This window comes from Tamandua tetradactyla, chromosome 23, assembly GCF_023851605.1.
Source record: "Tamandua tetradactyla isolate mTamTet1 chromosome 23, mTamTet1.pri, whole genome shotgun sequence".
Classification (NCBI taxonomy): domain Eukaryota; kingdom Metazoa; phylum Chordata; class Mammalia; order Pilosa; family Myrmecophagidae; genus Tamandua; species Tamandua tetradactyla.
The window spans coordinates 29486220-29630398 of record NC_135349.1 but is presented as its reverse complement, the minus strand read 5'-3'; the positions used below and the strand labels follow the sequence as shown (position 1 = coordinate 29630398).

Here is a 144179-nt window from a genome sequence, read left to right as displayed (position 1 = left end):
GGTATGCCATCACTCTATAAAAACGGACAATGATCCCACTTATACAGGGAAGCAATTTTGTAAATTTTGTACTACTTTTCATATTACCTATATCACAGTAATTCCACATAATCCCTCTGGGCAAGGAATTATTGAATAAGCAAATCAGACACTGAAGTCTATGCTCATAAAACAAAAAGAGAGAGATGATGATCAGGAGGATGATGTTGTGAAAATAAGTACACCAAAAGATCAATTAGCAAAAGCGCTGTTTACCCTAAATTTTTAAAACATTTATGATAATTCATCACAGACTCCTGCAGAAAAACATTTTAGTAATTTGGAAAAGAAAAATGACACAACACAAACAGAACTGCAGCTGCAGCCAATCAATTGGAATGATGTTAAGGATGATCTATGGAAACCAGGCATGACAAAGGTGTGGGGTAGGGGATTTGCTCTTATCATTACAGATGATGGAACCTTGATTTGGATTTCCCCAAAAGAATAAAACCCAGAAATGTCAACTCTGATGAAAATAATTAAATGGGTAATGTACATTATAGGACATATAACTTTAATTGCTGAAGTACAAGGACATAATTAAACTTACTGGGCTTATATTTCTAACCCACCTCTTCTGTGGGCACTAACATGGGCTGATCCAGCTTAACCAACGTATCTGAACACTAGCTTAGGATTCCCAGGTCCAGTAAATTCAAGGCTTCCAAAACTACTTAAGGAAGAAGAAAAATGGTGTCAAACTGAACTCTTCCATTTTTAGAAAAACCCATATGCATAGGTAATGAATTACTGTGTAATTGGACTACATGGTTTAAGAACAAGAATGATTCTCATAATTACCTATATGTTATCCCTCTTTTAACTCTATGAAATCAAGTGATACTTGCCTATTATAGGGGACAAAAAGTTGGAATGGATAGCATTTATGTCATATGGATTGAGCAGTTATCATAATTAATGATTCCTATGGAATTGTAAGAGATGCAGCCCCTGTGGAGCCTCCCATCTCTAACTTGGAGATAACTCAGACTATATGGACAGGCAAGCTAAATTAGGATTTAATACATAGAGGACGATTTGTGCCAAATCCATGGGACAGTAAATATAACATTAGTCAGAGAAATTTATAGAAATTTTTCCTAGGACTGAGTTCAATTTTTATAGCAAATTCTAGTAACTATAACTTCTCTTTAAATAGCAGCCATAAACACTATATGCAAATATGTACTAGAGATTTATATGTGTTTATTAAAGGTCATATGCAGATAAGAAATCAAACTTTTGTGAGAACTGTTCTCTATTCACTTGTCTCCAAGCATATATGTTGCAGGAAAATGAAATGATTAAAGCAGGAAGGAGAAGAAGAAATATTTGGCTGCTGGTGCAGAAGTCAAGATCATGGCAATTCTCTTCAGAAACACAAATCCTAATCCACTTGGCAAAAGAATATCTGAAAAGAACTAAGAGACTAATTGGACTCATAATTGCAGCTATCATTGGGATCATTGGAATTATCACTGTGGCTGTGGTCACTGGAACTGCATTGCATCAAACTATATAGATGCAGCATTATTGGAGAGAATGGCATAAAAATGCCAATAAGCTGTGGCAAAGTCAATCTCACATTGATAAGCAAATTAATAATAGACTAAATGATATACAGACAGCATTGGTTCATATTGGAGAACAAATGTATAATTTAAATTTCTTACGAAGTTTAAAATGTGACTGGAATGAGAGCAATTTTTCTATTAGCGCTTTAAGTTATAATCAATCTGAAATAGAATGTGAAAAAGATAAAGAGGCATCTTTTGGGGCATTCAGATAGTTTAAGTTTCAATATCTTAAAATTACAAAAAAGGATATTAGAAATATCTCAGAATAATTTATATATAGCCAATGAAAATAATGTTATACAATCACTTACTGAAGAGCTAAAAAATCTTAATCTGGTTTATTGGTGGAAACCTTCTCATTTACTGACAACATTGGAAAAAGGAATTTTACATTTTTTTTTAGTTACATGCAAATTTATTTAGTGTGGGATGTAAGTACATTTAAAAAATTATTTATTAATTAAAAAAATTAACAAACAAACTAAAACATTAACATATATAATCAGTAATTCACAATATCATCATTTAGTTGCATACTCATCATTTTTAGAACATTTGCATCAATTCAGAAAAAGAAATAAAAAGACAGCATAAAAAGAAGCAAAACAAAAACAGAAAAAAAGATTGTACACACCATACCCCTTACCCCTCACTTTCATTGATCACTAACATTTCAAACTAAATTTATTTTAACATTTGTTCCCCTATTATTTATTTTTATACCATATGTTCTACTCGTCTGTTGACAAGTAGTTATTTAGTAGTTGTTCTGGAGGACAACATAAAATGTGCACATTGCTAAGCCACCATCTTGGCCCAGAACCTTGGGAGTGCCAGAATTTTACTTTCTATACTATTTATTTTCCTTTTAAGTGTCCTCAAGCACGTTTACTGTCATATCTTCTAATCATAAGCAAACACAAGCTCTCAAAGTAATGTTCATAAAAGCTTTGAACTCCTCCTCTAAATAAACTATAGCACTAGGCTGGTAGTCAATGATGGGTAAGACCTTTACTTCACAGAATAAGGGCAACCTAAGACAGGCATAGTCACCATAGCTTTACAAAAAGGGGAAAATGTAGGAGTTAAAATCTGGATGTTTAACCTAAAGCTTGCAAACACAAGTCATAAACTATAAGGAAATGCAGACTTGAGCTTTAAGGATCTGAAACTTCTTAGCTTTTATATGCAAACAACATGTATCATAGTTCTTACCAGTATATAAATTGTGCACCTGCCTGAAATAAACTTGTCTGAAGACTGCTATCTCCAGATCCCCTGATCCCTTTCTCTCTCATTTTACTTTAACATTCCTTAGGGTCATAGCTGCGGCCAACACAGAGGTCTGCTTTATTCTTTACATATCTTAATTACATAATCCAGGTGTTAGGACCGTGGTTTGAGTGTTTTTTGTTAGCAATCTTTTTTCTTGCTTTGCTATTTAAGATAATCTTTCCTACATGGCCTGATCTTTCCCTGCCTTGGCCAGTTGCAAATCTCAAAGTCATTGGTTTTTTAGGCTTCTTGAACATGTTCCCTGTCCTGGAGAGATGTGGTAGGAAGAACATGCTTCAAAAATCTACTAGTCTCCACTTATCACACAACTAAAATCCTGGGCTTAGAAGTAAGACTGGAGTTTTCTTCTCTTTGACAGAAGTTTGTGTCTAGCTGATCACTCAATAACTTCCAAGGCATGGCAGTGTTTCTGAAGGAATTGTCTGATGGGCTGCTGATTGCTTCACACAGTGGCTCACACAGTCCCACAGTCCTCCCCCACCCCCACAGGACTGACCAGGCCCTGGATAAAGCCAAAGGACTACAGGACCAGGATAACACTGCTGCATCCAGAACCCATGGCTCTAAGCCAGACAGCTCGGCCAAGTCCCCACACTGCAGCTATGCTTCTTCCTATTATCTTTTCCCAGTTTCATGCAGCTGCTCTTTCCTTCCAGTCCCACCAAGGAATGATTAAACACTGGAGCTTTCCATTAATTTAAATGGTTACACCTCCAATACAACACTTATTTTCTGAACTGCAGAATAAGGAAACTGGGCGAGTGACTTTATTTCTGGTCTCATGTTCATCCTCTATAATGGGCTAGGTAACATATAGGGAGGTTGGGAGGAAGAAATGTCTCCCAGGAACTTAAGGTCCTCAGAGGGACAGGACAATCTGTTGAGTTTGAAGTTGGTGGGTCTCTCTTCCACAACACCTGATTCAAATCCAGGCCTCTGAGAGTTGCTTCCTGTGCAAGAATGGATTGAATAACGGGTCAACCAATTAAGTGGAGAAGGTGATGGTAGAATTTTGACTGTTCCACTAATGAGCTCCTATGAGAAAACAATGTGATTTGTGAAGGCTGAAAAAGAGAAAGGAAATGGGCAGTAATCAGGAGAGAAAGAAATGGCAAGGTGCTATTGAGTGAAGGAAAATAGCAAGAAAGGGTAGGCCATATGTAGAAAGATATGGACACAGTGTTTCCTGTCTTACAGGAAAAGGAAGACACAGACATTTCTTCCTGGCCACAGTTACAGTATTTGAGAGATGGAAAAGGGACCCTGAAGAGCCTAGACCCACTCCCTCATGGCAGAGGTGAAGAGATTATTGAGGCCCTTGGAAGAGAGTATAATAATGAGGACAGAATTGTCCTGGGATCAGGTCATGCCCTGATATGAACAACAGGGGCTCAAGTACTTCCTTAACTCTAGCTTTCTTCTTTCCTTTCTCAAGGCCATCACATCATGGTAATTGTCCTCATACATTCTGAAGACTTTTTCACTGATTCAGAAGAGTCAGGGAGAGAATGACAATGTCCAAGTAATTTATTTTTTTGTTCCATGTCTAAATTTTTTTCATGCTGATGTTTAATAGACCTACATTATATTTCATTCCTCCACTCAGAATTTCACTGTACACAACACATATAAAAGTACCAAAGAAATATACCTCTTTTCTCTGGTAATAAATGTATGCAAACTTTGCATTGACCATTTCCCTTTTATTTTTACATCTAAAATAATTGGGCATTTGAAACTCACTGATTTAACAGGGAAAAGAATCTTTTTCATGTTGGAAAACTATGAGTTCTTTTTGCTGAAATGAAATAATGGATATTTCTTCCCTTTTTAGAAACTCCCTATTTAGATTTTAGTGCTAAATCTCTTAACATAGACCTCTTGATTTAACATTTATGACTTTGTTTCATTTCTTTTACCTTGGGAAGGGGGCATGCTACCCTTTTTCCGATCCCAAATCAGAAAACCATGAACTTGTTGCAGCTCCAGAGAAAGTGGTCTCTTTTTAAGTGTTTCATAGGTGTAATCTCTTTAAACTATATCCTTATTCCATCTTTTCCTCTTCATATCATTGTGACCCTGAAGATCACAGTCCCATCAAGGAATATGAGGTCACAGGATTGACAATGTTTACAAAATCTTCAAAGCACCACTCACCTGCTTTGCTAGGATTGCCCTGACTTCCAAATCAACCAGGCACCAAGAATATTCTCGTGTAACCCTGAATGGCTTAGATAGGAAACTGTGCAGAAAGACCCCTTGGGCCACACCCTGCAGATGGGACACCTGTCTAGTGTGTTTTGGTCTGAGCTTCCCATCACAGTGTGCTCCTACATGTGGTGCCTCTGTACATGCAAGTTTGTTCTCTTTCCTACAGCTCTCTAAACCCTTTGATGAGGAGGAGCCTCTTGCCTCAAAATCTTCTGTATATGAAGGAAATCAGGAAACAATGGGAGAGGGAAAGCAGCAAGAGGAAATGTGAGTGTGGAGTGGGTAGAATGATAAGGAGAAGGGAAACAAGTTCGCATGCAGTTAGTCCATTGCTACCTGATTCTCCTTTTGACACTTCAGGAAAATGAGCATTACTAACAAGGTCACTGGGGAGGCAACCATGTAGCATGAACATGGAGACAGAGACAAAAATAGATAGTCAAAATAAGCACAAGCAAGTAAACAATATTGTGAGAACTTCTCTCCGTGGACCATACACCCATTCCATATAAGATTTGCTCAGCTATTCCCTGCAATGGCTTCTTAATTTGGAGGAGAGGGCTCTAGTGTTTTGAGGACTGCCATGTGCCATTCACACTGCACTCTTTGTGAAAACTCTCTTTAAATTGCTTTCACATCTCCATCTGGCAGGGCTGAACCTTTCCCATCCAATCCCCTTAAGGGCAACAGGGAGTTTCATCAGTTAAAGACTGACAACGGTGAAGAGTGTGGGGTGGCCCTGACAGCATCAGATTAAGTTTTCGTGGGCAGATAGACTATCTTAGTTTTCCAGAGCTGCACAAAAAATATCACTGACTCATTGGCTTAAACACAGGAGTTGATTTTCTCCCATTCTATGATGCAAAAAGTTCCAAACCAAGGTGCTCACAGGGAGCACCTTACTCTGGTAGCAACTGGCTGGCAAGCCATAACTAAATCTCTGCCTCTGTCACTTAACCATCTGTCTTCTGTCTTCTACTCTAAACTCTGTCCAAATTTCCTCTGCTGTAGAGCCCTCCCATTTCCTTCATATTCAGTTTCACTTCAGCACAAAGTTACCTTAAGATATCCCTCTCAGACAATATTTACAGCCACTCTATGCCAATAGACAACACTCTCAGTACAGAGAAACAACTGAGCATTGATGCTTTGTGGATATGACTCCTGGGGATATCAGAGGCCCAGGATGCATCTCCAGCATCCGAGCTGACTACTGGGTCCTGCAACCCATCCCAGTAAGCTTCCTTCTCCATCCACATCTGTGCATCCCCAGTGATTCCAGAACCCATGTTTGTGTTGCAATTGCTACCATAGAAAACTCCAAGTATGGAGAGCTGGGGGCCTCATCCTGAGCCTCAATGGATCTGGAGGATTGAAGGGTGGTTGAAGGCCAGTAAAACATAATCCAAAAAAAAAAAGAGAGCCACCTTCTTAAACTTAACATTTTACTTTATTAGTTCAGTTATGTTTTGGTTTAATAAGTTTATTTTATTTATTTATTTTTTTTGTTCTTGTATGAACTTTAATTAAAGAGATGTTAATTCAGGATTATAGCACTCATAGTGAGAATTTTTAGAGGACTTTCATAACTGCTTTGACATGTAAAGGGCACAGAGGGTGCAATTCTTTACCAGAATGTATTCTTAAATTGATGACTATCATCACTCTAATCTTCCTAGTTGCAGCTCTATTACATGTTATTGACCATATGTGCATGTCCTGGACTTCCTTTGCTGACACAGATGAATTAAAAGGTGGTTGTCCCCAAAGCCTCAGGATGAGTTGGGAAAGGGCCAGTTAAATGAGGCGACAGGCCACTCCTTGGTAAAACTTTGTAGCTTCGTTTCCCAATGCATCTTCTTTTCTCTGAGAACTTCCATTTTGATCTGGTGCACCTCCTATGCATTCTCACACTCTTACGTTATAGGCTGGAATTTGGCCACAACCACCTCATTCATTTCCAGCCATCTGCAGCTGTAAGATGGACATCTGCTGGTGGTGTTCCTTTTCATGCCTCCTTTTTAAAGCCTCTCCCTGAGAAATTTTGATCCTGCATTTTTTATTGGCTGTTACCCTGGCAGCTGAACACAATGGCTTAAGTTGAGAGAGACGCTCATATACTGGAAAATATATGAACTTGTTCTCATCATTGTATACTTCTCTATGTGCAGCAGAAAATGACTTTTGGGCTACAGCATCAGGGTGATCATTGGGTTCTTCTTCTGGAAGGTTCTGCAGGGAGTAGAGCTGCTCAGGCACCATGTGGATACCCAGAAGTGGACTGACTCTCCATTTCACTTTCTATCTAGTCTCATGGGCCATTATTTTTTTGGTCTGAGCCTGTTGTTCTCCCAGCACTTCTTCAACTCTTTGCACTTGTACTTATGGACAAGAGCTTCCCAGGTATGTAGCTTAAGTACAATAGTTCATGCATCAGTTTTTGCATTCAAGCACATTTGAACTTTTCTACTAAAGCAAGCAAGGTGCTCTTTTCTAATTCTCAGAAGTATTTTGCAGGTTTAATAATTTCATTCTTTTGCATTTTCCACTATATTTCTACTGGCTGTCACTTCAACTGCAGTAGACCTGTGGTGACCATGGGATCAAGCAGGTGAGGTACAGGAGGCTGGCCCTCAGCTGAGGGCTATGGAGGGACAACACCAGGCCAGCCAGGTACTACCATGATAGGTCAGTGCATGCTGAGGATGGCGGGAGTGTAGCCTTGTAGTCCACACCTCCCTGATCTCCAGACATTGGCTTCCCCATTGGCTGGCACAGGGCACAGGCAAGTTTAGTTTTTTTATAATTGTATAAATTCAGAGGTTTTTTTAGAAGTAAATTTATATTTAATGGTAGACATCTTATAGTGAACAATGCTGTATGATACTACTACTACTTTTTGTTCTTAGCAGTTTCCAGTAAAAAGAAACACATATATGGAAAAGTACCATGAACAAAGTTACTGCTTAATGAATGAATATAAGACTGTACCCTTTTGGCTACCACCAAAGTCACTCCCTCTCTTTTAGAACCATCATTTTCTCTTGGTTGAGCAAATGACTGCAAATTTATACTTAGTATCCATCCTTAAGCCAATGCCTTTCTAGACACTTTTATTTACTGACATCTGTTCACTCATCTGAAAGGGATATTGGGAAAAATTTTCAACAAGTCTAATGGGATATCTTGCATTGCAATTCCTGTCTTTCTTACAAGTCAGTTTTACCAGGTATAAAAGTCATTACTCATAGCTTCTTTACCCAAACATTTCACCCCATTTTCTTCTGACTCAAAATATTCTTCAGAAAAGTACTCATCAGTTTCTAATGTTATTTCCATTAGGCCACCTACTTTTTTCTAGATGCACAAAGAATTTTTCTCATGCTTTAAATCTCAGTAATTTTATAGAACACACCATACAATTAAGTGAATGATCAATGTATATGTTAAATATGCAGCTAAAAACATTTTTATTTCCAGAAAATAAGGAAATATAATGTTTAATACTTTTTCACACCTCCTCTTCTGGTTTCTCTTTTAGGTACTCCAGTGATTCATGTTTTTGATGTTCTAAGGCAATCTTCAACTGTTGGCATGTCTTGCAAATCTTTTGCAATCTACCTTGAATATCTTTGATATTGTCCCCTTGTTCACCTTCTGTTTCCTGAAGGCATTACCTAGTCACTAGGTTTCTTTTAGTTTATGTTTCACTTATGAACCGACTTTTCCTTTCATTTTTTCCCTTATTCTTTCCCGTGCTCTGTCTCTCATTTTTCAAGGGTCCCTTATCTGGTTTATGACACCCTTTAATATATGGCTTTTTCATAATGCTTTCACCTATTTTTGTAAACCTTCACTATGGTATAAATAAGGGAAGATAATGAGCTTTCATTTATTTATAGTAGTATTTGCCTGTATTATTCCTATTTTCATTATAATACTTTTGTATTTTCAGTTATATGTCTTAAGATATATTTTGTTTCTGAATTTTAGCTTATATATGAATATTTCATGCTGACAAAAGTTTTAGTTTTTCACATTTGAATGGTCTATTTTCATTAATATTTATCATTCATAATTAAGGGATTTGAATAATTAATTTTATTTTTATTTATCATTTATGAAAAGAAGTGATGGCAATTTATTTTCAGTTGTTCTCCAATGCTAATTCTACAGATTTGGATGTCCAGTGAGATCAGTTCAGAATGATTTTTACTGGACCTACAATATGAACATAAGCTGGATTTCCTATCACTTTGCACAGACACCAAAATCTCCTGAGGTCACTTGTGTATATCACATGGTACAATGTCACTGGTGTCTATCTCATGGTCATCATTAACTTTTGTCCACATTGCATTTCAAAGTACAATTTTACAAATTACCTCTAGACAGAATGGACTTATTTAATTCTGTTTACTGATTTTTTAAAAATATTTATGTATTTATAGAAAACTGACAGTTCTCTTATACCATGATTTTATTTCTGAGCATCTTGAAAAGATGTATATTAAACTGTTGGTCTCCTACAAATGTGCTAACATTTTGGGATGTCAGAAATGCACTCCAGGCTTCCTGTACCATGGGGACACGCTGCTGCTCACTGACTGGGCTATATTTTGTGGAAGGCACTGAATTCTGTTCACAGCTGCCTCTATAACAGCTTCCTATGGCATCTCCCTTACACAAAAGGTGAAAGCTATGTCACACAAGATCTGTTCATACTTTCACCTCCCCAGGTCTGTACAGATGACTTACCCCAGAACCCTCTAGTAGAGTGCAGTGTTGTATTTAGATATGAAGAGATATGAAGAGTAAGACATGCATTTAGATATGAAGAGATATGAAGAGAAAGTTGGCTATAACAGCTGTATTTAGAAACTAAAATACAAGTACTTTATTAGCAAGAATCTCATAAGGAAGCAATAACAAGAGAATATGAATTGCTATGAGTGTCAGAAATTTACACATGAACAGTAAACACACACACACCTATTTTAACAAATCTCAAATGTAGATCTCTAAACTACAATTATAACTATTATAGTATTTATAATCTAGCCACTATTCTTCACCAAATAGTATTTGGTTACTATTTTTAACCAAATAATATTTACAAATTTCCCTATTTTAATAACATGTCAATATAAAATGAAATATCCATTTTAAAAAATAAAATTTTCAAGGGTCATTTCTTTTATATATAGTGAAAACATCATTCAAAATTCCTCTCTCAGAAAGCTGAAAACGACAACTGTGTTACCTAACAAACCTACACCATAGTAGACTTAAAATTTTTACACTTCAGTATTTTCAACATAATTATAAAATAACATATTTTTCCTGAAGAACATGTTTTAAAATAAAATCTAAAGCATTTTCTACTTTATTCTGGTCATTTTTTCTTTTGTTTAAGAATCTCCCTCTGCAAAATTTATCTTTATCTAAAACACCTTTGACCCAAAAATGTCATTTCTAACAATAAATCAAATTCCTATTCTCTAATAAGACAGCTGAATTATGTTCTATTTGGATAGCTACAAAAAAGCCAACATTTAAATCATGTCATCACACACATGTGAATATTTCAAGTTGGTAGACAGACCCACAGTCAGGATGTGAATAAAAGGAATGGAAGCAAGCAGTTTGCTAGTAATCAGCATTATGACTTTAGACTATTTTTCTTATCTGCAAAATGTGAGAGGAAGATTTATGATTTTTAAACCCCCATACAACTCCACATGACTATGACTGGCTTATTTTAATGAAAAACCTACATCTACATTCGAAAACTAGCTTCTAAAGTTGCAGAATAATATTATATTGTGTTACAGATTAATGAAAACAACAAAATATTACAACTCTAATTTGAAGTATGTGATATGTCACAATGCAATGCTCTCAAGATAAACAATGTGGGATCAATGACTGCATGTGATTGTGCTAATTTAATAATGGGATGAACACTGAAATCAGTAAAACAGGGTATTTTGTTAATGGACACTATACAAACTCTTAATTAATATGTAAAGACAAAACCTTTAGAGAAGTAACAAGATTTACTGAAATGTTTGAGAATTTACCTTTGAAAGGCAATTCTGTTATACTCTGTATAACTTATATGTAGAAACTAAAAGTATTTAAAGTGCATGGCCACCACAACTACAATATAAGTGAATATATGAATGAAACCTTATTTCTTTTCATAATGCATTACCCACTGTATAATACTTGTATGGATTAACATTAATTTCTGTGAAACTGTGAAATTCCTTAAGGGTTCATTTTCAAGCAGTTCATCAATAAGCATTCGACTAATAAATAAAACACAACTTTAAATAAAAGTAAAAAATTTAGTAATCCTGTTATTACTTTGGTACAGGTATAGCTGAAATACAATTTTCTTATAAAAGCATGTATTTCCAAAGAACATACACCCACCCACACATTATTTAAACCAAACAAAAAAATGAAGCAAAGTAAATACCTCTGTGTTAGAAATAATCCCATGATTATTTTTTTACATTTTTAGCAATGTAACAAACCATTCTGATGTTTTCTTCAGCCAATACAAATGAAACCAAAGGGAGGTTTTTTTCATTTATTTCATTCACTGTCAGAGGACTATACCATGCCAGGCTAAAAGTCAATCATTAGTAATGCATGCACTTGCTAAAACTCAAATATAAATCCAAACATTCATGTGAGCCATTTCAACATCTGACACATTGAAACTTATTTCATAAGATCTGTAAATCTAGAAGGATGTTGAAAGTCCAAATACTATTCAATGCCTCTTTTTTAGCAAATTTTCCTCATTGACATCACAGAGAAAACTAAAGGAGTGTGGTCATGCAGGCATCTGTGACAGTATCACACAGGTTCAGATTTACTGTGTGTGGTTAAATAAAGTTCAGCATTGACCAGTTTCCGTGGGCTGAATGGAAGTAGGCTGAACATTGCATTTGCAAACTGGTTTTGAAACTGACAATACAGTACACTGGTAGTTGTATGCACTGGAATTCCATGTGGTGTCACTAGGCTTGCTTAAAACGTTATTGCTGTCTTTCTTTAGCAGCTGTCTTCTTCAGGTGACCAAGAAGAGTTATTAGTGAGATCCCCAGGATCACATCTATGAAGACCAGAAGTTGTACATGTTTAAGGCACCATGCATGAGGCAGCCTACAGAAACAGAAAGCACAGAGGAGTACTTAGAGGAAATTCCATAGAGGAGAATGTGTCACATCTTAAAACACTAAGCTAATTTAACAGTATCAGATTTCAGGGTGGCATCTAAATCAGAAATCCAGCAGATGTAATGGCATAAATGAATGAAAAAACTTCATATTATTCAAGTATGAAGAACCTCAAAGTAAGAGTCCCATGCTATTTACTATATATATGTCAATGTCTTTCCAGTGTATACTCTGAGTCCGAGGCTGTCAACAGAAATTTCTTATGACAACTCAGGATTGGAGACCACTCACTAGTGAGAGCAGCCAAAGGACTACTCCATGCTTTCTCTTCTGGACTGATGGTTATGAAAGGACGACCATCCTTCAAGCATGTACAGCTTGTGTTCTTTGTAAATGTGACACTAAACCTAACCCTTAGCACTTTATGATCACTTAAAATGATAGCTGCGAAAGTTAAGCCATTTCCTATAGGACATATACTTTTGTCCCACAAGTACATCAAATATTTTTCTCATTATGGCCAATACATGACAAAACACAACTGTCCATACACAGGTTGAGTGGCATTCCAAAGTTGCATGCTGCAGTTATCTAACAGAGTAGAATAACATGCCTTCATCATTTGAAAGAAGTAATAGAGGTACTGAAGTGGTATCAACTATTGAGTATAGATTAAATACAGGTTTTTGTTAGAGATTAAACCTGTTGATAGACCTTCAGAAATAGATACAAATAATCTAAATACAGAGCTATTAAGTAAAATGTCTCAGTGATGAAGTTGAAAATAATAACATTTTTAAAAATTTTTTATTAATTAAAAAAAACTACAGGAAAGAAACACAAACATTCCCAATATGTGATCATTCCATCCTACATATATAATCAGTAATTCACAATATCATCATATAGCTGCAGATTCATCATCATGATCATTTCTTAGAACATTTGCATCAATTCAGAAAAAGAAACAAAAAGACAACAGAAAAATAAAACAAAAACATAAAAGAAAACCATACACACCATACCCCTTACTCCTCCCTTTCATTGATCACTAGCATTTCAAACTAAATTTATTTTAACATTTGTTCCCCCTATTTTTTATTTTTATTCCACATGTTCTACTCATCTGTTGACAAGGTAGATAAAAGGAGCATAAGATACAAGGTTTTCACAGTCACACTGTGAAAGCTACACCATTATACAATCATCATCAAGAAACATGGCTACTGGAACACAGCTCTATATTTTCAGGCAGTTCCCTCCAGCCTCTCCATTTCCTCTTAGATAACAATGTGATATCTACTTAATGCATAAGAATAACCTCCAGGATAACCTCTCAACTCTGTTTGGAATCTCTCAGCTATTGAAACTTTGCCTCATTTCACTCTTCCCCCTTTTGGTCGAGAGGATTTTCTCAATCCCTTGACCCTGGGTCTCAGCTCATTCTAGGGTTTTTCTCAATACCTTGATGCTGAGTCTGAGTTCATTCTTGGATTTCTGTCCCACATTTCCAGGAAGGCCACACCCATGGAAGTCATGTCCCACGTAGACAGGGGGAGGGTGGAGAGTTTGCTAGTTGTGTTGGCTGGACAGAGAGGCCACATCTAAGCAACAAAAGAGATTCTCTCGGGTGTGACTCTTAGGCCTAATTTTAAGTAGGCTTGACCTATCCTTTGTGGGGTTAAGTTTCATATGAACAAACCCCAATACTGGGGGCTCAGCCTATAGCTTTGGTTGTCCACACTGCTTGTGAGAATATCAAGAATTCAACTTGGGGAGGTTGAATTTTCCCCCATTCTCACCATTCCCCAAAGGAGACTTAGCAAATACTTTTCCACTAAGTGATCAAATCACTCTGGGATTCATTGGGGCATCACTCTGGACATATCAACAAAATCTCATGTCTTACCCAAGGGTCCATGTGTTTATGTTGTTCATCCAAGCTATCTACATAAGTTATGTTAGGAAATGCACTAGTCAAAATATAAATTTTGTACCAAATAAACATTTTTTGCTTTAGTCTCACACATAAGTTTAAATTTTAAAATATTAATTACCATCTATTTTCAGCACCCTGCATTAATGACATTCCTTTGTTCTTCCTCATGCAGAAACATTTTTTAAATTTGTACATTTAGTCACTGGCATTATACAGTGACTAAATGTATAATGCATTCTCTAGGCAATCCTAGATTATACCATGCTGCATATATTTGTAACTGTTGCCTCTTATCTGCCTTAACATGCCCTAACATATCCAGACATCTCTCGTTCTTGCAAGCCTTGCTATTCTAACCCCCTGCCTAGCAACTCCTGAGCATATATCGCACCACCTTTTCACCTCTTCTTCATTAGACCATGTACACCCCTCACCTCACCACCCATTATAATATTCAACACACCTCCTAACCAATCCACATCCTATACGACACCATACCAGCTGCCCATCAAAGTTTCTTCACCTCTAATTAACTCCCCCTCACCAACCCTATATAGTCTTTGTGTTTCCTCTTGTCAGGGTCTTAGCCTGTAAGCCTTGCCAGCCAGCTAGGTCCTGCGAGCCTTAGGCAATAAATTACTGCTATTATTCTTTAGTCTCGGTTTATTGTGCTCACGCACCCTCCAAACCTTCGAGCCCCGTGGTCTCGGCTGACGCCGCTCTCTGGCCGAACCACATCCGAGGACGAGACCCCAGTGCAGTCAGGCTAGGCAAGCCCCAAGCCGCAATTGGCGCCCGAACAGGGACCTCTCTTCGTCTCCCCCTCTCCAGCCACTGCTCGTCAAGGTAAGGGCCCCCGCTCTCTCCGGCTGAGAGCCCCTCCAACCTTTCACTAGTATAAATAAATTATTGGCTCTTGTTAATATCTCTCTTAGCGTTAGTGTGGGCAGCAATATTAGCACAAATTGCCCCTAAAGATTGGAATTTAGTAGAAAGACTTTTTCTTGCCATAACGTTTCTCTGTGCTGTAGGGTGTATTACCCTGCTAGTTTTTCTCCCTTAATCGGTAGAACTCAGCCCCCATCCTCCTCCGGCTCACTGCTACAACTTACCTCTTATGGGCAATCGCATTTCAATACGCCAGGCACCGCAGGTCCTTGCGCTGGCAGCCCTGCTAGACACTCATAAATGCAAGGTTTCAGTTCGCCAGCTCCAAGTTTATTGGGACCTCCTGCTCCCGTTCAACCCATGGCTTGTCACTTGCCACTTGTGGGACCCGGCTACCTATGACCAACTTATCGATCGGGTCACCCAAAAAATGGAGCACGAAAACAAATGTTTCCCCCCCGGGCTCCTGCCCATGCTTATTACCATCTGTTCTTGCCTACACGGCTCGCGGCCACCATCCGATAGCGCCGCCCAGGAAGCCTATTCGGCAACAAATTCTGCTAATTCAGAGGAGTCTCATAATAACTCCAACCCGGACTCTGAATCCTTATTTGAGCAGCTGAATAACGAGCTCGAGCTCTGTCCTCCTAAACTTAACAATCTAGCGACAGAGCAAGATGGCGAACTTCCTCCTTCTTGTTCAAGCAAAGACAAAGAAAACCAGAAGTGCCTTTATCACGCCCTTCCTAAAGATGGCGGTTTCACGCATCCCGCCCTTCCTAAAGATGGCGGTTTCATGCATCCCGCCCTTCCTAAAGATGGCGGTTTCGCGCCATCTGGCGAGCCACTTCCTCCTTCTCCTTCAACCAGAAAGGAGAAGTGCCTCCCGGCTGCCCCCCCTCCACAGAGGGAGGAGCTTTGTCCGCCATATTGTGCTCTAGCCCCACCCTGTCTGCCATCTTGTGCTCCGGCCTCCTTGCTGGCGGCGCCTTCCTGGCCGCCATCTTTTGCACCGGACAACTCTCCAGGTCCATTATTTTGCGCCTCCGCCCCTCAATCGGCAGCGCCATTATGGCCGCTCAACGCTGGCGCATCTAATGGCCCGGCTGCCCCTCAACCTATTTTGCTGCCGCCGGTCACTTGCTTCCCTATGAACGTTGCCCCTACACCGCAGCGCCCGCTCCCCTGGTACCCCTTGGAACCAGAGGACACCAAGCGGCTGCGCAAAGCGGTAAAGGAGGATGGATTTGCCAGTCCATATGCAACCCACCTCCTTGAGGAAATCTCAACAAACCTGTGTACTCCCCATGATTGGACCTCCTTAGCACGGGCTATTCTTACACCTGGCCAGTACGTTGACTGGAGGGTCCACTTTAATGCTGAGGCGGAAAAGCAAGTCACACTCATGCATCAGTTTGAGCCCCCGGGTCTCGGTGTGCCTCTCGAAGCTTTCTTAGGGATGGGCTTCTATGTTAATCCTGCAGTATACCTGCAAGCCCCAAATGGATTCTGGATACAACTGAGGGAAGTCGCCATGCGGGCCTTCTGCTCCTGTTCCGCAGCTAAGCCCGAAAAATTCACTAAACTTACACAAGGCAAGGATGAAGTCTTCGCCTCCTTCATCTCACGGGTTACTGAGACATGTGAACGCAAAGTTCTGGGTGAACAAGCACAAACCGCCCTTGCCAAAGAGCTTATTTTTGAAGGAGCAAGTCCGGCCTGCAAACAGGCCATACTGCCCATCAAAGAAAAGGCCATGCATGACCGGGTGCTCGCTTGCAGTAATATAGACTCTAGTGCAGCCTCGTTAGCTCAGGCCATTGCCACTGCCATGGCCCTAACGTCTGGCTGCTTCAGGTGTGGAAAAACGGGGCATTTTGCAAAAAACTGTACCACCCATAGCCCGCCACCTACCAAGCCACAGTGGCAGCAGCGCAAGCCCCCTACGCCCTGCCCTCGCTGCAACAAGGGCTATCACTGGGCTCAAGACTGCCGCGCTAATAACAGAGAGCAGCCTTTAAACTTGAAAGGGGGCATGTCTCAGCCCCACCCCCAAGAGACACAGACCCGGGCCAAGACCGGCCCCAAGCCATAATGTGGTCAATCCCTATAACCCCCAACAAGCCCACCCGCAAAATTAAAATAAACAGTCGCTGGTACACAGGCACCGTTGATTCTGGGGCAGAAATCTCATGTCTGCCTACCCGCCTTATAGCCCAATGGAAAACAGAGGAGGGACCCTCCGTTATCGGAGCCACGGGCTCTGCTCCCTCCCTGCGTGCCGCCTCTCCCATTAAATGGGAAGATAATGAAGGTCACTCCGGTACCTTCCGGCCGCTCTTTCTAAACACCATTGACCAGATCTTATGGGGGCGAGACATTCTAGCAGCCTCGGGGGCATATATTACCACACAGCCCCCCCAAGAATGCTTCCTAACCACCATTGGCCAAGCCCTCTGGGGACGAGCCATTCCCACAGCCACGGGGGCCAGTATTACCACACAGCCCCCCCAATAATTTGCGCCACTGCTTGCATAACACCTCCAGCACCAAAAAAGACTCCTCTTCAATGGGATACAGAGGAGCCTATTTGGGTGGAGCAGTGGCCTTTACCTTCCCATAAATTAAATATACTCAAAACCCTCATCCTAGAGCAACTAGAAGCAGGGCATATCGAACCTTCCACCAGCCCCTACAATTTGCCTGTTTTTGTTATTCACAAAAAGGCCGCAAACAAATTCAGACTCCTTCATGACCTCCGGGAGATTAATAAACACATACTCCCCATGGGCTCTCCACAGCCTGGGTTGCCACACCCGGTAGCCATCCCAGCACATCTTCACGTGGCCACAATAGACATCAAGGATTGTTTTTTCTCAATTCCATTACATGACTCTGACAAGCCAAAATTTGCCTTTACGGTTCCAGTCACCAACCACGCGGGGGCAGCGCAGCATTATCAGTGGAAAGTGCTCCCCCAAGGCATGCATAATAGTCCAGCTATCTGCCAGGCCTATGTCGACTCCGCAGTGTCTCCACTGCACGACCAGGCCCTCATCATTCATTATATGGATGACATTCTCGTAGCAACCAAGGACTCCGAGCAGCTCAAGGAACTTGTTTCACAGTTACAAGTCAACTTACAAGGTCTAGGGCTTAAAGTTCAGCCAGACAAAATCCAACTCTGTGCACCATATACCTTCCTGGGGTTCACTATAGACCAAAAGGTAACCCCTACAAAATTTCAGTTCACTATCCCCAACAAACTAACCTTACATGAACTGCAGCAACTGTGCGGGCAAATAAACTGGGTGCGCTCAGCCCTGCCAATAACCACAGCGGAGCTTCAGCCACTCTTCAAACTCCTAAAAACTGGAGAGCAAACATCCAAAGCTATCACACAGCCCATTAAGTTAGACTTTTGGGCAAAACTGGCTCTCCAAATGTTCAATGAATATTTCTCCAAAAGCCAGCTCGATCGGTTTAAACCAGAGCTCCCCCTCCAGGGACTGGTCCTAAATACATATTTTACCCCCACAGGGGTACTCTGGCAGGAAGGCCCCCTACTATGGGTCCACCCTGCCAAAAGTAAACTCAGAAAAATCTGCCCTCAAGCAAAAATGTGGGTGTGCCTTGCCCTCGACTTAGTCAAAACAGCAATATACCTCTTTGGTCGCCCGCCTGACACTATAATCTGGCCTTTTGATGAGAAACAAACTACATGGCTCATCCAAAATAATGTAGACATGCAACTTCTAATGGAGGGCTTTACTGGTAATTTTGACAACCATTACCCATCACACAAAATATTTCAGACAGTGCTTCACTTCCCACTGCCGCCCAAATGTCCTTATTTCCCGTTCCCATCTTCTTCCCCTATCCCAAATAAAACCACCGTCTTTACGGACGCGTCAAAAACCAAGTTCGCCCTTGTGGTGTACCTACCAGAACAAAAGGACCCCCTTTGTTTTACCCAGTTCCATCAATACTCTGTGCAGGTCGGCGAACTTCTTGCAGTAGAAGAAGCCTTCAGAAAGTTTCCTAGCATGCCACTCAACATCTTCACGGACAGTTTATACACCTACCAAGTCTGTAAAGTGATGGCACTAGCTACCTTCTTTCCAGATGCTTCCAAGGCCATAGATAGAGCCTTGGTCTCATTAAAAAATCAGCTTGAAAAGAGACAGGCCCCCTGGTTCATCGCTCACATCCGCAGCCATTCCGGCCTCCCTGGACCACTTGCGGCCGGCAATGAAGCAGCTGATAGAGCAGTCTCTGTCTCAGCTGCCAACACACTCGGTGACTCCATTAATACAACCAAACAACTCCACTCCAGGTTTCACTTTTCAGCCAACTCCCTACATCATCTCTGCGGTCTGCCCAAGGAAACCTGCAAACACATAGTTCGCAGCTGCGCCACTTGCGTGCCCTTTGCGCCACTTGGGCCTCTGCAACCGCAAGGAGTCAATCCCTGTGGCCTTAAGCCAAATGCCAGATGGCAAATGGATGTTACCCACATCTCTTCCTTCGGGCGTCTTAAATATCTACATGTCATTACAGACACTTATTCAAGCATGTGCCATGCAGTCCCCCTACCGGGTGAAACTGCCAAACATTGCATCAAGGCACTTCGCCAAGGAATTCTCTTTATGGGCATTCCCTGGGACCTAAAAACAGACAATGGCCCTGCCTACTGCAGCGCCTCCTTCACAGCCTTCCTGCGCCTATATAACATCACCCACCACTTTGGAATCCCTTATAACCCACAGGGGCAGGCTATGGTAGAATCTTTAAATCGCAGGCTAAAAATCCAAATAGAAAAGGAGAAGAATAATCTTCCCCAGGCCTCACCAAGTGACCTTGTCACAGCTGCCCTCATACACCTTAACTTGCTTACATTCGATAAACAAGGGCTATCTCCCCTACATAAACACTGGGGACCTTCATACAGGCCTTCCCTAGTCCCTTCAGTTCACTGGCGTGATCCAGCCACCAATACATGGCAAGGACCCGCCCCTCTCCTTGCCCAGGGGCGCGGTTTTGCTTGTGTCTTTCCAGAAAATGAATCCCAGCCAATCTGGATCCCCGGAAGAAACATCCGTCCGGCCACGGCGACCGAGCAGACGCCACAGACACAGACTGAGACAACTGAAAAAGAGGCTGGACCGCCTCCACCTTGAGGAACCCCAATCATCACCCCAGCAACCCCCAACAGCTGCCAAAATCAGGTGCGTACGCCGACATGCTCGGTGCCTGGTTTGGCAGCTAACCCATGCAGATCTAAAGTCTACAGAGCCTCTCTGCCACAACCCAAATAAGGAAATGAAACGACAACTTCTTCATCTCTATGATGAAGCTCGAAAACGTTGTGGTAACCCCCCTTCTAGCTTAAAGGAAATCCTTCTAATAATGCTCACGCTTCTTCCCGCAGCATCCACAACAACACCCAGGGAACTCTGGGCAGCCATTCAGCACCCCCCGGAGTCCTGTTCCTCACACCCGACAGCCCCTTTTTTCCTCAACTGCAGCACTTCTCATGTAATCTCCAGCTCCCCTGTAACCCTCTTCACATAAAAAGTGAAAGTCCACTCAACATCTCCGTTAATCCGCCCTGCTCAGCATTCCTTTTTATTAGCAACAAAACATCTAATCCAGGCCAATTTCCCTGCAAATCAAATTCTATTTGCCCTCCAACCTTCCCAAACTGCTTCCCCTTACTTTGCAATAACGGGTTGGAACTCTTCGTACAAGCCTTTTCTAATGAAAACTTCATAGAAAAATTCATTAAAAATGCACTCCCCAACCCGAAACAAATGTCTGCATACTTTCTACACTCTGCATGGTGGCCAATTCCCCCTAAGCCTCAGACAAACGTCACCTCCACCCACACAACTCCTCCGGGTCGGCCTTGCTCTAGCCCACATTCAAACAAAATGCATCCTCTGCGCTCTCTGCCAATCAACAAATTTACCTGGCTTGAGTGCCATTGCCCTGAACCACTTATGGTCACACCCTCCTACGCACTTTACTCCCCAAACCTACCCATGGCTGTCCCTAATATCAGCTTTATCACTGTTAAAACCAATATCAGTGTCCCGTTTCCTCTCCCTACTAACTCCAGAGACGTTTCCTCAGACCCCGTATACGGTGTACCCGTTTTTTCCTCCCATTATGCTTGTGGCAAATATGCATGCCTCGACCTCTGTCCCCTCACTTGCGTCCAAAACTGTCAGCTCTGCAACGGAACCACTATATATGATACAACACACCGGCGCGAGCCTAACTATACAAGCTGCATCAACATTACCACCTATATTTTCGTAAGCCCCCCCTTCTTTTTCTTTCTGTGCCCTGAAGCCCCCCCCCTCATCAAAATGCGTACTGGCTAACTATTGGAACACTTCTTACCCTTATGCCTTTATCGTCTTGCAGCCTAGGTTGCTCTGGATTCTGGTCAATGCCACCACCTGGATGGCTCCCCAACTCCCTTACATTCTAGGCATGGACAGCTTACCCGACTTAAAGCATACAAAACGAGACTTCGGTATCTCCGCCATCATCGCCGCTGTAGCAGCCAGTACTGTTGCCGCCATAGCCCTCACTCAAACCTCTACCACTGCTGAAACCCTCCTCAACGTGTCCCAAACGGCCACCCAAGCTGTTGGGATGCAAAAAAATATCAACCATCTAATGCATAGCGCTGTGTTCAACTTACAACAGCAAATAGACTTAATTGCTCTAGACATAGAAGCCCTTTATGAACTTGCCTCCTCCGCTTGTGATGGGTGATACCCCTTCACTAAGCTCTGTGTTACTCCTGTCCCAGTTAACCATTCCATGCCCCGTCTCTCCTTGTGAGACTGGATCTTCACCGCATACAACGACTCATACTGGAACCAAACACACAAACTACAAACACACATACTAAATCTTCAAAATACCATACTTCCCAAAGTTTCAGCCTCCATATTCACTGAACTAATAAACAAATTCGCCTCATTCTTTCAACCCTCAAATCTCATTTTCTATGGAATCCTATTGCTTGCCCTAATTACCGTTCTTATTATATTCAAATATATATGCAAACAGCTCTCTCGCCATAAACAGCAAACTAAACTTCTTGCCCTGGCAGCTCTTGAACTTCAAAATCCTTTTTCAGATGCGGGTCATCGGCAGCAAGCGCAGGTATTAACCATACCTAGTGTTGCCAACCCTCAGGACTGATCACCCTGTGGGAGCGTGGCGGGTGCAAATACCGGTTAATCCGCATTCCACCCCTCGGGAGCTTAGTGGACCACCTGCCACCCTGCTAAAACCCAAATGCATCTCTTCTACCTCCTTCTAAAAATAAAAACTACTCACCCTTTGGGAGCGTGGCTAGTGCAATACTAGTTAGTCCGCGTGAGCCCCTCAGAAGCCTTGCGAACCAGCCTTCAATGACGCCCCTTCCTCTCCGCTCTTTAATTAAATACAAGGGAGGAATTGCTGCATATATTTGTAACTGTTGCCTCTTATCTGCCTTAACATGCCCTAACATATCCAGACATCTCTCGTTCTTGCAAGCCTTGCTATTCTAACCCCCTGCCTAGCAACTCCTGAGCATATATCGCACCACCTTTTCACCTCTTCTTCATTAGACCATGTACACTCCTCACCTCACCACCCATTATAATATTCAACACACCTTCTAACCAATCCACATCCTATACGACACCATACCAGCTGCCCATCAAAGTTTCTTCACCTCTAATTAACTCCCCCTCACCAACCCTATATAGTCTTTGTGTTTCCTCTTGTCGGGGTCTTAGCCTGTAAGCCTTGCCAGCCAGCTAGGTCCTGCGAGCCTTAGGCAATAAATTACTGCTATTATTCTTTAGTCTCGGTTTATTGTGCTCGCGCGCCCTCCAAACCTTCAAGCCCCGTGGTCTCGGCTGACGCCGCTCTCCGGCCGAACCACATCCGAGGACGAGACCCCAGTGCGGTCAGGCTAGGCAAGCCCCAAGCCGCAATACCATCTCAATCTTTGTCATCTATCTTTCTTTCTGATTTCATTTGTGCCCCCAGCCGTCCTCCTATCATTCTCACATTCAGCTTCATTCAGTGTTTTAACATAATTGTATTACAGTTAGGTAGTATTGTGTTGTCCATTTCTGGGTTTTTACATTCAGTCCTGTTGCACAATCTGTATCCCTTCAGCTCCAACTGCCCAATATCTTACCTTATTTCTATCTCCTGATGGTCTCTGTTACCAAGGAAATTCTCCAAGTTTATTCACCAATGTCAGTTCATATCAGTGAGACCATACAGTATTTTTCCTTTTGTTTCTGGCTAATCTCACTCATTATAATGTCCTTAAGGTCCATCCATGTTGTTACATACTTCATAACTTTATTCTGTCATACAGCTGCATAATACTCCATGTATATACCACAGTTTGTTTAGCCACCCATCTGTTGATGGACATTTTGGCTGTTTCCATCTTTTGGTAATTGTAAACAATGCTGCTATAAACATTGGTGTACAAATGTCTGTTTGTGTCTTTGCCCTCATGCCCTTTGAGTAGAGACAGCATACAGATGGGTCCTGTTCCTTAATCCATTCTGCCAGTCCATGTCCCCCAATTGGGAAGCTTAATCCATCAACATCAGTGTTATTACTACCCAGACTTTTTGCCTTTTGGCTTTTATATGTCCTTCTAATTTTCCTTCTTTTTATCTTTACTCATGGTCTTCCTTTCTGCACTCTTCTCCACATCTCTCTCTTCTGCCTTCATATCTGTCTCTAGTGCTCCCTTTAGTATTTCTTACAGAGCTGGTCTATTGGTCACAAATTTTCTCAGTGATTTTTTGTCTGAAAATGTTTTAATTACTCCCTCATTTTTGAAGGACAATTTTGCTGAATATAGAATACTTGGTTGGCAGTTTTTCTCTTTTAATAATTTAAATATACCATCCCACTGTCTTCTTGCCTCCATGGTTTCTGCTGAGAAATCTATGCATAGTCTTATTTGGCTTCCCTTGTATGTGATGGATTGCTTTTCTCTTGCTGCTCTCAAGATTCTCTCTTTCTCTTTGACCTCTGACATGCAGATTAGTGAATGTCTTGGACTATGTCTACTTGGATCTATTCTCTTTGGGGTACCCTGCACTTCTTGGATCTGAAATTTTAAGTCCTTTTTAAGAGTTGGGAAATTTTCAGTGATAATTTCTTCCATTAGCTTTTTTCCTCCTTTTCCCTTCTCTTCTCCTTCTGGGACACCCACAACATGTATATTTGTGTGTTTCATATTGTCATTCAATTCCCTGAGTCCCTGCTCATATATTTCCATTTTTTCCCTACATTTTATTTTTCTTGTAGGATTTCAGGTGTTCCATCCCCAGTTCAGAAATCCTATGTTCTGTCTCTCGAAATCTACCATTGTAGGTTTCCATTGTTTTTTTTTAATCTCTTCTACCATGACTTTCATTCCTGTAAGATCTGTGATTTGTTTTTCAGAGTTTCAATTTATTCTTTTTGTTCATTCCTTGCCTTCTTTATATACTCCCTCAATTAATTGATTTGGTTTTTGATGAGGTTTTCCATGTCTGTTCATATCTTCTGAATTAAATGTTCCAGCTCCTGTATCTCATTTGAATTGTTGGTTTGTTCCTTTGACTGGGCCACGTCTTCAATTTTCCTAGTGTGATTTGTTATTTTTTTAATGGTGTCTAGGTATTTAATTACCTTAATCAGTTTATTCTCGAGATTGCTTGCACTTCTTTTACCTAGAGTTTTCTTGCTGGATGAATTTGTTATCTCTCTGTTCTTTGACATTCAGTTCCATTTTTTCTGGACCTCTAGCTTAAGTTATGTTTAACATAGGATAATTTTTCAGTTCTTGTTTTCTTGTTTCTTGCCCTGCTCGTATGGTGCTTTTCCCCTCCCCCACCCCGAGGAGGGTCTACATATATATTATAGACCCCAGCTGGATTTTCCCAGACCAAACTTGCCTCCTATGTGGAGGAAAGATTCACCTGCATTCGTTTTCCCTGAGGGTGAGACCAAGAAAGTTGACAGACTTTCCTGTGAAGTCTCTGAGCTCTGTTTTTCTTATCCTCCCCAGTATGTGGTACTTGTCTACCTGCAGGTCCCACCAGCATAAGATGATGTAGTACCTTCAACTTTGTTAAGGGCATGGTAGAAATAGAGGAGAGGTTGTAGGCTGGTTTTAATGGCTTCAAATTACCAAGCCCTGGTGTCTGAATTCCTTGAGGGAGGGTTTCCACCTTAGTTGGGCTTCACCCCTCCCCTGGGGAAGGCACAGTCTCCAGACAAGCCCTCAAAACGAGTTTGTTTCTGCCTATGCCTGGGGCAGTTGCAGCCTGAGGAGCCCTGCCACTGTATCCAAAGGCAGTCAGGCCTTTGTAGAAACACAGGTACAAAGCCTCTGTTTCCCTCTTTTATTCCCTTCTCCTGTCAGCCCTGCCCTCTTGATGCCAAAGCAAAAATGTGTGACCTCCAGTTGGTCCAGGTTCAGCTGAGCTGGGGGCCTATTTTTAGTAATCAAAATTTGTTAGTTAATTCCACAATTGGCATTTAGTTGGGCTCAGCCCCTGCTGCTGGTAAAGTCTCTTTCCTTTCCCCTCTGGGAAGCAGCCTGTGTGGGAGGGGTGCCGGCCTCCATGGCTTGGGGCACTTATGGTTCTGGCGGGGTTTCACAGCCAGTCCAGCTGGTCTAGACTGGGGTATGCTGTGTGTCCGGTCACTGATATGGCCCCAGGAGCTGTTCTGTATTGTTTCTGGTTATTTGCTAGTTGTTCTGGAGGACAAACTAAAACATGCACATTGCTAAGCTGCCATCTTGGCCTGGAAGTAAAAATAATAACATTTTCTTAATTAAAGGAAGGCAAATAAAAAGCCTCTCAGAAATAAGCAAAATAAAGTTGAAATGAATATAGTCAAACTGGAATTCCATGCTTCTAGGTCTTAGAAATAAAGCTCCTTTTCGCTTTATAATAAAGGCCCCTAATAAAATGCCCATGACATGATTGCTATGAGTGATATGTTATATAATATGTTTCCCTCACCTATGGTATTAAACTTTAGTTTTCTGAACTTTGTCAATTTGATGTCAACTAAGAGAACATCACAAATATGAATATGTAACTTTCTCTAATGCACAGAAGTTGGGAAGTTTAAATACAAGTAAATTTACAAATATTGGATTTAATAATGAAGTAGAAAATAAAGTCCATACAAACTAGAAAAGCATATCATTTCATTACCTAGAATAGTTTAAAGCAACATCCTACAACTACAGTAGGACTACTCTATAATTAAAAAGTATCCTAAGTATGTGACAGAAAAAACAATTCTCAACCACTACATTTTAGAATAGGTATGTTTTAAAAAGTCTTTTTTTTCTTGGCATAAAACCAAGCTGTCCCTAAAGAGAAGCAGAAAAGATTTCCTAAAATGTTCTATCTAAAAGGCAATTAATATTTTGATGTAAACACATCATATCACCCCATCCCTCAAAATCAGAACCTTAAAGCATTGATACTTAAATATTAGCCAGGGCTCTGTGGAACATATTGTATAAAAATTGGGCAGTTCTAAACATCACACATATAATAAGCATTGTTAATATGATGAATTTTGCGGGGGGGGGGCATGGGTGGGCTCTGGGATTTAAACCAAGGTCTCTGGCATGGTAGGTGAGAATTCTGCCCCTGAGCCACCATGGCACTACCCACCTCTAAAGTTTTTTTTTTTTTTATTAATGAAAAAAAAAGAAATTAACACAACATTTAGAAATCATACCATTCTACATATGCAATCAGTAATTCTTAACATCCTCACATAGATGCATGATCATCGTTTCTTAGTACATTTTAATCAGTTTAGAGGAACTAGCAACACAACAGAAAAAGATATAGAATGTTAATATAGAGAAAAGAAATAAAAGTAGTAATAATAGTAAAAAAAAAAAAAAAAAAAAAAACCCTATAGCTCAGATGCAGCTTCATTCAGTGTTTTAACATGATTAGTTTACAATTAGGTATTATTGTGCTGTCCATTTTTGAGTGTTTGTATTTAGTCCTGTTGCAGTCTGTATCCCTTCAGCTCCAATTACCCATTATCTTACCCTGTTTCTAACTCCTGCTGGACTCTGTTACCAATGACATATTTCAAGTTTATTCTCGAATGTTCGTTCACATCAGTGGGACCATACAGTATTTGTCCTTTAGTTTTTGGCTGGACTCACTCAGCATAATATTCTCTAGGTCCATCCATGTTATTACATGCTTCATAAGTTTATCTTGTCTTAAAGCTGCATAATATTCCATCGTATGTATATACCACATTTGTTTAGCCATTCTTCTGTTGATGGACATTTTGGCTGTTTCCATCTCTTTGCAATTGTAAATAACGCTGCTATAAACATTGGTGTGCCCTCTTAAGGTTTTTATGAGGATCTTTTATAGAATACTGCATGTAAAATCTTTGGCATAGGCTCAGTCCACTTTACTACTGGCCGACTGGGAAGATCTTTGCTGAATAATGATAAACTGTGCGGAGCACTCAGAAATCTTCTATGGATGTAAAACAGCTGTCCAAGAGAAGGAACCAGTGAGTGTGATACCCTCCCTCCCCAGAAGCTCCTCTCTATTTTGAGGCTTAAAGAAACTGGTTTGAAGTCTAAATTGACAAGGCTAAGAAAAAGAAGGAAAATTGGGTTAAGTCATGTCCCCTTCTGTCAATCAATTTCAAACTTCTAGGTACAGTATTTGAAACTAAATGTCTTAACACATATGAAGGAGAACAAAATCAAGGGCCACAGTGTGTCTTTCAGGAAAACCTGTACTGGAACAATCAGGCTAAACTACAGTACACTGTAAAAAGCATTCATATCTCTTCAGAATAACACCAAAGGAACGAATTTGGGGGCTTTTTGATGTTGTTCTCTGGCCTATTTTTCACACCTCTCCATCATGGAAAGAAATCAATAGTGACACACATACTTTTAGTGTATAACATTTGATATAACCAATTTAAATAACACACCTACATTAAAATATTTTTATATTCAAAGATATGTTGAAGTTTTATTTTAAAGATTGTAAAGTGCATGTTAGGTGCTTAGCCTCAGCTAACAAGTCGATCTCATGATATGTGCCCATCAAAAGAATTGGTGTAGCAAGTCCAGGGTGAAGGAAAAATGCTTTACTTAGGTGCTTTGGGATCAAGATCTAATGTGTATATCAGAAAGAAAATACAAAATGATAATATAGTTGTTAATAGTTTATGATATTTTATAGAAGTAGATATGGAGTCTTTTCTATATTTATATAATTCAATTAGGAAAATTCAAAACTTTACATTTAAAATGCCAAGAAAAATTTTAGGAATTTCTAACATTATACATAAGTTAAATACAATGTAACATCCTGGTAATTTACACTGTGTTCACTCAATTAGAAGCAGAATAGAGCATTCAAATGGAAATATCACAGGGTCCAGTTTAAGGCTTACCAACACCTTTTAAAAAGGACATTGAAGACAATTAATATGATACAGTGATAGTAGGACATAATTTCCTCACTAAATTAATTTGAAATCTAGTGCAAATAAGGGAATGAGACTGATATTGTGCAGTGAAGGTCTTAAGAGCCTTCCAAACATGTTTCTATGTTTCAAATAATTATGTTATTTTAGGAAAGTTCTTGTAGTAAGAAAATTAGAATTGTTCACTATTCAGTCCTGAAAACACATACACCACACATAAACACACCACACACACACTTGCTACAAATTATTTCATGGCTAGGTATGGATAGTTACAACTGGGATGTTTTAAAATCAAACTTTCAAATTTCTTTTCAATCATACTTTAAATTTTATTTGTTCTCATTTCCAAATGGTTCACTTAAGGTTAACCATAATATGACAGGTTTTCCTGCTTATGAAATAAATACAATAACCTCTAAGCAGTGCTCTCCAACAGAATCATAATGCAAGTCACATATTCAATTTTAGGTTTTTCAGTACTCACATTAAAAAAGCAAAAGACAGAGGTAAAGATAATTAATATCACATTTTATATAGTCCAATAGGTCCAGAATATCCTAATTTCAAAATGTAGTCAATATAGAATTGATTAATGGAATATTTTACTTTCATTCTCTCCTGTCTTTGAAATTCGGCATGTTTTATATACTTACAGCACATCTCAATTTAGACTAGCCATACTGTATCGGTGATTTCATACTAGACACCATACTTCTAAAGGCATCTCACAATAATTTCCTTCTCTGAAAATTAGCATGCCACAATAAATGTGACACATTAATAGTCACTAGCCCTATGCCTTTTCAACAATGCTTATCATAATGTATGGACAGCCATTAAGAGACAATAAAATTTCAAAGTTCCAGAGCAAACTTGAGGAAGTATTTAGAGAAAAACAAGAGCCAAAAAATGTCAATAAAGAGAAAAAAAGAAATGAGAGGCTTAATGCATATTTGATAATTTATGCAGCCCAGGAACTTTATATGTCAAAAAATTAGATGTCCTTACATTTACATTAGAACACTAACCATACACAATTGTTGGGGGAAACTATACTTGTTAAATTCTATCATATCCAGAGGTGCAGGCTTTATGTAGGTTTTGTGGTACAATATTAAAATTTCTAAATATAAAGTCCATCATGTTAGAGAATACTGGCTATGAAATAGGTTATTTTAAAAATATATCAGCTATACATGTAAATATGAATACAAATGGATATGAGAAAAATGCTGATATACCTCCCTTACCCCTGCTGCATCTTCACCTGGTGCTCCTGGCCAAGGAGCTTGATCAGATGCTTCACCTTGGATGGGAATAGTGGGGTTGCATTGAAAGCCCCAATACTGTCAAATTGCTTATCACTAGATGGAAAAATGACATAACAAGTTTCTTTTAAGCACAGAGACCCTCCCAATAAACTTACACAATACTCACTCCAAAATATTACAGTGCAGACAATCTTTGTCAATACGACCTTTATCTATCTACCCTACAACTTAAATTTCCATTTCTTTTTTTCTGTGCTTTTTCAGACATCTCTTTAATAGTTTATCTAATCAGTCCTGCTCATCAGTCTGTTTCTCAGATAGCCCAAAGCCCTGTAGGTGAAGGAACTGTGGTGCAGTGAAAAGCCCAGGCTTCACACTAAAGCAGACATGCTTCAGAGCCTGTCCCTACCCTTAACAGAGTGACTTTAGGCAAGATGCTGAGTTGTTGCTTGTAGGAGACAAGGGTTAATAGAAAACCTGTGGAATTTATTGGGAGTGAATGGCTTCAAAGTGGCTTCTGCAGTAAACTGTGGAGACTGTTATCTGCTTACTTAGAGAACAGTCTGAGAGGGAGAGGATTTTGTTTTTTCTTAAGCCACAAGGTCTTGTTAGCAATCTCTTGTATGTAGGGAGTAATATACTGAAAAGTAGGCACTCTATTTTATCACAAAATGTATGCATGCTTTTAGTCACACAAACCCTGCAGTATATAAGCAGTAGCTAGTTAAGAATAAAGTTGTCTGTTGTCTTTACTGCTAAAGCTTCAGACCCTCTGATCCCAGTCTCTTTCTCATTTTGCTTTAACACTCCTTAGTGTCATAACAGTTGCCAACAGTTCCTTAATTGTAAAATGGGAAAGAGATCTGAGTCAGAGTATGCACAAACACTGCATGATAGAGAAGTTAATTTTAGTTGTTTTATTATTATTATCATAGACAACCTAATGATCTTGTTACTGAGATGTCAAAGTTCGCTTAAGAAATTTATTAAATATTTTTAAAATACCTCAATATTCACCCCCTTCTTCTTTCTGTAAGGTTCAAGTTGGTCACTAAATTAGCAATGAAGCTCTCTAATGCTGTTTTCTCCACTGCAATCCAGGATGGTGTTTCAAAGGAACAGTTCCATGGAATACAAGTAACATTTTTTTAGATTTTAAATTCTATCTCTAAAAGTCTTGGAAAATATAGGCATTTTTATTTGGATTTTTACTGGATGTTTGGAAAACTTTTCAGAATATTTGGTATAACTTCTGAATCTCCAGAGAGGAGATATATTATTAATATTTCTCCAATTTATGTGATACAGAATATTATTTCTCAAATGATTTGGCAGGACTTCTGTTACACAGATTATATGTTGGGAAATGCTATTAGCATCTCATTTTTTCCCCACTAAATGAATATGAAAACTGGCTTAGCAGCTAAGGTTGCACATACTTCATAGTTCTTGTACTTTTACTTGCCTTCTAAATCAGAGGAACAAATTATTTCCTTGCTTCAAATGTTCCTGAAAAAATGTGCTATATCAGGTTCCAAAACTTTATTCATTCATGGGCTCTTACATTTTACTTTGGAATTCGATGCAAAGACATATTAATTAGAAATACAAAATGAAGGAAGCCAAGTTTTCACATAAAACATTCTCAGAGCTTCAACTCTAAGTAAAACTTGAATATCCCAATTTTGATTAAGTGATTCAGTTACTGATAAAACAAAATTAAATGCAGAAATTAAAACTCACCTGATAAAACATGTCATATACAACTGAATACCCACTTAAGATGAACCTAATAGAAAAGATCATTTTATATTAAGCAATAATTAGGATTTATCACTAAATCTCTCAAAAATCACAATACTAAAATGATCAAGTAAACTAAGTATATGCTAATGTATGTAATACTCAAGTTACTTGCAGAAGCATATCTGTCAAATCAATTTTAAGATGCCACCCTTTCGGAAGTGATTTAATTGACTTCAGATATTTTCCTGAAAGACAATCAAAAGGAATGTCAATACCATTCTGTGGTAGTGTCCACTCTCTTAGGCCTGTTTTACTTTCCTGTAACTATCAGCAACTTTCCTATCTGAGCCATAACAGATCAATCATCATGTGGATGGACTAACTCCTCTTCAGGCACATCTCAGAAATCATGGCAAGACACATGGATTTTTGAACATCTTTTACCTTTACTCCTATATAGAAAGAACTACAATTCAAATCTTCCTAGGGTGAATCATTTAGATTATTTGAGCTAAAATTAAAACCCAGTAGAAGAAAGGGAAAGGCAGAGAACAAGAGAAGGAAAGAGGGAAAGTGGGGGAAGGGGGAAGGAGGAAGTGGGGAAAAAAGGAAAGGGACAGTGTGAGGGGGAGAGTATGGTATTATGACACAATGAAACATTAAGCTGTTCCTCCACGTTACAAATTGGCCTTAAAGAGGTGACACCAAATGATACTGCAGAAGGCATAAAAAGCATTTAAACGAAGTAACAACATATGTTTTTCTAGCATAATACTCTTCTGAAGAGTAGAATTGTAAAGAACACCTAGGGCAGTATATAAGATTCCACAAGGGTTCCATGCACTAGAGTAACTTTCTAGAAACCTACAAAGTCCACATGGGTCCCTAATACAGATAAGTCATGAAACCTAGCCCAGACTCTCCAGAATATCAGATAGTACCATCTCTCAATCTCATACTAGTGACAGAGCCTTCCAATATGAAAACTAACAATTGCCATAGCCCAAAAACCCCTAAAGAGAGGGAAGGAAAGATCAAAGGTGATGGTGGAGTTTTACAGAGAAGATATGATTGAACACATGAACAGGAATGCTGAATCATTAATTTGATATTTCTTTTAGTCTCCAGTAGTTCAGAGAAGCTAGAAGTAAAAACCTAAAATTGTGGAATTGTAAGCCATGTCAAACTCTGAAATATGTTCTACAACTAATTGTGGTGCTGTGCTTTTAAATTTATAGCTTTTTTGCATATGTTATTTTTCACAAAAAAGGGAAAAAAGTCTATTGTGATGATAAAAAATATTTAAGCCCTCTAGTCTCCTATATTCTAGAGCAGCTAGAAGGAAATATATGAGAACATTGCATGGTGCCCCATGACAAACTCTTGGATCTGTCCTCTAACCACTTGCTGAATAGTGCTTTCAAAACTATTGCTTTTTTATTTCTGTGCATGTATACATGTCATAATATGTAATGAAAAATAAAAAGTAATAGAAATGTAATTTTCCACCATTTTAATTCACTTAGGGTGCTAGCTACTTGCCTTTCCATATTGCCTGGTTCTAGTATCTGATTCCATTCAACATGAATGGAGTACTAACTAAAATGATTATATTAAATATATGAATTTCTGTTTAATACACTTTGGTTGAAAAAAAGAGAGAACAGTTTCTCATGTGTATGAGAAGCTGCACAGGAATGAGAAATGGCATTTCTGTAGATAATACACAATCTACAAAGAAAAGTAAGACCATATAATATCACCTAGAATTCTTTCAGAGAAGTTGCTTTCAAATAGTAGGTTGATTCCAAACCGAACATGTCCTAGGGGAAATCCTCCAGCAAAATTTTCTAAGAGACATTCTGAGGTCTTATTTAAGATGTTTCTAATTGTGAATATTGATGTGCAACTTACCAAAAAGACTGACTGTATTTAAAGATACATGGTTACTTAAAGGAGGCCAAAGTAAGGAAATATGGCTGATCCTCTTGAGGGATTAGAACCAGGAACTAGAAATTAGCCAACAATCTGGTATCTTCGCTCTCCCTCCCATCATACAGCTTCTTATTTTGAATCCTCTTTATAGTTGTTGCTCTTTCTCTTCTCATGCCTCCTCTCCTGTGCCCCCCACTGCACTTCACACACCCACAAAAGCATGCCCCAAAAAGAAGCATCAGTTCCAGAATTGTCCTTTTCTCAATCTAGCCTCAAGACAAAGTAGGAGCCAAGTCCTCTTACTTGACCTGATTGGTAGCATTAGTTAAATGAATTGAAAAATTCAAATACAGTAGAGATTTAAAATGTGTATATAAAATCTTCATCATGTTATTGTAACTTAAAATTATTAAATGTAAATCATGCATTAACCTTTGACATAGGGGACTGAAGCTGGAGTAGAGGCAGGAGGCATAATTGGCACCCCTATCTTCAAAAGGTTGGCTCAACTGTGAGAAATGTTGAGGCAGAGAGAAAGGAGCAAGAACGATGTCTCCTTTCATAACTGGGCAAGGTTGCAGCACAACTTTATATTGTTTCTCTGGCTAGCTGGCTAGTAATCTGAGTGTATACTATGAGGGACCTCCCCCTACCACACAAATCTCTGGCATTGAAACTCTTGCTCCAGTTCTTATTCCTCTCTTGGAACCACGCTAAGGCAGCACAACCAGATTCTTGATACAGGGACCATTTTCTCTGGTAGAAAAATCTCTTGAGTATGATGCTGGCAATAGTGCAAGTAAAACTATCATCAACACTCAAGCCACATGAATCTTGCACATTATTGCCAATTCAGAGAGAATCCTTCCCTTCTGACATCTGCTATGCCTTGTCAGCTCTCCTCAATACTTTTTTGCTTACACTGATGTATATTAACAAAGCTACAGGCTAAGAAGTCATCCACTGGGTAAAGAAATAGTCCTCTCTTCCAAATATCACCAATCATTCCTCATGGTTCTTTTGGGACTCTTCTCCCTTCATTTAAGGTAGACAAAAGACATACTCCCCCTTTTTTCACAGACACTGCTTTCACAAAAGGTTGCCAAACTTCTCCTTTGTATCCTGTTCTCATATTGATGGGGGAGGTAGAGAGAGTTAAGTAGTGAATGTGGCTGGGGGGATGAGCCAGGTGGTCACTTGGTGGTCCTCACTAAGTCCTGGAGGGAAGTGACTAACAGACATAACAACCCCTTATGTCCTCACCTTGCAGCCTTAGCCCCAATTCTAGGACAACAGGAAAATTTCCCTCCAATATCACATTACAAATAACTCTTAATATGGTTGGGAGGTAAATATTATGTGAGAATAAAATAGAAAATGGCCTACCAACAGATATCAGTATGCTGAGTAAATTAGTCCATATGCTTTCCGGAGGATCCAGTGTCAGCTCCTAAAATGAATAAGATAACAATATTCTGGACACTCCATTCTAAATTAATGAAGAAAGCAATCTTTCTGGTTTCTTTTATCAATCATGTTTGCCAACATTCCAATGGGATGCTTGATCCCCCAGATCCACTCATTGAGGGTTTTAGCAGTCTTGAGAAAAAGGTTGGCAAGTTCTTTAGGAAAGAATAAATACAGGTAAAAACCAGTAGGTGAGTATAATATAATTATTAAGAAAATCCAATCTAGATTCAGATTACCTAGGTTCATATCACAGCTATACCTAGCTGTCGGCTACCATAGGTAGAATTTATCACTAAAGTAAGAACATAGCCAGTGAAAACAGTTTCGGTATAGAATATCAATTGTACTAATATACAAGCATATATGGCTGGAACATAATATAAGTTTATTACTCTCTTGAATTATATTCCAATGAGGTTCAATGGACCTGATGCATGGGGGGAGGTGATCTACTTCACACAATTATTTAGAGGCTCAGGCACTTTCTAACTTGGGGCTCTCCACTCCAATGTCTTTGGTGTCCTTTTTTACTCAATCATCAGATGAGGAAAGAGAATGAGGACATTCTAAGGAAGGTGATGGGCCAAGTACTGAACTGGGGTACTAGTTTTTCACTTATATCCATTTGCTAGAATTCAGTAGTGTCACCACATTTAACTTCAAGGGAGGCTTCAAAATTTAGTCTAGCAGTATGACCAGAAGACCTGGAGAACATGGATACTGGGGAGCATTACAAGTCTCTGCCAGTCACTGTTCAGTGCTTTGTTCATAAATACGACCTGGGTGACCCTGTTCAAAACACAGATTCTTAGGACTCTCCATAGAAATGTCACGAGGCCTAGGTGAGCCACAGAATATGCATTTTCATCATCTCTGATTATTTTTAGGCTTAGGCAAATTTGGGATACACTGAAATAAATAAACTAGACAACTTCAATGAAATGGGCAAATTCTTGGAAACACACAAACTAAACTGACTCGAGAAGAAATAGAAGATCTCAACACACCATACACAAGTAAAGAGATTTAATCAGTCATCAGAAATCTTACCAGAAAAAAATTGTTTAAAAAGGGGAAAGAAATTCTAGAAAGAAAAGCCCAGGGTCAAATGTCTTCGCAGGAGAATTTTATCAAACATTCCAAAAAGAACTAACACCAATCCTGCACAAACTTCACAAAAAAATTGAGAAAAAAGAACACTACCTAACTCATTTTTTGAACCTAACCTCACTTGAATACCAGACCTGGCTAAGGTGCTACAAGAAAAGTAAACTACAAACCAATCTCCCTGATGAAAACAGATGCAAAAATTCTCAACCAAATATTACTAAAATGAATCCAAAAGCACATTAAAATAATTAAAATAAATATATAGATACTAATTACAAAGCAAAGAAAAAAATGTTCATACCATTAGTCCTCATTTCTGTAACTGATCACGTGATTGTGGTTCATATTTATCAGTAACATCTTCCACTACCCATTCTATGCTCCCTTTATCCTCAGCAAGCACCTCAACTGGCTATGGTTTTTTGCCTAGTGAGATGACCCAAAACTTCACTTCTGAAGTTTCAGAGCAATTGGTAGTCCTGCTTGGATTGGGTTGTTGCAGTTTTCCATTAATTTTAATCACAGGACATGGTAGTACTAAGAGATGCCCTAGGGAATTGTCTATATTCCAGGAAAACTCTTCTTTACCTCCATTGGGTAGCTGCACTCATATTTCCCTGATAGTCAGGTTCAATCACCCCAGCCAGTAAAGTAATCTTCTTCTTGGTTTGTTGATCCAGGGGCATGAGTAGCCCAAAGTGGCCAGGGAGCAGTATTAGATCCCAGTACAAAGGAATCATTATTGGTTCTTCTGGTGGAAGTACTCCCCCTTCCAGAACTAAAACATAGACCAGAAGAGCTCAAGGTTGCAGGGGAAGGAAGCAAAACTTTTCTAGTGAGTCATGCCACTCTCCTTTTCACCCATTGATTTCTGGACACTTGAATCCTGGCTATGGGAGAAACAGCACCACAGACTGGAAGCTTATTCAGAGCATACACAGTCCCTGCAAAACACTGCCCCAGCCCTGCAAGGTATTGTCACCTAGCCGGCACCATAACTGAGATTTCAAAAGGCTATTCCACCTTTATATCAACCCAACTGCCTCTGGATGATGGGGAACATGGGAAGACCAGAAAATTTTATGAGTGTGCCCTTCCTAGACTTCATTTGCTATTAAGTGGGTTCCTTGATCAGAAGCAATGTTGTGCGGAAAACCATTATGATGCATAAGACATTTCATAAGTCCACAGATGGTAGCTTTTGCAGAAGCATTGTGTGCAGGAAAAGTAAACCCATATCCAGAGTATATGTCCATTCTAGTTAGAACAAATTGCTGCCCCTTTCAAGATGGAAGAGGTCCAATGTAATCAACCAGCCACCATGTAGCTGGCTGACCACCTCAGGGAATGGTGCCATATTGGGGGCTGAGTGTAGATCCCTGCTGTTGGCAGACTGGGCACTCAGCAGTGGCTGTAGCCAAGCCAGCCTTGCTGAGTGGAAGTTCATGTTGCTGTGTCCATGCATAACCTCCACCATTACTACCATGACCACTTTTTTCATGAGCCCATTGGGAAATGATAGGAGTTGCTGCAGGAAGAAGCTGACTGGAATCCACAGAATGGGTCATCTTATCCACTTGATTATTAAAACCTTCCTCTGCTGAAGTCACCCTCTGGTGTGCATTCACAGGCACACAAATATCTTCATGTTTTAAGCCCACTCAGAAAGGCCTATCCACTTACCTCTTCCCCAGGCCACTTTGTCATCAGTTTTCCAATCATGCTCTTTTCAAGTCCCTGAGCATGAAGTCAAACAATTAGCACCAGCCCATGAGTCAGTATAGAAATGCCCCTCGGGTCAGTTCTCCTTCCAAACAAAATAAACAACCAGGTGCACTGTTCCATGGGCATATGTGTCACTTTCTCATGTAGCTTTCTTGTGCCTTCAGGACCTGCTATGGCCCTACCACATATATACCATTTTCGTATTATGATGGACTGCTACTGCACATGCCCAACTTTATTATGGCTTAGTGGATCACACAACACTCAGCTCATGACAGGCAACTCAGGTCTCATGGTAAGTTGGTGGCCCTTAAGTTGGTTAAGCATTCGGTCCCTACTAAGGCCCAGTAGAAAGCCAAAAGCTGTTTCTCAAAAGGAGAGTAATTATCTGTACCAGATGGTAAGGCTTTGCTCCAAAATTCTAAGGGTCTGCATTGGGATTCTCCTATAAGTGCCTGCCAAGGAATCCAGACAGCATTGTCTCTATTTTCCAGAGAGTCTTCCAGAAATATGGGACCTACTGGACTATATGGGCCAAGTGGGACAGCAATTTGTACAGCAGCCTGGGCCTGTCATGGAGCCACCTGTTTTTTAGGATCCTACCCAAAATTAGTTGCTTTTCTGTTCATTTGATAAATGGGTTGGAGCAGCACACCCCACTAAGGAATATATTGTAACTAAAATTCAGAGACCAACCAACTAGGTCTTTGCCTCTTCTTTGGTCACAGAGGAGCCCAGATGCAGCAACTTATCCTTCACCTTAGAAGGGATATCTTAACATGACCCATACCACTGGACATCTAGAAATTTCACTGAGGTGGAAAGCCCCTGTATTTTTGCTGGATTTATTTCCCATCTTCTGACACACAAATGTCTTACCAATAAATCTAGAGCAGTTACTACTTCCTGCTCACTAGGTTCAATCAACATGATATCCTCAATATAATGGACCAGTGTGATGCCTTGTGGGAGAGAGAAATGATCAAGGTTCCTGCAGACAAGATTATGACATAGGGCTGGAGAGTTGTTACACCCCTGAGTTAGGACAGTGAGCATGTATTGCTGACCTTGCCAGCTGAAAGCAAACTGTTTCTAGTGGTCCTTACTAACAGTTATTGAGAAAAAAGCATTTGCCACATCAATAGCTGCATACCAGGCCCCAGGGGGATGTGTTGATTTACTGAAGCAATGATACCACATCCAAAATAGTAGCTGCAATTTGAGTCACCACCTGCTTGACTTTACAACAATCTAATGTCATCTTCCAAGACCTATGTGTTCTCTGTGCAGGCCAAATAAGATGTGGAGGGAATTGCCACCCTTGAATTCTTCAAGTCCTTAAGAGTGGCACTAATCTCTGTAATCCCTCCAGGAATCCGATATTCCTTAAAAAAATTTACTATTTTGCTAGGTAGGGACAGTTTTAGTGGCTTCCACTCAGCCTTTCCTACCATAATATTACTCTATGAGTCAGGGTCAATGTGGGGATTCTATCAGTTGTCCTATGTTAATTCAAATTACACATTCTGGAATTGGGGAAATAACTACAAAATGGTTCCAGGCACCCACTGTGAGATGGACCTGAGCTAAAACTCCATTAACCACCTGACCTCCACAAGCCCCAACTCTGACCAGTGGACCACAGAGATATTTTGATTCCCCTGGAATTAATATCTGATTAGTTATGTGTCTAATAATCTCTGAAATAAATGATCATTTCCTTTTCCCCAATGCATACTTACCCTGATAAGAAGCTATACATCTCCTTAGGGAAGGACTGGAGGAAGATTAACAGTATGAATTTGTGGCATTGTTCTCCCTCAAGTGGACCTGGCCTCCCCTTCATTCAAGGGGCTCTGGGTCTGTAAACAGTCTCAAGTCTGGAAATTGATTAAGGGGCCACAACTTTCTGTTTCTGTAATTCAAGTTAGAATTCTGTTCATTTGACCTAGAATGTTTCTGCTTATGCAGCTTAAACAAGAATTTAGTAGACTGCTCATCTATATTACTTCTAGATACCCCATGATCTACTAGCCAATGTCAGAGGTCTGCAGATCAGATTACTTTTGCTCCTGCTTTGAGTCTGCTGTCCATTATGATAGCCATACCCACCTTATCTTTGGTGATTAAGTGCTGCCACCTGGCATCTGACAACTCAGGATCCAATTACTCCATTGCATTTAAGGATTCCAGGTCCATGACTACAGTTCCCACAGTAATATCTGACTTACAGAGAAGGGGAACTACAGAGCTAGCTATTGGGGATAATACAGCTAGTCTCACAAATTGATTTCTCACAGTTCTGGGAAAAGGTCCATTCTCTGGACATTATTGGGTATATGAACAGGCTTCCCATGATAAACCCACTGTAACATGCCAATCTCTCTAAGCCCTTGGATCTGCTCACCTACATTATACCAGGGCATTTGTGGCATTTCAAAGTTAGATAATGTCAGCCACCTTTTGATCCATGTTTTAGCCAACCATCCAAACAAACTCTAATAATGCCTTTTCTCATCCCTCAAGGTATAACACTAAAGGCAGAATTTCTGCTTGGTGGGCCCATATCAATAAATTCAGCCTGATCCAGCTTTATATTCCTTCCACCATTATCCCACACACTTAAAATCTGTTCCCACACATATTCACTGATTTCTGTCTATGTTAATTGGAAACCTCATGCAGTTCTTTTGGAGTATAGCCTACCTCCTCATGAGTGACACACTGTACCTCTCTTTCAGGGGGCTGTTGGGCCGTCAGTCTAGTTATAAGTCTGTTAGAGAGGTGTGGTGGGGGTGAGTCATTAAAAGAATTAGAAGTATCTTCCAGGCCAATTACTTCAGGGCATTTCCTTGCTGTTTCATCTGGTGAAACAGGATTAATCACTCCAGGCAGAGGAGCAAGGGCTGTTTCCCCATGGGGGTTAATTACCTGCTTAACAGGCACTGAAGGGTTAATCCCTTCAGGTGGAGCTTGGGTGGCCAACTACTCAAGGCAGGCTGGAGGTTGGGTGACCATGTCTTTAGGGCAGATTATTACAGGGTTATCCAGAACAGTCTCAGCACAATCTTGGATTTCAGTGTCACTGCAGCCACCATTATCAATCCATATGTCATCATCCCATTTTTCAGGGTCCCAGTCAATGCCCTCATTTCAATGGCAGATACCATGCAAAGTTGAAATTTCAGTTTATGTTGTGAACTTGCTACTCTAACAATGAGACTCTGAGTCTGATTTTCAGAGATCTCAAGTCTGCGCCTGCAGGAAATAAGATTTTCCTTCAGGGCACTCATAGACAGTTTTACATCATTTTACTGTGCCTAAGCTTCTCATTTAAAGCCTTCAGCTCATTCCTTTCCCTAATCAATATATCCAGCATGCTAACATCAACCAGCCAACATCTCAGTACTTCTTAGTTCCACAAAACTCTGTAAAGGTATCAGAGACATTATTACCAAGAACATGACCTCATATAAACATACAATTAGCAGAATCTATCTCCTTTGCCAGCTCACCCATGCACTGGAATGCCATTCTGATTACAGGACACAGAGTCATTAGTGCCTTTGAGTCTAATCAGAGTAGAAAACCAATTGTAAAGTTCCGTTTCTAAGATTCTGTTTCTTAAGAACCACTCCCAGTCCCAAGCTGTATTAGCTGGGGTTCTCTAGAGAAACAGAATCGGCAAAGTGATATCTGTAAATATAAAATTTATAAAAACATCTCAAGCAACCATGGGGATGCATGAACCCAAGATCAGTAGGGGAGGCCACCATCTGGCAGCTCCTTTTAAGGCAGCCGTCCTGCCAAGCATGCCAACCTCGAGCTACTTCTGCCAGGAGGGCTGGGACTGAGGGAAGAAGAGACTCGAGTTCACCATCTGCTGGCCAGATCTGGTAAGTGCATGTTGGCTGTACCTGACAGGGAGGCAAGAGCTTGAGGGAGAAGCCTCGTGGTCACCACCTGCTGGGGAGAAGGGGTAAGTGCAGGCAAGCTAACTCCCTATCTGCCTACATCTTTATTTTTATTAATTTTTATTTTTTCTTAAGATTCTTTTTTCTTTCCCCCTTTTTAACACATATTTTTTCCACAGTTTTTTAGCTTGTTTTTTGGAGGGTGCATGGTCCAGGAATCAAACCTGGGTTCCTGCATGAAAGGAAAGCATTCTATGACTCTATACATTTATATTAAGTAGCACAATTCCTCTTTTGATTATTTAAAAAAATTTTATAGATACTTTATATTCTATTTTTATTCTTTATTTTCTACTTTTTACTTCCCATATGATTTATTATTCATTTACTTTTATTATTACTACTCTAATTTTTCTTAAATTTTCTCCCCTCTGGTGGGCACAAGCCTAATTTCACTCCCAGTATATCCTGGGATTTTTTTTTGATTATGGAACTTACTAATGTTAATGGGTATTTTGTTATCATTCTTGTCTTTGCATTTCATATTTTTATTATATTGTTTTACTTAATTATTACCTCATTTTGCTTATTTATCTCATTCTTTTAGTTGTATGTATATGTGTGTGTGTGTGTGAGTATGTGTGTGTGTGTGTGTGTGAGCAGAGGCTGGGAGTGGAGCCTGGGTCTCCCACATGGTGGGCAGCCATTCTGCACTGAAGTACCCATGTACTCTGGCCTAGCTTCTAATCAACCATTAAGTTGAATTGTATCTCCTACATGAGATGCAGACCTTGATTTGGTGGAAAATAACTAAGTGTAAAAGGAAATATTCAGCAAAAATCAAGTAAATAACAAAACTTTGAAGACTGAAGGTAACCAACTTGCAAAATAATCATATCAAGATAATCAAATGCCCAAACACAACAGATAATCACAAAGCACATGAAGATCCAAGCAGAAATGGACAACTGAAACAAACAAATAAAACTTCCAGAGGGGACAGAGAATATGGAACAACTACTCAAAGATATTTAAAATGAAATCAAGGATATCAGGAAGACACTAGAGGAGCATAATGAAGAACTCAGAAGGTTAAACAGAAAAATGGCAGATCTCATACAAATGAAAGATATATAGATGAAATTAAAAACATACTGGAGACACACAAAAGCAAATTTGAAGAAGCAGAGGGAAGGATAATTGAGCTAGAAAATAGAATAATAGAACTAGAGAGCACAAAAGAACATGTGGCAAGAAAGATGAAAAATGCAACTGGATGTTACAGAAATGATGGACAACAAGAGGTGTACAAATATAAGAGTCATTGGTGTACAAGAGGGAGAACAGTAAAGGGTTGGAAAAATTAGTTGAAGATATAATTGGGGAAACTTCCCAAGAATTATAAGAGACATGAATATGTTAATCAAAGAGGCCCAACAAACTTCAAATAGGCTGATTCCAAGACACATACTAATTAGATTGTCAAATGCTGAAGTGAAACAGAAAGTTCTGAAAGCAGCATGAGAAAATCAGTCTATTACACACAAGGGAAAACACATAAGACTGAGTTCAGACTACTCAACAGGCAAAAAGGAAACAAAAAGGCCAATTCCTATCTCATAGGAATAAGTCTGGTCCTGGCCTCAGGGGATCAACAATGCCTTCTGGACCAACGGGGAAATGAGACAATAAAAGATACCTAATAAAATAATGCATCAGTGGCTAAGAGAGATCAAGTGGAGTTGAGAGGCTACTCTGGAGGCAACTCCTGTGCAAACTTCAATTAGATAGTGTTGATTAGGATGGCTTGCTAAACCCCAACCAGTGAAACACCTGTTGACTCTTGATAACACCTAAGGATTGAACTGAGACTCTATAAAGGTTTCATGCCCTAAATTTGCTTTCCTGGATCCTATAATTCCAGAGGGTTCCTAGGTTAGATAAATCCTGAAACCTAGAGGGACCAGCCTCTCCAATATTATCAGTTATTTATATCCCCCTATACTTTAGTTTGGACACCACTTCTTCTCAACACGAAAAAGTGAGAATAGGTGTTGCCCAGGAATAATTATAGATTAGGAGTGGGGTAAGGGGAGAAGGAGGAGATATAAAAGAGACAATAAGTTTTAAAAGATGACAATGGCTGCTGAATCACTATATTAATATTTCATATAGCCTCCAGTGATTAGGATCAGTTAGAAGAAAAAATCTGACATGGTGAAATAGTACCCACGACAAACTCTGGAATCTGTTCTGCAACTGCTTGTTGAAGGGTGCTTTGAAAATTACTGCATTTTTTCTTTGCTTTGTATATATATTTTACAATAAAAATTTAAGATATATAAGATTAGGTAAAATAAAAGACCAGCCAATTGGCTGCCTGTAAGAACAGCACATTGAATACAGAGATAGGAATATACTGTATTGAAACAAAAGGGGGTTTAAAGATATTCCATGCTAACACTGATCAAAACAAAACTTAAGAATGTTTTTGTATCAAGTTAGATTTCAGAGCAATAATCATGGCCAGAGTTATTTTACAATGATAAAAAGGTCAACTCATCAAAGGATACAGTAATCCCAAATTTTTCTGTTTCCAATAACAGAGCATTAAACACATGAAGGAAAAGCTGATGAAACATGAGAAGATATATATATATATATTCATAAATGTAAGAGGATACAAATCATATGAACTATGTCATCTGACCAAAACAGAAGTAAAATAGAAGTATATTATAGAAACATAGCTGGACAATCTCCAAACAATTGGAAAAGAAAGACCAAGACTAAAAATAACCCATGAGACAGAGAGAAAACAAAAGGAATTTGGAGAATGTTTTAAATAATTAAAATGAAAATACTACACAGAAATTTGGGGATGCTTCTTAGTACTTTTAGCAATTTACAGCAATAAATTAGGAAAGAATAATTTTCTAAAATCAGTGACTATAATATATAATAAAATTAGAGAAAGAATAGGAAATGTAACCCAAAGAAAGTAGCAGAAAGGAAATCATAAAGGTCATAGCAAAATGAATAGAATAGAAGGTGGAAAAACAGTATGGAAACCAATGACACAAAAGCTAGATCACAAAGTTGATAAAATTAAAGAACTGTAGGCAGAAATCCCAACCAGGACCATTCCAGCCATTCCTAAATGTTGCAGTCTTTCAGTAACCCCTGCGAAATAAAAAACACGGACGCGGACACTTCCTGTGGAATGAGTCACACAGACACACCCAGAAGACGGACAAGATGACTGCAGCCCTGAAGAGCTCCAGTGGCTTTATTTTATATCATTTCTCAGAGCTCTTTTGTTGACCAAGCCTGTTTTTTCAGTATATACTCTCTTGTTCTCTTGTTACTTTCAATCTAGCCTCCTGGATATCTGGGTAGCAAAAAGGGAACATTCCATACTTTGTGTGCGAAAGTAGGTACAAAACAAGTCTGTTTGCAGACCATGTTCTTCCCCTTCATCCCCAGATAAGGCTCACGGCTGGGAGCTCGCTGTTTGCAGCAGACCTCCCCAAGGCCACTTTGAAGCCAGTCACTCCCAATAAATTCCACAGGTTTTCTGTTAACCCTTTGGCTCGTACATTTCCACCTTTTTTATTTTATAAGCCAGGGTGACTGTGCATGTCTTAGGTTGCCATTAGGTTCTGAAGTAAGGGTCTTACCCGTCATTGGCTACCAGTCAAGCTCTCTGATTTTGATTTCAGAGGGGAGCCAAGAGTTCTGCAAGAATCATACTGTTAGCATGGCTTTGCTCATTGACTGTGCTTGTCTTAGGTTGCCCTTAAGCTTTTAAGGAAGGGTCTTACCCGTCATTGGCCACCAGTCAAGAGCTATAGTTTATTTAGGGGAGGAGGTCAAAGCCTGCACAAACAATACATTGGGATCTTGTGTTTGTTTATGATTAGAAGATATGATAGATAGCAAACGGTGCTTCAGGACACTAAAGAGGAAAAAGAAATAGTAAGAAAAGTAAAATTCCTACTCCCAATATTGTTAGAAAATGAGAAGTTTTATACCAATCTATAGGATTAAGATTTTTTAGCTTTTGGGTAAATGATTGTATAATATAATTTCCATTAGCTATATATAAATTATTCTGAGATATTTTTAATACCCACTTTTGTAATTTTAAAATATTGAGACTTAAACTATCTGAATGCCCCAAAAGATGCCTTTTTATTTTTTCCCATTCTATTTTAGAATGATTATATTTTAAAGGGTTAATATAAAATTGTTCCCATTTCAGTTACATTTTAAACTTCATAAGAAATTTAAATTATACATTTGATTTCCAATATGAACTAATGCTGTCTCTATTATTAATTTGCTCATTGATGTGAGATAGACTATGCCACAGTTCACTGACATTTTTATGCCACTCTTTAACATAATACTGTGTTTGTATAGTTTGATGCAACACAGTTCCAGCAAACACAGCTATTGTGATACTTTCAATGATTCCAATGACAGCTGCAATAATGAGTCCAATTAATCTCTTAGTCTTTTTCAGACATTCTTTTGCCAAGTGGATTAGGACTTGTGTTTCTGGAGAGGATTACCAGGATCTTGACATCTGCACTAACAGCATACCTCTTCTTTTCCTTGCTGCTAAAATAGTTTTATTTTCCTGCAACATAAATGCTTGGAGACAAGTGAATAGAAAACAACTGTCACAATTTAAAATTTGATTTCTTATATGCATATGACTTTTAACAAATACTTATGGATCTTTAGTACATATTTGCATATAATGTTTATGGCTGCTATTTAAAAGGAAGTTATAGTTACTAGAATTTGCTATAAAAATTGATCCCAGTCTTAGGAAAATTTTCCACAAATTTTTTTGATTAATGTTATATTTATTATCCCATGGATTTGGCACAAATTGTCCTTTATGTATTAAACTTTGATTTAGCTTGCCTGCCCATATAGTCTCAGTTATCTTCGACCCTGCAAGGGCTGCATCTCTTACAATTTCATAGGAATTATTACTTATGATAACTGCTAGATCTATATGACATAACTGCCATCCATTCCAACTTTCTTTCTCATTTAACAGTCCAGTATTATTTGATTCTATAGAGTTATGCATATGAGTCTTTTTAAAAATGGAAGAGTTAAATTTGATATCATTTTTCTTTTCTTAAGGTAGGTTTGGAAGTTTTGAATTTATTGGACCTGGGAATCCTAAACTAGTATTTAGATATTTTGGTAAAGTTGGATTGGCCCATGTTAGGGCTAGTAGCAAAGTTGGGTTAGGAATATAAACCCAATAAGTATAATTATGTACCTGTCCTTCAGCAATTAAAGTTATATGTTTTATAATATACATTACCCATTTAGTTATTATTTTCATCCGGGTTGACATGTCTGGGTTTATTCTCTTCGAGGGAATCCAAATTGAGGTTCCATCACCTGTAATGATAACAGGAAATCCCGTACCCACACCTTTACCATGCCTGGTTTCCATAGATCATTTTTAATATTTTTCTAATAGATCAGCTACAGTTGCAGTTCTGTTTGAGTTATATTGCTTTTCTTTTCCAAATTATTAAAATGTAGTTTTGCAGGAGTGTGTGATGAATTATCATAAATGTTTAAAGAATTTAAAGTAAACAGTGCTTTTGCTAATTGATATTTCAGTGTACTTATTTTTATAATATTATTTTGCTGATCTTCCCCTTTTTGTTTTATGAGCATAGACTTTAGTGAGGGTTGGGGGCAGGACCACACTGCTCCCCACAGGAAAAATACATCTTTTAAATGACTTTACCTTGTCCTTGCCCAGAAATGCGGGGTGTTTTTAGAGGGCTGAGGTACTTTTCCGGCCAGAAATCCAGCTCCAGGCCGGCTCAGTTATAGTTTATCTGCCTCTCCAGCTTGGGAGGGCTTTGCTTGCAAATTCCAGCTTAGCTAGGCCCCCAATTTCCAAGACCATGGGAGGCACTTCCATGACATTTCTATAGGAAAAAGTTAGTTGCTTAAGATCCTGCCCTGCGTAAAGGAAAACCACATTAATGCTTAGACCTTTTTCAGCGTAGGTCCTAGGCCTGAGCTGGAGCTAACTGGAGGGTAGAGAGGCAGTGCCACGTTCCAACCAGGCTTCTAGACTCCGAGACTCTGACTGCACAGCAGGCAGAGCTCAGGATGGTAATTGCTTTCTGCTTAATAAATCAGAATGATCTTGTAAAATATTAAATAAGGTTTGCAACATAAAATTAGGAATTTTTAAAGTGGCAAGTAGCAAAATTGAAAGCAGAGTGTTAATAGTGATATGCATTCATAGTAAATGATCAGATTTTGTAAAATGAATTTATTGGATTGATTGAAAAGGAATGCAGGGATGAGGATTCTTTATAATTGGTTGTGTGTTTTTGCTAATTGTAAATTGATTGCATGCAATTTGTATGATATATATATATATTTTTTTTTATAACAGTGGTCAAATTCTAATTTGCTTACATGACCGGGCCCAGTTGGGTCTTCTGAGAACTGGCTAGGGACCAAGAGGAGCTTTCTGGGACCTAGATATCTTTATGAAAGTACATCTCTGTCCAGGAGGATAGCCAGTCCTCCCAGTTAGAGTGCACATTTTAATTGTTTCTTTTCAAGGTCATGTGATAGCCACATGAGCTGCATGTAATGGCAACATCAGGTGAATAGAACAGATGCCACAAGTATAATTTTTCTTGCATTTAGCTTCCAAATTTGATCTGTTCCAAACTTAAGTCATGGTTATTTTGGGATAACTTTGGTTTATACCTAAGTAGTTTATATAAACACTGGATAAAGCATTAAAATATTTTGGCTTAAAGGAATTTAGGTATTTATATGATTAGAATATTATTTAATGAGTAATAGATGTATTTACAGTAATATTATTTAAATTAATAGAGTACGTCACCTGGTTTGGGGCAAGAAAAGAAACTGGTTTTTGCCAGTATAAGGATACCCAGAAGAAAATCAATATTTTTTATACAGATAAGAACATGATAAATTAACATAAGCTATTTTGATAAAACACAGACTCTGCCTTTTACACTGATTATTTAAAAAAAATTTTTTATATCTTTTCATTAGAACAGGCTAGAGTCCAAGAAAACATTGTTATTTTAGACTCATTAGCTCTTTCTTGATTTTGACCATAATTATCATTTTTATAAACTCATAGCAATTATTATATTAGTTCAAGCTTTGTTCTACATTTTTGTTTTCATTTTGTAACAGTTATTCATTTTATCTTAAGATAAAACTATTTTTTTCTATCAATAAAATATGTCTTTTATATTTTTCATGCTTAAGTCATTATTTTAAACAAATATTTTACCATGTATAATTACCATCAAAGTTAAATTTGTTAGAATAACGTTAAACACTTAAAATATTTCAGTTAATGCATATTTGAAACATTAATATATAGTTTTTACCAAGAATTTTTAGTTTTAAAGTTCTGATAATATATTTCCTTTTCAACTATGAATAGGAGCTAAACTCATGGCCAGTTTCCAAATTGCTGTTTGTTGAGGATTTAAGTTAACAAAAGGAGATGGGGCTGCCATTCCTATTCTGAGTCATAGGATTTTATCTGTAACATTGGTATAAATTTCAGTAGAATAATTATTTAGATTAAACCAAGGTAACTTAACAGAACACTTTGAGTCAGAACTATAATCCTGAATTGCATATTCCTTAGGGAACCAATCTTTTATAATTCCATAGGAACCATTAATGAGTACTGATTATGAATTTTTATAGAAAGACAGCTTATTAAGAACAAGCTCAGAAATTAAAAATTTTTTTTGCTCTGCTAAAGGTATGGTAAAGAAGCAATCTTTTAAATCTATCATAATAATAGGAAACATTACAGCCTTTATGCTGAAACCAATGACATATTTGCGTGACATGTTTTAAAAGTTTCTCAAGTAGAGCATCAGAAGCCTTCATACCGGTGGAGTGTAACAATCCCTTAAGTAAATATAAATACTCCTGTTGTATTGACAGTGAGTTGCCCATTATAAAACATAAATCCAAAAGCCCTCCCAAATTCCAGGAGGTGTGCACCCTTTCGCTTCCTCAGTAAAGGAATATTCCTATGCTGCAACATATAACATAAATCCAAAAGTCCCTCTCAAATTCCAGAGGCACCAAGTCCCTCCCCAATTCCAGGAGGTGCCTTACCCTTTCGGTTCCACAGTGGTGAAGGCCTCGAGTAACCATCACTGAATGTTCCAGGGAACCAGGCCAGATTCCTGAGCAGGGCTGAATGTTCACAAGGAGCCGGGCCAGCTGGTCCCTGTGAAGTGATGAGTGGTCTCTGTTCGGGTGCCACTTGTTGCAGTCTTTCAGCAACCCCTGCAAAATAAAAAACACGGACACGGATACTTCCTGCTGAATGAGTCACACAGACACATACAAAAGACAGACAAGATTACTGCAGCCCTGAAGAGCTACAGCTGCTTTATTTTATATCATTTCACAGAGCTCTTTTGCTGACCAAGCCTGTTTTTTCAGTATATTACTCCCTTGTTCTCTTGTTACTTTCAATCTAGCCTCCTGGATATCTGGGTAGCAAAAAGGGAACATTCCATACTTTGTGTGTGAAAGTAGGTACAAAACAAGTCTGTTTGCAGACCATGTTCTTCCCCTTCGCCCCCAGATAAGGCTTATGGCTGGGAGCTTGCTGTTTGCAGCAGACCTCCTCAAGGCCACTTTGAAACCAGTCACTCCCAATAAATTCTGCAGGTTTTCTATTAACCCTTTGGCTCCTACACTAAAGAACACCTAGGGCAATTTATAAGACTCCACAAGGATTCCAGGCACCAGAATAACTTGCCAGAATCCTACACCCTCCAGATGGGTCTCTGGTCCAGCTAAATCTTGAAACTTAGCCCAGCCTCTCCAAAACATCAGGTAGTTCCATCTTCCTACCCCATATTAGTGACAGACCCTTTCAATGTCAAAAATTTAGAATTGCCATAGCCCAAACAACCCCAATGAGAGGTATGGATAAAACAAAGGTGATGCTGAAATTATACCTAGAAGACGGGATTTTAACAAATGAATATGAATGCTGAATCATTAAATTGATATCTCTTCTACTCTCCAGTATTTTAGAGCAGCTAGAAGTACAAACCTAAAATTGTGAAATTGTAACCTATGTCAAAGTCTGAAATACATTCTACAACTAATCATGGTGCTGTGTTTGGAAATTTACAGCTTTTTTATATATACATTATGGTTCACAAAAAAGAAGGAAAATGTGATGACAAATAGGTATTTAAGCCTGCTAGCCTCCAATATTCTGGAGCAGCTAGAAGGAAAACTATGAGAAGATCAGGTGTGAGTGGCATTCTCATGCCGGGAACAGATCTGAAAGGTAAGGAAAGGGTGAACATTTTTATTCTTTTCCTTTTTATTAATTTTTAATTTTTTAAAAAAATAACAGCAAATGCAAACATTTCTAACTTGTGAACATTCCGTTCCCCATATATAATCAGTAATTTGCAATATCAACCCATAGTTGCATATTCATCATCGTGATCATTTCTTAGAACATTTGCATCAATTCAGAAAAAGAAATAAAAAGACAACAGAAAAAATTCATCTTACCCCACCATTTCACTAATCACTAACATTTCAATCTAAATTTATTTTAACATTTGTTCCCCTATTATTTATTTTTATTCCATATGCTCTTCTCATCTTTTGAGAAGGTAGATAAAAGGAGCATCAGACACAAGCTTTTCACAATCACACACTCATCACATTGCGAAAGCTATACCATTATACTGTCATCTTCAAGAAACATGGCTATTGCAACACAGCACTACATTTTCAGGCAGTTTCCTCCAACCACTCTGTTATGCCTTAACTTAAAATGTGATATCTATTTAATGTGTAAGAATAACCTCCAGGATAACTTCTTGACTATGTTTGGAATCTCTCAGCCATTGACAATTTATTTTGTCTCATTTTGCTCTTCCCCCTTTTGCTTAAGAAAGTTTTCTCAATCCTTTGATGCTGAGTCTTGGCTCATTCTAGGATTTCTGCCCTACTTTGCCATGAAGGGCCACGCCCCTAGGAGTCATGTCCAGGGTAGAGAGGGGGAGGGCAGTGAGTTTGCTTGTTGTGTTGGCTGGAGAGAAAGGCTACATCTGACCAACAAAAGAGGTTCTCTTGGTGGTGACTCTTAGGCATAATTTTAAGTAGGTTTGACCAATCTTTGTGAGGTTAAGTTTCATACGAACAAGCCCCAAAAATTGCTTTGGTTGTCCTCACTGCTTGTGAGAATATCAAGAATTCAACTTGGGGAAGTTGAATTTTCCCCCTTTCTCACCATTCCCCCAAGGGGACTTTGCAAATACATTTTATTCACTGTTCAAATCATTCTTGGATTTATCAGGGCATCACTATGTATAAACCAACAAAATCTCATGCCCTACTCAAGGGTCATTGTATTTATGGTGTTCAATTAAGCTGTCTACATATGTTGTATTAGGAAATGCAATAGTCAAAATTAAAATTTTGCACCAAATAAACATGTTTTTGTTTTAGTTAAACACATCAGTTAAAATTTTTAAATATTAATTACCATCTATGTTTAACACCCTGCAGTAATGGCATTCCTTTGTTCTTCCTCATGCAAAAACATTTTTTTAATTTGTGCATTTAGTCACTATCATTAGACACTCTAGGCATTCCTAGATTATACCATCTCAGTCCTTATCATCTCTCTAATGAATATAGATGCAAAAATCCTCAACAAAATTGTAGCAAATTGATATAGCAGCACATTAAAAGAATTATACACCATAACCAAGTAAGATTCATTCCAGCTATACAAGGATGGTTCAACATAGGAAAATCAATTGATGTAATACACCATATCAAAAAATCAAAGCAGAAAAAACACATGATCATCTCAATTGATTAAGAAAAGGCATTTGACAAAATCCAACTTTCTTTCCTGACGAAAACACTTCAAAGGATAGGAATAGAAGGGAACTTCCTCAAAATGATAAAGGGAATATATGAACTATATATGAAAAACCCACAACTAAGATCATCTTCAGCAGTGAAAAATCTAAATATTTCCCCCTAATATCAGGAACGAGACAAGGATGTTCACTATCACCACTGTTATTCAACATTGTGTTGGAAGTTCTAGCTAGAGCAATTAGACAAGAAAAAGAAATGCAATGCATCAAAATTGGAAAAGAAGAAATAAAACTCTCACTGTTTGCAGATGATATGATACTACATGTTGAAAACCCCAAAAAATCCATAGCAAAACTACTAGAGCTAATAAATGAGTACAGCAAACTGGCAGGTTACAAGAGCCACACTCAAAATCTGCAGTGTTTCTATACACTAGTAATGAACAATCTGAGGGGGAAATCAAGAAAAAAAATCCATTTACAATTGCAACCAAAAGGATTGAATATTTAGGAATAAATTTAACTAAAGAAACAAAAGACCTATACAAAGAAAACTATGAGAAATTGTTAAAAGAAATCACAGAAGACCTAAATAGATGGAACGGCATACCATGTTCATGGATTGGAAGACTAAATTTAGTTAAGATGTCTGTTCTACCTAAATTGATTTACAGATTCAATGCAATACCAATTAAAGTCCCAAAAACTTACTTTTCAGAAATAGAAAAACCAATAACAAATTAATCTAGAAGGGCAGTGTGCTCCAAATAGCTAAAAGTATCCTGAGAATAAAAAATGAAGTTGGAATGAGTGAGATTAGCCCAAAACAAAAGGACAAATACTGTATGGTCTCACTGATATGAACTGACATTAGTAAATAAACGTGGAGAATTTCACTGGTAGCAGAGACCATCAGGAGATAGAAAAAGGGTAAGATATTGGGTAATTGGAGCTGAAGGGATGTAGATTGTGCAACAGGACTGAGTGTAAAAACTCAGAAATGGATAGCACAATACTACCTAACTTTATCCTTTCTTGATTCCCTGTGAATGTTGATGTTTCCACAGCAATACCCATGCTGTTTGGTAAAACAGTATATTTGGCTGCAGAAGTTAACAGACTTATTCATAAGATCCCAATTAAGTACATCTGTAGGTGACACAATTGTCAGGTTCAGAGGAAGCTCCAGTAGCTCTCTTATAGCCTGCAGCATTGTCCAGTCTTCACTGATGAGTCTCTCAGGGATATCTTCAGCACACTTGTCTGCTCATTTGGGAAAAGTTGGCCAAGATTAGACAAACTGTGTTTACTGCTTCAACAGTCTTATTCTGCCCCTTTCCTTATTTTTCCATTTTTAACATGCCTAGAGTAGCTCAGTCAAACAGTGACTGAGGAGGCATGACTGCCTCCCAGATGTTACTACTTTTTCCAACAGGTAGCTGAGGAGCTTGCCTTGTGTTGCTTACACTTTTTATGCACATACGTGGGAGGCTATCTAGATTTGGGAACAGCTGAGCTCTTCTCTATGAGACACATGACTGAGTCAAAAAGATGTCATTTCCATCCTATGAGTGAATGTGTGGGGCCCACAGAGGCATAAATCCTATGTGCAAATGCACAGACGTACTCCATTTGGTAGGGGACCCCTTCTTCTTCTGCCAGTGCATGAGCCTCCCACAAATGAAAAAACACTGAGTTCCAGGACTCACATTCTTTCACTAAAATCATGACCCCACCCTCACTGTTTTTTTAACTTGCTCAGTGGAAGCATAATGATTCCAGGTAATTCAAAACATAGGCTTCAATTGGTATAAACTGTTCTATGAAGTAGGCTAATTCTTCTAACTGTGAGAACTCTTCACTAAACTGTGACTTATCTAAGTATGATGATACAATATTGGCACTTCATTCAGATAGTGGCTCCACTATGCAGACTTGTGCATTATCCACAATATACTCAGTACTCCTGAGAGCCTCTATGAAACTTCTTATGATTTTGAGTACAATGGATTTTATAGCAGAACTTTCCCAAGGAAGGACAACAAACTCTGCAGCTCTCACTGAGAAGCCAGCACCATCTGTGGGAAAACAAACTTCAGAGAGCTTGGATAGTTTGTTCTGTCAGGAAAAACATGGCATAGTCAACTCCTTGGGCAGTGGCTTCTTGGATCAAGGCATTAGTGCCATTATTCAAAATGTTTATCCAATGGAAATGGCATTAATAATAATAATGTGATAGTGGATATTCTTGTCTTGTTCCTGAACTTAGAGGGAAAGTGAGTCCTGGAACTCCATGTTTTTTCATTTGTGGGAGGCTCACGCACTGGCAGTATTTCCCCATGGAGGAGGATGCTATCTGTGGGTTTTTCATATAGTCCCTTTATCATGATGAGGAAGTTCCCTTCTATTCCTATTCTTTGAAGTGTTTTCAACAAGAAAGGATGTTGAATTTTGACAAATTCCTTTTCTACATCAATCAAGATGATCATGTGTTTTTTTCTGCTCTGATTTGTTGAAATAATGTATTATGATCATTGATGTTCTTAGGGTGAACTATCTTTGCATACCTGGGATGAATTCTACTTGGGCATGGTGTATACTTCCTTTAATATGCTGCTGGATTCAATTTGCAAGAATTTTGTTGGGGATTTTTGCATCTACGTTCATTAGAGAGATTGGTCTGCAGTTTCCTTTTCTTGTAATATCTTTGGCTTTGGTATGAGGGTGATGTTGGCTTCATAGCATGAGTTAGAGAGCTTTGCCTCCTCTTCAATTTTTTTGAAGAGTTTGAACAGGGTTGGTACTAATTCTTTTTTGAGTGTTTGGTATTCTCATGTGATCCTGGACTTTTCTTCTTGGGTATTTTCATAAAGACTGATTTGATTTCTTTACTTGTGATTGGTTTGTAGAGGTCATCTGTTTCTTCTCGAGTCAATGATGGTTGTTCATGCCTTTCTAGAAAGCTTTTCATTTCATCTGTTGTCAGGTTTATTAACATAAAGTTGTTCATAGTATCCTCTCATTACTTCCTTTTTTCTGTGGGGTCAGTAGTTATGTCTCCTCTTTCATTTTTGACCTTATATATTTGCATACACTCCCTTCTTCTTTTTATAAACCTTGCTAAGTGTCCATCAATCTTATTGATTTTCTCATAGAACCAATTTCTGGTTTTGTTGATTTTCTTAATTGTTTTCATGTTCTCAATTTATTTATTTTATTTCTGCTCTAATCTTCATTATTTCTTTCCCTTTGTTTGCTTTGGGGTTAGTTTTCTGTTCTTTCTCTAGTTCTTCTGCGTGGATAGTTAATTCCTCAATTATTGCTCTTCTTTTTTGATATAGGCATTTAGGGAAATAAATTTCCCTCTTAGCATTGCCTTTGCTGCATCCCATTAATTTTGATATGTTGTGTTTTCATTTAATTTGCCTTGAGATATTTACTGATTTTGCTACATAAATAGAATGCAATGATCATATGGTGAGAATATTTGAGTTCATGCATGGCTATGTTTCATAAATTAAAATAATAATAATAATAATAATAATAATAATAACAAAAACGAGAACATAATTACATTTCCCAATTCTGTGGCACCACACTTTTACCTTGGAATCTATCATCAGATTCAGGTCATTCTCATACAATACAATCATGTGACATCCACAAGGCTTATAACTGTACATCAAAGATGGGTGAAAAGAGGGGACAGAAACCTGTCTTTGTTGAAACAGTTCATTAGTTCCTGCCACAGTTCACCAATGGAATCTTCAGCAATTCTTATGAGGGTGAGTTATTAGAAGTTCAAGAATATTTCTAAAATGCCTAATAGAAGAACCATCTGTGATAAAATGAGCACCTATTGTCCTTAAGATTTCAATTTATGAAGTGAGACACCAGAAAACTTATAGTTTTCCTGGATCAAACTATAGGAACCTCATCTCAGGAAACTTGCAAGGATTACAACACTGTCATCTGCTGCAATTTCAGAAAATAGAGCCCAATTCTCCCTCAGGCCATGCTGAATATTGCCATCCTGTGGTTGTACAAGGGGGTTTGTCTGGTCGCCAACAGGGACAGAGACATTGCCATCAATTCTGGGATCACATGTGCCACCCATCAATGGTATCTTTGAGGGATCCCTTATATGGATATAATATCAGAATCAGACCACTCTTGCTCTTTGAAAGTGAAGTCTAATAGTCCAATGGGCCAGGCCACTTCCCATCAATTTTATGAAAATAAACAGGCCTTGTTCTACTTTCTCCCAACAGGGAAAAAAATCTCTAAAAAACTTCTGCTATCAACTCAAACTCAGGAAATACCTGGTCAACACAGATCAGATCTCACTGCTCCTTTAAGAGTCTTCCCCCTCCTACATGGTCTCTTCCATGGGAGAGGCCAGTTTGGAGGTTGTACTGGGGTCTCCTGCAGTCACTGTGTGAAATACAGCATAACATAGATCCCCAGTTGGTGGGGACACAGGTGCAGGGTTCAGGGAACCAGCCAGGGTCTTGCTTCCCAGGGCACATAGTGTTCTGTGCTTGGCCCCTGCCTGAGACCCAGTCTCTTTACCACATGGTCAGATGGTAAGAAGTACAGATATGCAGGGGTGGAACCATATGAAAGAGAGTGTCTGAGAACTACAGAAGTTGGCTTGCAATGAGTTTTTGCAGTGCATTATGTGACAAGGAGAATTTCTTCCTGTGAAACTCTAACTTTATGGGTGGCCCTGGCTGAGCAACTCAGTTCTGTGTCCCTGCTATGAAGCCAAAAGAACAATTTTTCTACATCTTCACTATACAGCTGAACCTAGGCCTGGGAGGTGAGCACCAACCTCTGGTGCTGTACATTCTGGTGGACAATGTATGTGGGGGATGAGTTTGGGAGGAAACTGGGGCCAGGGACCAAAGCTTTGCAGGCTGGGGTGCATGATGCTAATGATCAGTGTGGGACAGGGAGCAAGCTTGCAGAGTTGATGCAGCTGGGGCTGGCCAGAGGCTGCATGCTCACACTACCTACAGCAAAGCTCAGTGGTCTCAGGTTGTGGATGGTCCCTTCTGTCAGCATGTGGGGCTCAGAGGCCTCCTTTCTCTGGCTCAAAGGGGAGTTCCTGCATGCTGGAGTTAAACCTGCACCCCCAGAACAAACTGGGCAATTACCGATCACTCCATAACAAAAAGCACTTGCTGTTGGATGGGCTCAAGCTATTCTGCTTCACAAGCACACTGATATCCACAAATCTTTAGGTCTGATTTGGGCTGCCAAAGCCCAGCCAGGGGCCAGACATGCCTGCTAATACATTATTCAGGGCCTGGCCACATGAAACTTTCATTCTAGACCTTCTAGGACAGCAGTGAAAAACTGGAATATACCCAGATGACCAGTCCTTAAAGTGGCTCTGGTGAACATTGAAGGGAAAGCCTGTTGGACTGGGAAGCAGCATAAAGGCCAGCTTCATCTGCTGGTATCCTGTAACCACGGAACCAAAGTTCTGGAGCATGATATTCACCTTTGGCTCTACCACATTAGCTGCTGTATCTAGTACCTGGGGGATCAAGGGTTCATCAGCTGCTGGATCTGGTACCTGGGGAGCAGAGGTGCAGGGGGGGAAAAGAATGTGGTAGGGGATTAGGGCATATATGAGTGGGACTGCAGAGGCTCCTTGTCTTTGCTGCCTGTGAAGGACCTGGGCTGTTTCATCTGATGCTGTTTATTCTGAGAGCTCCTGTGATGGTACATTAACACCCCCTATTTTATCCAATTAAATCTCATCCCAGGGTGACAGGCTGAGCTTCCTGTGTCTGGTTGGTAGAGGCAGACTACAGCAGCCTCAGCTGCTCAGTAATTTTAGGGACAAGGATAGGAATCCTTATCACCTTTTAATGAATTTTACCACCTGACACTGATATACGTTTCCAGCTGTGTGACCTACAAATACCTCCCTGGCATCTGGTTCTCCAATAATCCCTAAATACATATTTCTTCACTTTATCAACACCTTTGCATGATACAACCTTTTGAAGTTCCATCCCTCCACTTTTCTTCCACATTTACCTTAACTCATCACTTCCTTTGAAAATTCCTACCAATTTACATCTCACTGCAACCCCACACCTCGACCCCCAATATCCCAGGTCACATGCAGAATTAATTGTGCCTTCTACCATGCTCATAATATTCCTTTAAGGCCCACCTCAATTTTAATACTCACATGTCTCTATTATTACAATTTGTTGTTATTTCTATTTACCATCACTGACTGATTTCCTTTATCTTCCATATTTTTTTTCAGTCTATGCATTCCTGGCAAGAATTTGATACAGGGTTGAGGATCCATGAATAAATCCTACTATCAGTGTACATAAAAATTATACACATTTCTTTCCAGAAAAAAAGTCAAGACAACCTGGTGGAGCACAGATTTCAGAGAGAATTCAACACATATTGAACACTTCTATCCCATTGTCTTAGGTAAGATAATCAGGCAGCTCTTTGGGGAGCAAATATACACACACACACACACACACATACTATAGGCAAACATACACATGGAGACACACATATTAAATATACATGCATGCATGACTATATACATAGATAGATAGATAGTTACATATACATTTACAGATAGATACATAGGTATTTCTATGTAAACATTTTGTGCAGATACATACATGTATGCACAGAGATACTCCTTTTGTGAAACTGAAAAAATTCCTTGTATAGATAGACTTTTTAGTGGGCTTCACCAAGAAAGGAAATTTTACATAGAAAAGTAAGAATTTAATACCTTCTCTCCCAACATCAGAGCCCCTAAAACAGAACAACTTCTATCTGAAGGTGGCAAAGCTTTGTCTAATACCTTGGACCTGATACTAAACTCTGGATGAGAAGGATAAGGAGAACAGAATAGGAGACAGCACTGGAGAGAGATAAATATAAGAGAGTCACAACAAACCACATTATGAAGCAATTAGTTGTAGCTTTCTTTCTTTGCAACTAAAATTATTTGCCCTCTTTGATATCAAAAAAACTGTGGGTGTGCAATGATAATTCAATGGGAGAATTCTCAGCTGCCATGCTGGAGACCCCAGTTCTATTCCCAGTGAAAACTCCCCCAACCCGAAAAAATCATTCAACAAATATTGAGGCAATAATGGGATACTCACATGGAAAAACAATGAAATATGACCCATACCATAAAGCTTACCAGAAAAAGCAAGTATATATCAAGGTAAATTGAGAAAAAAACATTTCTGCAGTAATTAAGACTCTTTTGCACTTTTCCATTTGCTCATGTCACATGGGTGAGGTAAGATGAAAAAAGTTGGGAGACAGAAAAGGACAAATCTCCATGTGAAAATCAGTCTCATTACTTTCTGGAATCATAACAATTACTCAACAAACTTGTACTACACGCCTATGGTATTCTGAGCAATATGCTGTGCAATGGAAATACCAAGATGAAACACAGGCCTTGTTCCTCTAAACTTTACAATCAAGCTAGGAGATGAACAAATAAACCAACTAGCCCAGCACACATGCAACTTAGGGAGAACAGATGAGAAGCAAAGACCTTACAAAATAAAGAATCTATTTACAAATATATCCAGAAATATGCACATGTCAAAAATAATATACCCAAGTATGGGTAACTTGATTTAGAATTGTTCTTTAATTTACAATGACACTTTTAAGATAAAGTCCAATGAACTGGCCATGTTGTTCATCTACTAGAAAATTGTAAGACCATTAAAAATATTTTTGATGCACTTGGATGCATTTTACAATAAAGTTTAATACAAATTTAAGGTTTTTTCCCACACTTCATAATAAAGCAAGACACTAAGGAAAACACATCAAACGTTTGTTGTGACCCACTAGTGAAGTGCCTTCACTTCTATCTATTTCCTTATGGGTGAGTTCTGTAAGTAATGTTACCATATTGAAGGTGAACATGATTGAAAGGGGTTGTATAAACCTAAGTGTCCAATTGATAAGCACTACAAATATAAATAAGTTCCTGCATGAAAAAAAATAAAGAAAAGAAGTTGTGTGGTTACTATTAGGAAGTGAAATTGAATGTAATTTTAAGAATGCACCTTTCTGTATTTTCTACAGTGAATGTATCACTTCAATGTATGGGGAGTGTGTTAGTTAGATTCAGTTGTCAACTTGGCCAGTGAGCATACCTAGTCTTTTTTTGTTGCAGACATAAGCCAATGGTGCGTGAACCTCATCTGTTGCCAATTACATTTGCAGTCAGCTAGAAGGCGTGTCTGCTGCAATGAGTGATGTTTGACTTAATTGGCTGGTGCTTAAATGGGAGATTGCAATGTAGCACTGCTAAGCAGCTCGGCATTCCTCATCTCAGCACTAGCGGCTCAGCCCAAGCCTTTGGAGATGCAGAAAGAAGTCACCCCGGGGAAAGTTGTTGGAACCCAGGGGCCTGGAGAGAAGACCAGCAGAGACCATCTTGTGCCTTCCACGTAAGAAAGAACCTCAGTGGAAAGTTAGCTGCCTTTCTTCTGAAGAACCAACAAAATAAATCCCCTTTTATTAAAAGCCAATCCATCTCTGGTGTGTTGCATTCCAGCAGCTAGCAAACTAGAACAGGGAGTTACATAAACAGTGGGTTATTTAAAATAAAACAGGACTTTCAATTTTGGAATTAGATATGGATAAAATTAAAGAACTAAACTCTTTAAATTAAATTCAAATTACTGAATTTCCAATGCCCTCACATAATCAATTAATTTGTTCTCTTAGTCAATATTGGTGCAGGGGACATTCTGTCTGCCCTTCCTGCATGGGCCTCAAATGTCCAGCTGCTCACTCACCTTGCTCTCCCACTTACTCCCAGGCAGCCACAGCCATCTTTGAGATGTCTCTTTTGGCCCATGTGGAGAGCAGCACCCGGGCCCAAACCCTGACTTGCACCACAAGGTGTGGTCCTACCTCTCCTAGCACCCTTGAGGCCTCAATGTCATCCTGAGCCATGTTAGCCAGTGATGTCTGAGGAGACGGCCTTTGGCTGGGAGAGTCTGGAGAGGAGAGAAAGTTACAGAACCCATGGAAGACCCCTCAGCAGAGGGAGGAAGGGGCCTGGTCTGTGCCCCTTCCTCCTGCACTGTCAGGTGGCCCCTTTCTAAGTCCTTCAAAGTGCTAATTTCAACATAAGAAAATATTAGTGATTGCCTGTCATCTCTCTAGCTCAGTAAAACCTGAGTTCTCTGAGGCTGCTGCTTAGGCAATGACAAACTTTGGTGTGATTCTCTGGGAAGAGGGAGTGACGCACTCCGTGGCTCTATCACATGCTGTCCAAATCACCCTCTGGGCCACCCCTGTTACCCTACTCTCATACCTGTGTCTGCCAATCCACAGGCTCCCCCTGTCCAGAAGCAACAGGGATGTCAGGGGCTTATATTTAGAAAATTACAAAATATTGCTAAAAGAAATAAAAAATAACCAAAATACATGGAGACATTATAAGTTGATGGATAGGAAGGTTGAATATCACTAAGATGCAAATTCTACCCAAAATGACTTACAGATTCAATGGAATACCAAATAAAATTCCAACAACCAAATTTGAAGACTTGAAAAAGTGAGTTGTTCCATAAAAATTGAACTACAGATTCAATGCAATACTAATCAAAATTGCAACAACATCTTTGACACTCACAACAGCTAGTTATCAAATTTACTTGGAAGGGAAACCCTATCAAAAACCATTTCAACCAATCCTAAAGAACACCTAGGGCAATATATAAGATTTCACAAGGGTACCACGCACTAGGGTAACTTACCAAAATCCTAAAACCTCTAGATGGGTCCCAGGACTAGATAAGTCCTGAAAGCATGAGTGGCCAGCCTCTACAGAACATTAACTATTCCATCTCCTAAGCCAGTTTTACTGACAGCACCTTACAACATGAAAACTTTAGAATGGCCTTAGCCCAAATAACCCTAAGGAGTGGGAAGGAAAGGTCAGAGGTGATGGTGGAGTTATACATAGAAGGTAGGGTTTACCAAACAAGTATGACTGCTGAATTATTATATTGATTTTTTTTAGTGTCCAATATCTAAGAGCTAGAAGTAAAAACCTAAAGTTGTGGAAGTATAACCCATATCAAGCACTGATCTCTGTTCTACAACTAATTGTTGCTGCTGTGCTTTGAAAGTTACCACTTTTTAAAAAATGTTATTGTTGAAAAGTAAATAAATAAGTTGATTTCCTTCTTGCAGCTGTGATTATTCCATTCTATGTAAACACCACAGTTTCCCACTTCCATCCCTCAGTCCTTGTACCTTCAGGCCACCTCCATCCATTGCAAATCATGAACATTGCCACCACAAACTCCAGCGTGCAAATGTTCATTCCTGTCCCCACTCTCAGTTCCTCCAATTATATACCTAGCAACAGTGTTGCAGGATTATTTGGCAACCCCAGCCCTAGACTCCTGTGGAACCACCACACTGTCCTCCAGGGGGGCTATTCCTCTCACTTCCCTACCAACAATGAATAAGGTACATTTCTTTCTCTACATTTTCTCTAGTACTTATTTCTGTTTATTTAAAAATGAACTATATATATTTAATAAATTGGTATTAAATATATATAGTTTTATTGGTATTACCAAAAATGCACTACAAACACCAAGTCACATGCCTACACGACAGAATTTCGTTTACAAAATGTTCCTGGGGAAGCATCCATCAGCTCATGCCAAAAGAGCACTTACCCCAAGCCTGTGGTCTGGATGGCAGCTCCTCCTGCTGTCTGGCCCACTCCTTGCAGTTCTCCTATGCTCGCCCATGCCCCTGGGAGTTTCTCAGTGACAGGGTGGCTCCTTATCTGCCACCCCAGGCCCCAGTAGGCCAACAGTGCCACCATCTGCTGCACCACAGATACAGCAATGCCCACGGGATGCTGCCACACCTTGGTCTTACCTTGGGTGCTGGAGACCCCCACCATAAAGCTTTTGCACTCTCAGGCCTCTTGGGATCCTGCTTCAGCTGGTAGCCCCTAGCCCCCAGTCCACACAGTGACTCCAGGGTGCAAGAGGTAGGCCTCGGTGCACAGTTCTCCACCTGTTATTTGTGGAATGGGTTTGGGTTCCAAGGTGCTGATGCATATTAAGTCCAGAGGGGTGATTATTATTTCTGGATTTTGAGAGGCTGTTTTATATATAATCTTACCACCAAGGAATCTGCTGATACTGTGTCAAACTTTAGGGATACTCAAATCAATAAGCCATACCCCCAATCATAAGGCTTGTTCTTGTGAAGTTTATGTATGTGGTGGAGAAACTTGGAGTGCTGACAGCCACACCTGAGAGTTATTTCTGGAGGACTTCTGTTGTTGCTCAGATGTGGCCTCAGTCTCTCTCTGAGTTTTCCTAGCGAATCACTCAATCAGGTATATGATACACTGACTCCCTTTCCTGTCAGACAGCTGCATAATATACTGACTCCCTTTCCATGTCATACAATTGGTCCCAAGTGGCAAAGGGTGGCATCTACAACATCTGAAGTTTCATGGGCCCATTAAATGTCTCTCTACAAATTTACTGAGAATGAACTCATCTGGGCATCCACTTACCCAATTACTGGGCATTTTGTAAGTTCAGAGTACTACTTTGTTGGGTATTATGAGTTTACAAAAAAGCATGTATATATAAATCTTCACACACCTAAGCTGCCTCAAATTAGCATGGAAGGACATGATTATCAACTGAAAAATTAAGTACCAGTATAAGAGTAAATAGAAAAAGAAAACCAGCAGGTTTAGTATATGAATAAATGACAACTTGCTATTTCAAATGTGCACTGAGGATTTATTATTTGTAAAGATATTGTAAAAAAAAGTGAAAATCTGTTATGTACATTTAGATTTCTGACTCCCCAAATAACTAAAACTATGGGATATTTTAGTAGAAAGGATATGAACCACTAATCTATTGGACTGCAGGACATTAAAACTTACAGAGGCAGATCTCAAGTTAAAGTACAATCACTCTGTAGCTCATGTAACTGGAAATTCATGCCCTATTCTTTAAATTGGTTAAAACAGCAATATACATAGCATGTTATTTAACTGCAGCAATTGACATCCTTTAAAAATAGACACAGAGATCTTAAATAATGCACTGTAAATTGTACTTGTAAGTCAATATAATTCAGGTTTAACATATATATAACAATGGGTGCAGTGCTGTATTTAGATATAAAGAGAAAGCTACCTATAACTGTATTCAAAAACTGAAATAAAAATACTTTACTAGCAAAGATCTAAGGAAGCAGTAAGCAGAGGATATGAATTGCTATGAGTGTTAGAAACTTACACATTAACATTAAGCACACACACACCTATTTTAAAGACTCTCAAGTTTGCATCTCTAAACCACCATTATAAATATTATTAAAGAACATCTGGTCACTATTCTTAACCAAATAGGATTTCCAATATTCTCTATTTTAATAATTTGTCAATATAAAGTTAGTATTTACTTTACTCATTCTAAAAGGAAAATGTAAAATGGCCATCTCTTTCATATTTATTGAAAACATTATTAAAAATTCCTCTCTCAGAAATGTGAAGTAAAACTAATTACAACTTTGTTACCTAAAAAGCTTACATCATAGCACACTGAAAATGAAAATTTTTCCACTTAGGCATTTTCACATAATTATAAAGTAACATTTTTTTCTAATGACCATCATTTAAAATAAAATGGCTCTTCCTACTTTATTCTGCTCATCTTGACTTTTGTTTAAGAATCTACTTCTGTAAAATATATTTATCTATAAAACCTTTGATCACAAAATGTCTTTCCAACAATAAATCAAATTCCTATTTTCCAAGACAGTTGGGTTATGTTCTATTTGGATAAACACAAAACACCAACATTTAAATCATGGGATCACATACATGTGAACACTTAAAGTTGGTAGATAGAACCTCGGTCAGGAAGTGAAGAAAATGAACAGAAGTGTGCAGTTTGCTATTAATCAACAATGACCTTAGACTATTTACTAGATTATGACATGCATTTCTTTCCCTGCAAAATGCAAGAGGAAAACTTGATTTCTAACCTCCATCCAGCTCTACATTTCTGATTGGATTATTTGATTGAAAACCACATCTGTATTAGAAAGATAGGTTCTAAAGCTACAGTTTAATGAAAACAACAAAAATATTACAACTCTAATTTGTAGTATACTAAATGTCATAGAGCAATACTTTAAATATAAAATAATGCAGGGGCAACAACTGCATATAGCTGTGCTCATTTAATGATGGAATGAACACTGAAATGAATAAAATAGGGTATTTCACTTGACACTGTTTTCAGAAATTCTTAATTCATCTGCAAGGGCAAAAACTCACAGAGAAATGAAAAAATTACTGAAACGTAAGGGGGGAAAGAATTGTAATAAAATAAAGCATCAGTGCCTAAGAGACCAAATAGTGTTGAGGCTATTCTAAATGACACTCTTCTGAAAGCTTCACAATTAATAGTGTTAATTGTCAAGCTTTCCTAAAACCCAATCAATATCACTCCTCTTGGGAGGGCCAAGATGGCAGCTTAGCAATGTGCGCATTTTAGTATGTCCTCCAGAACAACTACTAAATAACCAGAAACAGTACAGAACAGCTCCTGGAGCCACGACAGTGACCAAACACACAGAGTACCCCAGTCTGGACCAGCTGGACTGGCTGCGAGCCCCCCCCCAGAACCATGAGTTCCCCAAGCTGCAGTGGCCAGTGGCCAGTGCCCTGCCCCCACAGGCAGCTTCCCAGAGGGAAAGGAAAGACCCTCTAACAGTAGCAGGGATGGAGTCTAACTAAGAACCGATTGTGGCATTAATTAACAAATTCTGACTACTAAAAATAGGCTCCCAAACAGGCGAACCTGGTCAAGGTGGAGGTTCCTTATTGGGCTAACCAAAAAAGAGGAAAGGGGACAAAATGGAGGTTTTTGTGGCTGTCTCTATGGAGGCTTAGCTGCCTCTGGATTCAGCAGTGTAACTACTCAGGCTGCAACTGCCTCAGGCATAGGCAGAAACGGACTGTTTTCAGGGCTGTCTCCTGCCTATGCCTTCCCCAGGGGAGGGGTGAAGCCCATCTCAGGTGGAATCCCTCTCTCAAGGAATTCAGAACCCAGGGCTCGGCAATTTGAAGCCATTAAAACCAGCCTACAACCTCCCATCTATCTCCACCATGCCCCCAGCAGGGAGAGCCTTCCAAACTTAAAGGTGCCACAACATCTTTTGCTGGTGGGACCTGCAGGCAAACAAGCACCACATACTGGGCAGGATAAGAAAAACAGAGCCCAGAGACTTCAAAGGGAAGTCTTTTAACCTGCTGGGTCTCACCTTCAGGGAAAACTGATGCAGGTGACCCCTTCCCCCTGATAGGAGTCCAGTTTAGTCCAGGAAAACCTGGCTGGCATCTATATTACCTATGTAGAGCCTCCTAAGGGTGGGGAGGGAAAGGGACCTTACAAGCAGAGGAAGAAACAAGAAAACAAGAACTGAAAAATTATCCTCTGTTAAATATCACTCCTCTTCACTCTTTACAATATTGTGGGCTCCAACTGAGACCTCATAAAAGTTTCATGCACTGACTTCACTTTCCCAGAAACTATTATTTCTAGAGGATTCCTAAACCACATAAATCCTGAAACCCAGAGGGACTAGCCTCTCCAAGATTATCAACTAATGACATCCCACTGTCTTTTAGTGTCAACTCCTCTTCTAAATAAGAAATACTGATATTTCTTCTAGCCTCCAGTTTTTTGGAGTAACTCCCATGAAAAATCTAAAATAGTGGAAGGGTAACCCATAATTCTCAAATCTCTTCTATAACTACTAGTTGAAGTATATTTTGAAAATCATTGCTTTTGCTTTTTTCTTTGTATATATGCTATATTTCACAACCAAACAAATGTTTCTTTATAAAAACAAAGCACAGGGCGGGCAACGGTGGCTCAGCAGGTAAGAATGCTTGCCTGCCATGCCCGAGGACCCGGGTGCGATTCCCGGTGCCTGCCCATGTTAAAAAAAAAAAATCTTCATTTAGGACTTCCGGAGAAGATGGCGGCTTAGTAAGACACGCGGATCTTAGTTTCTTCTCCAGGACAGCTACTAGGGGAGTAGAAACGATACAGAACAGCGCCCAAAGCCACAACAAAGATAAAAAAGACAGCGTACCCAATCCTGGAACAGCTGGCTGGCTGAGAGAAGCCGCTTGGGTGAGATCGCCGAGGCGCACGGGTGGCGCTCCCTTCCCCCTTCCCGGGCCGGAGTAACTCCCTTCCCCCTTCACGGGCCGGCTGGGAGGATTGGAGAGGCGGTCCCCTGAAACCATGGCGGCTGGTGGCCACACCACGCGTGGCCCCCCGGACCAACTGAGAGAATTGGATCGGAAATCCCCAGGCCGGGGAGAAAGGTGACGGGTGGGGGAGGCCCCTTCCAAACCCGTGACTCCCCGGGAACATGCACTCTCCCGGGCCGGCCGCTGACGTTGGTGCCCTGCTGCCACGCTTGTCGCCCGGGCCGACAAGGAAACTGGGACGGGTGCTTTCCCGGGCTGCGGCGGCCAGCAACCCTCCCTGCGTTTGGTCCCCGGGCTGGCTAGAACTCTTCCAAGCCGCTTCGGCTAGCAAACCTCCCGGACAGTGAGAGTTTTCCAAAGTTAAAGGTCCCACAGCACCTCTTACTGGTGGGACCCGCAGACAAACATGTGCCACGAGCGCCACCTACTGGGCAGGATAAGAAAAACAGAACCCAGAGATTTCACAGAAAAATCTTCCTAACTTTTGGATCCAATACCCAGGGAAATCTGTCTAAATGCGCAGACGCCAACAGAAGATAACAGATCACGCTCAAATAATTGAAAATATGGCCCAGTCAAAGGAACAAACCAATAGTTCAAATGAGATACAGGAGCTGAGACAACTAATGCTGAATATACGAACAGAAATGGAAAACCTCTTCAAAAACGAAATCGATAAATTGAGGGAGGACATGAAGAAGACATGGGCTGAACATAAAGAAGAAATAGAAAAACTGAAAAAACAAATCACAGAACTTATGGAAGTGAAGGACAAAGAAAAGATAGAAAAAACAATGGATACCTACAATGATAGATTCAAAGAGACAGAAGATAGAATTAGTGATTTGGAGGATGGAACATCTGAATTCCAAAAACAAACAGAAACTATCCGGAAAAGAATGGAAAAATTTGAACAGGGTATCAGGGAACTCAAGGACAATGTGAACTGCACAAATATACGTGTTGTGGGTGTCCCAGAAGGAGAAGAGAAGGGAAAAGGAGGAGAAAAACTAATGGAAGAAATTTTCACTGAAAATTTCCCAACTCTTATGAAAGACCTAAAATTACAGATCCAAGAAGTGCAGCGCACCCCAAAGAGATTAGACCCAAATAGGCGTTCTCCAAGACACTTACTAGTTAGAATGTCAGAGGTCAAAGAGAAAGAGAGGATCTTGAAAGCAGCAAGAGAAAAACAATCCATCACATACAAGGGAAACCCAATAAGACTATGTGTAGATTTCTCAGCAGAAACCATGGAGGCTAGAAGACAGTGGGATGATATATTTAAATTACTAAAAGAGAAAAACTGCCAACCAAGACTCCTATATTCAGCAAAATTGTCCTTCAAAAATGAGGGAGAAATTAAAACATTCTCAGACAAAAAGTCACTGAGAGAATTTGTGACCAAGAGACCAGCTCGGCAAGAAATACTAAAGGGAGCACTAGAGTCAGATACAAAAAGACAGAAGAGAGAGGTATGGAGAAGAGTGTAGAAAGAAGGAAAGTCAGATATGATATATATAATACAAAAGGCAAAATGGTAGAGGAAAATATTATCCAAACAATAATAACACTAAATGTTAATGGACTGAATTCCCCAATCAAAAGACATAGAATGGCAGAATGGATTAAAAAACAGGATCCTTCTATATGCTGTCTACAGGAAACACATCTTAGACCCAAAGATAAACATAGGTTGAAAGTGAAAGGTTGGGAAAAGATATTTCATGCAAATAACAACCAGAAAATAGCAGGAGTGACTATACTAATATCCAACAAGTTAGACTTCAAATGTAAAACAGTTAAAAGAGACAAAGAAGGACACTATATACTAATAAAAGGAACAATTAAACAAGAAGACATAACAATCATAAATATTTATGCACCGAACCAGAATGCCCCAAAATACGTGAGGAATACACTGCAAACACTGAAAAAGGAAATTGACACAAATACCATAATAGTTGGAGACTTCAATTCCCCACTCTCATCAATGGACAGAACATCTAGACAGAGGATCAATAAAGAAATAGAGAATCTGAATATTACTATAAAGGAGCTAGACTTAACAGATATTTATAGGACATTAAATCCCAGAACAGCAGGATACACCTTTTTCTCAAGTGCTCATGGATCATTCTCAAAGATAGACCATATGCTGGGTCACAAAGCAAGTCTTAACAAATTTAAAAAGATTGAAATCATATACAACACTTTCTCGGATCATAAAGGAATGAAGTTGGAAATCAATGATAGGTGGAATGCCAGAAAATTCACAAATACGTGGAGGCTCAACAACACACTCTTAAACAACGAGTGGGTCAAAGAAGAAATTGCAAGAGAAATTAGCAAATACCTCGAGGCAAATGAAAATGAAAACACAACATATCAAAACTTATGGGACGCAGCAAAGGCAGTGCTAAGAGGGAAATTTATTGCCCTAAATGCCTATATCAGAAAAGAAGAAAAGGCAAAAATGCAGGAATTAACTGTTCACTTGGAAGAACTGGAGAAAGAACAGCAAATTAATCCCAAAGCAAGCAAAAGGAAAGAAATAACAAAGATCAGAACAGAAATAAATGAAATTGAAAACATGAAAACAATAGAGAAAATCAATAAGACCAGAAGTTGGTTCTATGAGAAAATCAATAAGATTGATGGGCCCTTATCAAGATTGACAAAAAGAAGAAGAGAGAGGATGCAAATAAATAAGATCAGAAATGGAAGAGGAGACATAACTACTGACCTCACAGAAATAAAGGAGGTAATAACAGGATACTATGAACAACTTTACGCTAATAAATACAACAATTTAGATGAAATGGACGGGTTTCTGGAAAGACATGAACAACCAACTTTGACTCAAGAAGACATAGATGACCTCAACAAACCAATCACAAGTAAAGAAATTGAATTAGTCATTCAAAAGCTTCCTAAAAAGAAAAGTCCAGGACCAGATGGCCTCACATGTGAATTCTACCAAACGTTCCAGAAAGAATTACTACCAATTCTCCTCAAACTCTTCAAAAAAATCGAAGCGGAGGGAAAACTACCTAATTCATTCTATGAAGCCAACATCACCCTCATACCAAAACCAGGCAAAGATATTACAAAAAAAGAAAACTACAGACCAATCTCTCTAATGAATATAGATGCAAAAATCCTCAATAAAATTCTAGCAAATCATATCCAACAACACATTAAAAGAATCATGACCAAGTAGGATTCATCCCAGGTATGCAAGGATGGTTCAACATAAGAAAATCAATTAATGTAATACACCATATCAACAAATCAAAGCAGAAAAATCACATGATCATCTCAATTGATGCAGAGAAGGCATTTGACAAGATTCAACATCCTTTCCTGTTGAAAACACTTCAAAAGATAGGAATACAAGGGAACTTCCTTAAAATGATAGAAGGAATATATGAAAAACCCACAGCTAATATCATCCTCAATGGGGAAAAATTGAAAACTTTCCCCCTAAGATCAGGAACAAGACAAGGATGTCCACTATCACCACTATTATTCAATATTGTGTTGGATGTTCTAGCAAGAGCAATTAGACAAGAAAAAGAAATACAAGGCATCAAAATTGGAAAGGAGGAAGTAAAACTATCACTGTTTGCAGACGATATGATACTATCCACAATGAAACTACTAGAGCTAATAAAGGAGTACAGCAAAGTAGCAGGTTACAAGATCAACATTCAAAAATCTGTAGCATTTCTATACACTAGTAATGAACAAGCTGAGGGGGAAATCAAGAAACGAATCCCATTTACAATTGCAACTAAAAGAATAAAATACCTAGGAATAAATTTAACTAAAGAGACAAAAAACCTATATAAAGAAAACTACAAAAAACTGCTAAAAGAAATCACAGAAGACCTAAATAGATGGAAGGGCATACCGTGTTCATGGATTGGAAGACTAAATATAGTTAAGATGTCAATCCTACGTAAATTGATTTACAGATTCAGTGCAATACCAATCAAAATCCCAACAACTTATTTTTCAGAAATAGAAAAACCAATAAGCAAATTTATCTGGAAGGGCAGGGTGCCCCGAAATGCTAAAAACATCTTGAGGAAAAAAAACGAAGCTGGAGGTCTAGCGATGCCAGACTTTAAGGTATATTATGAAGCCACAGTGCTCAAAACAGCATGGTACTGGAATAAAGATAGATATATCGACCAATGGAATCGAATAGAGTGCTCAGATATAGACCCTCTCATCTATGGACATTTGATCTTTGATAAGGCAGTCAAGCCAACTCACCTGGGACAGAACAGTCTCTTCAATAAATGGTGCCTAGAGAACTGGATATCCATATGCAAAAGAATGAAAGAAGACCCATATCTCACACCCTATACAAAAGTTAACTCAAAATGGATCAAAGATCTAAACATTAGGTCTAAGACCATAAAACAGTTAGAGGAAAATGTTGGGAGATATCTTATGGATCTTACAACTGGAGGAGGTTTTATGGACCTTAAACCTAAAGCAAGAACACTGAAGAAGGAAATAAATAAATGGGAGCTCCTCAAAATTAAACACTTTTGTGCATCAAAGAACTTCATCAAGAAAGTAGAAAGACAGCCTACACAATGGGAGACAATATTTGGAAACGACATATCAGATAAAGGTCTAGTATCCAGAATTTATAAAGAGATTGTTCATCTCAACAACAAAAAGACAGCCAACCCAATTACAAAATGGGAAAAGGACTTGAACAGACACCTCTCAGAAGAGGAAATACAAATGGCCAAAAGGCACATGAAGAGATGCTCAATGTCCCTGGCCATTAGAGAAATGCAAATCCAAACCACAATGAGATATCATCTCACACCCACCAGAATGGCCATTATCAACAAAACAGAAAATGACAAGTGCTGGAGAGGACGCGGTGAAAGAGGCACACTTATCCACTGTTGGTGGGAATGTCAAAGGGTGCAACCACTGTGGAAGGCAGTTTGGCGGTTCCTCAAAAAGCTGAATATAGAATTGCCATACGACCCAGCAATACCATTGCTGGGAATCTACTCAAAGGAATTAAGGGCAAAGACACAAACGGACATTTGCACACCAATGTTTATAGCAGCGTTATTTACAATTGCAAAGAGATGGAAACAGCCGAAATCTCCATCAACAGAAGAGTGGCTAAAAAAACTGTGGTATATACATACGATGGAATACTATGCAGCTTTAAGACAGGATAAACTTATGAAGCATGTAATAACATGGATGGACCTAGAGAACATTATGCTGAGTGAGTCTAGCCAAAAACTAAAGGACAAATACTGTATGGTCCCACTGATGTCAACAGACATTCGAGAATAAATTTGGAATATGTCATTGGTAACAGAGTCCAGCAGGAGGTAGAAACAGGGTAAGATAATGGGCAATTGGAGTTGAAGGGATACAGACTGTGCAACAGGACCTGATACAAAAACTCAAAAATGGACAGCACAATAATACCTAATTGTAAAGTAATCTTGTTAAAACACTGAATGAAGCTGCGTCTGAGCTATTGGTTTTTGTTTTGTTTTGTTTTGTTTTGTTTTGTTTTGTTTTGTTTTGTTTTGACTGTACTATTATTACTTTTATTTTTGTCGCTATATTAACATTCTATATCTTTTTCGGTTATGTTGCTAGTTCTTCTAAACCGATGCAAATGTACTAAGAATTGATGATCATGCATCTATGTAATGACGTTACGAATTACTGATTGCATGTGTAGAATGGTATGATTTCTAAATGTTGGGTTAATTTCTTTTTTTCCGTTAATTAAAAAAAAAAGAGAGAAGGGGTAATTGGTGCTGAAGGGATACAGACTGTACAACAGGACTGGATATAAAAACTCAGAAATGGACAGCACAATACTACCCAATTGTAATGCAATTATGTTAAAACACTGAATGAAGCTGCATGTGAGGTATAGGGTTTTTTTTTTCTTTCTATTAATGTTTTAATTCTTATTCTGTTGTCTTTTTATTTCTTTTTCTAAATCGATGTAAATGTACTAAGAAATGATGAATATGCAACTATGTGATGTTATTAAGAATTACTGATTGTACATGTAGAATGGAATGATTTCTAATTGTTTTGTTAATTCTTTTTTAATTAATAAAAAAACTATTAAAAAAAACAAAAACAAACAAACAAACAAAAAAAGCACAATGAGATACCATTTCACACCTACTAGAATGGCTACTATTTAAAAATGGAAAATAGCAAGTGTTGGAGTGGATGTGCAGAAATAGGAACACTCATTCATTGTTGGTGGGAATGTGAAATCATGCAGCTGCTGAGGGAAACAGGCTGGCAGGTTCCTCAAAGTAAACTATACAATACCATGTGACCAGGCAATCCCACTTCTAGAAATATACTCAAAAGTATTGAAAGTAAGGTTTTGAATAGATATTTATACACTGATATTCATAACAGCACTGTTCACAATTGCCAAAAGATGGAAATAACCTGTGTTCATCAAGCAATAAATGGATAAAGAAAACATGGTTTATAACTTCAATGAAATGCTATTCAATGATAAAAAGGAATGAAGTTGTGATACTTGTGACAACAAGGATGGGCCCTGAAAACATCATATTGAATGGAGTAGGCCAGACACTGAAAGACAAATATGATCTCACTGATATGAAATATTAGAACAAGCAAATTCAGAGTGAGAAGCTAGGATACAGCTTATCAGAGAAAAGGGTGAGGAGTGAATGAAGCATTAACATTTAATTAGCAGAATTTCTGTTTGGCCTGATGGAAAAGTTTTAGTAATGGAAGGTGGTAATAGGAGTACATTATGAACATAATTAACACCACTCAATTATATATTCCAACATGCTTAAAAGGCAAAATTTTAGATTACATCTATGTTCCTTGATAAAAATATTTTAAAACCATAGGAGCAAACAACACTAATAGTGAACTCTAATGTAAATTGCGGAATATATTTAGCAGTATAATTATAATAATACTGTCTCATTAATTTCAACAAAGAAACCACACAAAGGCAAACTGTTAATAATAAGGAAAACTGTATATGCGAGAGGGGGTTATAAAAAAAACTCTGTATTTTCTGATTTTTCTGTAATCCTACAACTTCTGTAACTGAACAAAAAATTTAAAAAATAAAAAAAGAGACTAGGAAAACTAAAGAACAACTTGAAAGAACACATAAAAAATGACATCTAATGAAATGAAAGATATTGTAGATGAAATTAAAAATACACTAGTGGGAAGTAATCATGGAACTTTAAAGCTTGAAGTGATTTTTAAGTTCCGTTAACCTAAAATTTTGATTCAAAAAAAAACTGCCTCAAAAAAGAAAGAAATCCTAAGAAGACTGCCTGCCCAAGCCCTCAGCCTTGACTGGTTGTCTGGTTTCTGCCCACAAGCTTTTCTTCTACATTCTGCTGAGGAAGTTGAGAAAATAAAGGAGTTACTCAGATGGCAGGAACCTCATAACCAAGTTAGAAACCAAGCCTGGCCAGCTCCAAAATACTCTGGGAGAGAGTGAGGGTGGGAATTCTGCTGAAGGTTGGCAGTGAGGAAAAGGGTGATTGCCTGAGCTTTACTGCCAAACACATGCCTCCATCATAAACCAGGTGAACCAATCTTGTTACACCAATGGATGGATTAGAGTCTGGCCAGATATAGTTCAATTGTGAAGAAACAAGATTCTAGCCAGACAATTCCTCTGGTGGTAGAAAGCTATATCCAGTTTATCAGCAAATACAAGTTACAGCATGAAGGAATTTTTTAGTGTCCAGTTCCCAGGTGGAAGTGAATGATATGAAAACCACCTTTGGGAGAGGAGATGACCCCCTGGCTGGGGACAAGTATGACCTCAATATGGACTCCATAGCTGGTGTCCTGAAGCATTACTTTATAGGGACTGGAACATCTCTTCTTCCCCAAGGACATCTTCCTTACTGTTTCTTAATGGACAACATGCAGGAGAGAGCTGTGCACATCTAAAAAGTCTTCTTGGTGCTGATAAAAACAATTCTGATTATCAGGAGATACCTCTTTGCCTTCCTTTATAATTTATCACAATTCATTGAATAGAACCTGATGGACCCCTACAACCTTGCCAACTGCTTTGGACCCTTGTTGATGTCAGTGCCTGAGGGATATAACCAGGAGTCCTGCCAAGCCCACATGAACATGCTGATTAAAACCATCATCCTCCAGCATAATGATATATGCTTCCTTCTCTAGAGAAGAGAAGGAAACACAGAGAAGTACTATTATTGCCTTTATGGACAGATTACTAAGGCTGAAGACCCCACCCAGTATGTGAACACAGAGTAATACACAATTGATGATGAGTGTTAGCCCATCAAGGCCATAGTTTATCTTAACTATGAGGGCTGGATAACCCAAGAGCTTACCTTCAAGGGGCAGCCCTGCTTCTTTATCAGTGGGCTTCCAATGACTCGCAGGAAGGTCAGCACAGTGGCATTGAGGGACTCCTCCCCCAACAGTATATCATGGCCCAAGAGACTGAGGAGGGGTTCAGCCCCACCTCTGAGATAGAGGTCTTTTCTGAACCGACAGATGAAAAGGTGACACCCAGACCATGGGCAAGCTCTTCTGGTGGGGGTATAGTAGCTGATGTTTATCTTGCAAGCATCAACAACATCTCAGCACTCATAGCTCAGCCTAGGCCTTTGGAGATGCAGAAAGGAATCACCCCAGGGAAAGTTCTGGGACACAAAGGCCTGGAGACAAGGCCAGCAGAGATCATCTTGTGGTTTCCCTTGTAAGAAAAAAACTCAGATTAAAATTATCTGCTTTTCCTCTGAAGAACTAATAAAATAAATCCCCTTTTATTAAAAGCCAATCCATCTATGGTGTGTTGCATGGACAGACACCATAGGTAGCTTCACAAGGGCCACCTGATCACCTTGAGTCATCTAGGTTTGCATTTTTCCTGGCACTTGCACCTGGGAGGTGGGGAATCAGGTGATCTGGACCAACTGAAATTTGGCAATGGCAGTGCCTGTAAGCAAGGCTCTGGGCCTATGGGGCATGAACATGGTGAGCTGGGGTCTCTGCTGCTGTGGGAGCTGGCAGTGTGTACCTGCACTTGTGGTATAAGAGGCAGAGGTGCCGGCTGAGCCTGTGTCACTAGGAGCCATGGGGGCAGCTGTAGTTTCTGCTTCTGCATTTTGATAAGGTATTCCAGGATAAGCTTGACTGACAGCTGTAATTTTGCTGGAAGCTGAGCTTGGACGTGGATCTGTGGACTCTGCAACAGAAAGCTTTTGTTGTTGCAGCTGCTGCTGCCTGAAAAGCTGGAAATGGGCAGGTGCAACTGCCTTTTCCAGGAAGTTGGACCACTGTGGATAGAGACACTTGCATCACCAAAGACTGTGATGTGCTTGCACTGATATCAGGTTGCACTGATGTCAGGCTGTCATAGAAGTGGTCACCCCAAAATCAAGATTTGCTACCATGAAAACTATGTTTATGCAAAGTGTGCCTTGTGGCCAATTTTTCTGGCAGGAGAAGAACCCCTGGATATGGTTAAATATTCAAATACCATTGGCAATATGAAACTTGTTAAAAGCTTGGAAGGTGATTCCACAGAAGCCAAATATGACACTGCCACTCACTGTGCCTGCTGTAGTACTTGCTCCCCTAACGAAGGTTTTAATGGTTCTTGCCAGCACTACTCACTTTAGTTATTGCAGGCCTCAAATTTGGCTAAGGCTGATCATTCTGGGCCTGAGCCTGGGATTGCAGCTGTGGCTGGGCCTGGACTTGGGCCAGAGGCACTAAGCCCAGTTGCCTCGCAGGGCTGTGGCAGTGGTAGCAGCTCTTGTGGTGGCTGTTGGTGCTGTTGGGAAGGTGGTGCCACCATGGTCTGCAGGATTTTCTACTGGTCTGCCAAATCCTTTTTCTCCTTCACAATTTGTTCTGTACAAGGAGATGCAATCTGATTAGGAGGCAGGGGTTGACATAATTGATTCCACTTTCTGCCAACATGCTGTCATGCTTAGGATTTTTCTGAAACAATCATGTCAAGCAGAGGTTTTCCTGGTGGGCTTCTCCCAACTAAAAGCAGTGTGTGTACAGCTGGGTGTGTGTGTCATTCTCATCCTGGGAACAGATCTGGCTAATAAAGAGAGGAAGATTTTTCACTATTTCACTCTTCCCTGTGAATGTTGATGTTCCATTGTGCTACCCTTACTGTTTGGAAAAATGGTACATTTGGCTACAGAAGATTACAAAATTACTGGTAAGGTCTCAATTAGGTATCTCAGAAGGTGACACAAATGTCAGGTTCAGAGGAAGCTCCAGTAACTCTCTTACAGCCTGCAGGAGTGTCCAGTCTTCACTGATGAACTACTCATACCTGGAGTGGCTTGGCCAAATGGTGTCTGAGGATGAATGACTGCCTCCCCGAGATGCTTCTTATTTTTCCAACTGGTAGTTGAGGGGTCTGCCTTATGTTCCTTATACTCTTTCCTCACATACTTGGGAAGCAGTTTAGACTTGGGAAAGAGAGTGTTCTTGTACATGAGACACATGACTGAGTCAAAAAGATGTCATTGTCATCCTGAGAGTGAGTGACTGGGGCCCAGAGGCATAATTCCTATGTGTTCGTCTGCATCTTCACAGACTTACTCAATCCAGTAGTTGTCATCTCTCACATATGTGAGGAGCCCCTCCTCCTCCACCAGCACATGGGCCTCCCACTTCTGAAAGGGCACTGACTTCCAGGACTCCCACTCCTTCACTGAAGTCATGACCACAACCTCAGTGTTTCTTTATCTTGCTCAGTGAAATGATTCCAGGAAAATCAAAACATATTTTTGAATTGGTGTAAGCTGTTCTATAAACATGGCTAAGTCTTCTGTGAGGGCTCTTTACAAAGTTATGCCTTGCCTAAATATGATGATACAATAGCCACACTTCATTCAGATATTGGCTCCTATGTACAGACTTGTGCATATTCAAGACTATATTCAACACTCATTAGGTTCTGTATGAGAGTTCTTGTGATTTTGAGTACAATGAATTCTGTAGCAGAAATTTTCCAAAAAAAGGACCACAAACCCTACTTCTTTTACTAAGAAGCCAGCACCATCCATGGGAGGATAAACCTCAAACAGCTTGGATGGTTCGCTGTGTCAGGAAGACCATGGCATAGTCAATTCCTTGGGCAGTGACTTCTCAGACCAAAGCTTCAGTGCCATTCTTCAAAGAAAATATTCTATTCAATGGAGTTGCCACTCACGAGTCCATAGATGTGGACATCCTGGCACCTCCCAATCCTGTTGCACCACTCCTTGGCCTTGGCATCCATCATCAGATTCAGGTCATTCTCACAGAACACAACCATGATGAAAGCACAAAGTTCACATCTACACATCAACAATGGGTGTAAAGGAGGGCACACAAAACCTGTCTGTCCCTGTTGAAAAACTTCATTAGTTCCTGCCAGTTTTCATTGTTGGCATTTTCATCATTTCTTAAGTAGGTGACATGATAGAACTTCAAGAACGTATCTAAAATGTTTAACAGAAGAACTGTCTGTGATAAATTCTGCACCCAGCATCCAGCAGATTTCAAATTCTGAAGTAAGACAGTACAAGATTCTAACTTTCATGAATCAAGCTGTACCAACCACAAACTCAACTCAACACCATCATCTGCTTCAACTGGAATACAGGGAGCCCGTTTTTCCTCAGGCCATGTCAAAACATCTCCATCCTGTGATAGAAGTGTGGTTATCTAGCCACACCAAAACACAGAGGCCTTACCATTATATCTATGATCACACATGCTACCATCAATGATATCCTAGAGGGATTCCTTACACTGAGACAATTGCAGAATGATAACACTCTTTTTTTTTCAGGGTGAAGTCTAACAGTACAATGAGCCAGCCCACTTTCAATCACTACTGTGAAAAGACCCAGACTGAGTTACTTTTTCACCCAGCAGAGGTAAAAACAAAAAAACAACAACTAATAAGCCACTGCTATAATCTGGAACTCGGGAAGTGTGTTGGGTGATATAAGATTAGATGTAACCATGCCAGAAGACCCAGGTTCAATTCCCGGTGCCTGCCCATATTAAAAAAAAAAAGATTAGATGTAACCTCTCCTTCAAGTCTTTCTCCTCTTGCATGGGCTCTTTCATAGGAGATATATGCAGGTGTGACACAATCCAAAGAATACTGCCTGAGAGCTCCAGATGGTGGTCCACAGGGAGCTGTTGCAGTGTATTATGCAACAAGGTAAATTTTTTCCCATGAAACTGCAACTTCACAGGTGTCTCTCAATGAAGAACTCAGTTTTGTGTCCTTGATATAAAGCCAACTGAGCAATTTTTACTACCTCACCATTATGCAGTAAAATCTTCACCTGGGTGGTGAGAACCAGGCTATGGGGTAATGTACTATGCTGGGCAGTGTGTGAGGGGGATAAAGTTGGGGGAAAACTGGGGTCAGAGCCCACAGGTTTGTAGGCTGGGCTACATGGTGCTATAAACCAAGGAAGGGGGTAGGGGACAAGCTTGCCATTCTGATGCAATGGGGGCTGGCCAGAGGTTTTATGCTCACACTGCCCGTGGTGAGGCTCTGGGGTCCCAAGTTCTAAACACTCCATTCTGATGGTATGTAGGGTTGAGAGAGTCTCCTCTGGCTGGAAGGGGAATGCCCACATGCTAGAGTTCAGCTTGCACCACCAGAAAAATCTGGGTAATTTCTGATCGTTCCTGAAACAAAAAGTGCCAGCTGCTGGATTGGCTCAAACTATTCTGCCTCACAAGCACACTAGAATCCACAAACACCTTCTTGGGACTCATACTGCAAAAGCCCAGTCTGGGGCCATAGGTGCCTGCTCATATGTTCTACAAGGCCAGACTGCAAGGAAATTTCCTTCTCACCTGCTTGGACAAGATGACCAGTCCTTAAAGCAGCTCGGCTGAGCACTGAAGGGAAAGCCTATAGATGTCAGACTGGGGAGCAACAAAGAGGCTGGCATAATCTTTTGGTATCCTGTTGTAGCAGGCAGGCCTCCCCCTCTTTCTGGTTTAGCTGTGCTCTCTGTGGAAAATCTCCAAACCCCCTCTCCTTGCAGTCAAGCGAGATAAGACATTCCTGGGATAGAAACCCCCTTCCCCAGCCTTTAGGAACTGGTGAAACTGCATGTAGGCAAGAGAAGACATTCCTGGGGTGGGGGTCCTTCAATGATTCAGCTCTGGGCCATTCTCAACTTAAATCAGCCAGCTGTTTACCTTGTCTTTAACATGTCATAGTCTATAAAAGCTAAGGCTGCCTTTTGTTCAAGGCTCAGGCTTTCAGATGCTACTTGGCTGAACCCAATGGCCCTAGAAAATAAAATCTGCTTCCCGAAACTATAGATCCTTAGTCTCAGCCTGTTCTAACTTCACTGAACATTCCTGGAGGCCTGCAGCCTCATTCCTAGTTTTCACGCTACATTTCTGGGGGCTCGTCTGGGATATGAGACATGTGTACTTTCACCTTCCTCACCCACAGCAGTGGCAGCACCCTGATCAGACACCTGACAGAATCCAGTGCTGGCAGCAAGGCATTTCCCCATCTCTTAGATTCCTGACCTCCCTGGATGGGGGGCCTGTCACTCCAAGAGTGGCAACAGATCTGGGACAGTTTCTGGAACCAGGTTTCTAGGAGCACCACATGTCTCTCTGGTAAGCACCTGGGTGCATCAGTTTCAACCCACTCATAAAAGGCTAGGGGGGCCTGAATGGAAGAGGAGCCTGATCAACTCCCAGAGGCTACCCAAGTATCGGTCTCCAGTTGGAGGACCAGGGGAAATGGAAGTCTTCAGGTTCAGTTTTGGGAAGGGTGGTGCATGGGGGTGTTGGAGTGTGTGTGTGTGTGTGTGTGTGTGTGTGTGTGTGTGTGTATGTGTAATTGTGGGAATGAAAGGAAGTCCTGGGCCATGCACAAGCCTGTGAGTGAGTTTGGATTCTGCAAGTTTGTGGCAACTCTCATATGTCTCAGGGTGAGCAACCCTGAAAGAAGGGGCTGGCTGGGGGTTTTTATGCCCAATGTCCCCATGGGGGAGCAGCTGGACTGAAGGAAGCAGCAGTTTATTCAAAACCCTTTTCTGTTTGTCTGTAAACCCTTCCACTAATCACTGGTGCCACAGATATGAGAGTGGAAGTCAGTAAGACACCATTGAAGTTCATGATTTCTAATTTTAAGAGAACTTTTACTAATGACTGGGGAATCAAGCTGACCCCTGACTGACTTAGGAAACTGCAAGAATTAAAGTGGACTACTTTAAGGAAGAATAAAAAGAAGAAATTTTCTTTATTACTGCTTATTATTACCTTGTCTTATAAATTAAATTGTACACATTTCAGAGTAAAAGGAAAATGTCTTTATAAGGGTTTTAAAATTGATCTCATGAAAAGAACCTGTTCTGTACAATTAATGTTGCCATTGTGTGACTTTGGTAAAACAAACAAACAAACAATACAGTTAAAATGTGCACTCTAGCTGGGAGGACTGCTTATCCTCCCAGAAGGAGGTGTACTTTAATAAAAATATCTAGGTCCCAGGAAGCTCCTTTTGGTCCCTAGCCAGTTCCCAGAGGACCAAATTGGGCCTAGTCACACAAGCTAATTGGAACTTGGCCACTACCATGTGAAGATATCCTAAAAAGAGGAAAGAGAAAAAAATCTTATGAGGGACAGCACCTCATCAAAATATTATGCTGTGCTATGTATCTTAACTAAGGAAACTCTGAATGCTATCCCCAAAATTGCTATGGATTTTTACTAATGAGAGTTATAATGCTGCTTCTGAAATTCTCCAGCACTTCTCTTCAGGTGGTAATGCCATCTTATCTGGTGATGTAACTATGCTCTATTTTTGAAAACTTTTAGTTGCTACCTTTTAATTATTTTCTTTACTTACTTTCCTGATAAAATCTGTTTTGATATCACTGAAGTCAGTGTTGTCCATGAATCTGAACCTATAAATTAAATGGCCTCAAATATCACGTTGTCTTTTATGCACAAAATTGGCACTGGGAGCAGGATTTGCATTTCAGCATGACTTCATAGTAGTAGAGGTCAATGAGACAAGCTTTAAATATTTGTGCAGAAACTGTGGAGTATGTTCTTCTAAATATTGTAATGCTTTATTAGAACCATCCTTGATAAATTAAAAGTTGTTGATTTCTTGTCTCTTTGTATGCAGAATTGCTTTGAATTTAAATATTTTGTCTCCCTGAGTTATACTTTTTGATGCTTTAAGATATTTAGAAACTTTTATGTCAGCAGGCCATCTTCAAAGTTTACTGAAAGTAAATTAACAGTAAGCCATGGGCTTTCAACATAGATTAGGAAATAATATCATTTTCTTAGAAAAAAAGATCCTCTAAGCTCAAAATAAAGAACCAAGAAATCCCAGGATGGGATAATTTACCTTACTCCTCACTTGCAGAGGATTGGGCAAAATGCACAAGACTCTGTGAAAACTGGGAAAATAAAATTAAATGGGAAAAGCCTATTTGGGCTGTTCTGTGTCTAGAAAGCATACCATTAGAAAAAGGGAAAAAAACTGGAATGTATAAAAAAGAGGATAAGCTATGCTAATATAATATAAAATGTATATGAACAGAAAAATTGAGCAATCTCTGAAAAAAAAGAAAAAATGAATTATGAAAAGGAATTGGCAGAATTACAGGAAAAACTGTCCACACTGCAGAATCAAAATTTTGTTTTGAAGAAATTGTTTTAATTATCAATCAATAGCTGAGAGGGCCACAGTCCATACAGCCCAATATAAATATAAAAAAATAAGGTAAAATAAACAAAGGAAAAGTACATATGGTATTAGCCACTGCCACTGTGATTAGAACCCTGATAAGTGGGATGATAATGTATAGAGTAAAGCAGATAATGGAAATATCTTAAATAAAAAAGGTTTTTCAGGAAAATAAAATTAAAAAATTAATTATCTGGATGGTCAAAATTGCTGATGTGGGGGCTGGAGGAGTGGTGATGGACTATGCAGATTGAATGACATTTATAAAAATTGGCACCAACCCCATCATATAGACTGCTTTAAAAAAGTTTAATCAAGCAAAATCGAAAAGGTTCTATCTTTCTGGCATTAGTTGCACAAAAGTGTAATAAGCAATGTCCTGCAGACACTATGTGGCTACAAAACAATCAACTCTGGTACACTTCATAAAATGGCAAAGCTGCAAAACATGGGAGACTGGAACAGAGGGAAAGGAAAAGCCAAAACAAACAAACAAAATTTTTTGTACATTGAAATTTCAGTTGTGCATTAACTGCAGTGTTTGGGGTATTGAACATTATTCTAACAAATTTGATTTTGATAATAACTGTGTATGAAGAAATGTTTGCTTGAGGTGGTCACTTGAGTTTGAAGGATATAAAAGATATATTTTTGCTGAGAGGAAAAATGGAATAGTTTTGTCCTAACATGAAATGAATGGCTGTTACAGAAAGAAAAATGTGGGACAATGCCTGAATGAATATAGTAAGTTATCAAGGGTTTGTAGAGGGGAAATTATGGTCAAAGTTAAGAAAAGTTTTAAATGCACTAAAAGAAAAGGTATTAAACAGTATCCAAATTCTTTAACATCTACCCTCCTGTTCTAATTTGCTAGCTGCTGGAATGCAACACACCAGAGATGGATTGGCTTTTAATAAAAGGGAATTTATTTTGTTGGTTCTTCAGAGGAAAGGCAGCTAACTTTCCACTGAGGTTCTTTCTTACGTGGAAGGCACAAGATGGTCTCTGCTGGTCTTCTCTCCAGGCCCCTGGCTTCCAACAACTTTCCCTGGGGTGACTTCTTTCTGCATCTCCAAAGGCCTGAGCTGAACTGCTAGTGCTGAGATGAGGAATGCCGAGCTGCCTAGCTGTGCTACGTTGCAATCTCTCATTTAAGCACCAGCCAATTAAGTCAAACATCACTCATTGCAGCAGACACACCTCCTAGCCGACTGCAGATGTAATTAGCAACAGATGAGATTCACATACCATTGGCTTATGTCCTCAGCAACAAGACTAAGTATGCTCACCTGGCCAAGTTGACAACTGAATCTAACTAACACACCTCCCTTACCTGAGGTTAAACCAGGAAACATGGTATGGGTAAAAAGCTGAAGAGGAAAAAAAAGCAAAAATAGAGGCTCCCTCAAGTCTTAATAGAAAGGCCCTTACCATGTTGTTTTGGTAATTCCAACATCTGTCAAAGCCGGGAAGATCGTCCTATAAATTCACCACTCTCAGGTCAAAAGGGCCACTGCAGACTACCCCTGGGAATGCACGCCTGATCCTGAACACCTGAGATGCACCATCCTCTCCAACCAATCCCAAAATACATATTCCTTTACTTTATCCATATCTTTGCGTGACACAATCTTTTTAAACTACCATTCCCTCATCTTTTCTCCCTTATTAAACTTAATTCATAATTTCATCTGTTAAATTCCAACCATTTTATATCTCACTCCAGTCCCACCTAAACCCCCAATATCCCAAACCTCAGGCAGAATTAATTGTACCCCTCAACATCCTCATAATACTCCTCTAGGGCCCACCTCAATTTTAATACTTCACATGGCTCTTTTATTACAATTCATTTTTATTTCTATCTACCCCTCACCAGACTGAGTTCCTTTATCTTTTTCTAATCTATGTATTCATAACAAGAATTCTTCAGAAGGTTGAGGATCCATGAATATGTGCCCCTGAATGAAGCTCAACTTTCACCCAGGAATGCCCAATTTGTTCATTATAATGCTTGAGGCCCACCTAAAACAAGTATCTTCATTATACATCCTATCTGTGGCTTATCTGAGCTCTGCAGTCATCCTCCCCTTAACTACACATTGGAACAACCTGGGTAACTGTAGGAGCAAGGGTTAACGAAAGACCTGCAGAATAAGTTGGGAGCAGCTTGTGTCAGGGTGGTGACTGCAGTAAACTGTGGAGATTGTTATGTAGAGCAGTCTGGGAGGAAGAGCATGTTTACCCCAAATGGTTATGTTAAGTATGAAGGATGAGAGCACTGAAAAATAAGCACTTTGATTCCTCATGAAATGCATGCATGCCTTTTGTCACCCTGTAGCATATAGGCTGGATCTGGTTAAGAATAAAGTTGTCTGTTGTCTGTTATTGCTGATCTTCAGACCCCCTGATCCCATCTCTTTCTCATCATTCCTTAATATCCTTTGAGCTCCATTCCATAGGATGCAACAGGTAACTTGACAGAAATATTAGTTTCTACTTCCAACGTACTAGAACCTAATTCAATTGATCTTGAGTACAGATCTTTTTAAGGTTTCAACAGTGATTTCATTCTGTAGGCAAGGGTGAGAACCAGCATTTACATAGACAGCTAGCAGTAGTTCCTCACACCTCCTGACCTGAAACACTAAGGAAGCATGCCCATGGCATCTCCACAGCATCCTCATCCACGACCTGAACTGTTGCCTCCTTCCAACATACAGACTCTCAGTAGGCAGGGCGGTCTCCTCACCTCTATGTCTGAAGTTCTAAGAATGTAAGCACATAAGTGATTTACTTGAAAATGCTCCCTGAGGTAGCTAAATTTTCTGTCATTCTGTTCCATTTTCAAATGTCTTTACTAGCAATGTGTCCAAACTTTCCATTATCAGTTTCAAAATTAAGTAGTGCTCTAGAAGAATGAACTGTGCTGTGAGCTATTTTCAATAAAAAGGTATGCTAACATGCAACTAACTAGTTGCCTACACCTAGATTTTAAAATATCCCTTCTGCACTAGAAAACACCTATTACACATTTTTGGTAAAACTCTACCTTTTCTGGATAACTCCAACATCATTTTTTTCAGTTTTTAAATTGTGAAATACAACATACATACAGAAAAACAATAAAATTCTACAAATTTATTTATAGAGAAAAAGTCACAACAACTTGGTGGAGGCCAGGTTTCAGAGAGAATTCAACATTCTTATATTTGACACTATTATTCCAGTGTCTTAGCCAAGTGAACAATGCAGCTCTTTGGGAAGCAAAGATACATACACAGAGTTAAAGCAGTTGCACACACCTATTATATATATACATGAATGAATAAACATATATAAACACATACATTACAATATATATTTACAAATAGATATTTCTATGTAAGCATTTTTTACATATACACACAAACTGTATGCATATAGATGCTCTTTCTGTGACACTGAAAAGATTCTTTGGAAAATGAGGCTTATTGGTGGGCTTGGTCAGGAAAGGAAAATTTGCATGGAACAATAAGGATTTAACACCTTTTATCCCACCCTGAGAGCCCCTAAAACAGAACTACTTCAATCTGAAGGTGACAAGCCTAGTCTCACAACTTGGATCTGATGTTAAAATCTGGACAAAAAGGAGGAGGACAAGAAACAGGGTAGAAGACAGCAATGAAGAAAGATAAAGATAACAGAGCTACAACAAAAAAAACATTATAAAGAAATTAGCTGTAGCTTTCTTTAGCCTGCAGCTAAAATTATGTGCCCTCCTCTTGATATCAAAAAACAACTTTGGGTGTACAATGACATTCAGTGGTAGAATTCTCACCTGCCATGAAGGAGATCCCAGTTTGATTCCCAGCCAAGAATTTCCCATCCACCCCCCAAAAAATTTCAAAATACAATGCTACAAAAATGGGATTCTCACAGGGAAAAAGAATGGAATGTGACCCCTAAATATAGCATACAAAAAAAGCAAATATGATTCAGGGTAAATTTAGAGAAAAACATTTCTGCCTTAATTAAGACTTCTTTACTCTTTTCCATTTGCTCACATCTTAAGGGTGAGGTAGGACTAAAAAGCTGTGAGACAGAAAACCACAAATTCCCACATAAAAATCAGTCTCATTACTTTCTTGAATCATAATAATTACTCAACAAACTTTTACTGCACGCCTACTGTATTCTGAGCAATATGCTGAACAATGGAAATACCAAGATGAAAGAAGACAAACCTTGTTCCTCTGAAGTTTACAATCAAGTGAAGAGATGATCGAATAAACCAACTAGCTAAGCACACATACAACTTGGGGTGAACAGCCACCACACTACCATCGAGATGGTGCCAAATGTTACTAGTCACCAATAAAGAGTGAAGTGCTCTGATCACATCCAGACTGAACTGAATTATAAATGAGTATGTGTGCCTCACACAAGCTGAACAGAGAGGATACAAGAACTCAGAAAGGGACACTTACAACATACAGGATCCTTGAGTTTCCATGAAGATGGTAGAATAGGGTAGACAGTATTCACTCCTGCTTCATAAGAGAAGATAAGGGACAGGGAAAATTATGGGCACTGAAGTCCCAGGAAGTAAGTAATCAAAGAGAGCCTCCAATATTTTATCAGAAGTAAAGAGGCAGGGGAGAGGGCTATTAGCTGTAATTAAATACTTCATGGTGAGGTACTGAAGATATTGGAACAATGGGAAGGAAATTATCTTAACATAGCAATATTGTGTTTCCTAACTTTACTATTTCCCAAGCAAAAACATCTATCCTTCAGTATGAATAGCTGCTTCCTATGGTGGAATGTCACTGGGGCAGATCCAGTTAAAGTTATCCTCTTATAAAATGTAGTATACCAACAAGCTGAACCCACAGCCCTGAGCAAGAGATTGTTCTCAGATGCTGGGTTCCCAACTTGATTCTCCCTATCCAAGTCCAGCAGGCTGGTTTCTCCAGCCACCCCAAGGTGCAGCTACACACCAGATCGAGCCTGTGCCTTCTCCTTGTTCATTTGCAAACAGATACCTTCCAGGGAAAGCTCTGATGTCAGGGGGAAGTGAACCCAAGCCCTGCTTGATCATTCACAACTACCTGTGCTTGGGTCCCAAGCTTTCTGATGCCACCTCTGTTCCTTCCACCTGGGCAGAAGCTCTGAAACAGACTGTACCTTCAAATGGGCACTCTAATACACTGGGGTTGCTCCTGGTCATGAGGTAGAAGGAGAAATGCACTTGCTTCTTCCTTCCCCAGCAGGCAGATGCACTCGAGCTCCTCTATGACAAAGACAGAGGAAACTACAGTTTAGGGGGCTTCCTTACCTGAAGATGTGTTCACCCCACCTGGGTCCAACTTAGTTTAGCCTCTGTCCTTAGAAGACTTCATTCTACCTATGATCTCACTGGCCCATTTCCAACCAAGAGAGTGCAGTCACCAAGATGCTCTACAAACAAAGGACTGTGTTGTTACTAAACACCTTTATGAAGCAATGATCCCTTATCTAAACCTCTGCCCACAGGGCTGTGGAGATTGTGACCACCAGACACCCAGTACTGTCCTTCCAGTGTCTTTCTTTCCTCTTCAACTTCCAATCTGAGCTGCAGGTCTTTATTGGCTAAGCCAGCAGACAGCTGAAGTGACATGCCTCAGTCTCAAATCAAAAGTGACTGGCCACTGTTCTTCACCTATATTTAGGCCCCTTTGTTCTCTCCTTCTCAGGATGCAGCTCTCTGTCCCTCCAGGAACAAGGCCTCTGAAGAAAGAGGCCACCCTCTCCTCCATTCTGGCCCCACAAACTTCCAACATGGCCATTCAGGACCACTAGGGAAGGGCAGACTCATTTCATTTCAAGCTGGTTACCCAGTCAGCTGATGAATTTGGATAATAAATACAAACGCCTTACTCACAAATCCTCAATGTGGCTACTTTTACAAGGCAGGAGCCCTGGGCTGATCTGAAGGGAGCAAATGATTTTCTCTGCCTTCACAGGACCCCTAAGCTATAATATCCCTAATTTTATGGAAGGGGGATGGGCTCCTGGAGTGTCACCAAGCTATAGCCCGAGGTCACTCTGCACAAACACTGAGGAGTAGGGGGTGTGAACCTACTTGGTTTTTGTACTCAGCCTCTCAGCATAGCATCCCACTCCACAGGTGCTGCAGGGAGAGTTGCTGACTCGGTATACTGCCCAGAGCTCCACAGGAAAGAAACCTTCCTCCTGCAGATTTGGGGGATGGGCCCAATGAGGACAGGGGTGCTGAGATTGCCAGGAACGGGAGAGGGTGTTCCCCAGAGACCAGCTCCTTCCCCTCCTCCAGAGAAGACGCCAACCCTTGGCCTGCCACTCACCACCCTTGGCCCCATTTCTGTTGTCCCTGAAGTGGCACCTCCCCATCACCACCCTTCCTATAGCAGCGAAGCCCTTAGGTTCACTTCTCTCCAGAATATTCATTACTCAGCCACCCTCTGGTCTTTAATTCTTCTGAGGCTTCCACAGAAACCAACACTTCCTTTTCCTCCCTTTCCTCAGCAGCCTGGCAGCCCAATAATTACCTCAGATTTCCCTTCATATATTTTCTCCTTACCAACAACCCCTATTGCACAGCCTCCCACCCAGACCAAGAGCCACAAGCCATGACTGGCGCAAGCCGCTGGGGGCCAGAAGAAGGAACGCATGATGCCTGGGGTGGGTGAGAAGTGGGTGGGACCAGCAGGTGAGTGGGTGGGGCTGGTGGGAGTAGGTGGGGCTTGTGGGGAGTGGGCAGGGCCAATAGCAATTGGCAGAATTATTTTTTTTAATTGTGTGTGTGTGTGTGTGTGCACATATGTGTACCAACTGTGTATTTTAACTTACTGTATGCAACCTAACAAAAATTTGGTAATAAGTTACCAGATAAAACATAATTTATGTAGGAAAAGAAAATTCAGTTTCAAAAAAATAAGTTCATATCTTGAGTAAAAGTAAAAGAACATCAAGAGTGGGTCATGATGGCTCAGCAGACAGAGTTCTTGCATGCCATGCCAGAGACCCAGGTTCAATTCCCAGTGCCTGCCCATGCAAAAAAAAGTACATCAAAATGTAAATTCAAGTCCAGTTTCTATGCAATCAGGGAACTGCTATCTAATAAAGCACATTTATGTGATTTTCAGATATATATCTTTCCTCTTTAAAATATATTTATATACAGACAGTTCTACCAACCACAAACTATGGTTTACTTTAAAGGATAGTGATAAATGAGATGAAAGAAATCTTTATACTGTACTTAGATATTCACACAACGGAACAATTTATCTTTAGAACACTTTTTCATTCTTAGTATTTTTGTCAGACTAATTTCTACTTTGGACCCTTTGGACACTACCAGAATTACATTTTTACTCATTTCTATACAACACTGAATATAAGATGAATTCTTCAATTTTAAACAAAAATCAAACCAAGAGGAGGAGAGTGCCAAGATGGCAGCTTAGTGAGATGTGGGATTAAGTTCATCCTCCAGAGCAGCGATTAAATAGCTAGGAACAGTACAGAGGAACCCCTGGGGCCATGTCAGTGACTGGACACACAGTGTACCACAGTCTGGACCAGATGGACCAGCTGCGAGCCCCCCCAGAACGTGAGTCCCCCAAGCCACAGTGGCCAGCACCCATCCCCCACAAGCTGTTTCCCAGAGGGGAAAGGAAAGAGAGTTGACCAGCAGCAGGAGCTGAGCACAACTAAGTTTCAAGTGTGGAATTAATTTAAAAATTCTAACTACTAAAAAAATAGGCCCCTAGCTCAGTCTGGTCAAAGCAGAGGTTGCTGATTTTTGCCTGGGTGCCGAGGGAGCAGGGCTGATGGAAAAAGAAAAAAGAAAAAAAAGCAGGTATTTGGATAGGATAGCACATGATATTTGAAAGGGTCTGGGCTCTGAAGGAAAGGAGGGGGCACATAGGATGTGAAGGTACACAAAGCAACATGCCCAATTTATGCTGTTGATTGGCAAACCTGGGGAACAGGGGTCCAGCTCTGAGGAGGATTTTTCTCTTTCTTTTTTTTTTGTGGCTGTGTTTCTACAAAGTCTGGACTACCTTTGAATACAGCTGCAAGGCTTCTAAGGTTGCAACTGCCCCAGGCATAAGCAGAAACAAGCTTGTTGGAGAGGTTGTCTAGAGCCTGTGCCTTCCCCAGGAAAGGGGTGGAGCCCAGGTCAGGTGGATTCCTTCCCTCAAAGAATTCAGACCCCAGGGTTTAGAGATTTGGAGCAATTAAAGCCAGCCTACAACCTCTCCTCTGTCTCCACCATGTCCCCAGCAGGCAGAGTTTGCTGAAGTTAAAGGTACTGCATCACCTTATGCTGTTGGGACCCACAGGCAGACAAGTGTCACATACTGGGCAGGACAGGAAATACACAGAGTCCAGAGACTTCACAGCAAAGTCTTTCAACATGCTGGGTCTCATCCTCAGGGAAAACTGATGCAGGTGACTCTTTCCTTCTGACAGGAGGCCAATTTGGCCTGGGAAAATCTGACTGGGATCCATAATATCTAATGAGACACTCCTAAGGGTGGGGGAAAAGGCACCATACAGGCAGGGTAAGAAACAAGAAAACGAGAACTGAAAAATTCTGCTCTGTTAAACAAAACTAAGCTAGTGGTCCAGAATAAGCTGAACTGAATGTCGAAGAACAGATAGACAACAAAGTTATCCAGCAAGAAAATCCAAGGTAAAAGAAGTGAAAACAATCTCCAGAATAAATTAACTAAGATAATTAAATGCCTAGATGCCAGCAATAAATAATGAATCACACTAGGAAAATTGAAGATATGAACCAGTCAAAGGAACACATCAGCAATTCAAATGAGATACAAGAGTTGAATCAATTATTTCAGAATGTTCAAACAGACATGGAAAAACCTCATCAAAAATTAAATCAATGAATTGAGGGAGGATATAAAGAAGGCAAGGAATGCAAAAAAAGAAGGAATCAAAAGTCTGAAAAAAACAGATCACAGAACTTATGGGAATGAAAGGCACAGTAGAAGAGATGAAAAAAACAATGTAAACCTACAATGCCAGATTTCAAGAGGCTGAAGATAGGATTAGTGAACTGGAGGATGGAACATCTGAAATCTGGCAAGAAAAAGAAAATATAGGGAAAAGAATGGAAAAATATGAGCAGGGACCCAGGGAATTGAATGACAACATGAAGCACATTAATATATGTGTTGTGTGTGTCTCAGAAGGAGAAGAGAAGGGAAACAGAGGAGAAAAACTAATGGAGGAAATTATTCCTGAAAGTTTCTCAACTCTTATGAAAGACTTAAAATTACAGATCCAAGAAGTGCAGCATACCCCAAATAAATTAGATCCAAATAGATGTACTCCAAGACACTTACTAATCAGAATGCCAGATGTCAAAGAGAAAGAGAGAATCTTGAAAGCAGCAAGAGAAAAGAAATCTATCATATATAAGGAAAGCCAATTAAGAGTGTGCACAGATTTCTCAGCAGACAAAATGGAGGCAAGAAGAGAGTGGAATGAAATATTTAAATTACTAAAAGAGTAATTTAAAAGATGGCAATTACTGCCATCCAAGAATTCTATATTCAGCAAAACTGTCCTTCAAAAATGAGGGGGAAATTAAAACATTTTCAGATAAAAAAAATCATTGAGAGAATTTGTGACCAAGAGACCAGCTCTACAAGAAATACCAAAGGGAGCACTAGAGGCAGATATGAAAAGACAGGAGAGAGAGGTGTGGAGAAGAGTGTAGAAATGAAGACTATCAGTAAAGGTAAAAAGAAGAAAAATTAGATATGACATATAAAGTCCAAAAGGCAAAATGATAGAAGAAAGTACTACCTGTACAGTAATAACACTAAATGTCAATGGATTAAACTCCTCAATCAAAAGGCATAGAGTAGCAGAATGGATTAAAAAACAAGACCCATCTATAGGCTGTCTACATGAAACACATCTTTGACCAAAGGATAAACATAGGTTGAAAGTGAAAGGTTGGGAAAAGATATTTCATGCAAATAACAATCAGAAATGAGCAGGAGTAGCTATACTAATATCCAACAAATTAGACTTCAAATGTAAAAGAGTTAAAAGAGACAAAGAGGGCACTATGCATTAATAAAAGGAACACTTCAACAAGAAGACATAGAAATCATAAATATTTATGTACCGAACCAGAATGCTCCAAAATATATGAGGTAAACCCTGAAAACACTTAAAAGAAAAATAGACACATCTACCATAATAATTGGAGGCTTCAATTCCCCACCATCATCAATGGACAGAACATCTAGACAGAGGATCAATAAAGAAACAGACAATTTGAATAATACCATAAATGAGATAGACTTAAGGACATTTATAGAACATTACACCCTACAACAGCAAGATACATCTTTTTCTCAAGTGCTCATGGATCATTCTTAAGGATAAACCATATCCTGGGTCACAAAGCAAGTCTCAATAAACATAAAAAGATTGAAATCATACAAAACACTTTCTCAGATCATAAAGGAATGAAGCTGGAAATCAGTAATAGGCAGAGTGCCAGAAAATTCACAAATATGTGGAGGCTCAACAACACTCTTAAATAACCAGTGAGTCAAGGAAGAAATTATAAGAAAAATCAGTAAATATCTCGATGTTAAATATAAGGCTTCATCAGTAAAATGGTAGTATAAATTTAAACTTAGCACAGTATGTTTTAGAATAAAACCTATGTAAAATCCCAAGATGCAATAGGTCTTTTAAAATATCTATTAAAGTTAAATAAACTCTGTTTCTTTCCAACACATTCTAAATACAGGACAGAGATTTTTAAGTTTCAGTCTCAAAATTGGTGCTAGCCATAAAAAATTTTAAATAAATTTGATCTTAAGAAAAAAGAAAAATACATGATGACTGTACAACACAAACAGTGGACCCTATTGTAAGCAATGGACTATATATAGTTAACAGTACAATTATTAAAATTTGCTTTTATTCTATCAAATGCACCAACTAAAGCAAAGTGTTAATAATAAGGTGGTATTTAGGAACTATGTATTTTATGCATGATTTTTCTATAAGCCTACAACTTCGCTAATAAAAGAAAAATCATAAAAAAAATCAAACCGTGATCAGAAGTTTTTATTGTACTACTTGTACCATAGAAACTACAGAACTGCTGGGAGAAATTAAAGAAACCTTGAAGAAATGGAGAGGCACACTGTGCTCATGGGTCACTGGATTCAATATTGGTGAGATGTCAATTCTGCAACAATTGAACTATACATACAATGTAAATCAGAAATTGACAAGCCAGCTCTATAAGTCATAATGAATTGCAGAGAACTTAAGAATGAATGTCAGAAAGAACTTCTCAAAGAAGAATAAAGTTAGAGCACTCTAAGACTCATGACAGGGCAACAGAAACTGACACTGTGTGGTATCATGTCAACATGAAGAAAAAGGTCACTGGAATGGAAGAGAGACCAGAAATAAACCCACACTTGTACAATTCATTTCTAACCACAGTGAAAAGACAATCCAGAGGAGAAAAGTATAGGTCTCTCCAACAAGTGGTGTTAGAGCAACTGGGTACCTTTACACAAAAATAAAAGCAAAATAAACAAAACAACCAAAAGAAACTCAATTTCAATCCAGGCTTTTGGTTAAAATAGCATTTTCACTGAAACAATAGATCACAGACCTAATGCAAAATCTGAAACTATAAAATTTCTAAATGAAAACATATAAGGAACCCTTTGCAATCCTGGGTGAAGCAAAGATTTCTTACACAGCACATCAAAAAAGTGATCAAATAAATGAAGTAATGCATTTACCTAATTCTCTTCATATCTATGGTCACACTCTCGCAGAAACAAACATTATCTTTTGCACAGAATAGTTTTAGTCACTCTTCTTGTTCACTCTGTCCCTGACAACGATTTTCACAAAAGTGAGCATGATATTTTAAAGTATGGTACCTGGCCATAGTCTTTCTCTACTTAAAGCTCTTTAAGAGGTTCTGAGGTCAATCAAGATGGTGCACTACAGTTCCGAAAGGCAGCGTTACCTGCTCTGCCAGTGTATTCTGGGAACTAACATGGGAAGAAGTGGCATTCTGAACCTGACTCTGAAGTTTGGGGTGGGGATGTGTGTGAACAGAATCATTGACTTGCCTGCTGCTGAGCAGGGCCTGTTCACTGGGAAAGGTGGTGCCAGCAACAGTCCTAGGCCTGAGCCACAACTGAGTGTGTCAGATGAGGTGGAGGAGGTGGACACCAGCAGCTGACAGGGCTGGGTGGGGTCTGCAGGCATTCACATCAGTGCCCCAGTCTGTGGCTGTGAAGAAAACAGAGGCCTGTACCTAGGCCTTCCTGGAGCATGCAGCATGCACTGTGTCACTGCATAAGAAGAGGAGGGGGCTGGGTAGTTATGGGAGCAGGGACAGGGATATTTGGCCACTGGGACTTCATTGGTATGTAGAGCTGTATCTAAATCTCTACTATCTGTGACTCCTGTGAAATCTACAGCACAGATGGGAGGGGTGCAGCAGGGTCCAGGGTCGAGGGCCATATCTGGGGGAGCCAAGGTGGAAGCTGGGAAAGCTTGCAGCATTCTGCATGATGGCCCCGTGGAAGAAGTCACATTGGTGCTGACTTTGCTTCTGCTCCATGAGCTGAATGGCCTAAGGACTGAGAGGCATTCCTCCTCATGCTGTTGGCATTAAGTACAAGAGATGACTCCAGGATTCACCCCTGGAAGCTGGAAAAATATCTCTTGGTGATGCACTTCAAGTCAAGGTCTCCTAGACTGCCCTTATGGGGTAACATCTGTTTCCTCTTAACAGGATCTACTTCCACATTGCTTCCAGCCCCCTGAGACCATGTCCCTGCCAGGCCCTGCTGCTCCTCATCCATAACCTCAGATTGCTCTTCCTCATCTTCCTTCTCTTCTTCACTGTGAAAATTATTCTCTCTAAACTGAGCTTGTAATGGGAATGATTCTTCTACTTAAAAAGCAAAGAAATCTACCACACTCCTTAGAAATGTTGTTCTAGTTTGCTAGATGCTTGAATGCAATATAACAGAAATGGAATAGCTTTTAAGAAGGGGGAGTTGCTAATTGCAGTTCTAAGGCTGTGAAATAGCCCAAATAAAAACAAGTCTATAGAAATGTCCAATCTACAGCATCCAGGGAAAGATACCTCGATTCAAGAGGGCCAATCAGAGCACAGCATCATCTGCCAGCCATCTCTCTCAGCTTCCTGTTTAATGAAACTCCCTGGGAGGCATTTTACTTCTTCATCTCCAAAGGGTGCTGGCTGATAGACTCTCTGCTTCATGGTCATGTCATTCTGTCATCCTTCTCTGTTATCCAAAGATCACTGGCTGGTGGACTCTCTGCTTTGTGGGTCTACAGCATCGTGAAGCTTTCTCCAAAATGCTTCCTCTTTTAAAGGATTCTAGTTTTAAAGTAATCAAGACCCCACCTGGAATGGGTGGAGACACATTTCCACCTAATCAAGTTTAACACACACATTTGATTAAATCATATCTACACAGAGTTAACCTAATCAAGTTTCAAGCCTATAGTGTGTAATAGGGATTAAAAGAAACCATTGGTCTGACAAGATTGTTCAGAATGAAAACATTTCCTTTATAGGGTACTTAAATCCTTTCAAACTGGTATAAATGTCATGAGGAAATCAGTTCCATCAGATGTTACATTATGATTTCCTTTGAGAGTCACCATTCCTTTGTAATAATAGTCTAAGCACTGCTTCTTAATTTTGGCCATTTCTGAGTGGCCAGTGGAATCTCCTTTGATTTCCTTTCTCATGCATGGACTTGTGGCAGAAGTGAGAGGGAGACTGGCAAGACGTGGGGGCACTGTGGTCCTGGAAGGACTCATGAGTAGGACAGGGGTGGTCTGGTCAGGCTCAGAAGGACCATGCTTGAAGGTGTTTCAAAGCCCAGGGGCCCGTTGGGCAGCTGAACCTGTAGCACTTGCTGCTGCTGGATCTCCTGTCCCACAGAGATGCTACTGAGGGGGGAAGTGGGCGGGCGCACTTGCTGATGTGCTGGGACCCTTCAGCAGAGCTTTTAAGGCATTGTATCACATGGCTGCTCTACCTTTTCAGTGAAATCACCTGCAAATACCTTACAGTTATCTTGCTGTCCAACCAGCCCATTAATACATATCCCTTCAAGTTATACACACCATTGCACATTCGAACCTTTGCAAACTTCCCTCCCCTTCTCTTTTCTACCCTTTAAATCTTATATATATATATAGATATATATATATATATATAGTATTATCAAACCAAAACAACATACAAACATGAACATTCTTTATTTATTTTTATTAATTTATTTTTTAATTTTTAAATTTATTTATTTATTAATTAAAAATTAAAAACAAACAAAAACATTAACATATCATTCCATTCTACATATATAATCAGTAATTCTCAATTCATATGCAACATTTCTTAGAACATTTGCATCAGTTCAGTAAAAGAAATAAAAAGACAACAGAAGAAGAAATAAAATGATAACAGAGAAAAAAGATTATACATACCATACCATACTTTTATTGATCACTAGCATTTCAAACTAAATTTATTTTAACATTTGTCCCCCCTATTATTTATTTTTATTCCATATGTTCTACTCATCTGTTGATAAGGTAGATAAAAGGAGCATCAGACACAAGGTTTTCACAACCACACAGACACATTGTGAAAGCTATATCATTATTCAATCATCATCAAGAAACATGGCTACTGGAACACAGCTCTACATTTTCAGGCAGTTCCCTCCAGCCCCTCCATGACATCTTGGTTAACAAGGTGCTATCTACTTAGTGCATAAGAATAACCTCCAGGATAACCTCTTGACTCTGTTAGGAATCTCTCAGCCATTGACACTTTGTCTCATTTCACTCTTCTCCGTTTTGGTGAAGAAGGTTTTCTCAATCACTTGATTCTGGGTCTCAGCTCATTCTAGAGTTTTTATCAATCCCTTGATGCTGAATCTCAGCTCATTTTGAGATTTCTGTCCCACGTTGCCAGGAAGATCCACACCCCCGGGAGTCATGTCCCATGTAGACAGGGGAAGGGTGGTGAGTTTGCTTGCTGTGTTGGCTGGAGAGAGAGGCCATATTTGAGCAACAAAAGAGGTTCTCCTGGGGGTGACACTTAGGCCTAATTTTAACTAGACTTGACCTATCCCCTGTGGGGTTAAGTTTCATATGAACAAACCCCAAGACTGGGGGCTCAGCCTGAAGCTCTGGTTGCCCACACTGCTTGTGAAAATATCAAGAATTAAACTTGGGGAAGTTGAGATTTCCCCCGTTCTCACCATTCTTTGCAAATACTTTGCAAATACTTCTCCACTCACTGATCAAATCACTTTGGGATTCATCAGGGCATTACCTGGACAAACCAACAAATTCTCATGTCCTACCCAAAGTTCCATGTACTTAAGGTGTTCAACGAACTATCTACATGAGTTATATTAGGAGATGCACTAGTCAAAGCATAAATTTGTACCAAATAAACATTTTTTGCTTTAGTCTCATACATAAGTTAAAATTTTAAAATATTAATTACCATCTATTTTCAGCACACTGCAGTAATGACATAATTTATTGTTCTTCTGCATGCAAAAACATTTTTTAAATTTGTACATTTAGTCACTATCGTTATACACTCTAGGAATTCCTAGATTATACCATTTCAATCTTTATCGTCTATCTTTCTTTGTGATTTCATTTATGTCCCAGCCCTCCTACCTCTATCATTCTCACATGCAGCTTCATTCAGTGTTTTAACATAATTGTATTACAGTTAGGTAATATTGTGCTGTCCATTTCTGAGTTTTTATATTCAGTCATGTTCACAATCTGTATACCTTCAGCTCTAATTACCCAATATCTTACCCTATTCCTATCTCCTGATGGTCTCTGTTACCAAGGAAATATTCCAAGTTTATTCACTAATGTCAGTTCATATCAGTGAGACCATACGGTATTTGTCCTTTTGGTTCTGGCTAATCACACTCAGCCTAATGTCCTCAACTTGTTAAATACTTCATAACTTTATTCTGTCTTACAGCTGCATAATATTTCATCTTATGTAAATGCCACAGTTTGTTTAGCCAACCGTCTGTTGATGGGCCTTTTGACTGCTTCCATCTCTTGGTAATTGTAAATAATGCTGCTATAAACATTGATGTGTAAATGTCCATTTGTGTCCTTGCCCTCATGTTCTTTGAGTAGAGACAGCACATAGATAGGTCCTGTTTTTTAATCCATTTTGCCAGACTATGTCTTTTGATTGGAGAGTTTAATCCATTAACATTCAGTGTTATTACTGCATGGGTTGTACTTTCTTCTACTATTTTGACTTCTGGATTTTATATGTCATATCTAAGTTTCCTTCTTTTTACCTTTACTATTTTTATAGTCTTCCTTTCTACACTCTTCTCCACACCTCTCTCTTCTGTCTTCGTATCTGTCTCTAGTGCTCCCTTTAGTATTTCTTGCAGAGCTGGTCTCTTGGCCACAAATTCTCTCAGTGATTTTTTGTCTGAAAATGTTTTAATTTCTCCCTCATTTTTGAAGGACAATTTTGCTAGATATAGAATTCTTGGTTGGCAGTTTTTCTCTTTCAGTGGTTTAAATATATCATCCCACTGTCTTCTTGCCTCCATGGTTTCTGCTGAGAGATCTGGACATAGTCTTATTGGGCTTCCCTTTCATGTGATGGATTGCTTTACTCTTGCTGCTTTCAAGATTCTCTCTTTCTCTTTGACCTCTGACATTCTGATTAGTAAATGTCTTGGAGTATGTCTATTTGGATCTATTCTCTTTGGGGTAGCTGCACTTCTTGGATCTGTAATTTTAAGTCTTTCATAAGAGTTGGGAAATTTTCAGTGATAATTTCCTCCATTAGTTTTTCTCCTCCTTTTCCCTCCTCTTCTTCTTCTGGGACACCCACAACATATGTTTTCATGTGCTTCAAATTGTCCTTCAATTCCCTGAGTCCCTGCTCATATTTTTCCATTTTTTCCCTATATTTTCTTTTTCTTGCCAGATTTCAGATGTTCCATCGTCCAGTTCACTACTCCTATGTTCTATCTCTCAAAATCTACCATTGTTGGTTTCCATTGGTTTTTTTTCATCTCTTCTACCTTATCTTTCATTCCCATAAACTCTGTGATTTGTTTTATCAGACTTTTGATTTCTTCTTTTTGTTCATTCCTTGCCTTCTTTATATCCTCCTTCAATTCACTGTTTTGGTTTTTGATGAGATTTTTCATGTCTGTTCATGTATTCTGAACTAATTGTTTCAGCTCTTGTATGTCATTTGAATTGTTGGATTGTTCCTTTGACTGGGCTATATCTTCAATTTTCCTAGTGTGATTTGTTATTTTTTGCTGGTATCTAGGCATTTAATTACCTTAATTAGTTTATTCTGGAGATTGCTTTCACTTCTTTTACCTAGGGTTTTCTTGCTGGATGAATTTGTTGTCTATCTGTTCTCTGACATTCAGTTCAGCTTTATCTGGACCTCTAGCTTAAGTTTTGTTTAACAGAGGAGAATTTTTCAGTTCTTGTTTTCTTGTTTCTTGCCCTGCTTGTATGGTGCCTTCCCCCCCCCACCCCTTAGGAATGTCTACTTAGATATTATAGACCCCAGCCGGATTTTCCCAGACCAAACTGGCCTCCCATCAGGAGGAAAGAGTCACCTGCATCAGTTTTCCCTGAGAGTGAGACCCAGCAGGTTGAAAGACTTTCTTGTGAAGTCTCTGGGCTCTGTTTTCCTTATCCTTCCCAGTATGTGGTGCTTGTCTGCCTGAAGGTCCCACCAGCACAAGATGATGTGGCACTTTAACTTTGGCACACTCTCCCTGCTGGGGGCATGGTGGAGACAGAGGAGAGGTTGTAGGCTGGTTTTAATGGCTTCAAATTACCAAGCCCTGGTGTCTGAATTCCTTGAGAGAGGGATTCCACCTGAGTTGGGCTTCATCCCTCCCCTGGGGAAGGCACAGGCTCCAGACAAGCCCCCAAAAGAGCTCACTTCTACCTATGCCTGGGGCAGTTGCAGCCTGAGAAGTCCTGCTGCTATATCCAAAGGCAGTCAAGCCTTTGTAGAAACACAGCCACAAAAATCTCTTTCATTCTTTTTTTCCCTTTTCCATCAGCCCTGCCCCTTTGGCACCAGGACAAAAGTGAGCAACCTCCACTTTGACCAGGTTCACCTAAGCTTGGGGCCTATTTTTAGTCATCAGAATTTGATGACAATTGGCCTTTAATTGTGCTCAGTCCCTGCTGCTGGTAAATTTCCTTTCCTTTCCCCTCTGGGAAGCAGCCTGTGGGGGGGGGGGTACCGGCTACCACAGTTTTTGGAACTCACAGTTCTGTGGGGGCTCACAGCCAGTCCAGCTGGTCCAGACTGGGGTACACTGTGTGTCCGGTCACTGACATGACCCCAGGAGCTGTTCTGTACTGTTTCTGGTTATTTCGTATTTGTTCTGGAGGATGAACTAAAATGCGGACATTGTTAAGCCACCATCTTGACCTGGAAGTCCTCTTATATAACATGAACATTCTTAACGTACAAACATTTCATGTATGGTGTACAATCAATGGCTCACAATTTAATCACATAGTAGCATATTCATCACCATGATCATATCTTAGAACATTTGCATCACTCCAGAAAAAGAAATAAAAAGAAAAAACTCACACATACCATATCTCTTACCCCTCCCTCTCATTGACCACTAGTATTTCTATCTACTTAATAGATTTTAACCTTTGTTCTCCTTATTTTTTTCTATACTCCTTACCATTCCCTTTCACTGCTTACTAGCATTTCAATCTACTCAATTTATTTTAATGTTTTTCCCCCTATTATTTATTTTAATCCATATTTTTACTCATCTGTCAATATCGTAGACAAAAGGAGCATCAGACACAATCACATAGTCACATTGTGAAAGCTATATCATTATACATTCATCTTCAAGAAACATGGCTACTGGAACACAGCTCTACAGTTTCAGACATTTCCCTCTATTCTATCTAATACACCTTAAACTAAAAAGGGATATCTATATAATGTGTAAAAATAATCTCCAGGATAACCTCTAGAGTCTGTTTGAAATCTCACAGCCACTAACACTTTATTTTGCCTTTTTCTCTTCCCCCTTTTGGTCGAGAAGTTTTTCTCAATTCCTTGATGTTCAGTCCCAGCTCATTCTAGGATTTCTGTCCCACATTGCCAGGGAGCTTTACAACCCAGGGAGTCACATCCCATATGTAGAGGGGGAGGATAATGAGCTTGCTTCCCATGCTGGCTGAGAGAGAGGCCACATCTGAGCAACAAAAGAGGTCTCTGGTGGTGACTCTTAGGCCTAATTTTAAGTAGTCTTAGTCTATCCATTGTGGGTATAAGTTTCTTATGAACAAACCCCAAGATTGAGGGCTCAGCCTATTGATTTGGTTGTCCCCACTGCTTGCAAGAATATCAGGAATTCTCAAAATGGGGAAGCTGAGTTTTCCCCCTTTCTCGCCATTCCCTCAAGGGAACTCTGCAAATGCTTTTTTACTCACTGTTCAAATCACTCTGGGATTTATCAGGGCATCACTCTGGACAAACCTACAAAATCTAATGCCCTTTTCAAGGCTCCATGTACTTATGGTGTTCAATTAACCTGTCCATATAAGTTATATTAGGAAATGCACTAGTCAAAATATAAATTTTGTACCAAATAAACATTTTTGGTTTTAGTTTCACACACAAGTTAAACTTTTAAAATCTACCCTACAAATCCTAATACATTAATTCCTCTGTGGAATTCCAATCACTTCCCATTTGACCGCCACACTACCTCAAACCTCAGTATCACAAACCTTAGGCAAAGTTCATTGTTTCTTCTGTCATGTTCACGATTATACTCTAGAGTCCACATAGCAGAGTGGTACACTGGTGACCAAAGACTCAAGCTCCCTGTCCAAAGTATAAGGTTCACCCTGGGAAGTATTATAAAAACCTCACTGAAGCTATCACCATGACACTAACATCTACATGGTGCAACATGATGGTTTTCACCACAGGAGTGTGAGCAGAAGTGGTCAGTGTAACCGACATATAGAAAGGGTTAACAAATGATGCATATGTGTTCCCCAAACCAGCTAAAGGAGAGCAATATAGAACCCAGGGGGGCACAGTCATAAGATAAAAGGGAAGGCAAGTGAACCTGGAAAACCTTCTAGAGAATGACATGTGAGCAAGAAATAAATGTTGATTAGATGATGTTACTTGAATTGGAGTTCATTGCTAGGGTAACTCCTCAATATGCTAGATGAGTCAGTACATTTAAAATACATAACTATAAGATAACTGAGCAGTTGCTGTCTCATAGCAACTTACATTTCAAATTGCTGGGCACCAATTTACTCCCTTCATGTCCTCATCAGTATCACTGACATAAATTTAATGTTTCCAAAGAGACCAGACGGTTCTACCTCAACAACTTTCCAGTTAATATTTAAACCTCTGAGTTTTTCCCCAATGAAGGATAAAGAAATAAAAGTTCTTACAACCAAAATACAAATCTTATTCATTTCATTGCAGATTCCTGGATGCAGTGAAAATCATACACATAGAACTCCAGATGCTAATACAGAACTTCATGTGAATAGCTATTTCACTCAACAACAAGGTTCCTGCTTTCAGGGAGAGGATTCTTAACTGTAACTGAATATTTCATGATGGGGTGCTGCAGATATTAAAACAATGGGAGAAATAATCTCATTACAGTAATATTCTAATTTTACTATTTCTCATGTAACTACCTTTATCCTTTGGTAGGAATATCTACTTCCTATTGTGGATAATCACTGGGGAAGCTCCAGTTAATTTTACTGTTTCATTAAACCTAGTAGCACCCATGAGCTGCCCTGAAAGGCTTCACACACAGGGTTCTTCTCAGCCATTGGGTCCCCAACTTGACCATCCCCCTCCACGTCCAGCAACCTGGTTTCTCTGGCCACTCCAGGAGGCAGCTGTAGATTAAGCTTGTGCTTCTCACCGCTAATTTGCAATAAGCTACCATACCACAGGTCTCCAAGCCCAGGGGAAAGTGAACCCCAACACTAGCTGAGATTACACAATTCCCTGACCTTCAGCCCCAAACACAAGGTCAAGTCTGTTTTCTGATGTCAGCTCTGCTCCTTCAGCTCCAGAAGTTCTCAACCTGATAGGGACTTTGGAATGGACACCCTAATAGGCTGTGGTTGTTTCTGGTAAAGAGGTAGCAGGATAATTGCAGCTGCTTCTTCCTTCCCAAGCAAGCAGACACACTCTAGCTCCTCCATGTCAAGGACAGAGGGAACCATGGCTTAGGGGGCCATCCTACCTGAAGATATCTTCAGTCCACTCTGGTTCAACTCAGATGGGCCTTGGTTCTTGCAACATTTCATTCTGTGGGTCTTCTGTGGTCTCAAAGGCCCATTTCCAAGAAAATCAGGGTGCAATTATCAAGATGCTCTACAAGCAAAAGACTAGGTTTTTATTCGGTCCATTTGTAAAGCAATGATCTCCCATTAAAACCTCTGCCAATAAGGTTCTGGAGATCGCAAACCAAAAACCCAGGACTGCTCTTTCAGTATCTCTCTCCTCTTTATCACCCAAACTGAGCTCCAGTTCCTTATTGGCTGAGCCATGGGATAATCTGAGTGACATACCTTGGGGTGATATCAAAAGTGACTGACCATTGTCCACATTTATGCCCCTGTTGCTTTCTCCTTTTCAGGAGGAATCTCTCTGTCCCTCCAGGCACAAGGAAAGCCTTTGGTGAATTTTCACCTGTGCCCTCACCTTCATTCTGGCCCCCACCTTCCCAACACAGCAAGACAGCCAGAGAGCCAGGTTGGGCCAGGCAACATCATTTCAAGCTGGTTATCCAGTCAGTTCCTGGAACCAATCAATGAATGCAGGAACCATAGCTACAAATCCTCCTCATGGCAGCTACTCTTATCCAGAAGGAGCCTCATGCTGATCAGAGAGGAGCCCATGATTTTCTCTGCCTTCACAGCACCCCTAGGCTATAATAACCCTCATTTTACAGAAGGGGAACAGGGGCCGTGGAGGGTCACCAGGCTGCAGCCCGAAGTCATTCTGAAAGAAGACAAATGCAAACATGGAAGAGTAGGGGGCTTGAACTTACTTGGTTTTTGTCAGCATCCTCTTGCCACTGCATCCCGCTCCACAGGTGCTGCAGGGAAAAGATGGAGGGTCACTCACTCACCAAGTTGCCTAGAGCCCAACAGGAGAGGAACATGCATACCAGAATTGGCATGCTTTTTCTGTGGAAACCCAGTTTCTGGTCCTCTCTGGGGCTACTTCCCACCAGACCTTGGAACTGTTGAATGGGGCAGCCCAGGGAACCAGAAAAGAGGGTTGTTTTCCTGGATTTCATTAGGGGTCAGAATGATAGGTGGGGGGGTTAGGTGAGTGTTGGGGGTGGAAGTATGCTGCTAAAAGGGTGAGGAAGTGCAGGACTTGGCCTGGCCTGGACCGGGGGAAAAGGTCTTGCCCTGGGGTGGGGGAGGGGATTGTGACTGGTGGGAGGGCTGGGTCTGGGTGAGGGCTGGCTACTCCCTTCACTAACAAAACCAACAACTCACAGAGCTATGAATGGGGATAAGGAGGGGAGTGAGAGGACAACACCTGGTCCCATCCCCATGGCCTACTGTTCTGGTGGCCACTTTCCCCCTGTAGATTTGGGGCATAGTGCCTGATGAGTACAGGGGTGCTGAGCTCAACAGGCATGGGAGAAAGTGGTCCCTGGGGCCCTGCTGCCTCCCCTCCTCCGGAGGGGACACACACCTTTGGCCTGCTGGGACACCCCACCACTTGCCCGCATGCCCTTGACCCCATTGCTGTCACCTACAAAGTGGCAGCCCCCCCCACAGCTACATTGTCCTTAGGTTTTCTTCTCTCCAGAATATTCTATCATCTGCCAACCCCCAGCTTTTAATTCTTCTGAGGCTTCCACAGAAGCCAACACTTCCTTTTCCTGCCTCTCCTCAGCCTCCAGCCATACCAACGATTACCTGAGATTTCCCTTGATGCCCATTCTGCTCATCAACAGCTCTCATTTTCCAGCCTCTCACCTGGGGCAGACAGCTGAGAACTACAACCTTCACAGGCCATGGAAGCCTGGAATGAATGACACACATGAGATCACACAGTCTCTAGGACACACATCCAGTCTAAACATAATCTCTAGAAAACCGGTCCTCCTGGACACAGTCTCTAGGTCATACATTCTTGTGGACTCACATTCCAGGACACACCTATTACTGGACACAGTCTCTAGGAAATATGACTTCCAGGACACTGTCTCTAGGATAAAGATGCTGCCTGGGCACAGCTCTAGGGCACATATCCTGTATGGACACAGCCTCTAAGACAAACTTCTGACCTGGATACAAATTCTAGGACAACATCCTGCCTGGACACAGTCCCTAGGATACTTGTTCTGCCTGGACAGCCTCTAGGACATACATTTCCTTGAAACAGTTTCCAGGACACAAGCCCTGTCTGTACACAGACTCTAGGAACACACCCTCCTGGACACTCTTTCTAAGACAAATGTCCACCTGGACACAGATTCTAGGATGAACATCCTCCTGGACCCACTCTATAGGACACATGTCCTTCTGGACACAGTCTCTAAGACAGATGTTCTCCTGGGTACAGTCTCTAGGACAAACGTCCTAGGTAAGATACACATCCTACCTAGACACAGTTGCTATGACAAGCATCCTCCTGACACAGTTTTTAAGATGCACACCCAGCTGGACAGTCTCAAGGACATATATCCTTCTGGACACAGACTTAAGGACACACGTCCACCTACACACTGACTCCAGGATAGACCTCCTCCTGGACCCACGTTCTAGGACACATGTGCTCCCGAACACAGTCTGTAGGAAACATACCCTCCAGGACACAGTCTTTAGGATACATGTCCTGCCTGGACACAGTAAAGGACACATATCCTCCCTGAATCAAGACTCTAGGACACATGCCCACTGGGAAGTCTCTAGGATATATGTTCTCCCTGGAAGATCTCTAGAACACCTGTACTCCTGGGCACAGATCCTAAGACACATTTCCTCCTAGAAACATTCTCTAGGACACACTTGCTTCCTGGACACCATCTCAGGACACACATCCTCCTGGACACAGTCTCCTAGGAACAGTCTCTGGGACACATGTCCTGCTTGGACACAGACTCTAGTATACACGTCCCACCTGGGCACACTCTCTTAGATACATGTCCTTCTGGACACCATCTCAGGACAGATATCCTCTAGGAAAAAGTCTCTAGAATGTATATTCTGCCTGGACTCAGCCTCTAGGATATATGTTTTGCCTGGACACAATCTCTAGGAAGTGGGTGCTGCTTAGCACAGGCTTTAAGACACACGTCCTGCCCAGACACAGTTGTTAGGACACAGGCCCTCCTGACACAGTTTCTAGGATGCACATTCACCTGGACACACACTCTAGGATACATGTTGTTCTGGACACAATCTCTAGGAAATATGCCCTCCAGGTCACAGTCTCTAGGATACACACCCTGCCTAGACACAGTCTCTAGATACGTGTCCTACTCTGACTTAGTCTCTAGGATACATGTACTCCTGGACACAATCTATAGGACATACAGCCTCCTGGACACAGTCTCTATAACATAGGTCCTGCTGGGCTAAGACTCTAGGACATACATACTGCTTAGAAAAACTGCAGGACACAGGTCATGCCTGGACACAGTCTCTAGGACACACCTCCTCCTGCAAACAGACTCTAGGACACATATTCTCTTGAAGAGTCTCTAGGACACACATCCTGCCTGGGTTCTGACTCTAGGACACAAGTCCTGCTTGGACCTAATGTCTAGGATATGCGTATAAGTGGACCAACTCTCTGGGATATACCTACTCCTAGACACAGACTCTAGGAAAGATCCATCAAGAACACCTATTCTAGGACACACATCTTACCTGGACACAGCTCTAGGACACATAGTCTGCATGGACATACACTGTAGGGGACAGGTCTTCCTAGACACAGCCTCTGGACACACATCCTGCCTGGACACAATTCCTTGTGGACACAGTCTCTAGATTATATAGCCTTCTGAACAAAGTCTCTAGGACACACAACCTCCTGGACAGAGATCTAGAACACACATCCTGCCTGGACATAGTCTCTAGAACACACATCCACATGACCCACAATCTAGACACACCTCCTCCTGGACAGAGTCCCTAGGAAATATGCCACCCTGAACACTGTCTCTAGGATACATGTCTTACCTGACACAGCTCTAGGACACACATCCTGCCTGGACACAGTCTCTGGGATAACTTCCCAGAATTCAGTCTCTAGAACACACTTCTTGCTTGGCTACAGACTCTAGGACAAGCTTCCTCCTGGACACAGTGTCTAGGACACATGGCCTCCTGGACACAGTCTCTGTGACCCATGTCTCACCTGAGCACAGACTCAAGGATATACTTAGTGCCTGGAAAAACTTCAGGACATGGGTCATGCCTGGACACAGTGTCTAGAACACAAATCCTGCCTGGACAGTGTCCATGACACACACTCCCAGGACATAGATTCTACAACACATGTTCTGTGTGGACACAGTCTCTAGGACCCACATCCTGCTTGAACAGTCTCTAGGACACACTTTTTACTGGGCATGGTCTCTAGGACACACATCCTGCTTGGACAGAGACTCTAGGACACACATACTGCCTGGGAAAACTTTAGGACGCATGTAGTGTCTTTACACAGTGTGTAGGACACATATCTTGCCTGTACAGTGTCTAAGACATATGCCCTCTAGGACGTAGGTTCTAGGACACACGTCCTGCATGGACACTGTCTCTAGGACACATGTACTCCTGGAAACAGACTCTAGTTCACACACCCTCCTGGAGAAAGTCTCAAAGGACACACACCCTCAAAGACCCCCTGTCTAGGACACATCTACTCCTGGACACTGTCTTTCAGAAATATGCCATACAGAACACTGTCTCTAGAATATAGGACTTACCTGGACACAGCTCTAGGACAAATACCCTGAGAGGTCACAGACTCTAGGAGACAGATCCTCCTGGACACAGTCTCTATGACACACTGCCTGAGAACAGACTCTAGGATACACAGACTATCTGGAAAAACTTAAGGACAAAGGTTGTACTGTACTCAGTATCTAGAACACATAATCTGCCTGGACAGCGTCTAAGACACATGTCCTCCATGACATAAATTCTAGGATACATATCCTGCATGCACACAATTTCTAAGACACATCCTCTGGGAAAAACTCTATTTTACACATCTTCCTGGAGACATTCTCCAGGACAAACACCCTGCCTGGACACTGACTCTAGGATACAAGTTCTCCCTAGACACAATCTCTAGAACACACAGCCTCATGGACCCACTCTCTAGGACACACATACTTCCAGACACAGTCCCTAGGAGATATGTTGTCCAGAACACTGTTTCTAGGATACATATCTTTAACTGGACACAGCTTTAGGACACATATCCTTATCCTGTATGGACAAACATTTTAGGAGACATACCCTCCTGGACACTGTCCTCTGTAGGACACACATCCTGCATGGACATAGTCAGTAGGACACACTTCCTCCAGGAGACAATCTCTAGGACACATGGCCTCCTAGACACAGTCTCTATGACACACACATCCTGCCTGGATGCTGATCCTAGGACACAGGTTCTGCCTGAACACAATCTCTAGGAAACATGCCCTCCTGGGCACACTCTCTAGGGTGTACTTCCTGCCTGGGCACAGTCTCTAGGTACTTGTCCTGCCATAAATCAATCTCTAGTAAACACATTCTCCTGGACACAGACTGTAGGACACATGTCCTCCTAGACACAGCCTATAGGACACACAGCCTCCTGGACACAGTCTCCAGGACACATGTCCTGCCTGGACATTGAATCTAAGACTCAGGTCCACCCTGGACACAGTCTCTAGAACACACATCCACCTGGACACACTCTCTAGGACACAACTTCTCCTGGACACAGTTTATAGAATACAAATCTTACCCAGACACAACTCTAGGACACATATCCTGCATGGACACAGACTCTAGGACACATGTCCTGTCTGGACAGTCTCATGGACACACTTCTTTCAGGACTCAGTCTCTAAGACACACATACTTCCTGATACAATCTCTAGGATATGGATCTTCCCTGGACATTTTTTAGGACACACGCCATCCTGGACACACATTCTAGGACAAACATCTACCTGGACACAAACTCATGGACAGGCTTTCTCCTGGCCATATTCTCTAGGACACTTATCTTCTTAGATACAGTCTCCTAAGAAATAAACCCTCCAGGACACAGTATCAAGGATACACATCATTCCTGAACAGAGCATAAGATGCATAGCCTCCTGAGACACAGTCTCTAGGACACACACACTCCTAAACACGGTTTTGAGGACACACATCCACCTGGACCCACTGTCCAGGACACACGTCTTCCTTGACGCAATTTCTAGGATACACATACTGCCTGGATAAAGCTCTTGGACACATATCTTCCCTGAACATGGACTATAAGACACATGCCCTCCTGGACTTAGACTCTAGGACAGATATTCTGCCTGGAGACAGTCTCTAGGACACATGTCATCCTGCACACAGACTCTAGGACACTCACCCTACTGGACACAGTCACTGGGATAAACATCCTCCTTGACACAGTAATTAGGACACACATCCTGCCTGAACACAGTCCATAGAACACAGGTCCTACCTGGACACAGTCCCCAAGACACAATTTCTGCCTGGATACAGTCACCAAGACATGACCTGACTGGACACTGTCACTAGGACACACACCCTCCTGACACAACTTCTAGGATGCATGTCCAGCTGGACACAGACTCTAGGACACATGCCCTCCTGGACAGTCTCTAGGACATATGTCCTGCCTGGGCACAGACTCTAGGGCACATGAGCTGCCTGAAAAAATAAAGGACACAGTTTCTAGAACACATGTCCTGTCTGGACAGAGCCTCAGACACATACTCTCCAGGTAATAGTTTGTAGGACACCTGTCCTGCATGGACACACTCTCTAGGGACACACTTCCTTATGGATTCACACTCTAGGACACAACTACTCCTGGAAACAATCTCTAGGAAATATGCTGTCCAGAACACTAGGGACAGTGTTCTGGATACTTACCTGGACACAGATTCTAGGACACAATTCTTTCTGGACACAGTTCTAGGACACACATCCTTCCGGACACAGAATCTAGGACTCACGTCCTCCTGGATACAGTCTCTAGGGCAAACGTCCTGCCTGGATTCAGTCTCTAAGACTGGAGGAATGAACATTAATAATTTTCATTGAAAGAAATGTTAAGAACAAAAAGACATATTATCATGCCTGAATCATATGGACTAACTATAATATAGACATTTGGTTAACTAAAGTTGGAAGCATGGGATATCAGGGTGGGGTATATGGTAAACAGTCCTAGATTATAAGCTCTTACAGCAGTCATATATATTCAGAAGGTGTAACTATTCATTCTAAATTCTCAGATAATTTACAGTTTGTATTTAATGTGGTCTTTCCCAGAAACTTTGGGCATTTATGTGACACCTGAGACTCAGAGATAGAGATCTGAAGTTCTGAAGGTCAGCAGTACCCTGTACAGGAGCCATTTTAAAAAGTTGAAAAAGTGATCAGACATCATGTAGAGATGTGAATGAAGCTGAACTGTATAGGACTAACGTTCATCAGAAGACTGGGTAAAAGATGGTATCGTCCATATTCTAAAATGTCAACTTCTGTGTGAGACTAAAGGGAGAGATGTTTATTTGGTGTAAAATTCATATTTTGGGTAGTGCATTTCCTAATTTACCTTGTATGATCAGTTTAGTTAATACCATAAGTACATGGATTCTTGAATAGGGCATGAGATTTTGTTGGTTTGTCCAGGTTAGTGTGATGTCACGATAAATCCCAGAGTGATGTGGACAGTGAATGAAGAAGTATTTGTGAAGTCCCCTTGTGGGAATGAGGAGAAGGGGGAAATATCCAACTTCCCCATTTGGAGAATTTCTGATATTTTCACAAACAGTGGGGACAATCAAATCAACAGGTTGATCCCTCAATCTTGGGGTTCACCCTATGAAACTAATTCCTGCAAAGGATTGGGCTAAGCTTACTTAAAATTAAGCCTAAGAATAATCCCCAGAGAACATCTTTTGTTGCTCAGATGTGGCCTCTCTAAGTTGAAATGACAAGTGAACTCACTGCCTTCCCCTTCTACATGGGACATGACTCCTAGGGGTATAAATCTCTGAGGCCACATGGGACAGAAATCCTGGGATGATATGGGGCCTGGCACCAAGGGATTAAGGAAACCTTCCTGTCCAAAAGGGGGAAGAGAGAAATGAGAAAAAAATCAACTGTCAATGGCTGAGAGATTTCAAACAGGGTTGAGACATTATCCTGGAGGTTATTCTTATGCATTATATAGATAACCCCTTTTTAGTTTATGGTGTATTGGAGTGGGTAGAGGGAAGTACCTGAAACTGTAGAGGTATGTTCAAGCCTTATTTCTTGAAGAGGACTGTATAATGATATAGGTTTTCCAATGTGACTGTGTGATTGTGAAAACTTTGTGTCCAATGCTCCTTTTATCTAGGGTATGGACAGATGAGTAAAAAATATGGACAAAAATAATGGGGGGAACAAAATTGAAATAAATTGGGCAGATGGAAATACTAGTGGTTGATGAGGGAGGGGTAAATGTGTATGAGTTTTTTTTTTTTATATCATTTTCTGGAATGATGCAAATGTTCAAAACAATGATTGTGGTGATGAATACACAACTATGTGATGATATTGTGAGCCACTGACTGTACACCATGTATGAAATATTTGTATGTTAAGAATGTTCATATATTTGCATATTGTTTCATCAATAAAATTATTGAAAAAAACTTAATCATGAAAAAGGTATTTCAATAACTCCCTACAGTATTCTTAAAAGTTAGGAATTTTAAGAATTTCTAACATAAAATTGTTAATATTCATCTACAGAAAAATAATGAAGCTGGGAATGATATCAATAATACTTTAAAATATGATTATGTCTTAGCCATCCTATGATACATATCATTAGTAGACTCATCACTGAATCATACTCTGAAGTAGTGTCATTTTCTTTTGAAAACAAAACTTCAAAATCTTTATAAAAGAAAATTTCTCATCATAAAAATGTATATAGTTGAGTATTTCAAGCAAAAATATCTGAGGTTTGATTGCATAATATCAAGTCTCCACTTTCTAAACAAACACCTGTTACAGGGTATCAATTTAATAAAGCCAGCTATTGCACTAAAATAAGTACACTTTCAAAATTTCAGAGCAAAAATGCATATTAACCAATGTTATCAACTCACTTAAGATAATTTTAACACAAAAGTCTCATCTCAAACCCCATAGTATAAACTGATAAAGATTGTGACCTAAATTTAAAATAAAAAGTTCTACAATGGATGTTTTCCTTTTGTCACTACTCTCTAGCAAAAGTATTCTTTTCATTAGCTTATTTTTTTTTTTGCATGGGCAGGCTCTGGGAATCGACCCCAGGTCTCTGGTATGGCAGGTAAGAATTCTGCCAGAGCCCCCTTTGCACCCCTCATTAACTTTTATGTGTCATTAGGTGATGCTGATTTGAAGCCAAATGGTGTTATAGCTATAAGAGGACACATTTCTTTGCCCTTTATGTCTTGAACTTTTCTACTATAAAAAAAATCTTACAAAGTTCAAAGGTGTATCACTTGTAGCTTTTTGGTGGGTTATGAAGACAGAGTGTTGAAACAAAAGCTGAAGGTCTAACAGCAAAGGCCTTGGTCCGAGAGAGAGAAAAGAGGTAGCTTCCCAGTCAGGGAGACTTTATTGTTTTTCTTATTGTTTTTAGTGAAATTGGAATGCTTTCCTAGCTTTGAACTTAGAACATTTGTTCCTGGTATTGGTACAACTGATTGATCTACTATAGGTCTTGGAACAGATTCTGGGTTTTTTTATAAGAACACTAAGATCAATACTTGAATCTATTCCAGGAGACCACATTTCAGATAAACTAGGATAAAGGAATCTTTCTTAACCTGAGTTTTGTCTAATTAATCATTTCTGTTATCAAGTCAGAAAGTCTCAAGGTGAGGCAAGCTTTTCAAAATGCCAAAGATGACAGAGATCCTGTTAATTCTGATATTACAGTTGAAGACTGACCCTGATTTGCAGATCTGTGCAACTGGAGATGGCTGGTTATAGGGATGAGATAAAGTAAAGCCCTTACCAGGATTGTTTTATTTCCTGAACTGTTCAGCTAGGCTGGACTTTCATCCTGAAAGTATGACAATTGCAAAATGTCATTTTTTTAAATGTAATTTTTTGGCCCTTTGTTCAAAAAAAATCTCAAAAATCAGTCTTTTTACCAGTATTTAAATGATCAAGACTCATATTTTCCAATCAGCTAGTTAAGTGTGGAGGATTGTTTAAACTTCCTGAATGGTTTTCTATTGGAATATTTTGTGGCTTATTTTGAATACATAAAGAGTTATTAGGTGAGTTATTCATCATTAAGGATTTTAAATCTGATATCCCTTCAAATTCAGAATCATCATTGGAAACACATCCAGATGTGTGAAGCTTTAACAAATCAGCACCTAGACTCTCTGAAAGGTGGCTTTCCATGCTGTGAGTGGGTGAGAATCTGATGACTGACTTTTACAAAACTCATAAAATGAATTTTTTAGCATATCATTAATCAGGTCAGACTGTGTCAGTTCTTCTGTTAACCTACATGATTCTTGCATCTTTTCACGTTTAGGGTTGTCAAGTTTCTTTGGTTTATGGAATAAATGGTGACTTGTTATAACTGAAGAGTTATGCTATAATCCACATTTTGCTACTGGGCTAGAAATATCAAAGGGAGGGCTACTGCAATCCAAATGGTTTTCTGATAAAGGACAATAGCTTTAAACATTATCAGCTGAAACTTCAGAGGAAGAACAAAAAATTCCTTATCTTTTACAATCTTTCCTGCAGATCCTGGTCCCTCATTCTGGATCTTCAAATTCTGCACTTTATCTTATTCCAGAACCACTGCCAAACTTGTCATTTTGAACTGCTTCAATTCATATTTCATCTGGCACAGCATCTCTCTCAAGCAATCAAGGCACGAATAAATATGAACTTGATCAACTCCACTTAGCTGGTGGTTCAAAAAACAATTGGAAGATTCTGTCAGTACAATCATATTCTTCTACTGGCTCAACATGCCAACTGATATTTACGTCTCACAATCCATTCTCCCCAGAGCAGCCAGAGTGACCTATTTAGAGCATAAATCAGATTATATCTCTCTTCTGCTTAAAACCCTCTAAGGTCTTCCCATTTTGCTTAGCAAAAACACCAAACTGCTCACCACCATCTACAAGTTGTCATGTAACCTGGCTCTCACACCCTGATTCCTATCCACCTTCCCCTTCACCCCTACCCCCAGCCACATGGACTCCTTCACATGCATGGAACACACAGTCATCTCTGAGGGTGTCATCAGAGAGGACCCTCTAGGCTGACAACTCAGCTCCTATTAGCACAGATGTTCACTGGGTTCCAGCACAGCACCTTACGTGCTTCTCTTTCCCCCACCATGTTTCCTGCACCTGCACAGTGGCAACATCTCATGCAAGTGCTTGGTTTCTAAATTCAGAACCCAAAAGTGGAAAACTGCTTGTACTAAACTTGCCCTTGAATTTCTTATAAAATATCACAAAAGTAAACAGTGAAAGGAAAGGAATCCAGCTTGAGAAGACATTGTCTCAGCTAATATATTTTCTGTTCCCTTCCCTCTGCTCCCTTCCAACCCTGGATGCTCAGAACCTGGCTGGTGGGGGAGGAGAAGGGAAGCAAAACAAAAGGGGATGAGACATCGTTACTATTATTGCCATAGATGCTGGAAAAACCCTGGACAGTCTCAACATATATTCCTTATAAAAATATTGAGAAAATACAAATAGGTGTATATTTCCTTAACATGGCAAAATATATATACTTCAGTATGAAAGCTCAAACTTTACCTTATGGAGAAAACTTAGTAAAAGCTCAAACTTTAACTAATGGATAAAACTTAGTAGCATTGTTTCTGTGGTCAGGAACAAGGCAAAGTGCCTACAATTTGCACTATTATATACCAATGTCCCTAAGATCCTAACCAAGGTAACAAGATTAGAGGAAACAATTTGGGACAAAAAAATTGGGAAAGAAGAAATAAAACTGTTTGCAGAGGACACAATAACATATCAAGAGAACAATGATAAGCTAACCCAAACTCTAAAATACTTCAGCAAGAGAGAAATAGATAAAATTAACAATAAAAATCAATAACACTTATATCTACAAGCAATAACCAGTTAGAAGGAGCCATGAGTGAGCAAACTCATGTATAATAGCAACACAACGATACAATATTTAGGAATAAAATAACTCAAAGTGTCAATACCTATATGCAGGAAACTATAATAAATACTCCTAAAGGGCAAAGTAGATTTCTTGATGAGACAATCCTATCTCATTGTTGTACAACATCTTAACATCATCACTATTTCAATTATTTCTAAGTCATTGTATAATTTTTTTTATTAATGGAAAGAAAGAAAAAAACAAAAGAAATTAACACAACACTTAGAAATCATACCATTCTACATATGCACTAATTCTTAACATCATCACATAGATGAATGATCATCATTTCTTAGTACATTTACATCGGTTTAGAGGAACTAGCATCACAACAGAAAAAGATATAAAATGTTAATATAGAGAAAAGAAATAAAAGTAGTAACAATAGTAAAAAACAAACAAACAAAAAAACCCTATAGCTCAGATGCAGCTTCATTCAGTGTTTTAACATAATTACTTTACAATTAGGTATTATTGTGCTGTCCATTTTTGAGTTTTTGTATCTAGTCCTGTTGCACAGTCTGTATCCCTTCAGTTCCAATTACCCATTATCTTACCCTGTTTCTAACTCCTGATGGACTCTGTTACTAATGACATATTTCAAGCTTATTCTCGAATGTCCATTCACATCAGTGGGACCATACAGTATTTGTCCTTTAGTTTTTGGCTGGACTCACTCAGCATAATATTCTCTAGGTCCATCCATGTTATTACATGCTTCATAAGTTTATCTTGTCTTAAAGCTGCATAATATTCCATTGTATATATATACCACAGTTTATTTAGCCATTCTTCTGTTGATGGACATTTTGGCTGTTTTCATCTCTTTGCAATTGTAAATAACGCTGCTATAAACATTGGTGTGCAAATGTCCGTTTGTGTCTTTGCCCTTAAGTCCTTTGAGTAGATACCCAGCAATGGTATTGCTGGGTTGTATGGCAATTCTATACTCAGCTTTTTGAGGAACCACCAAATTGTCTTCCACAGTGGTTGCACCATTTGACATTCCCACCAACAGTGGATAAGTGTGCCTCTTTCTCCACATCCTCTCCAGCACTTGTCATTTTCTGTTTTGTTGATAATGGCCATTCTGGTGGGTGTGAGATGATATCTCATTGTGGTTTTGATTTGCATTTCTCTAATGGCCAGGGACATTGAGCATCTCTTCATGTGCCTCTTGGCCATCCGTATTTCCTCTTCTGGTAGGTGTCTGTTCAAGTCTTTTTCCCATTTTGTAATTGGGTTGGCTGCCTTTTTGTTGTTGAGTTGAACAATCTCTTTATATATTCTGGATACTAGACCTTTATCTGATATGTCATTTCCAAATATTATCTCCCATTGTGTAGGCTGTCTTTCTACTTTCTTGATAGAGTTCTTTGATGCACAAAAGTGTTTAATTTTGAGCAGCTCCCATTTATTTATTTCTTTCTTCAGTGCTCTTGCTTTAGGTTTAAGGTCCATAAAACCACCTCTAGTTGTAAGATTCATAAGATATCTCCCTACATTTTCCTCTAACTGTTTTATGGTCTTAGACCTAATGTTTAGATCTTTGATCCATTTTGAGTTAACTTTTGTATAAGGTGTGAGAGCGGGTCTTCTTTCATTCTTTTACATATGGATATCCAGTTCTCTAGGCACCATTTATTGAAGAGATTGTTCTGTCCCAGGTGAGTTGACTTGACTGCCTTATCAAAGATCAAATGTCCATAGATGAGAGGGTCTATATCTGAGCACTCTATTCGATTCCATTGGTTGATATATCTATCTTTATGCCAATACCAAGCTGTTTTGACCACTGTGGCTTCATACTATGCCTTAAAGTCAGGCAGTGCAAGACCTCCAGCTTCGTTATTTTTCCTCAAGATGTTTTTAACAATTCGGGGCAACCTGCCCTTCCAGATAAATTTGCTTATTGGTTTTTCTATTTCTGAAAAATAAGTTGTTGGGATTTTGATTGGTATTGCATTGAATCTGTAGATCAGTTTAGGTAGGATTGACATCTTAATTATATTTAGTCTTCCAATCCATGAACACGGTATGCCCTTCCATCTATTTAGGTCTTCTGTGATTTCTTTTAGCAGTTTTTTGTAGTTTTATTTATATAGGTTATTTGTCTCTTTGGTTAAATTTATTCCTAGGTATTTTATTCTTTTAGTTGCAATTGTAAATGGGATTCGTTTCTTGATTTCCCCCTCAGCTTGTTCATTACTAGTGTATAGAAAAGCTACAGATTTTTGAATGTTGATCTTGTAGCCTGCTACTTTGCTGTACTCCTTTATTAGCTCTAGTAGTTTTGTTGTGGATTTTTCCGGTTTTTTTTTTTTTTTTTTTTTTTTTAGAAAGAGATTTTTTTTTTTTTTTGAAGGGAAGGAAAGACAGAGAGAAGGAAGGAAGGAAGGAAGAAAGGGAAACATCTTTAAACATTTTCTTGTTTTATTATATTTTGTTTGTTTGTTTGTTTTTTACATGGGCTGGGGCCGGGAATCGAACCGGGGTCCTCCGGCATGGCAGGCAAGCACTCTTGCCCGCTGAGCCACCGCGGCCCGCCCTTTTCCGGGTTTTTGACATATAGTATCATATCGTCTGCAAACAGTGATAGTTTTACTTCTTCCTTTCCAATTTTGATGCCTTGTACTTCTTTTTCTTGTCTAATTGCTTTGGCTAGAACTTCCAACACAATGTTGAATAATAGTGGTGATAGTGGACATCCTTGTCTTCTTCCTGATCTTAGGGGGAAAGTTTTCCATTTTTCCCCATTGAGGATGATATTAGCTGTGGGTTTTTCATATATTCCCTCTATCATTTTAAGGAAGTTCCCTTGTATTCCTATCTTTTGAAGTGTTTTCAACAGGAAAAGATGTTGAATCTTGTCAAATGCCTTCTCTGCATCAATTGAGATGATCATGTGATTTTTCTGCTTTGATTTGTTGATGTGGTGTATTACATTAATTGATTTTCTTATGTTGAACCATCCTTGCATACCTGGGATGAATCCTACTTGGTCATGATGTATAATTCTTTTAATGTGTTGTTGGATACGATTTGCTAGAATTTTATTGAGGATTTTTGCATCTATATTCATTAGAGAGATTGGTCTGTAGTTTTCTTTTTTTGTAATATCTTTGCCTGGTTTTGGTATGAGGGTGATGTTGGCTTCATAGAATGAATTATGTAGTTTTCCCTCCACTTTGATTATTTTGAAGAGTTTGAGGAGAGTTGGTACTAATTCTTTCTGGAATGTTTGATAGAATTCACATGTGAAGCCGTCTGGTCCTGGACTTTTCTTTTTAGGAAGCTTTTGAATGACTAATTCAATCTCTTTACTTGTGATTGGTTTATTGAGGTCATCTATGTCTTCTTGAGTCAAAGTTGGTTGTTCATGTCTTTCCAGGAACCCGTCCATTTCATCTAAATTGTTGTATTTATTAGCGTAAAGTTGTTCATAGTGTCCTGTTATTACCTCCTTTATTTCTGTGAGGTCAGTGGTTATGTCTCCTCTTCCATTTCTGATCTTATTTATTTGCATCCTCTCTCTTTTTCTTTTTGTCAATCTTGCTAAGGGCCCATCAATCTTATTGATTTTCTCATAGAACCAACTTCTGGTCTTATTGATTTTCTCTATTGTTTTCATGTTTTCAATTTCATTTATTTCTGCTCTGATCTTTGTTATTTCTTTCCTTTTGCTTGCTTTGGGATTAGTTTGCTGTTGTTTCTCCAGTTCTTCCAATTGGACAGTTAATTCCTGCATTTTTGCCTTTTCTTCTTTTCTGATAAAGGCATTTAGGGCAACAAATTTCCCTCTTAACGCTGCCTTTGCTGTGTCCCATAAGTTTTGATATGTTGTGTTTTCATTTTCATTCACCTCTAGGCATTTACTAATTTCTCTTGCAATTTCTTCTTTGACCCACTTGTTGTTTAAGAGAGTGTTGTTGAGCCTCCATGTATTTGTGAATTTTCTGGCACTCCACCTATTATTGATTTCCAACTTCATTCCTTTATGTTCCGAGAAAGTGTTGTGTATGATTTCAATCTTTTTAAATTTGTTAAGACTTGCTTTGTGACCCAGCATATGGTCTATCTTTGAGAATTATCCAGGAGCACTTGAAAAAATGTGTATCCTGCTGTTGTGGGATGTAATGTCCTATAAATGTCTGTTAAGTCTAGCTCATTTATGGTAATATTCAGATTCTCTATTTCTTTATTGATCCTCTGTCTAGATGTTCTGTCCATTGATGAGAGTGGGGAATTGAAGTCTCCAACTATTATGGTATATGTGTCTATTTCCCTTTTCAGTGTTTGCAGTGTATTCCTCACGTATTTTGGGGCCTTCTGGTTCAGTGCGTAAATATTTATGATTGTTATGTCTTCTTGTTTAATTGTTCCTTTTATTAGTATATAGTGTCCTTCTTTGTCTCTTTTAACTGTTTTACATTTGAAGTCTAATTTGTTGGATATTAGTATAGCCACTCCTGCTCTTTTCTGGTTGTTATTTGCATGAAATATCTTTTCCCAACCTTTCACTTTCAACCTATATTTATCTTTGGGTCTAAGATGTGTTTCCTGTAGACAGCATATAGAAGGATCCTGTTTTTTAATCCATTCTGCCAGTCTATGTCTTTTGATTGGGGAATTCAGTCCATTAACATTTAGTGTTATTACTGTTTGGATAATATTTTCCTCTACCATTTTGCCTTTTGTATTATATATATCATATCTAACTTTCATTCTTTCTACACTCTTCTCCATGTCTCTCTCTTCTGTCTTTTTGTATCTGTCTCTAGTGCTCCCTTTAGTATTTCTTGCAGTGCTGGTCTCTTGGTCACAAATTCTCTCAGTGACTTTTTGTCTGAGAATGTTTTAATTTCTCCCTCATTTTTGAAGGACAATTTTGCTGGATATAAGAGTCTTGGTTGGCAGTTTTTCTCTTTTAGTAACTTAAATATATCATCCCACTGTCTTCTAGCTTCCATGGTTTCTGCTGAGAAATCTACACATAGTCTTATTGGGTTTCCCTTGTATGTGATGGATTGCTTCTCTCTCGCTGCTTTCAAGATCCTCTCTCTCTCTTTGACCTCTGACATTCTAACTAATAAGTGTCTTGGGGAATGCCTATTTGGGTTTAATCTCTTTGGGGTGCACTGCATTTTTTGGATCTGTAAGTTTAGGTCTTTCATAAGAGTTGGGAAATTTTCAGTGATAATTTCTTCCATTAGTTTTTCTCCTCCTTTTCCCTTCTCTTCTCCTTCTGGGACACCCACAACACGTATATTTGTGCGGTTCATATTGTCCTTGAGTTCCCTGATACCCTGTTCGAATTTTTCCATTCTTTTCCAGATAGTTTCTGTTTCTTTTTGGAATTCAGATGTTCCATCCTCCAAATCACTAATTCTATCTTCTGTCTCTTTAAATCTATCATTGTAGGTATCCATTGTTTTTTCCATCTTTTCTATTTATCCTTCACTTCCATAAGCTCTGTGATTTGTTTTTTCACTTTTTCTATTTCTTCTTTTTGATCATCCCATGTCTTCTTCATGTCCTCCCTCAATTTATCGATTTCGTTTTTGAAGAGGTTTTCCATTTCTGATTGTATATTCAGCATTAGTTGTTTCAGCTCCTGTATCTCATTTGAACTATTGGTTTGTTCCTTTGACTGGGCCATATTTTCAATATTCTGAGCATGATCCGTTATCTTCTGCTGGTGTCTGGGCATTTAGTCAGATTTCCCTGGGTGTTGAACCCCACAGGTTGAAAGATTTTTCTGTGAAATCTCTGGGTTCTGTTTTTCTTATCCTGCCCAGTAGGTGGCGCTCGTGGCACATGTTTGTCTACGGGATCCACGAGTAAAATTTGCTGTGGGTCCTTTAACTCTGGAAAACTCTCGCCGTAGGGGAAGTTTGGCAGCCGAAGCATCTTGGAAGAGTGCCAGCCGGCCTGGGGGTCCGAACGCAGGGAGGATCGCCGGCCACCGCAGCACGGGAGAGCGCCCGACCGAATTTCCTAGTCGGCCCGGGGCGACAATCATGGTGGAAGGGCCCCAGCTCTCGCAGCCTGGGAGAGTGCACTGTTCGCAGCCGGACCGGGGAGTCACGTGTTTGGAAGGGACCCCCTGGTCACCATTCTCCGCAGTCTGGGGATTTCCGACCCAACTCTCTCAGTTGGTCCGGGGGGCCTCACATGGTGGGGGCACCAGCCGCCACTGCCCGAGGGAACCACCTGCCCAATTCTGCCAGCTGTCCTGGGAAGGAGGAAGGGAGGGACTCCAGCCTGTTGCCGTCCCACCCAGGAAAGCCTGCGCCCCTCGGTGATCTCACTGGAGCTGGTTCTCCCTGACAGTCAGCCATTCCAGGATGGGGTACGCCATCCCTTTGATCTCCGTCGTGGCTCCGGGAGCTGCTCTGTATTGTCTCCACTTCCCCAGTAGCTGTTCTGGAGGAGGAAATGTGAGGGTGGCAAGGCTGTCGAGGCTGGTGGTGGAGGAACCGGTGAAGGCGGAAGAGGGCACTGTGGTGGTTGGAGAGCCACTGGAGCAGGAGGGGGAAGAGGGGAGAGGAGGGCGGGCGGGTTGGCTGCTATGGGGCGTGGGCGCCGTGCGGCAGGCCAGTGGACTCATTGTATAATTTTAATGCAAAAAAACCCACAAAAATTTCACTGAGCTTTTTTATGGAAATAAAGTACATATGAACCAATAAAAAGAAGACAATAAATAGCTACGAGAACAAAGAAAAGTAAGCATTCTGAGAGATCTAGCCCTCCTAGACATAATAATGAAGGAAAACACCCCAAGCACAAGAACAGAGAGATTAATAGAAGAGAAGAGTCCTGAAATGAACCCCTTTACATATAAATATCTAATTTTGGATTAGTGTGTTATTTCTCAACACTGGCCTAAAAGTAGCTGTTCTAATATATGATGTTAAAATATGTATATAATTATTTGCTGAAGAGATAAAATTAGATCCATTCTTCACATCAAACACCAGAAAAAACTCCAAATGTACCAGACCTAAGAGTAAACAAACAACAACACAACAACAACAACAGAAAAAAAAAACAAGGAAAGGAAATATGGGTAGTTTCCCATTTAAAGTATTGGGACTATATAAAAATACTTATTTTTACATCACATGGCAAACCTTCTATAAGTCAAAATATAGTAAACTGGCAAGTGGCAATATATAGCACTTTGTATATTCTGAATATACATAAAAGTTCTAAAACCTGAAGGGAAATATAAAAGATATTATTTCAATTGGCAAAAATGTTGAATAAACTAAACAACAAGTTATTAAAATGCCCTAACACTTCTGTAAACTGCTCAACATCACTCATGGCAGAAAAATAAATATGAATCTTCTCAGAGAATTCATTGATTGGCAACATTCAAAGATTGACAATATATTCTTTTTGGCAAAGTTGTTGAGAAAAAAGACATCCTCAAACAGTAACAGCAGGAATGCAAAATGATGCAACCCCAAGGGGACAGAAATGGTAATTTCAAACAAATCTGTACATGTATTTGTGTTTTGACTTAGAAATGACATTTGTAAGAATTTATTCTAAAGTTATGCTTCCAGTAAAACCAAAATACCTGGGCACAGGTCATTCCTTGCAGTGTTATTTATAATTGTCAAAGGCCAGGAACTACCTGAATGCCCAACATAGGAGAATCACTGAATAAACTAGAAGACAGTGCGATGGTGGCTCTGTGGCAGAATTCTTGCCTGCCACGCCAGAGATCCACCTCAATTCCTGGTGCCTGCCCATGCAAAAAAAGATGTAAACTGCAAAAAGCACATGTTTCTGGGGGGTAATGCCTGCCATGCCAGAGACCCGGTTTGATTCCTGAAGCCAAACCATGGCAAAAACAAACAAAGAAACAAACAAAAAAAACATACAAATGTTTGTTTAGCATGCTACCTTTTGCCTAAGAAAAAGGACTAACCAAGGAAACAACTGTATCTGCTTATCCCTATCAAATGAATTACTAGGATAAGCTAAAAAAAATTCGGCTGATTACCTTTATGAGGTGTGGAGAATGGAGTGGAAGATGGAAGAAATACTCAATCATATATATTCAAAAAAATATTCAGCCCAATTGGTGACTGTAGTGGTGACCTTACAGTTTCCCAGGCACTGTTGACCTTCCTGCAATCCTCCCGCCTAGCTGCGATGCCAAGCTACAACCACCATAGTCAGGCTATGCAGCGACAGTCTGCCTTCCCACTCACCTCTGGCTTTCCCCAAGATCTTCGGCCATCCAGTGATCCTCCTGCCCTCCTGTGGTCCTTAGCCTTCCCTTGCACTGCACCCCTTCCCACGATTTTCCAGCCTACACCCTACGCTCCACCCTTGCATGATTCTCTGCCTCCTGGCACACCACTGGCTTTCTGCTTCTTATGGCCACCCAGCGACTCTCCAGCTTTCCCACGATCCTCTTGCCTAACCCCAGTCTTCCGGCCATCGAGCAATCCTATGGCCTCCCGGCTCACCTACCGCCATCCCGCTCACCTGCAGCCTTCCAACGATCTTGCAGCCTATCCACGATTCCCTGGCCTTCCAGAGCACTTCCACCTTCCAGTGATCCACAGCTTTCCTTTGCACCTCCGTCCTTCCTGTGCACCACCATCCTTCCTGGACACCTCTGGCCTTCCTGGTCACCTCCGTCATCCTTCCCATTTACTTCCACCTCTACGATCACCTCTGGTCTTCCCACGATCACCCAGCCTACCCAAAAGCCCCCAGCCTTCCTGAGCACTTCCACCTTCCCATGATGCTCAGCTTTCCCACGCGTCTCTGGCCTTTCTGCACACCTCAGTCCTTCCCGCGCACCTCCCGCCTTCCTGCACACCTCTGGCCTTCCCGCTCACCTCCATCCTTCCTGTGCACTTCTGCCTCCATGCTCACCTCTGACCTTCCCACGATCACCCAGACTACCCACGACCCCCCGGCCTTCTGGAGCACTTCCGCCTTCCCGTGATCCGCAGCTTTTCAGTGCACCTCCATCCTTCTTGTGCACCTTTGGCCTTCCCACTCACCACCGGCCTTCCCACGATTACCCAGCCTACCCATGATCCCCCGACCTCCTGGACCATTTCTGCCTTCCCAAGTTCCTCCAGTCTCCCTGGGATCCTCTGACGTTCCCACACACTTCTGGCCTTTCTACAATCACCCAGCCTACCCAAGATACCCACGCCTTCTGGAGCACTTCTGCATTCCTGTGATACCTGGCTTTCCCGCTTACCTCTGGCCTTCCCGAGATTCCCAGCTTTCCCATTCACCTCCATCCTTCCTGCTCACCTCCGCCCTTCCTACGATCATCCAGTCCACCCACGATCCCCCCTGGCCTTCTGTGGCACTTCCACCTTTCCGCACACCTCGGTCCTTCCTGTGCACCTCTGTCCTTCCTGCTCACCTCCTGCCTTCCCAAGATCACCCAGCCTACTCATGATCCCCTGATCTTCCAGAGAAGTTCCACTTACCCACAATCCCCCAGCCTCCCTGAGCACTTCTGGGTTCCAGCAATCCTCCAGCCTTCCAGCACACCTTGCCCTTCCTGGGAGCCTCCCATGATCCACAGCACATGGGTTTAGAATTGTTATGAGGATATAAGCAGTTAATATATCAAAAAATTGTGCATATTGTCCAGTAACTAATAAACTGCATAGAAGTGCCAACTATTAACTCATTACTTCACTCACCATTCATTAATATACATATATTTTCTGAGTAAGTTGTATGTTGCAGGCGCCATGTTATATCCTGAAGATAAAATTGTGTGCAGAGACAAATTGACAAATTCCTGCCTTTATGCAAATTACAGTGTCAATGCAGTGGTAGATCTAGATAGAAATCAAACTTTCATATCAAAAGATATTAAATGATTATCAGGTTAAGTGATTTAAAAAGGTCCAGTATAAGGAATGGAAGTCAAGTGATTATTTCTTGAGGGAAAGGTAATTGAGTGGTAATAAGAATGAAAAGTTATTAATTTGAAAGTATACTATTTTCTACATTGACTTGACTAATAGAAAGTCATTGCAGACAATTATTTTCACCATTTTGCTTCTAGTTTACCAGGAGACAAAGGAGGTTAGTACAATTTGCATGTAGATTGACTTGATATTATTTTTTCTATTTTGTGGACTGAAATACCTGTCTGATGCTAACAGGCATAAGTGAGTGCATCTTGTTTCTCATGCTAATATTTCTTTCTCAGAGAAAGAATATTTCTGATAATCTCAAAGAGCAACTGCACTTATAGAACAGGGTACAGCCAGGAATTATGTGGGGAAGTTCAGCCACTTGGGCACGACTCTTTTGTCATTGTTAACTGTATGAATGCCTTGGATATTATTATTCCTTTTCAAGAAACAAAGATAAGGATTGAATCGTGTGGACTCTATTTCCACAAGTTCTTGCCTTTGGGATGTATACATATAAAGTGAAATATTAGGATAGGCATCTGCTTTGCATTGCATATATACGGGATTCAGTTGAAGAATACAATGGAAGTCGCTATGGTTATGTTGATGGGTTCATAGTCTAACGTCTTCCTCTTATTTTTATATCTAGCAATTTATCTCTTCACTCTGTTAGGACATTTGGGACTGGTTGTATTGGTCATTGGAAATTCCTGGCTCCACAAACTGATGTATTATTTCCTGATTGTGCTGTCATACTTGGATGCCTGCTATTCTTCAGTTGTTGCCCACAAGGTGAGCAGAGAATAAGGCCATTTCATTTCTTGGATATGCAACACGGATGCTTGAACAGATTGCATTTCTGCAAACCCATTAAAACTTATCACTTTTTCTGTGAAAAATCAGAATTTTAGACCTGCCCTGCATAGACACTCATGACATTTGAAATCATGATATTCATTCTCAGCAATATAACTGTATGTGTTTGTGCTGGCTTGAAACAGTTCTGTTCCTCATAAGTGCCATGCTCTTTTAACCCTAATCCAATTTTGAGGGGGAAGAACAGTTGTGGGGAGGGATGTCTTGATTAGGTTGTTTCCATGGAATTGTGTGGGGACATTGATTATGTTATTTACATGGTGTTCTGTTTTGTAAGCTGCTGAAATGTGATATACCAGTAATGGAATGGCTTTTAAAAACGGAAATTCATTAAGTTCCAAGTTTACCATTCTAAGGCAATGAAAATGTCAAAATTAAAGCAGGGCTATACTATAAGAAAGACCAATCTAAGACATCCAGGGAAAGATACCTTGGTTCAAGAAGGCCAATGACATTCAGAGTTTCTCTCTTAGCCAGAAAGGAGATGGTGAAATCTGTTGGCTTTCTTTTCAATGGCTTCCTCAGGGCTCTGTCCATTCTGTTGACTTTTTCTGGTTCCGGTGACTCTCGTGGTTCTAATGTGTTTTACAAAATGGTTTCTTTTAAAGGGCTCCAATAAGTCATTCCACCTGATGAGTGGAGACATTTCTTCATGGAAACCATCTTTTCAAAAATTATCACCAACAAATGGGTGGTTCATATCTCCATGGATACAATAAAAAAGCTACCACCCAGCACTATTGAATGAAGATTAAAGGGCATGACTTTTTTGGGGGTACACAAGAGACTCAAACTGGCACATTCCATACTTTGGACCCCAAAATGACATTTTCTTTCCAAATGCAAAGACATTCACTCAATAACAATATGAGAAAGGCTTACACAATTTCAGTAACAATACAAACACAACACAGTCATAAACAGTACAAAATCTCATCAAAGTCAGCTACACAAATGTCCTGTCCTACGGCAAAACTTTCCCTTGGCATTGGACCTGTAAAACTCAGAACAAGTGATGTGCTGCCAACATACAAAGGATGGACAGCCATAGGATACATATCCCATTTCCATAGGGAGAAATTGGAAGGAGCACAGGGTTCACTGGACACATACTGTTTCAAAAACCTGTAGAGTAAACTCTATTATATGTCAAAGTCTGGGAGTCATTTATCATCTAAGATTTAAAAAGTGGCAGCCACACCATTTCCTAGGGCCTTTGAAGTGGCCTGCCTTTCTCCAAATGCAACCTTGTTGGACATTGGGAAGACCACCTTTTTCTTGTCTCCACCTTTCCCAAGCATTGGGGTCACACCTGGGCTCACTGCCATCTCTGGGGCACACAGTCAACCTCTTCTTGACTTCAGGCCTTAGTGCCCATAGTTCTTTCTCTGAAGTTATTTTTCCTCCAATGTATTCCTTTTCTGTCCCTCTTAGTCTAGAACACAGAGGTTCTGCTTATACAGATCCCACAACACTCCTGTTGGTTTCCTATGGAATAGGCTGGGATCGTGGTCATAAGATGAAAGAAATTTCCACATATCTTTCCTGGATAACTCCATCTCAAATCTTCACCTGTCCTGTAATGGCTGACTTCACCCATGTTTAGCTATGTCCTCAAATAGGGCACTATTCTCTGGTGTCTCCCTTTCTAGAAGCCCAGAATTCTCCAGACCATCAATATCTGGTTTCTTTATACCCAAGAATTCAGTTCTCAGGTTATCTCTTTCCTGTCACATTTCACTATAATCTGAAAGTAGAACCCATGCTGCATTTTCATTTAATTTTGGAATCTCAGCTAAGTATCCTGGGTTGTCACCTTTAAATTCTAATGTCCATCCAAAAGTAGTACACAATTTTGGAAGATTCTATGTTACTTTAAAACAAGGGTCACCTTTTCTTCAGTATTTAGTGGCACATTCCTCATTTTTGTCTAAAGCCTTATCAGTGACGTCTTTAGAGTCCACATTTCTACCAAAAGTTTCTTCAAATAATTCTAGGCCTTCTCTGTCAAACTTCTCATAACTCTTCCAGAATCCTCCCCTTATCCTTTTAAAATGCCATTATAGCCTGTTTGGTATTTGCAAACCACATTAGCACCCACTTCTCTGGTACCAGAATCTGTTTTAGTTCATAAGTGGCTGGAATGCAGTATGCCAAAAATGATTGGTTTTTAGAAAGGAGAATTCATTAAGCTGCACATTTACATTTCTAAGACTATTAAAATGTCCAAATGAAAGGAAGGCTAAAAGAATATCCAAACTAAGGCATCCAGGAAAATGCCTTCATTCAAGAAGGCTGATAGTGTTCAGGGTTTCTCTATCAGCTGTAAAGGCCATGGTGAGATCTGCTAACTTTCTCTTCAACAGCTTCCCCAGGGCTCTGTCCATTTTGTTGGCTCTTTCATTTCTGGTTGCTCTTCTGATTCTGGTAGCTCTAAATATTTTTCCAAAAGTGTTCCTTCTTAAAGGGCTCCAATAAACAACCCCAACATGAATGGGTGGAAACACTTCTCTATGGAAATTGTGTAATCAAAAGTTAACATCCACAATTGGGTGGGTCACATCTCCATGGAAATAATCAAAAAGTTACCACTCAGCAATATTTAATGAGGATTAAAGGACACAGCTTTTCTGGGGTGCATACAGATTCAATCTGGCACATATGTGTAAGTGACCCTAGCATTCAAGGTGGTTCCTAATTAGTTTATTGGAGTCCTTAAAAGAACTCACAGAGAGAGTAAGAGCTCAGAGCCAATACAGAGAGCAGATAGCTAGATTCACACATTTGAAGATGTTTGGAGACCTGAGGTAGAAAGCCATTGGAATCAGAACATTGGGAACACAACCCAAGAGTAAAGGACCAGGAAATGCCAGCCATATGCCATCCCAGCTGATAGAGAAATCTCAGATGTGATCAGCTTTTCTTGAGGGAAGGTATCCTCTTCTTGAATTTTTATGGCCTTAGAACTGTAGGCTTGCATCTTAATAAATCCCCTTTTTAAAAGCCAATCCATTTCCAGTATATTGCATTCCAAAAGATTTAGCAAACTTAAAGTATCTTTTATCACAATCTTGTATCCTATGGGTCCATTCTGTCTACTATCTTGAAATTGAGTTACACTTCAGGAATGGGGGTGAACAGAGCTGCAGAAAGTATCCTGGAGATAGATGCACCATGTTTGCAAATATAAGCAGTGAGATTTTTTTTGTTCTCTTTCTAGAAATATATATCAATAAATTACTCATTTTGAGCTTTGCACTTTGTGCATCTTGTTTCTTTTCAGATTTTATTTTAATGACAATATAAGTTATTTCCATATTCATATGCTCATAATCCTGCAGAGTCCTTGTATGGATACTCGTGAAATGCTTTTTTTTGGCAAAAAGAAAGCACAACCATTTCATTAATACATTATAGTTTTTTTATGTAGTCTGTAAATAACTATGAAATATATGTTCCCTAGTGATCATTAAAAGAATTGTCTTTAAAAGCTATTGCTAAAATAATTAAACCATGTAATTTTCCTTAAGAATTATTTGATTTCTGGTATTCTTTATATCTCATCAGACTGTTTCTTATTCAATGGAGTACTGTTCTAATTTGCTAGCTACCAGAATACAATATACCAGAAACAGAATGGCTTTTAAAAAGATGAATTTTAAGTTGCTAGTCTACAGTTCTAAAAACCCAAGAAAATGTCCCAGTTAAAACAAGCCTATAGAAATTTCCAATCTAAGGCATCCAGGGAGAGATACCTTGGTTCAAGAAGGCAGATGAAGTTCAGGGTTTCTCTCTCAAGGCAAAGGGCACATGGTGAACACAGAGTTTCTCTCTCATCTGGAAAGGCACATGGTGAACACAGTCAGGGTTCCTCTCTCATCTGGAAGAGCACATGGCAAACACGTTGTCATCTGCTAGCTTCTTTTCCTGGTTTCCTGTTTCATGAAGCTCCCAGGGAGGCATTTTCCTTCTTCACCTCAAAAGGTGGCTGACTGGTGGATTCTCTGCTTCTAGTGCTGCAGCATTCTCTGCTGTCTCTGAATCTGTTTCATTCTCCAAAATATTCCATCTTTTATAGGCCTCCTGTAACTAATCAAGACCCACTCAAATGGGTGGAGACACGTTGTCACCTAATCCAGCTTAACAACCACTCTTGACTAAATCACAGCTCCAGGAAGATTATCTAATTACAGTTTCAAACATACAGTATTGAATAGGAATTATTCTGCCTTCACAAAATGGGATTTAGATTAAAACATGGCTTTTGCAAAAAATATTGTTTAAACTCTATCATTTCTTGAAGGCCAAATAATCTAAAAAAGTATACTTTACATAAGCACACCAGAAAGTCAAGGTTGGAAACATCTAAGTGATTTGATTTCCAAGGAGGGTCAAAACCCTCAGAGGGTAACAATTGAAACATTTAAAACCAGCACAAGTATGAAGATAAAAACTCATGCCAAAAATATTAAAAGCTGCGTGTAAATGAAATGAAAAAAAAATTAAACCAACAAATAAGAGCAAAATTTCAGGTCAGTGATTTTTGCTTTACTTTCAGTCTCTCAGAGACCAAGGGATGTGAACCATTACTAATACATTGGTCCCTGTGTGTTGTAGGAGTTAACAAATAAAGCATGTTCAAAGCATTGGGCCAGACTGCATTCAGTGGTCCACAAATTTTTTTATATAAATATCATGGAATGCACTAAGTTTTTGTCATATTGAGATATTCATATGTCAAGAAGAGAATGTGTAAAACATCTTGAAAATACTGGAAAGAAAAAAATATTGCATCTTCATTTTCCAAGAAAGACTCTTACAGATCTAAGTGAAGGGTTTTCCTAATAAATAGATAGCATAGCTTCATAATTGTGGGGTTAGAGAAAAATATATTCACTTAGTGCAGAGAATAGTAGAGTAAAAATTTCATTAAGCTTAATTCCAATTTATATATACATTTAGGCAACTTATTTTTTTAGTAAAAAAACACAAAAAGAAATCTTATAAAAATATCTACTTAGTTTGAGTGATTATGTTAGTAAAATAGCATATGACTGTCACTTAATAATATGTTTATGTATTATTAGACATAACAAATGTACATTCTGCTGAAAATAATTCTGCATTCTCTCTATATACCCAAAGGAAGATGCACAGTGAAAGGAAATAAAACGCAGCAAGCAAATTTTGAAAAATACATGAATAAGTAGTCTACTAAGAGGATTAATTACACAATACATCTTGACTAACACACACAAAAATTTCAGCCACCTTACACCTCTAACCTGCAATTCACTAGAATGATTGAGACAAGACAGCCCTTGTTGGATTAAAACCCTTATGACCTTGTGTCAAAATGTCTGATTTATAACCATTGAGAGTGGGAACTTGGAAATTTCCAAATTAAAGAATAACTAATAATGATCAAAATTTTCAGGCATGTCCTACTCAATTTCACAAACATGATATCATTGCAGAATGCTCATCTCTGAGATGAAGTGAAATATTTGCATCAAAGTTTGCGTTATATGTGAATGATGGACAAAGTTGATACACACATACAAATTTTATTTATCTAAATAAAAATATAATAAGTTATAAAACAATTGTTTTTTATCATTGAGCAATGAATGGACCCTAAACCATAAGCAAAGTATTTATTCTTTATGATATATATATGTTTGTTATATGAAAGTAATTATATATTAAATATCATCCTATTGAGAATAAATCCAGTGAATATCAATATTCTATACTATAAGAGACTAAAATGATTCTTCTGTCATCATATTCCACTTAAGATACTTTTTAAAGCACAAATCTTTGGCAAAAGTTATTTATCTGTGTGTGTGTGCATGTGTGCGTGTTTGTTCATTTTCCTAAAAGTGCTTATTTTCTTCTCTTTTTGAAGTTTTGTTATCAGTAGGTATTGAACCCTGGAATGAGTTTTTTTCCCCTGAGTCTATTAAATATACATTTCCACTATTTTTTGGCTTGTATTATTATCAATGCAAGTCTCTTATAATAACTGTGTTATTTTATTCTGTATCTGATATGTATTTTTCTCTGAATACATTCATAATTGTATGTTTTTCTGCATAAAACAGATCACTCGAGATGTGTTTCATGATCTATTGATTTGTTTTTTGTAGTTACCCTTTCTGTGAGTTCACTGGTATTTGTGGCCCTATGATTTTTTCTTTCCTTATTTTTGGAAAATTCTTGGCTGTTATCTCCTTAAATGTTTCTTCTGCTCTATGCCTTCTCTACTCTTTTTGTAGAACTCCAATTTTATATATATATTTTATATATATATATATATATATATATATCACTTGTTTGATTTGTCACATAGCCCTTGAATAAGTTTTTCCCAACTCTTAGATTTCCCCGTTAAATTTCTTATGGCTTGGGTAATTCCTATTGAATTAACTTCAAGTTCACTAATTGTTTTCTTAGCCATCCTGATTCTGTTGTGAAACTTTTAAATGAATTATTGCTTATTGTGCTTGAATGCTTCTTAAAATTATATTTCTAGCCATTCATTGAACATGACCTGATAGTATCCATGACTCTGATGAAATTCCTCATGCATGTATGCCTGTTATTTATTCTCTCCACTAGATCTTTTAAGAAAATAACCATCAATGCTTTTGAGCTAAAGACCATTAGGAACACTTGTGGTTCAAAGTTTGGCTTTAATACTCGATGTCATGAGGAAGGACACCACTATGGGGAAAATGCACCTTTTCTAAGCTAGAGGGTTTTAGAAAGAAACTGTGATAGGATTTGGACTTATTTTGGATAATTAGGGATCATTCATAAGGAACAAAAATGTTACAGGTTAGGTGATCTCAGAAAGCAGGAGCAAATCTATGATTGGATTTCTTTATAACTCTTACCAATCATTCAGGAAGACCAAAGTAAGAATAAAACTGTAGTTGGCAAAGTACTACCAGTCTTTCAATTGATAAGAGAAAAGTCTGTCTGGTATTTTGAGGGTGGCATGGTGATTTTGTCTGATAATCTTCCAGCTTTCTCCCAGTCTTCATGATGAACAATTCCTAGATAACTGCAGAGTAGATATTGAATGAAAAGAGAAACTCCTTGAATCTAGGCTTCCCTTCTTTCTCCAACTGAGGCTCTAGTCCCAATTGGCTTTAACAATTCTTTATAATTTAATTGATTTCTTCATAGCTGCTTGTACTTTGTCCACCTGTTTCCTCCATCCTCTGACAATGTTGAAATGTTTCAATTGTCACAACCCCTCTTTGAGGGTTTTGTCCCTCCTTGGAAATCAAATCACTTGAATGTTTCCAACCTTGGCTTTCTGGTGTGCTCATGTTAAGTATATTTTTTAGATTATTTGGCCTTCAAGAAATGATAGAGTTTAAACAATATTTTTTGCAAAGTTTTACATCTTAATTGGAAATGGAAGTTCTATATCTCCTTTTCAATTTTATACATTGTGGTGACTTTCAATATCTCCTTTCTGAATAAATCTACACTGCCTGGATGATATTTATCTGTAGTTCACCTCAGAATTATAAACTCACCTCAGAATTTATAATTGTAGCTGATTGTGTCCACTTTACTTTCCAAATGATGTCCCTCTTCTTCCCCTTTTCCTGCTATTCCTTCTCCTCATTGTATCCCCATCTTCTCCACCTGCTTATGCACCTTTTACTTCTCTATGCCTATGTCTATTTCTACTTCAATTTCTCTTTTTATTTCTACCTCTCTTTCTCATATTCCCCCTCCTCCACCACCTTTCCTCTGCTTTATATAAATATAAATAAAATATATTTATTTTAATATCATCATCTTTTTTATCACACAGGATGAAAAATTGCAATCTCCTCATGTATCATCCAATGATTTGAATGATATGTCAAATCTGGTGAAGCAAATTATCCCATACTTTTTATTCATTTCTCTTTTTTCTCTTATTTTTGTCATTGCACAGCTCAAACATTATTTGTGAAGTTCATCAACAAAAATATGGTGACTTCAATAATATTCTTCATGTAATTCTCCATGTATCCAAATTGGATGGTGTGTTAGATTGAAAGATGCTGAAATGTGATATACCAGAACTGGAATGATATTTTAAAAAGGGAATTTATGAAATATAGGATTACAGTTCTAAGCCTATGGAAATGTCCAAACTAAGACATCCAGAGAAAGATACTCTAATTCAAGAAAAACTGATACACATTTGAAACATCTCTGTAAGCCGTGAAGGTTCCTTGCTCCTGGACTCCATGATTTTAATCTCTGTTTCTGTGGGGATTCCTCACTTTTGCTGATCTGGAGCTGGCTTTCATCTCTGAGCTCCCCTTGCCTATGTCCAGGTTCTGGCTTCCTTAATATCTCATGGCAATGCCTGTTTGGCTCCAAGCACCTCCAAATATCTATGTCTCTGTTATCTGAAGCATCTGCTCTCCAAGCTTCTACATATGTCCTTTATGTCAGCACTGAGTCTTGGGTTATTTCTGGCTCTCTCTCTCCAAAATTTTCCTCTTTTAAAAGATTCCAGTAAACTTAATCAATAATCACCAGCAATTGGTGGACTCACCTCTCCATCTAATCAAACATTACACCTGCAATTGAACGCATCACCTCTCCATGGAGATAATCTAATTCAAAGATTTTGCCTACAGTATTGAATCAAGATGAAAATAACAACTCCCTCAAGATTGAATAAGGATTGAAACATGGCTTTTCTGGGGTGCATAATACTTACAAACTGGCACATTCTACCATCTGGATCCCCAAAAGATGTTTGTTTACATATACAAAATAAGTTCACTCCCTCACAATATCACAAAAGCCTTAAACCATTTCAGTACCAATACAAATATAATTCAAAATTACACCAGTACAAAAATCTCATCAAAGTCTGTTGCAGGCATGACCTGTTCTAAGGCAAACATTTTTCTTCTGCTTCTGCACCTGTAAACCTCAGAACAAGCTATCTGCTGCCAATATACAAAAGATAGACAGTCGTAGGGCACATATTTCCACTGCTATAGTGAGAAATAAAAAAGTTAACAGGAGTCACTGGACACATACAATTCTGAAAACCTGCAGGATGCACACCATTAGATTTTGAAGTCTGAAAGTCACTTATCCTTGGGGTTTTAAAAAGTGGCAGTCCTATCCTTTCCAAGGGCCTATGCAATGAATTTTCCCTCTCCAAACACTGGGGTGGTTGCAATCTTGGAGGACATTGGGGAGACCACCTTTTTCTCACCTCCACACTCTCCAAGATTCCAGGCAGCACAAGGGGTCTCTGCCATCTCCAAGGCACATGCTCAACCCTTCCAGAACAATGGGGTGGCATCCAGGCTCTTCCCAATTCCCAAGGAATGTGCTCCACCCTGTACAAGGTCTGGGGCACAAGTCTTCCAGAACAGCAACCCACACTCTGTTTTTGGGGAAAACTCACCCTTTCCAAGTGCTTTTGTGGGTTCACTCTCCTGGCTCAATGTTTCTTGTCGTCAGTCCTTAGCTTCCATGGTTCTGCCTCTGGAGTTGTTTTTCCTCCAATTTTGCACATTTCTGTTGCTTTTTTTTTCAGGCTAGCAGTGGTTCCACTTACACAGATCCCACAACATTCCTGTTTGTTTTCAATGCAGTATACTAGGATCATGCCCATCAGATAATAGAACTTTTCACAAATCTTTTCTGGATAACTCAATTACAAATCCTCACTTCTTCTGTAATGGCTAACTATTTCCATGTTTGAAAAAGTCCTTATGTGGGACCCTATTCACTTGGGTCTCACTTTCTGGAAGCCATGAATTTTTCAGAACAACAATTTCTATTTCCTTTGAACCCAGGAATTCAGTTCTCAACTTGTCTTTTTCCTCTAGCATTTTATTATAAGCTTCAAGAGCCGCCAGACTGCACTTTCCATATTTGGTTGGGAATTTCTTTTGCTAAATATACAAGTTCATCACTCTCAAATTCTGTCTATTATCTACAAAAAATGCCTTCCCTCCAGTTCTTGCTGACATGTACATCATTTCTGTCTAAAGTCTTATCAAAATTATCCTTAGAGCTCACATTTCTACCTACAGTCTCTTCAAAACACTCTAGGCTTTCTCTATCAAGCTCCTCACCATTCTGTCAGAATCTTCCCCTTATCCATTTAAAAGCTGTTCCAACATTTTAGCATTTGCAAACCTCAGCATCACCCTCTCTCAGTAACAAATCTTAAAACCATGTGATTTTTCTAGCTGCCAAAGTGCCATATCCCAGAACTGGAATGGCTTTTACAAAAGGGGAGTTTAATAAGTTACAAGTTTACATTTCTAAGCTTATGTAAATGTCAAAACTAAGTCATCCAGATAAAGATAACTTAATCCAAGAATGGTTGATGCATCTTGAACACCTCTGTCATCTTGGAAGTCATGCTGGTCCTTTGCTTATGGGCTCCATTGCTTTCATCCCCTGATCCTATGGAGGTTACTCATTTTGCTTCTCCAGTACTGGTTTTCATTTTGTGACTTCCCTTGGCTCTCTCCAGGTTCTGGCTTACTTGACATCTCATGGAGATGTGTATTAGACTCCAAGAATCTCCAAATATCCATGTGTTTGTTCTCCAAGTGTTTGCACCTGTATCATCTCTGCGCTGAATTTTGTTTGCTCTGTTATTTCTGTAGGCTCCCTCTATGTCAGCTCTTAAGTTTCTGTCATTTCTTGCTCTCTCTGAAATGTTTCATTTTTAAAGGATTCCAGTAAATTGATCAAGACCCCCTGAAATGGGTGGAGTCCCATCTTTATGGATTTAATCTAATAAAAAGGTTCCAACTTGCTGTATTCAATCAGGATTAGAAGAAAAGACTGCTTCCATAAAATTGGATCAAGATTAAAACATGGCTTTTATAGGGTACACAATACTTTCAAACTGGCACAGATGCCAACCCTTAAATTTCAGTGTATATTTAAAATATTCTGTAAAATTATGATGCATAGAATTATATCTTCCTCTCTTTTTCTTGGAAGGAGATTCTGAAATCCCAGGCCTTTGGAACTAGCTGTAATGTCAAAGTTGGGCCCAAGTGAATGAATTTCTCTGAGTAAATTTTGGGTGAAATTGTGTCATCCATTTGTTTACTAAATAAGTTTATTTTTTAAAATCTGCCAAATTATGTGTAAATTCACACTTAATTTCTAATCAATTTTATATCATTTTCCCAAGATACATTAACTTAAAATTTATAAACACAGTAGAAATTTTTAAACCAAAATGTTATATTGGAAAACTTAAATGTGAGTACTTGTCCTATATTTGCTACAATATGCACAATTGTCATGCATTATGTTTTCCTTAAATTTTATATATATATGTACATAATTGTTAGGAATTATATTCACATCAAAGATCATATTCAATTTATAAATAAACGTGGTGAGAAAATTACATAATTAAAATTTTTGCAGATGACTACAAATTGGTGTAGGTTAATCTCACATGTCAACTTGTCTCACAGGGAAGCATTTCATAGAATATGATATTGTACTCTTTATGGCAATGAGTTTTTTCCCATTAATCCATCAGGAATAGTGGTGTAGAGGGCAAAATATTAATCTAGAAATGGCCATACATTGTTTGCAAGCTAAAGCATAAAATATATTTTATTAAAATTGGTTCTTTATGTTGAAATACATGTCAACAACTTGCCTGATTTGGGAATTGCAGCTTTTATTTTATGATGATTACTGTTCTTTATATTTTGACTTAATAGTAATATAAGATGTTTCTCTATTCATATAGTCATTATCCCTGAAATGCTTTTGTGTGGATTTTGTGTCATATTTCTGTCAATAAGAAATGACCATTTCACTGATATATCATTGTTTATGCAGTCTCTAAGATAACTATGAAATAAATATTACCCCATGATCATTAAAAATTTTTAAGAAGCTATTGCTAAAATAATCAAACTGTGATATTTTCCATAAATAGTATTTGATTTATGCTATCCTTATGCCATCAGACTGTTTCTCTTTTAGTGAAGTGTGGAGGGGGTAAAAATTATGTATTAGCAAGTGTTCTGTGAGGAATCAGGAAATAAGAACTGACAGAATACATACACACACATATGTACATAAAACTTATGCATATATAATATAAATGTTATATTTTTGTTGGAATTGGTTCACATACCTATCTGGACTGATAAGTCAAAAATCTGTAGGGCAGGTTGCAAGCTGCAAACTACAAACTCCAATGATGGTTTATGATGAATTTCTGAGAAGAGCAAACAACTGAATGTAATACCATGGACATCCAGTCTCTCTTATCCAATCAGATTCTAATGAGTCTTAGCCAGATAAACATGTAATGGTCTTCTCTGAAGAGTCAGTCACCAAACGTCCATTACACCCTGAGAAACCAACTGCCTGACGTCCAGTCTGCCCTGAGGAATCTTCCATCCAACTTCCACTTGAGAAGATCAACTCTGCTGTGCCTGATAAACCTGTAACCACATACCCTGAGGAAACAGCCCTTACTCTCTATATTAAAAGATTCATCCTGTTTCACAAGATGAAACTGCAACAGGATGCCCTGATTCTAATTCTTCTCATGATCCACCATCCCTCACTACTCTTTTCTTATAGAAACTAGACAGAAGTCTCAGCAGACCATAAAATATGAGACACAAAGACTGACCCATGCAGTCACCCAAGAAAACAGCAGGATTTTTTCCCAGTCTACATGGAAAGAAATCATGGGAAAATGCATGGGAATGGATATGAAGGGTGTGGGGTAATGATAGAAGGAATATGAGATTTACTTTGGCTGAATTTATTTACATGGTCTCATTAAGCAGAAATTTTGGATTCAATGTTGTAGCTTAAGAAGTTAGAAAGGACTGTTTGTCTGAAGCATGGACCAAAAAGGCCACATTTTCTGAAATTTAAACACCAGATCTTTCTTCCTATAATGTAGATGAGAAAATCCAAAGGTTTTGAGATATTGGGATGTTAGAGTGGGTTGATCATGTAAGCCCTGCTCACCCACCCCAGGAATGGTCAGAGGACACACCTCTCACCAAGAGTATGTGGAATAAATTTGTACAACGAATACTATCTTCCCTGAAGAACACCATTGTTGCTTTTCACTGTAGGTCAGATATAACTGTGGGAACTACTGTCACTGAACTTGGTCTTTAAATACAATGAAAATGATCAGATCCCTGGTTGTCAGAAGCCATGTGGCAGCATGTAATTGCCAAAGACAAGGTGGGTATGGCTACCATAGTGGACAGGAGAATCAAAGCAATAATCAAAATAGCTTGACTTGCAGATCCCTATGGCATTCATTAGTAGATCATGGGCTACAAAATCTACTCAGTAGATTTACCTCCCTCCCTCCCTACCTATCTATCTATCTACCTATCTATTTATTTTTAAAAAGTAAACGGCCAGTCTGCCATATTCTTGCTTGATCTACATAAGCTGAAGTGTGCCAGGTCAAGTAAGCAAAACTCTAACTTGAATTACAAAAATTGAAAATCATGACACCTTAATTATCTTCCAGATTTGAGACATTTTACAGACCCAGAGCCCTGTGAATGAAAGGAGGGCTGGATCTCTTTGGGGTAAGACCCTGCTAAAATACTAAAAATTTACACTGTTAATTTTCTTCCCAGCCTTTCACAAAGATACCTATGGTTATTTACAATGGTAACAGTGCATTGGGGAAAAAGAAATAATCAGATACATCAGGAATTATTAGTTGTTGGCTTGGGACTGACATTAATTACAGAGACCCAAAATGTTACTGTGGTCCAGAAGTCAGAGTGGTGGCTTATTGAAGTTAGGTGACCAGTGGAATTTTACCTTACTTCTACCATTCAGTGGGCCCAAAGCAATCCCCACCCTGGTTATTTCTCCATTCTGGAATTCATAATTTGAAAAGTTGTACTCAACAACTAGCAGAATTTCTAATTTGTTCCATTTAGAAAAGGCTAAGCTGAAGCCAATAGAACTACTTCTACGAAGCAAAATAGTAAATCAAAAGCAACGCTTCTTATTCCTAGAGAGACTGAAGAGACTACTGCCACCAATAAGGACTTAAAGTTTACAATGGTGGTGATTCCCATCACATCTACATTCAACACTCCTAGTTGATCTGTGTGGAAAATAGATGGACCTTGGAGAATGAGAGTGATTTATCAGAAGCTTAAGAAGTTGATGACTCCAATTGTGGTTGCTGTTTGAGATGTGGTATCATTGTTTGAGCAAATCAACAGATCCCTTGGTACCTGGTATGCAGCTATGGATCTGGCATTTTCTTTCACAATTACTGTTAAAGAACAGCAGAAACCGTTCCCTTTCTGCTGGCAAGGACAACAACACACCTTCACTGTCCTAAGTTGGGGGTATATAAACTCCACAGGCAAATGTTATAATCTAGTCCACATGGACATTGGCCATCTCTCCCACACATGAAACATCATAATGGTCCGTTTTATTGATGCTATCATGTTGTTTGGTCTAGTAAGTAAGAAACAGCAATTACTCTATAAATACTGTAAGGAACTAGATTGTCAAACAGGTATTGGGAGAGATAAATCTAACAAAATTCAGGGACCTTGCAGTTCAGTGAAATGTTCATATATCCAGTGGAGTAGTCATGTTGAGATATCATTATTAGTTAAAATATATGTTGTTACACCTGTTCCTTCCTACAACTTATAAAGAGGTATAGTGCCTAGTAGGCTCTGTAAGATTTTACAGACAACATATTCCTCTTTTTTTTTTTGCTTCACTTCATTAACTGAGTGACCTGAAAGGGTGCTAGTTTTGTATGGGAATGAGAACAATCAGAGGCTCTGCAGAAGTTCCTGGCTGCTGTGCAAGCTGCTCTGACTCTTTCAGGCCTTCAGGATTTTGATGCTAAACATTGCCATCTTCTGGAGATAACTATTCTGCTTTTGAGAAACATTTTCATCATGTTACACGGCCTTAGTAGAGACTGAATGCTTAACCATGGGTTACCAAATTACTATCAGACTGAGTTTCACTTTATAAACTTGGTGTTGTCTGACCCACTAATCCATAGTTTGGTGTGTTTAGTAGCACTAAATCATAAAATGCAAATGGTATGCACAAGTTAATCTTGAAAATGTCCTGAAGGCACATATAAGTTACATGAGTAGGTAGTCAAGATACCCATGATCCCCACTCTTATCACACTACCTTTTCTTTCCCAGACCATGGCTATGGCCTCTAGGGCAGTTGCTTACAGTTGACTGAGGAAGAGAAAACTCATGCCTGGTTTCCAGATAGTTCTGCACGATATACAATTACACTTGAATGTGGACAAGTCTCTTTCTGGGACATCCCTGGAGGACAGTGCTGAAGAGAAATCCTCCCTGTGGACAGAAATCTAAGCAGTGCACCTGGTTCATTTTATATGGGAGGAGAAATGACTGGAGGTGCACTTGCATATTGATTCATGTTCTGTCACCAATGATTTGGCTGGATTGTCAGGGACTTGGAAGGAATGTGATTAGAAAATTGGTGACAAAGGAGAGGAGGTATGTGGATAGACCTTTCTGAATGGGCAAATCATGAAGATATTTATGTCCCCTGTGAATGCTCACTAGTGGGTTATTTCAACCTAAGAAAATGTTAATAATAAAGTGGATAAGAAAGCCAATTATGTGGACCCTAATCAAATTCTTTTGCAAACACTTCTACTCTTGCCCAAGAGACTCATCAACAAAGTGGTCATAGAAGTA

General features: G+C 39.6%; 1 long non-coding RNA gene and 4 pseudogenes across 1 annotated transcript; 1 reads left to right on the top strand and 4 right to left on the bottom strand.

The window, feature by feature from the left end:
* Positions 1-6898: 6898 nt before the first annotated feature.
* On the bottom strand, positions 6899-7668 carry LOC143666748 (myb/SANT-like DNA-binding domain-containing protein 3 pseudogene; annotated as a pseudogene).
* A 37451-nt stretch (positions 7669-45119) lies between these two features.
* LOC143667346 (uncharacterized) lies at positions 45120-50490 on the bottom strand. The gene is made up of 3 exons (XR_013168002.1): positions 50068-50490; positions 47225-47304; positions 45120-46530 (listed from the first exon to the last, which is right to left on the bottom strand). It is a non-coding gene; the product is annotated as an uncharacterized LOC143667346 (long non-coding RNA).
* Positions 50491-68330: 17840 nt separating this feature from the next.
* On the top strand, positions 68331-89797 carry LOC143666747 (SLIT-ROBO Rho GTPase-activating protein 2-like; annotated as a pseudogene).
* Positions 89798-114798: 25001 nt separating this feature from the next.
* Positions 114799-115495, bottom strand: LOC143666745 (uncharacterized; annotated as a pseudogene).
* A 72-nt stretch (positions 115496-115567) lies between these two features.
* Positions 115568-116585, bottom strand: LOC143666744 (uncharacterized; annotated as a pseudogene).
* Between the last annotated feature and the right edge of the window lie 27594 nt (positions 116586-144179).